Source organism: Rissa tridactyla, chromosome 8 (genome assembly GCF_028500815.1).
Source record: "Rissa tridactyla isolate bRisTri1 chromosome 8, bRisTri1.patW.cur.20221130, whole genome shotgun sequence".
Classification (NCBI taxonomy): Eukaryota; Metazoa; Chordata; class Aves; order Charadriiformes; family Laridae; genus Rissa; species Rissa tridactyla.
The window spans coordinates 30,883,741-31,027,919 of NC_071473.1; the positions used below are offsets into that span (position 1 = coordinate 30,883,741).

At 37.4% G+C, this 144,179-nt stretch overlaps 1 long non-coding RNA gene across 3 annotated transcripts; it reads right to left on the reverse strand.

Annotated features, from left to right (window-relative positions):
• Positions 1-11,739: 11,739 nt before the first annotated feature.
• Positions 11,740-78,224, reverse strand: LOC128913940 (uncharacterized). 3 transcript variants are annotated; one of them, XR_008468128.1, is made up of 7 exons: positions 77,876-78,224; positions 47,081-47,194; positions 41,049-41,186; positions 13,533-16,174; positions 12,781-12,854; positions 12,628-12,699; positions 11,740-12,543 (listed from the first exon to the last, which is right to left on the reverse strand). It is a non-coding gene; the product is annotated as an uncharacterized LOC128913940 (long non-coding RNA). The 3 variants fall into 3 exon arrangements; XR_008468129.1 differs by having other exon boundaries at positions 12,781-16,174; positions 41,049-41,172; XR_008468127.1 differs by having other exon boundaries at positions 12,781-16,174.
• Positions 78,225-144,179: the final 65,955 nt, after the last annotated feature.

Sequence of the window (144,179 nt, forward strand, 5' to 3'; positions counted from 1 at the left end):
CATGAATATTTAGTGAATTTAATTATCCCAAACTAATATTGTCTTAATGGTATTCCTTTCCTCCAAAGAAAAATCCTAAAGAATGGTGAGGTGATGTAATGGTTAAAGAGATAGCATAAGAAGAAGTGATACTAGCACTTGTCCCAATAGGAGTACATTTCACATCTGTTATTTATGATGTGAAGTGCCATTGGGGACAGATCCAGTAACTATGTACATAGTAATACCTTTAATTAGACTAACAGAATAAATATGGCACACAGGCTTTGGGGATCTCATAAAAGCTTTACCCCTGTTGAAGAGGAAATTGGTGCAACTGGAGAATGACAATCCAACAGGAACTGTAAACTGGGAAGATCAATATCTCCTAACTTCTCGTGCATTGATTCTTGCAGCACTTATGGATAAACTTAGAATTCTTCTATGACCTTTCAAAAACCCCCTTCCTGTGAACTTGGAAAGCGTAAGAAGAAAACTTACTTGTCAGTCAAATGAAAAATGTTGGATGACCTTCTACTATCGCTGTGCCTATACTAAGATAATTTTTTTCTAAAATCTAATCTCTTTTGTGAGCACTACGGAGACTAGGTTATTGGAGCAGAAAAATGTCTTTACCTGAGACTATGCTGCCTCTTTTCTGTGCTGTGCTGCCTGAGGTACAGAGCTGGAGCTTGGGGGTATGAAGGCTTTGAAGTTAAAGTATAACAGCTTCTTTGTTTTCTCTGTTTTCCTTGCCATAAAGAGCATGTAACTGGAGTGACAGAGTTCAGTGAATAGGTGCTTTACACGGCTGCCCATTGCAACACCTGCTGGCAGCTGAGTGTGACACCACTGCAAACCCCTACTCATGGCACAGGAAGGGACACAGAAACCCCTTGTTCAGTCTCATGTTTTATAATAGTCAGAAATATACATGTGGTGGGTTGCGTTTTCCTCATTCTTTAAGCCAATTTTTCCATGTGTTTCAGCCAAAGCAATACCTACAAACACTAGGACTAATTTTCCAGCTCAGTACTTCTGAAGTAACTACGACAATGCTACGCTTGTATCATCTTTAGCTTGTGGGGCTGGCTTCCATGTCCTTACAGTGGTCTGCAGGTGCAGTTAGGTGGACAGCATATTTTAATAATCTGTGATGGTTGATTGTAGCTTGTATCTATCTTGAAATAAAAGGCCAACTGGTCAGGCTCCAGAAGAAAAGACAAGATAGTATTTTGCAAATTGAGGACTTCCACTTGAATGCTCATGATGAGCAAGGTAGTAGGGGAATTAAACTAATAAAAACTCTGAGCTGAATCATGGTGGTGGACTGAAGAAAGTATACCCAAAGCAGTGGAATATCAGTAGCTTTTGCTGTGGAAGCACTTGCATGACTTGCCAGCCTCCAGCTTGAAGTTGTGTTCTTCCTGTGTTCTGTTATCGTTTGCGTGCCTTCATCTGTTAACCACTCCTTAAACATGCACAAAATGAAGGCCAACAGTACCTCTCTAAACTGCTTAGTGCTTGGTTTTGGTTTTTTGTTTTTGTTGTTGTGGGGTTGTTTTTTGTTGTTGTTGGTTTGGGGTTTTTTTGTGGTTTTTTTGTTTGTTTGTTTTTGTTTCTAAAAAGGTCTACCTGTCCCTTGAACAGTTATGAGAATTGCTCCTACAAAGAACATATAGCACCCATCAGATCTTTTTCTGACTTTTTAACGTTCATTTCCAAATTGCAAGGCCTGAAAAAATAGCAAACCTGTATACATTTTTTCCACAGTAAATGCCTCTGAGCCATGTTTGATATGAAATATTTTTTTTAAAAATTCCAATTTTAAGTCTTATCTTAAGAGTTAATACCTTAATTTATCAAAAAAACCCTACCCCTCTATATAAAGTGAAAATGTTTCTATTTGCTGTTTAAAGTTTTATCTGAAACAGCACTAGTGGCTATTTGCATGAGATGAAGGCTAAAACCTTATTGAATGTAAAAGCTGAGCACCCGCTGCAGTATTTAATTCCCTATTTAGTTTTATTAATAGTTAAGAGCTTTCTTGGTAGGAGAAATTATTTTGATAATCATAACATAAGAAAAAATTCTATACACGTATAAATAAAACTTGGTGATGAAAAGTAGGTCAGTCCTTCAGTCTGGCTTTTAGCTACATCTTAAAGATTTTTCTCTGCAGTGATTTTCTGATCCACTTATTCTTAATATCATAATCCTTAAATTTATAATCCTCAGTGATAGTTAATGATTGCTAACATGTATAATTTTCCTCATCCAGTGTCAACAGCGCCAGTGATACATTTGGTCATGTGTTTGTAAGTGGCTGTCTGTTTCAGAATCTGGTTATTTAAAGTGTATCTAATTTAATTACCAAACAGCAAATACACTGTCTGCAAAAGTCACTGACCTAGAATGTTGCCTCTAAGCTTTTGAGCATGGCTGATAGTAGAATGATGTAAAATGACATGAAAGCTGAAGACATAATTGCTCATTGTGAATCTCTTTTTCAGCAGCTAACATTATTCAGAAGATGAAAAGTGACAGTTATATATTTTTGGCAACGTTTCCCTGTAGGAAAGGAACATGCAACCTACTTATTTTTGCTACTGTTAGGGCTGACTCAAAATTATATTCTTAAAAGGTTTATTTACTGACATTATAGACTGAATTTTTGAGCGGTCTCTACCCAAGTACTAATTTAGGGCTCTTATAGTCTAGGTATGTAGTCATGCAAAATGAGCTGTTAGAGGTTTATCCACAAAATATTACAAGAGTTAGTTCTAGGAGCAAATACTGTGTCTTGGGAGTATCCAAAAAAAGTGAAGCATCCAAAATTCAGATGCTGCTTCTGAATATCTGGCTGCACAAAGCTTAAAAATGCCATCTGGTGACAGCTTTACCTTCTATACAGATTCCATCAGACTGGGTGTGCGTGTGTGTTCCCATTGCTTGCAAATTTACACTTGTAGCTGATGGAAATGATACATATGTGAAAGCTTGGGAAGCAGCTAGTGAGCAACCTTATTTTAAAAAGAGCTGATAAAATGTAGCAGCCAACAATCTTAAAGCGAACCTAAGCACATACTGGGGTATTGTGTGCTTGGAAGTACGCAGGCTCTGTGTTCACTTTAACACTGACTGTTACAGTCTCTGATGATAATAGAGGTACATAAACTGCAGTCAGCTCGGGAACCTACCTGTCTTGTCTATGTGCAATGCAGAGATAACTTTATTGATCAACAAGTTAGGAGGGCCTGTTAAAATTCTTCGTGTTTTGAAGAGGGTAGTGGCATCGGTGCCGTGTGAGCTCAAGCACAGCAAGCTGCTAATGTAATCTTATTGATTTGGGAATCCAAGTCAGAATTTCTTTGTAGCTGTGACCTACACCAGTTCACTTGTAGCAAAAAGATGGCAAAAGAATAAATAGTCTGTTATATTTAACTACTACAAAGAATCCTTAAACATGGTCTAGTATTTGTAGGCACTTAATTGAATTACCTTTCTGTTTCAGTTCAGTAAAGGCTAGTATATCCTCCTGGCAAATAATTTTATCGTGGGTATCCTGAGCTGATCTGATGGTATCCCCACAGAAAACAAATATGGCAGGAAGGGTTCTCTTTCAGGAAAATATAGCTCAGGTACCTCATCGAAGTAGAGGAACCACTACTGCTAGACATTGTGACTGGTCAAAACCAGCTGGAAAGGTATGCACCTAAGTTCTAGCAAAAAGGTATCTGTGCTGGTATGTGTGTCTCAGACTTGGGTTACTCCTGAGCAATGCTCCTTACTAATTAGCAATAGATACAGTAGTGCCCCCAAAATCTCAGTACAAGATTTAAAGTGGAAGTCACATTCCCATGCGGATAAGAGTCTCTATAAGGAGGAAGGAAAACCTAATGTGTTTTCTTTTTCTCTTTTTTATTTTTTTTAATTTTTACCCCCTTTTGCATATAAAGTGTATTGCATGCCTGCATGTATCCATGAAGACATTGATGGGATGGGTGGTATAGCAATGGAGAGAGGGGAAGAAGGGGAGAGGTTGTTTGATGCATATTTTTTGTTGTTGTGATGGGATTTGTTTTGGTTTTGTGTTTTTTGGTGTGTGTTGGTGGGGGTTTTGTGGTGGCTTTTTTGTGTGTGTGTGTCTTTTTTTTTTTTTTTTTTTTTTTTTTTTTCAGAATTGACTCTTAACAGTCAGTTTGTGGTATTCACATTGAACAGACCTGTGGTTTAGTTATCTTACTTTTGATACATGTCATCCGGTTCCAGAAGGCACTTCCAGTCAGTAGCTACAAGCATTTATATGCGTACCTGCAACATCTAAAATTTTGCAGCATGTAAATCATCTCTTGTAAAGGTTGATAAAAATCTGAAGTCAATACATAGTCTTAGGCCAGAGAGGGGTGCCAATAGGCACCCCAAATAAAGAAGCTCCTGGATATTGTGACAGAAGGTATTTCAAATTATGTGATAATTGTTCCCTTTGATTAATTTTTTTTCTCAAATACAACCAATGAATAGCTTAGTTTTACTAGCTTTGTGTCAAAGTGATGGGAAATGATGTAAAGTGCACAATGTGAAGGGAGAGAGAAGAAACAAGCTGCCATTGCTTCAAGTACGTACACTTGTGCTGTGGGAGCCATCATCAGACAAATATGCTGCAAGCTCTTTCCCACCCACGTACCTCAATCTTCATGAAGTGAAGGAGACTGTCATGTGGTGGCAAAGGCCAGATTATCATAATGTGGGTGTGACATTTCTGCTCCAAAATACTCTTCTGCCTGTTGTGTTCCAAAGCTCCTTATTTGTACCTGCAAAGCAGTAATCTGCACAAATGGAGTAGTTAGGCGTCCAAGTGTTATGTGTCCAGGGCCACCCACAGTTTGTCTGTGGGCAGAAATGCTCTCTTTGTAGGTGGGAACATGTGTTTTTCAAGTACATGCTCTTTTGTTTCTCTTCCCCCCCCTCCCCCAAGAGTGACATCTACCTCTGACTGCATTTTTATTTAGTGTAGGATGTGTGGGACTATACTTCTTTTACATTTCTCTTGTGTGTTGGCTTGCGAAATCCTCAGCTTGCACAAATTGGCATAAGTCCACTGAAATCAATAAAAGTAAGTTGACTAAAACCAGCAGAGAATCTGAATTCATTAGTTAGCAGACCACGATCCATGTGAATTTCTGGAATGGTGTGCCACAGTTGTTTTGGAGATGTACAGACATCTTCCTCAAGAGGCTACAATGGCTTCCTTTAAGATATTCTGTAGGCCACAGCTGGCTGCTGTCTTTAAAGTACTTTTTTCCTGTGGTCTTCTCAGTTACATCCTGAATGTCTGTCTGAAAGCCCTTTTAGTTTTGGCATGCCTCTAGCAGTTTGTGGCCTTCCTAGTCCACAGGATAGCGGATGCAGTAATTTTATCGTGTCTGTCAGTGTAGTAACCAGTGGCATATTGATACTGAGACAGTGAAGTGGATGGTATTTAAATGTAAATCTATCGTCATGAACTCTAGGCTTATCATGGCTCACAGGCATGAGGCAAACACAGTAATTAGCACAGGGTGTACTTTATGATAATTAGGAATGTTTTACACATCAGATGGTGATGTTGACTTTTGAGGGCAACCACCTGCACTCAGCTCTCACTAGCTAAAATTAATATTTTTGTATTTCTTTTTGTTTTGGTGTTTCAAAATGCCTATGATAAAGTATTTTAACTGTTTAATCACTAAATAATAGATTCATGCAGTTAATTAGCTTAATAGCACGATTATTGGGATAACTTGCCATTATCTATAGGTGATACTGCAGTTTAGATAAATGGTTCGTGTATATTGTAGTTTATCTTGAGTGCAATCCACTATCTTAACGGCCAGATGAATGTTACTTTCCAGCTATCTTGCCTCTTTTCTTGACTTGGTATCTGAACCTTCTGAACACCAATATCCTAGAATTGTGATATCTGGTCAACTTTAGACTTGTTTTTCATCATAAATATCTAGTGTGACATTTCCAATAGAGAAAGTAATTACCAAAAAAAGCCCACCCACAACACAACAACTTACATCATCAGGTCTAACAATAATCTATCTGCAAACTTAAGAAAGGTGAAAGTGGCTTTGTTAAAACATAATCAGAATTTTTAGGGCTAGCTTGGAAGCAGCTGTATCTCATGAAACAAAGTCAGGAAAGGTCAGAATATGTATCTTGGGTGTGTATGTTAGCTGCAGAGGGGCTTATTGCTGATGTACTGTGAAATATAGACGAAGTTTCTATTGTAATTCATGGCTTCTGTGGATTAGAGTTTCTGTACTTGAAGCCTTCCCTAAATCTTTCAGTATGAGTTCAGACCCAAACCTAGTAGGAGGAGAGTATTTTTGGTTGTAGTGACAATCTGAAGACAGTCTCATAAGCAGCAGATGTAGAAATTGAACAATTATATCATTTTTTTATTTTATTTTTTTAAATAAAAGCCGTATTTGGAAGCTGTGTGATTTGAATCAGATCGGTACTTCCTAAACTCAAACATAAACCTTATCTTACATGTATGTGTCAGACATATTTGTGTATTCAATTTGTGATTACTGATTGCTATGAAGTGAAGGGTCTAAGGTGGCAATGTAATATACTGAGTTTGTAAATACACTTTGGATGCAGACAGCAGGAGGGAGCAGTTAACCATTAGGCTTACTGTATGAACAAAGAATGAGGATGCAATAATGTAAAGTAGTGTTGTCCTTTTACTTCTAACACATTTCTTATTGGACAGTAGTTAACTTTTGTAATTGCATTCCAGAAATTCTGTTTTCTTAAATTATATGACAGTATCTGCAATATCTTCCAATAGTAACAAATGGCAAATATTTTAATCATTCTCTTATGTCTATGCACCTTGAAGATACACCTCATCTATATGTGAGAGGAAATGTTGGGTGCTTTTAAGCTCATTAAAAACTTGCTGGTTTTGTATTTATTTTTTCTATTACCCCTTTTGCAGTCTATACTTTAAAAAATGTGGGGGGAATTAATACAATGGCAAGTTTAAATATCTTTTTACTAAATCATGATAGGCTTCTGCTTTTATTCAAAGTTCATTCCTACTACTACATGCTGCCATGGTTTCTATGTTTCAAAACCCTAGTGATTTTTTTGGGGGGAAAGAGGTGCTATATTTCGGGAAAAAAAATAAAAAATAAAAAAAATCTCCAAGTTCAAAAAACTGCAAGTGCTGCATTTCACAGGGATGAAATAATCTGTTTCAAACTAGGAAAGAACTTGCAGACACTTATGTATCTATGGAATAATGTTAGACAAATTTAAATGTGTTAACTGTGTGGTGCCATTACCAATGCTATTTTTGGCTGAAAAGGATCAGTGATTGCTTGTAAAATTAGGAGACATCAGACTATTTCAGCTAGCCTTGGCTGGGCTGTTTGGAATGTGGTCTGTGTTGCTGGCACTTGCACTTAAGGAGGATGCACAGGAAGACTGGAGGGGAAAAAAAAAAAAACAAAACCAAACAAACCTAAGACAAAATTATAAAAACCTAAATAAAAGAAAGGGCGAGATAGGAAAAATTAATCTGGAGTTGGTGTCACCACACAAGTGCTTAAAAACATATTGGTTTTCATTGTAATTCTGGCAAGAAACAAAGAGAAGCATCAAAAGAAAAGAAAAAGGGGCTGGTCAGCAAGAGAAACATGGTGTTCACATTAGGGAAAAGTCAGGATTACAAGATCTTCCACATACCGCCCCCCCCAAAGAAGGACACGTGGTTGCAGTGCAAGATCATCTAGATACTGCTTCCAGTTCAAGTATAGACTACTTCTATATTTAACTCTTTAATCTACTGTATGTCATTTCACCATCTGTAAAGCGAGAGATGTTATTGTGGTGGTGTTAGGCTGTGCCAAAAAGCGAGTCTAACATATTCATCCTACCATGATCCTGAATATCACAGACTATTTCTATCATGGGAATTATTTGACTTGTAGTTTTAGAGGTAAATCCAAATGTCCTTCTGTTCTTGATCAACAGAAGTTACAAACTTGATGCAGAAACTGTTGGATTAGATGTTTTGCCCCATTTTATGCCAGAAATCAGGAAAAAAATCTGAACACTTAAAGGTAAGTAAAAAAACCCCAACAACTCCAAACCTTATAACAAGCCCTTAGTACTGCCTCTGCAGTCTTCAAGCACAGTATTGTGTGTACTGAGGAACGGCAATTTGGCCAAACTGGACATCCATAAGTCCATGGGCCCTGATGAGATGCACCCGCAAGTGCTGAGAAAGCTGGCAGATGTTATTGCTTGGCCGCTCTCCATCATCTTTGAAAGGTCATGGAGGATGGGAGAGGTGCCTGTGGACTGGAGGAAGGCCAATATCACTTCAGCCTTCAAAAAGGGCAGGAGGGAGGACCCAGGGAACTACAGACCGGTTAGTCTCACCTCCGTCCCTGGGAAGGTAATGGAGTAACTCGTTCTGGATGTCACACCCAAGCACGTTCAAGAGCAGGAAGTTATTGGAAGTGGTCAACATGGATTTACCAAGGATAAATCATGCTTGGCCAATCTCATAGCCTTCTATGATGTTATAACTGGTTGGCTAGATGAGGGCAGAGCAGCAGATGTCATCTATCTTTACTTCAGCAAGGCTTTTGACACTGTCTCTCATAACATCCTCCTTAGGAAAATGAGGAAGTGTGGACTAGACAAGGGGACAGTGGGGTGGATTGAGAGCTGGCTCTGTGACAGGACTCAGAGGGTTGTGATTAATGGAGCAGGGTCAAGTTGGAGGCCTGTAATCAGTGGTGTCCCCCAGGGATCAACGCTTGGAGCAGTATTGTTTAACGTATTCATCAACAACCTGGATGAGGGGACAGAGTGTATGCTCAGCAAGTTCACTGATTATACCAAACTGGGTGGGGTGGTTGACACCCCAGAGGGCCGTGCTGCCATCCAGCATGACCTAGACAGGCTGAAGAGCTGGGCAGAGAAGAACCTAATGAGGTTCAACAAAGACAAGTGTAGGGTCCCGCACCTGGGGAGGAAGAATGTCAGGCACCAGTGTAGGTTAGGGGTGGACCTGCTGGAAAGCAGCTCTGAAGAAAAGCATCTGGGGGTCTTGGTAGACAGTAAATTATCCATGAGCAAGCAATGTGCCCTTGTGGCCAAGAAGGCCAACAGAATTCTGGGCTGCATAGGGAAGATTGTGGCCAGCAGGTCAAGGGAGGTCATTCTTCCCCTCTACTCTGCACTGGTGAGGCCACAACTGGAATACTGTGTCTAGTTCTGGGCTCCCCAGTTCAAAAGAGACAGGGAACTACTGTAGAGAGTCCAGCGTAGGGCAACAAAGATGATTGAGGGATTGGAGCATCTCCCTTACGAGGAAAGGCTGAGAGAGCTGGGACTCTTTAGCCTGGAGAAGAGCAGGCTGAGGGGAGACCTTATTGATGTTTACAAGTATCTAAAGGGTGGGTTTAAGGAGGATAGAGCCAGACCCTTTTCATTGGTTCCCAGTGACAGGACGAGGGGTAACGGGCACAAGGTGGAACATAGGAAGTTCCGATCAAATATGAGAAGAAACTTCTTTACGGTGAGGGTGACAGAGCACTGGAACAGGCTGCCCAGGGAGGTTGTGGAGTCCCCTTCTCTGGAGGCTTTCAAGACCCACCTGGATGCAGTCCTGAGTAACGTGCTCTAGGCAATCCTGCTTTAGCAGGGGAGTTGGACTAGGTGATCTCTAGAGGTCCCTTCCCACTCTGAAAAATTCTGTGATTCTCTGATTCATGTATGGAAGCTATACTTCTCCTCCTCCTTCGCTGCTATAGAACTAGTGTTCCTATTATGCCAAGGTCTGTCACGTTTACTGCAACTTTGATATGCTTGACCTAAAAATATTGCTGTGAGTGAATTATTTACAATGACACTGAGGAGCAACTTTCTAGAATGTTTCTATGGCCTGTGGGCATTGCACAGAGCACATATGTATCATATTAACAAAAAAAAACCATGAAAATGACCATGAAACTCTTCCACAGTATTTCACAACTACCGTTACTGAAATGGGATTGTTCTGTGGCTTTACAGAGTAAGGAAAGACATGCATGAGCCAACATCTCTTGTGGGGTGTGGAGTAATGGTGGTATTTCGCTAATGAGTATTCTGGAAATTACTAGTCTGTAGAAGTTGACTTTTAGTTAAGTTGTATGAAATATTATATATCTGTACACTAAGAAGATATTTTTCTATCTCTATGAAAACATGATGTCACTAAAATCACTGATAAATTTTATACTAGGCAGCATTAAATGAGACCATTGCTGCAGAGTCTGTTCTTCAGAAACCAGTAAAAACTTGCGGTCCAGGTGGAAATATTTGTTTTATATTTGTAATGTGTGTGAGCTTATTATCTGTGCCTAGGTGAATGCTCGTTGAAGCTTCTGCACCCTGTTCTAGTAGGGTATGAATTCTTGCTATTTAATATTTAGTGAGTGTATAAAACAAAATTATGATAGAAATCAGGCAAAACTATGTATTTTGAGGAAAAGTACTGTCTTAGAAAAGGATATAACTTTTTTTTTTCCTGCATTGAAATCTGTCCCCTCAATGCCAATTGTTCACATACTACCAGTTAGCATAGAAAAATACATATGCAGGAACCACTCATGCTCCAAGATGCTGCTGCTTTCCAGTGTTGCCAAATTCAGGATCTTCTATTTTGATAAGTATTTTCTCTGTTAAAAATACATAACTATACATGGCATTAATAAACGTATTGCAGAAACAAGACCTGATTTTTAGGTTCTAATAAGGAACCTTGATGCATACTGTTGCAGGAACATACTAGCTACAACTTAATTTGAGTGTTTCTCCTAGATAGAATATACAACCTTGACTCCTGCTTTTGATATGATCTTTATCTATCTGCAATATGTAAGTTAGTAGTAATTCAAGTTCCCATTCTTGTAGAAATGAATAAACTTAAGATACTTAAAGGTATCTTTGAACAGTGTTACAGAGAAGTCATACATCTATAGCAACCCTTCCTTTTCGTACTTAGGTCTGCTGTCTGACCACAACAGTATTCAGTGAGCAACAGACCCTATCGCTGGTTCTCTAGTAAATATTGCAAGGAAAAAATATAATTTTCCCAAACATCAATCTTAAATAATGTCCAAACAATTTCAGGATTTAATTTGTTAGTGTTGCTATGTCTGTGAGGAACTAATTTTTTATTTTTATTGTTTTCCTAGAAATATCAGTCTTGCGTAGGATTGAGGACTGATCTTTTTCATGATTGAAATATATTTTTATCATTTAAATAGAACACAAAGTTCAAGAAGCAACTACAGACGTATCCTCCCATGATAGACTCGATGCTTGTATCCTGTTCAGTTGCTACATGGTAAAACATGGATAAAACAAGCACAGTACGCAACTGTTGTGCAATTGTATTGAGGAAACTTTGTAAATAATCAGACTAAAGTATTGCTAATGGACCCACCATTATGAGGAGGAACAACGTGAATGTTGTGTGATTGCCTAACTTTTGGAAGCAGTTCCTACTGCAGAATATCTGAGTTGCACTAAGTCTAAAGGCTGAACTTACCTTGAGTGACTGTAACGTGAGAAGTGTAGACTGGCCCTTCTGCGTGTTCAACCAGGTCAATAAAGGGTTTGTAAGGAAACAAGGACAAAGTTCTGAGCTTTATTTAAACTTTTATTTTCTTATTACTATCAGCAATACTGAGTGTGACATAGGTGCCCAAAACTTACAGTAATTTTACAATTTAACAACTGTTCCATTATTATTACTGAATATACATTTCTCTGTCATCTTTCAGATTCCTAAAAAAAAGGCAAATGTAATAGTATTTGCTGTATAATAATATTTAATTATTTATAATAATATTTATTTAAATATAATAATATTTATAACAGTTTCATGTAAAATTAATTAATCCTTTATTTGATATAATATTTTGTCTATATCTTTGAAATTTGGCTCCCATTTGTAATTGCCGTGACAAGTGTAGAATAAATTTTTGAACTATTCCACAATACCTAGTTAAAACGAGATTTAAATATTCTTTCCTCTCACGCTCATAGTCTTTAGGAGTGGATATACACAAAGTTCCCCATATTGTTATTTATTTCCACGTACACACTGAATAAGAATTTTTATGGTTTGAATGATACTGAATTGTGGGAAGACAATATTCCAGAAAAAGGCAGTGAGGTTGTTTTCTAGTCAGCCAAGTTAAACACACTTAAAAACAGGCAAGCAAAAAGTGAATATCCCCAACTATTTTTTTTTTTTTTAACCAGAAAAATGTAGCCTGTAAGTGTTTGCTTCTCACTACTGCTTTCAGAGCTGATGTTCCTCTCAATGGCAACTGTAAAATGTGGGGCCACAGTTGCATTCATTGTTCAGTGAGCTTGTCCACATAGTTAAACCCACCGACAGCAATGAATGTTGATTGTGACCTTTTTTTGTAAAGCTTGACAGGGTGGGGGAGAAACATCATGTGGTGGTTAGGTTGCTATCTTCGGTGTTAAGGCCTGAAAGCATGAAGTAAGGAGGAGGATGGTTAGCTGGAGGGTACAATCAACGGTCGATGGTTTTCACTTTAATTCCAAACTCACCGACAGCGTTGAATGTTCACTGAAGCAACCACTACAACAGAACTCCATTGACTTGACAGCATCCTCAAATGTCTGAAAGGAGGGGGGGAAATCAAAATTCACACAATGATTTGAATCACACAGATGATGCAATTTCACTCATTTTTCTCTTACCGACACCAACACCCTTCTTTGCCCATCCAATTTCAGCCTTTGTGCAAGGAGCTGGCGGTTTTCCAAACTTCTTTCTATGAAAAGAAAAGATATTTCACTTATTCAGGCTTTAACCATATAGGTTGTGGATCCAGGCGCAAGTGGATTAATGTTGCCATTTCACAAAACCGAATTTCATAGCAAAACAAGACATAAGATCCCATATATGAACAGAGATGGCTAGGAGTTTTATGAATCAGTGTTGCCAATTATAGATTGCCCAATTGAGTAAAATTTCTTCTGCTGACATGGTTCAATTGGATTTAAACTTGCTTAGGTGTGACGAAAACTGCATTTTCTTTTAAGAAGGCTTAATTTCTCAATAACTGTTTTGGAGAGAGAGAAGGCCTTTTTTCCCCTTACAAATTGTCATACATGCGGAACCCGTTATAGTTTTCAGGAGGAAAAAAGGCAAATGTACATCAAGGCTTGATGACCTAAATTTCTTTTCATGTATTTTTTAGGTAGCAGCATGCTGTCCATATCCAGAACTTGATCATCACACAGTAAAGTGCTTATTCTTAAAGGTTTCCACAGTAGCACAACACGTTTTGCTAATCTTCTGAGCTTTCCCACTCAATTGCCCTCATTCTTAAAATAAATAAATAAAATTTTAAAAAATACATATATGTAGGGTTGCAATTCTTGTGTTGTGGAGGAAGGGTTTTAGTGGCTGGATCAGAAGGCAAAACATAGTAACCTAGGAATTTTACCTTGTTTGCATTTGTGAGCACAGTTCTCCTGCAGAAGGTGGTCTTGCAGCTCAGCTGGTCTGAATTCTTTTTGGTGTGTCCACTCTTACCTTGCACTGAAATTATGTGACTGATTGATTGGCTTCCAGGAATTGCTGTTTGTATAAATTTTTCTTTGGTAAAAGATGTCTTGTACTTTCTCATCCATTTCTGATTGCTTTAAAAATCTTTATAAATGTTGTATATTTTTGTTAAATTTGTTTGTACTTGCAAAAAGGGAACGGGCACCAAAAGACTGCAGGTCATAAGTGTGCTGCCTGTATATATTTTGTAAATAAGCAACATTACAAGGACTTTGTCCCAGCTGTTTGTTTCAACTAATTGCTCTGCATGTAGAGGTATTTATTACATCATTTAACTCAACTGTATTTTCTAACAAAGATGTCTAAAGGACAGAGAATCGCTAATATAGTCTATTGGAATCGACTAATTTTCTCCTTTATGGTAGATTAAATGTGTTTTGTTTAGAAAGGTAACTGTGTTTATGAATTATCTGAATTCTAACCAAATGTGGCAGTCAACCTTTTTTTTAATTTTTTTAAAATTTATTTATTTTCCCATTTATTTGTACTGGCTTTCCACAGTTTAATTCTGTGAATGTTAGAAAAGAATTTCCTTACGCCAGCATGCGTGATGAGAGAATAAGGCTCTCCAACTCAGTAGTCTTTGCATCTGCATCTGTTCGACATTGTTCTAGCCAAATGAAGAGACTTTATCATTTAAGGTCACTCATGTTTAACATCCCTCCTACTATAAATTTTTTTTCCTGTATGCTATTTCTTTCAGTACTTGTTCCTATGCTCTTATTCCCTACTTCTATCTGTCACCTCGTATTTCAATCTGGGGTCTTGCCTGGCTGATACCTGGCAGTTAGGATGGGGTATAGAAGGAGGAGAGGAGCTATGTAGAGCTTGCAGCTGGGTGGATTGCATCTTAGAAGGAATTACTTTCACAGGTTATTATTATTCCTTCCCCACCCCCCATAATGGAAAAACCTCAGCATTTCCTTAGTTACCCAGCCTCTGCTGAAACAGGCTGAAACTTGTAAGTACAAAAACACAAAAAAGTATTCCTGAGCTCTAGCCTTGATTCCTGAAGTGTGCGGGTTATGCAGGGTAAAAATGCTTTCATCTTCTCTCATCTGGTTTTCATTTTTTTTAAAATCCCTTACCGGGCTTAGCTGTTACAAATGCCAGCTTTATTTTAAGTTTTATTTCAGATCTGCAGGTTTATGTGAACATTCAGATTGGATGGGGGTTTTTTGGGTGTTCTTTTTTTTTTTTTTTTTTTTTAAGGTTAGTAGGTCATAAATAAACCAAAACACTTTCCTTGCTATGAGCAATAGGGTCATGGTGTACGTGAAATATCGCTTTAAAAAAATTGGAACCTAACGTGAATTGACAGAGGTAGATGAAGAAGTAGTTCGTTGTGTCGTTGTAAAGGCCATAGGGATTTGGACTGCTAGAGCTGCCTGTTTTAGGAATAGATTAGATATCATGTCTGATGACCTGTACTTAATTTAAGTGACTGCCTTTGCCAGTCCTTCCAGAGGGCAACTGTGTGAAGTAGAGCATCTCATCTTCGGACTTCAGTCCTTTTCCTCCTCTTGATGGCCTGACCTAAATTGAAGATATGGGTGTTGTGCTGCACAAACAGACAATTACTTCAATGCTACGTGAACTGCATCTTCAGTTCTAATTAGTTAGCTTTTCCATTTTAACCTTGATGTCTTGAATCAATTCATTGTACTGGTTAATACTGGCAACTGTTAGACAGTACACTGATGTTTAACAGCTGCCTTATGTAAAACAATAATAAAAGCTCCCTCTCCCTACTTAGAAATGGTGGCTGTAGCTGTGAAGTACTACTCTGCCCTGCTTATTGTCCCACCTCTTCCTTTTTTCCTTCTCCCTCCCCCACATGATGAAATATAAATGATAGATGTCAGACAGGTCTGGCTTGCAGGCTACTTCAAACAGCTGGTTTAGTACTTCTAATGACCTTACTGTTTGTACAGCAGTGAGATCGCTTAGGAACAAATACTTAGGGGAATACACAGATCTCAGGTTTTGGGGGGTGGTCTTATAATTTTAGATAATTTCCCTAATTATGCATTAAAACAGCCTATCCAGATTATACACTAATTAAAATAGTATGTTAACATATTTACGTGGTAGACACTCTGCGTGGTTTACAGCATCCTTTTTCTTTTGCTGGCAATGAATTGTTACTGGAAGATGGAGTTAAGACTTTTTGAAGGCAAATATTCATTTATATATAAGGAAGACAACAGAACAATAGTGTTAATACTCGTATTGAAAAGTTATCTCTTGGATACAGTTGTTGGCTACTTCCACCTCCCACTTGCCCTCTCCCACAGTCTGTCAACAGGCTTCCAGTTATACACTTGGGGACAGTAAAAAAAAAAAAAAATGCAATGCGTGGATGTATTCTTAATTGTGTTGCAAAAGTGAATTCCAGTGGCAGTGTCTAAAAATGGCACTAACACACTTGGGATCAGATTCTCGGCTAGTGTAAACTGACACAGCTCCATTGACGTCAGTGGCATCTGCGTTTACACCAGCTGGCACCTGGACGCTCATCTGGAGGAAAAAAAAGTGAAGTAGAATGATCAGCTATCAGTTCTTATCACCTTTTCTATTTTTTGTGTTGTGTGTTCATCTTTTTTATTAAACCTTTCTCAAATGACAAATTTTCATGTTGTATTGACATTTTACCTGCAATAAATTAGCAGTAATACTAAATCTCAGTAAGTATTGACACTGCTGTGCTTCCACCAAAAAGAATTAAATCCAGCTGACGGTAGTTTTTAGAGATTCAATTTATTCTTGGATGACTTTGAGTTATATGCTGAAAGTAAAAACTCTGTGCAGTTATCAAGAGGAAGTCCTTTTTCTGACAAAATGAAAAGTGTTCAATTTTTCCATGGTGGTAAAAACTTTAAGAACAGAATCCAATAACCTTCATTGTAATCTAAGACTCTCACTGTGTTCTACAAACACTAACTGCAGTTGTTTCTGCAGTGCATTGGAGTATGGCATTGGCTCCTAATAACTAATATAGTACTTCTAAGGCCAATATTTTTCAAGAAATCCAACGAGAAAATCACAATGTTTTCATGTTGCCTTCATTCTATGGAAAAATCTTTGTAAATCTCTGCTGAAAAAAAGATGTTTTAGGGAGTGTTTTACCATTTACAGTAGTACAGTAATCTCTGGAGAAAAGTAGCAGCTGCATAACATCTTGAAGCACTAGTGCATGCCAGCCTGAGACACGAGGGAAAATTGCGATTGCCTTGTTTAAATTCTACATTCTACAAGGCTGCTTTTTTGTCTGTTATGGTATGAAGAAATCTAAAGTTATGCGTAATCATCCTGGTTCTTGCACAGGAAATAAGGGGGGTGTGGGAAATCTTGGCACACCAGAAAACACTTTTTGAGGTGAAATAACCACAAGACTGTTTTTTAAACTAAATCAAAACTTGTTTTACACACATAGCTGTCACAGAGAAATCTGCAGTTCATTGAGTCCTATTGGAGTTCTGCTGTCCCAGAAACTAGGACATCTCCAAGTATGCTACTTCGTGAGTCTAGCTTTGACTAAGTTTTTCAGTAATTCTGCTGTCCAAAATTTGACTGCTCTTGAAATTAAACCCGTCAGATAATATTACATGTCCACAACAGAGACTATGAGGTGAGATGCTGATTAGCCAAGCTAATTTAGGAACAGAACAAATATGAGGAGCAGCAATGATATTAGTTCAATCAACTACTTGATTGCACTTCCAGAAATAATTTAATTGCAGAGTTCAAAACTATCCTTTGCCCATTAGAATTTTACATGATTAGTATTTTGTTAAATTTTTTTATTAAAGACACTTACAAAACAAAATTTAATGTAAAAATACCCAAGGCACTGTTGGCTTTTTTTTTACTGCTTTAGACTTATTGTGCCTCAATCAATATAAATTGTTACTCTTATTTAAGAAGTCATAGTTGCATTCATGTGTTCTAAACAGACTTGTGTATCTGAGCTATTGAGCCTGACTCTGCAATTTAGTACTTCATGTTGTTAGTCCTGTTTGAAATTGTAAGAGCTTTTCCAACATAAAGGATTCCCACACTGGACCTATAAGCTTTGCTTTTTATTTAAAGCCAAGAAATTGGTGAATATATTCTAATACTGACTGCAGTTTCCCAGCCTTTTGGACGACCATTCTTCACTCTTTGTTACTGGAACACATTACTATTTATGGAAGATATGCACATATTTCTGTGTCCGTAAATCATATGCAAACATCTGTTCTTTAGATCAGTAGATGAAGTATGGTAACTGCTTTTTACATTAATATCCATGAAGTAATGCTCACCTACTGACATTATGCTTAAAATTTAATATTTTAGCAAATATTTCAGTAATTTAACTTTTCGGGCAATGTAAGTGAAAACAGTAGAAATTGCAAATGTACTCTGGCATAAAGTTCTGTGTGGCCTGTACCCAAAAAATGTCAAATGGAAGTTGTATGATAGAGGGTGTAAATACTAAAAGCAACATGATCAACTCAGCTAAACCAGAAAAGGTTCTGTTAGTAATTCTCTGTAGTCATTACTGCCTCCGAAGGGAACTTCTTACCCTCCTTCACCCTGTGATAGCCTTAAATGGGCATTCTTTTCTTATTTGATGAATCTGGATTGTGTGCAAAGGTCTACGTTTTTGTCTTAGTAGTATGATCTATTTCTCATGTGATCTTGCAGGCAAGATTCTAAGGCCAGTAACTGTGAAGCTGTGCTTAGAAAACATGGTTAAGTGTGGAAACCCAGACTGTGTATGAGTTAATGTAAGATGTGGGAAAGACAATATTGTATGATAGGATGGGTGCTGGATGGAAAGACAGAGGATAAGAGTTTTCTTACTCTCACTGTCTTTCTTCAATCTCAGTATGATTATTTTTACATAAAGTGTTTTCAGTTATACAGAGAAGAATCTTCAGGATGTATCCTCTTTAGCGTTTATGTCAAGCATTTATTTGGCTGTCATGTGTACCAAGACTGTGGATTCATTGGTTGTTTTTCAACATCACCTTTGTCTTCGGATTTATTTTTTGGGAATGGATACTTGATATTTTGAGGCTAGACTTAAAAATGTCAGCATAGCAATTGAATTTTCATAGAATAAAAGTATGTATAAAAATGGAGAGTAAAAATATTCTATATTTCTAAAATTCTAAAATCTAAAAAAAATTCTATATTTCTGTAGTCAAGTGTTACACAATAGATTGCAGTTCTTTACCTGCAGAAAATGGGCTGATTACTTAACTTGCCTATTTGTCTTCTTGGTTTTAAAACAAAACAAACAAACTACTTCAGAATTAATGAGGATCCCCATCTTAGGATTTGTGGAGTATTTCAGTACAGTTTGTGTGTTGTATTTTAGGTTCTTCACAGTGACTATATGAAATACATATATTCAGAAAAACACATATGGGGCTTTTCAGATGGATGGAGCACCTCTCCTACAAGGACAGGCTGTGAGAGTTTGGGTTATTCAGCCTGGAGAAGAGAAGGCTCCAGGGAGACCTTATAGCAGCCTTCTAGTACTTAGAGGGGTCCTACAGGAAAGAATGGCACAGACTTTTTAGCAGGGTCTGTTGCAATAAAACAAGGGGTAATGTTTTTAAACTTAGTGAGGGTAGATTTAGACTAGATATAAGGAAGAATTTTTTTACAGTAAGAGTGGTGAAACACTGGAACAGGTTTCCCAGAGATGGTAGATGCCCCGTCCCTGGAAACTTTCAAGGTCAGGTTGGACGGGGCTCTGAACAATTTGATCCAGTTGAAGACGTCCCTGCTCTTTGCAGGGGGGTTGGGACTAGATGGCTTCTAAAGGTCCTTTCCAAGCCAAACTATTCTATGATTTTAAAACATTTTGTTTAATTTATGCTTTTGATTTTTAATTATTTTTAGAAGTAACCAGGAAATGTGCTGTTTGAAGCCAAGTTAGCTTAGGGATTCTCTATGTGTCTGTACCTCAGTAGTACCAGAGCAGAGTGCAGTAGCAACCGGCTTTAATATCCCATCCCCCTCTTCTTTCTGAGTCACCATAGGAATGGACTGCGAGAATTACCAAATTCAAATAATATGGTCCTGCTGCACAAAGTTTCTTTTGATCAAGAGCGAGTCATTTGAACCCTGATGTTTAGTGGGTAATACTTACAGCCTCATAAAAGTGTAGTGATGGCTGATATCTCATAGCGCTTTGAACATGTGAAGTGCTATATAAACAATATAGGGCTATTGCACACAACTCGAGCTATTAGCATTTGAGGCACACTGCCCCAGGCCCTTAGGGGAGAAATCACATCTTCACTGGAAAAGTGGCACCTTTTTGGCTTCTGTGTCTGCTTCCAGGTTAAGTATCGGGAGCTTTCTAGCATGTCAATATGAAAAAAAAGTATATTTCTTCAAATACTGTGTTTATTACAAAGTACTGGATGCTAACTAAAGGCGGACAGCATTCAGCTAGAACTGTGATTCTGAAAAAGTAAGGAGGATAAATCACTGCCTGTTCGCATTATTTCTTTTACTGTATTTGTATTTTGGCATTCTTGCATATTTTCCTTTGTGAAATTTCTGCATGAAAATCTATTTGTTGCTAACGTAGTCGGTATTTTTCATGTGTAATTTGAAACAGATGAGAGATTATGCTTCATCTTTGTTCCTAAAAATATCACCACACTTTACAGAAGTTAGACCACAAATGCAATTTGAGAGTATGTTGAATGCTCTGTAGGTCTGTGTGTACATGTTGGTAAAATCTTAAGAATAAGATATCAATTTGAGTTAAGAAAAGAGTAGAGGGGCATTTGCCAAACAGCTGACGTAATATCTGTCTACTGGAGCTGAAGGTACTGCTCAGATGGGAACAAAGTTTTCATAGGACTGATGGAATTTTCTGATTTGCTTTGTTTTGACTCTCCATCATGCATTCTGTGTGATAAAGGCTACTGTGTAGGACCCACAAGACATGCCTATCTTGCAATCACTACAATATGCACTCTGGGCTAGCAGAAAGGCTCGTGGCTATCTTCAGGGAGAAGAGGAAATTCCTTAAAATCTTTTTATGCCAGTAATTGCTCCAGTTTAAAAACAAAACAGTTTTTGGTCCAGAGTTGGCAAAACATTCTTTTTGCCTTTTGATGCTGTAACTCCTTATTTTCAACGACAGAGATCGTTCTAAAGAATTGCATTTTTCTGCTTACTTGTTTTTTTAGTGTCTCAAGCGAAGCTTTTAGGCATGTTAAATGATGTAAACAAGTTTTGGATTTTTGTTACTGTTATCTAGGAACAACCATTCAAAACAAATATGCTATTGACTCAACCCTACAAAGCTCTGAACACAGAATAAGCTCAGACTTTGAAGGACTGGGCACACAGTTGAAATACTTAGCATAGCAAAACCCATTGCAGTACAGTTACTTGTACTGAATCCAATGATTTACAGCACAAACACGAAGCATAATGCTGTGTAGCCAGGGAGCAAACGCCTAGTTCTTTTAGTGTTTTCTGATTTTTTTATTTTTTTTTTTAATAAAGACCAACACACACCAACTACTTATTTTATGCCCTGGCAAAGGTAATTTTAAGTAATATATACTGTTCTAAAGAAAAATAGACTTCAATAAATAGATACAAGATTGTAGGAACTGTTATTAAAGCCTTATGTTTGTTGTCGAAAAATGATGCACTCCTAACGTTTTTAATCTGCCTGTGTTTTTGTGGCACTCTCAACATCCTCCTCCTTGCCCCTCTTGAGCTCGACTGCCCTTTGAAAAGTACTTTGTGCTCCAGTGACCACTTTAAACTTTCTATTGAGAAAATTAAACTGGACTCCTAATTTATTTTTCCAACAGAAAGTGCGAGTTGAAAGTGGTCATTGGCCCAAAAAACCTATAGTGAGAGCAAAGATGATTTTATTGGAAAGGGGGAGTGATGTTTGGTCTCCTTTTCTGCCCTTAAATCCCCTTTTCCTGCTAATTTCTTATAGCCCTCTTGTTTCCTCCGCCCTCCCAGAGTCCCAGGAAACTGCTGTTCTTACCCTTCTTCCTAAAGTTTCTTTTTTCCAGCCCCACAGCAGTGAGGCTTCCCTTTTTACAGCCATCTGATGCAGTAAGGAAGGGTAGGCCAGGAAATAAAGCAGTGTTTGGGACCTCGACTGAAAATGGTTTTTGAATCCAAATTCTATCTCATAAAACTTTGTTTTTTCTGCTTACTTGGTTTTTTAGTGTCTCAAACTAAGATATTAGGCACGTTAAATGATGTAAACAAGCTTTGGATTTTTGTAAGTGATATCTAGGAACAACCATTCAAAAGAAATATGCTATTGACTCAACCCTACAAAGCTCTGAACATAGAATAAGGTCAGACTTTGAAGGACTGGGCGCACAGTTGAAATACTTAGCATAGCAAGTGGGAAGACTGACTGGGAGAATGGCAATGAAGTGAGTGATTGGGATAAGGGAAAGCATGTATAGCTGAAGGAAGTGGAGACTATTAACCATTCCCTTTGCTTCACATACGCTTATGTGTGTTTTAAAAATACATGTCAACACACGTGCAGAAATAGTTTAATGTGATGAAAGAAAGGGAAAGGTCTCTTCCTTTTGGAGATTTAAGGGGATCAGATTTGTACATCTGTAATATCCAGAAGACTCAAACATAAGCAAAATGTATTTCTATACAACTGGGTCTTGCTTTTCTGCAGTACCTAATACGTGTAAACCAACCTGTAATGAATTAATAGTTTTTGGAGTAAGTGGATGGCATTTTATGCAGTCAGCACCTTCTTTAAAAATCTCTATAGATCTGCTACTGTATCTCAGTAACTACTCTTATTCAAAAAATCATAAATTGAACAACCATAGGTGACGCTGGCTGTTCTGAGAAGTTTTGTTTCTGCATCAATATCTCACAGAATCACAGAACCTCCTCGGATTTATAAACCTTTTCTTGCTTAGGTACCTACCAATTTTCTTGTTAAGGGTCATCGGGGAGTTTGAGGCTGAAATTCAAATTTCTGTGCTGCTTAAAGATGTTCTGCTTGTATTTGTCTTTAGAAAAATCTGGATGAAATTCCATTCAGTGGAAAGGCTCTATCACTTGGGTCCTATGGTAACTGTATACTCCGAACACCTAATGCAGAGACATTATGCTGGCTTTTAGCAGATAGGGTGAATTTCATTCTTAGTGAATATGACCCAGGTGCTAAAAAGCTATAGCTGAAAGTGCTAAGTTAAAAGCACGTCAGTTAGGTACATAAATATTACATGGCTATATCTTTAATGGGTTCCTGTCGTAGACTTGCTTTGTTTAAAGATTTCCATAACCCTGCTGATTTATTGCGTCTCTTCTAGAAGTATGCTGTTAGCAGGAAACTCAGTTGAAGCACTTTCAATCATGTTGGAGGATCATTATACTTTCACTTGAATAACTAATTAGTTGCAAGAAATTAACCACTGCTGTTTAGCACAAAAAACACTTCCAAGAAGGGCTTTTATTTTTGTTGTGGAAAATGACCTCAGGCACTGGAGGAGGGGGGCAGAAAGGAGAAATAATGATCCTGCTGTCTTTTAATATAACTTTTGTTTTCAATTCAACCTGATAACTAGCAGGCAGCATAGCTGTCTGAATAGGGCAATGCACTTGGACTTGGGATAAATATGCTCTAATCTTGCCAGTCCCATGGATGTGATGGCTGACCTCATGCCATTGATTGAAACTGGTTTAAGGTTCCAAATACTGTCCCTTAAGGCTACGGGAGACAGAATATGAGAGTGAGGAGGAAATAAATTAGTGAATAGGATGGAGGAAAGAATATAATATGACCAAAGAAAGGATATAACCAGTCTGTTCAAGTCTCTGGAACTTATTTTTCTTGTTGTGAAATGTGGATCATGCTTAATTGGCATATGAGGGTCTAGTCTGAGCGTCTTGCATAAGAGCTCAGTATTGTTGTCATATGCTGTTCACAGCACTGCTAATGTAATGTAAGACACAGTGAAGTGAGGAAGGAGAATAAAGAGCTGTTAAAAAACTTAGCAATTTGCCCCACCTCTCCTAGGGCAAAAACTGGAAGGAAATTGAAGACAAATGGTTTCTAAGATCTAGATTCTTCTCTAATATGTAAAATCCATTAAACAAGACAATAACAGAGTGACGAGTGACAAATCCTGGTCACTTTTTCCTCTGGAACTGCAATTTCACCCCCACTAGTTGATAAATAAACATATGTTTATATATTTTACATTTTAAAGTTATAGTTAAAAAACAAACTAACAAAAAAAAAAAACCACAAAAAAACCCACCATCCAAAACAAAAGAAAAACAACTTACGATGCATATACACATCATTTGATTCCTTTCAGTCTTCCCCTCCCTCTATTGCAGAGGTAGTGAATTCCTCAGGTATTTGGAGAGAGAGAGAAGTATCATTCAGTAATGTGAGGGCAAGGAGAGGGGAAACTTACTGGTATTTCTTGCTCTCTCATTCCTTCTCTCTACCCACATTTGCAAGATCAGAAAGTTAAGTCTTCAATATGTGTATCTGAGATGTGGTGATAAAGAAATGTTGGGAATTATTCAGTGCAAAAAGGGAGTGGGCTACTGTAGTCATGACAAACTCCTCCTGAATATCAAAAATAAGGGTAGCATTACCCCATTCCTATAATACCTTTAACATTTTCCCCTCTCCTCTGTTCTTCACCTTCTTTCCAATGCTTGTGCTCGAGCACCTATTTTGGGTACCTGAGGGTCAAGATCAGAATCTCATTCAGCTGTTTAGGATTATATTGGATTACCTGCATAATATAAGTGTCTTCTGAAAATATTCACATAAATCCAGTACTTGCTGGATGTGGATTTTGTTCTTTTATTTTTATTTTTCTTTTTGGCTAAGTTTGTGACTTATTTTATTGGCATATGAGAATACAAGTAGAGATGAAGGTCATGTCTGACTTTTGGGGTGGTGGTTTGCATATGTGCATGCCAGGAAATCTAACTCCATGTTGGAGAAAACAGCAGAGTTGCTGTCTGGAAAGAGGACACGAGCAATGCTGTAACATCTTCAATAAAATCCATGATAACATTTTTCTTGAGGAGCTATGGGGCAGACAGTTTTGGATTGGGCATGCTGCCACTAAAACAAATTGGCACAAATATAGGCAGCCAAGAGCTTACGTGTATGCATGTTTGTTTATGCATGTGCGAGCCACTTTGCTTCAAGACAGCTGTATTTAAGAGTCCATTAGGAAAAAGGAAGGGAGAAGGGCTTAGTGAAAGTTCATTACAACTTTCTAGAAAATTACCTTCCAGCCTTTTTCAAACAACGTGTTACTCTGAAACTACAGGCAGAGAATTTCAAAAGGACCAAGGGATTTCAAAAGGACCTTCCCTTGACACTCAGTGGAATTTCTGCTAAAAATTCCAGTGCTTTCTTTTGTGCAGCACTGAAAAGGGCAATACATAGTAATGTGTTAATTTTAATGTAATGTATATTTCAGATGAACACTATGTAGTAGCCTAAGATTCTTTAGTTCTAGTATCTGTGGCTCATCCAAACTATGTAGACGCTCACACTTTATAGTAATTACAACTGAATAACATATAACTGAATATAAAACCATTAACAGACATCCAAGATATAGGCTGTTGACAGATGTTGCAATTTTCCTTTCCCCTTTGTGAACATTCCTCTGGTTTATTCCCATTACCTAATTTTGTTTTACTTGCTTTTCCATTTTGATCTGTAATTGTTCAATGAGCTTAATGTGTCTTCAAATAACAGGTGCTGACTTTGAAAGTAGTTTCAAGCTTCAGTTTGGGCTTCTGCCTGCAGTTCATTGAGTTTGTCTGAATTCTTACTCAGGTCTAAATCTTGAAATTCCTTCCACTTGGATACTCTTATTCATGCCACATCAAGTATTGACTTGCTAAGGTTTGGATATCAGCTGTCCCTATGCCGTGGAAAATACATGTCCTTCATACTCTTGTATAATCAAAAGAATGGAAAATGTGTAGTCTAAAACCCCCCAAATATCTAGGGAGAAGGGAATGTAAGACTTTTTTCTTTAAAGGAAAAACTTTGAAATACAATTAAAACAAATAGGCAGCCATGTCTCCCTTGCATTTACGCTTCAGTTATTGGTTGAAATCACAAAGCACAAAGGCTGATCATGAATGAATCAAGAGCAGAATAACCCTAGACCTCTTTACTCAGAAAATTCTGTCTATACAGATGGAGTATGTTGAGCCAAGACACTGAGGGAGAGGTAGAGAAATATCACTTTAAGTGGATTATAGGAAAAAGCATGTAACTATGTTCCATTCTTTCTATTTGGAAACTTGTATGTATTAGCTGTGTGTAAACATAGCTAATTTTTCTATTTCAGTAACTGTGCATGCATGTAGATGAAAAGATCAAGTAAATGAGAAAGTGGGTTGGTCACGCATTTAAGAATGCTTGCTTTGGTTGGGCCTAAGATTAGTAAACCAAATGTGAAGGGATTAGCTCCTAAAGCACATTTCATGAGATTTCAGGCAAATGGAAAGAAAGTTTCACTGTGCAAAATGAAAAAGGGTTCCAAATTGGAGAAAGTATGCTTGCTTGACTGGTATAGTCCAGTAAGATTTTTTTATTTCCTCTTTCACCACCCTTTTCTCCTCTATTGCGGACCTAAACCAACCTTATTTGTCTTCCTTTCTTATTTCTCAAGGTGTAAATCTGTAAACATGTCTTTACATTGATGAGTAAATATGTTTCTGCAAAATTTTACAGTGCACAAGCATCTGAAGCTTGTACACTCATCAATTGATTCCATTTTGACAATCAGCAACAAAACATGGCTGCTATTCTCAAATGATCAGCAGTTTTTCATACAAAGCCGGTGGTGATGAATTAGTTTCTATAGTTCAAAAAACCCTTGTAAGTGGAGTGAATGAGTACAAATTCACTATCTTTGTAATTACGAAGTCTTGTTGGAGTTTTGCAATTCTGAGTGGAAATAGGATAGCTTTATTGGTCAAAAAAAATTTGTACTTTGCAGATTATACCTTGTCTCATGAAAATTAAGAACTAAGAGTCTTTCTTGCATTATGGCTTCTTTGTGCCTAAAACATTTAGTATATATTAGATGTTTGTCAGAGATGCATAGTCAGAGGCTGAATGATGAACAATGTCTTTGGCATTCTGCCCAGGATTTTCTTTTTAAAAAAAAAAAAAAAAAGGGAAGAATTAATGCCATTTTGGGGCTTAGAACCTACTCTTTCTCATTCTTTCTTGTGATGTTTTGAGCCTTTGTATAGCACTAGTATCAACTATTCAATCAGCATCTTTTAAAAGCACCTACCAGGCTGCCAGATTCCTGATGCAGAGAAGATAGATGGTGCCAGAAATCAGTCACTCTGTGCTAAATATTGCTGCTGGCTCCGCTCCCTGTCTCTCAGGGTCTGTAGAAGTCTAATCTTCTGTTCTTCGGTGGAAAGATGGCAGGATTTGAAAACGCCATCTGAAGCTGCTGTTACGTAACAAATGTCTTGCCATCCTGCATGGTTAAACTGGTCTCTGGTCTCAAATGGTAGCAAGGTCCCATTTTGTTTCCTTTTGGTTTCTTATATTCCATGGAATGCCTTTATGCTCAGCTACTGTCATATTTGTCATTCAGTTCTTCATTTGCTTAAACTTAAGTTTAGTGAATTTAGAAATTCTTCTATTTTAAACAAAGTGTTTTGCTGCCAATCAGGTCTAAATACCAACATCAAACTGCCTTGCACATGCACAGAACGCCAACCAACAGAGTACCTATAAAGCAGTTTAGCTGCCCCCAGCTTTCACCACCTAGATGATGTCTGTACAGAGTTGGCATACTGAAAATTGATGTAATATTAATCAGAAAAAGTAATGCTGAAGCGAATGTGCAAACAAAACCTTTTCACAATCATAAATGCATCTTCATGGCATTTCCAGTTTTTATAGAATCCAGGAACCTTCCCAAAAATACCGAGAGCCATTTGATTGTATAAGAAAGAATAGAATGGATTTTCCAATCACACTTACAATATGCAAATAATTTTTAGTAAGCATTTAAAACAATCATTACAAAATTGCCCTAGTGTAAACCCTATCAAGCTGCATTATTTTGCTTAAATGTGTTCCACAGCTGGCATAGGTTCTTAACTAGCATATAGTACCTAAATTCAAAATCTGAATTCTCAAAACACCCTATTATGTGCTTGTCTCACTAAGGAGGTGCCCAAAGCCCCTGGCCACCAAAATAGCTGCCAGAGGAATTCCTTGTTGCTTAGGCCAGGCTGGTGCTGACTCCCTCTGCAGACGTGGCCTGCTGGCCTCACTTGGGCATGTCTTGTACAACAGGCTGAAGGACATGCGATTCCCTTTCCCTGTGCTTTCTGCTCCCATGAGCAGTCATTGGACCAAATCTTAAAAACGAGGGAAGCTGGTTTCTCAACTACCAAGCTTGTAGCTAAGCATATTCCCTATTGCCAACTGAATATTTAATTGTTCTTTGTAAATAGGGAAAGCTTATTGAGGAGGCATTTGAGAGCATGTCTCAATCAGAATATCTGGTCATAGGTAGGAGAGAGGGATTTGGCTTCAAAATCCCATTGGTAAAGCTGTAATTTGAATCTATGTCTTTAATGCCCTGGGTGGGTAAGCTGTTCCTTGAGAGGGAAGCAGTAAAAGTCCCTGCCCCTTTGTCAGTTGGGAGAGGAGTGTTTTCAGGGCCAAACTCCAGGAGAAAGTTCCTGGTCATATCGCTGTAGATCCAAAGTTTCAAGGCTGCAGTTCTAGGCCTGTGACTCTCACTATTCCCCCACCTAATTTAGGAGCACTCCTGTCAACCTGCTGATTTCTGAGAGGTCCTCTTATGTGCGTAGTTCTTTAAGCAATATACAATGTACGTAGCTGCCTAGATAAAAATCTCTATGGATGTTTTGGGTATAGATGCTTGGAAAATAACCACAAAATTTATTTCTATAACTTCATTCGTTTGGTTGTTCTAATGTAATGATTGTGGGGTTTGGTTTCCTCTTCTTGTCCTTAACTGAGAGGCTAATATATTCTTTGCTTCATGTTCTGCTTTCTTCTTAGGTCTAACTTGATATTGCTCCTTCTGCTAAAGTAACAGCTCCTGGGTGATGTGTGACATGGCACAGCCAAGAAATCTGTACACAGGATGTGTTTTCTCCAGCTGGATAGTTTTCCAGGAAGAGGTTTAGCAGGTAAACCAGAGCCACAAAGTCTGTTTCCACCATAAAAGGGTTTAGCTTCAACAGCTAATTCTAGAAGTCTAATGTATGAACCCAGTATTTATGCATATGACTTTGATAGCTGAAAATGTTAGCATATGAATTTGAGGGTCTGAGAAGGATTTTTAGTATGCAAATTAGTTTTTAGCTAAGCCACATTGAAAGTAAACTTAAGAAGATAAAAGAAAATTATATTCATATGTACCAAACTGCATAGTTTATTTCTATTTATTACTCTGCCAGCAAGAAGTTGGATGGCCCAGATGAAAACATTATATCTTACAATATATCTCATTATATCTTATCTTTTCTGGAGTTAAAACAATGGGAAACAGCTCTGAGAGTTTTCTTCTTTTAAGACTATTACTATGGAGAATTACTAGTGGGAGCAACTTATAACCTTCAAGGCAGTAATTCTCCTGGGGTTTTTTGGAAAAAAAACAAATGAAAAAACAACTAAAAAAACCATAAAACAAACAAACAAAACAACCCCCAAAACTCACCACCAAAAGAATACAAACCTTTGATGACCTTTATTCTGAAAATGTAATGTTCTGCCTTCAGCGTATGCGAGTCCTAATCCTTGCTTATCTGCAAAGTTGAACCTTAAAAAGTGCTATGCAGTTTTCTTCTACGCTGAGTATGCCACCTAGAGCCTGTCTTAAAAGGGGGGATTTTCCATTTTAGATGGGGATTTTTTAAGAAGGTATTTTCCTTTTCAGTTGACTTTGAAAGGAGTCAGCTGTGTGTTTTGAGCTGCTTTATCCATGTTCACATGCTTGAGTATGTTGTTAGACTGCTTTATTACTGAAACTTTATGCTGATATTTTTTGTTTATTAGTCAGAAGATCAGAGAATTGAAAATAATCTAGTTACTCCTCTCTAGATGCCTTTGGGTATACTTGGAAAAACTCATGGTAAAAAAGTGTTATAGTATGAATATTGCTGAATTTCATTTGATTCTTTTCATTCGTTAATTTGAGATGATGAAGGAGAACAAATGTTGCTTATGTAAAATGAGACTAAATGTGCGGAAACATGGAAAACATGCCTATTCTTGTGAGAGGTGTGGTGTGCAATAGCTTATGATGAGGTGCAGTTGAAAAGCTGTTATGACTCAGATGGATGCTGCCTAATACAGGTCTGGTAGAGCTACTGTTTCTGATTGTGTACTTTACCCCCTCACCCTCCCTGTTTCTTCTCCTACCACTGCAGCCCTGTCCTACATCTTCCCTTCATGGTGGACGAAGAGTTTGTGGGGGAACACTAGTTCACAGCAGAAGCATGCTTCCAACTCATCACTAATGATAAAAACTCAAAAATATGTTGCAAAAATGCATTGCAGAAGGGAAAAAGGGAAATAATAGCCTCAGGAGCTATTCTTCTGGTGTGAACTGTGGCAATGTAGATTGCATCACAAGGGGTTATATGTCTGTGGCTTATGACAAGTTGGTAATTATAAACTGAAGATAACTTAGTGCACTGTTTAAATCATTTCTTGTTAAACTTGTCACAGATACTCACCTGAGATGTGATCAGGCAATAGAGGCATTTTTTTCAGACCCAGAATGCTAGCATAGATGTTTCTACGGGTTTGGGAAATCTTTTGGGGGTTGGGGTTGGTTTTGGTTTCTTTCCCCCTGAAGTTTGGCTCTCCATATTTCTATCAAATCAGACTTAGGTACTTGCCAATGAAAATTGAAATGTTTAATTGTCAGACACAGGATTAAAAGTGCATCTCAAAATTTGCAGCTTAAAAAGAGGTCTCTGGATGAGCTCAGCAAAATAGTTCACAGATTATGTTAATTTACATTCACTCTAGGAAGTATCTATTTTCTGATTATAAAAGTAATTATTAAACTGATATGGAAACTCTCTGCTGTAGTAGCTTAAATTTTATTCTAATTTGTTTAATTTTCTATCATTAAATCTACAACAGTATTTAAAAATCATAAGTATGGTAGCCCTGCTAGAAGTTTCTCTACAGTCCTATGCATTTGAGTGATGACAAGCAGTGAAAAGCCCAGAGCGGACAGGCAGTTTCTATCTCATTGTCCCCTTCAGTCCCATCACATGTCTCTGAATATAGATGCTTGCTACTTGCCTGTGCAAGGAATTATTAAATACGTACGGCTGGATTTTTGAATACACAAATTAGGTATTACAGACAGTTGTGCTACCCTTGCATGCAAGTTGAAAAACAGAAGAAGGCAAGGAATTTATTTAGAGAAAGCAGGGAAATATGTCTGAAATAGTTAAAGCAAATGAACATACAGAGGTTCAGGAAATTCAAAATTTGGTCACTGTGAACATGATTAAACGTAAGCAGATCTGAATAAAGGGGATCTTTGAGACACAAGAATAATAGACCTTTTGGATGGTAAAGAGTGAAAAACGATTTTACAGCGTGAAATATTTTTGTCTATTTCCTGGACCTCCCAGAGCAAAAAATTTCTATGTTGTCAAGAAGCAAACTAAAATATTTTTGCATGGTTTTTTGTAAAGGCTTGTTTCCATCAGCACTCCATAAATAATATCTGCTTGAAAATGTACTGACTTAAACATTTAATTTTGCGTCTTTCTATACAAGTATTGAAGAATGCATGTACTGGAAAAGTAGTATAATAATTTCATTTTGATACATAGTAAATTGAATAATAAATAATATTTTTACTGGATTTAAAAAGGAAGAAGATATGAAAATAAGTATATAACAAGGTATAAAAGAGAATGTATTTAATCATTAACATCCCTGACAATCATGGAAATATATAGCGTAACTTGAGATTTGTGGTTTGTAAGGAGGGATACAGAGGGTAAAGTTGATTTTCACTTAGTTCTGGTTTGTGTTGAAATGAAGTTCTTTCCCTATTCTGACATAATAATCAGTTAATTTCTATTGATGATGTCAACAGGGACATATCAGTAATCTTAAAAACAGGCCTGACTTCCCAGTTCAGAGCAGGGATAGAGGGGAACGTATTTTAGTGTTTCCCAGCAAGTTCTTTCATTTTATACCTGAAACATAAATTACAGCCAGCTAGAGGTCAAGCGTAAATTAAATCTTTGTCATGTAATACCACATCTTTTCAAGCAGGTGTCTGAAGAGAATACCTAGTATTCTTACCCTTATTTAAAGGCCAGTGATCAAAATCTTTATGGAAGCAACTAAAGGAGGCAAACTCTTTACTTAGGAGCTAGAGATCTTCTGCAATCAAACCTAGTATCTTTTAATAGATACTTATGGAGGTTTGTCATATGCACTTATAAATAGTGACTTGTTCTAGGGGTAGCTTTGGGCTAAACAGTATGTCCTCGGACTAGGTTTTCAGAAGGGCCCAATGTCACTTTGCTCTCAATTAAGTTAAACAGGAATTTTTATGCTGATGTTTAGAGTTGAAGCTAGGAAAGGCTAGTTACTTCTGTGCAAGAAGGATTTTCAGATCAAATCATCAGAACAAACCATCAATACTTGGAATGACTCCACTCCAGGCTGACTGCAACAACTTCTGAAGAGCCTTTGAGGCAGTTCAAGTGAATGATGTTAATTTAAAAGAAACTAAATATTAGTAAGGCATTGATGAATGTGGTCAGATGAAAACAATGCAAAAACTAAAAGTATCTTCAAAGGATCATCCATGGCTAGATTCAGTGATCATTACTAAATCATTTAATACACCATTACATAGTGGTCTAGATTAAATTGAGATCATTTACCAAGAGTAACCATGGGGTAGTATCTGACATACCACAGCTGTTTCTTCTTACTAAGGAGACCTCAAGTCATGAAGAACAGTTAAATTCTATAGCTAAAATGTAGATGTTCTTCCATGTTAGTCATTGGCTGAGGATGTAAGCCTATGTGTAGAGTTGTTATTAAATAAATGTTTAAAGTTTTTTGTCTGAGATCATTACTGACACGTCAGCAGAGGCTGGTATCTCCGTTCTTGGTGATATTTAAAAATTGATTGGACAAGGCACCCAGCACAGGGTAATTCCAGGTTTTGCTCTGGTTTGAGCAGGACTTTGTACTGGGTGAGGTACTGAGGTCCCTTCTGACCTCGCTTGTTTCGGGAGTCTCTCTGATTTCAGTCATTTGTTGAGTATATATCTACAAGGCTTGATGGAACTGCTTCGGAGGCACTTCTGTTGATAAAGATATTTCAGACAGCTCAAGACTTTAAAATTAAATCTACTTCTACATGGCTTTTTTTTGTCAGCAGTTTGAGAAGAACTTTTATATCCAAAGGATGCTCTGAGCTTTCTGTTCTAAAGGCCAGGAATAATAAATATATCTTTTTGACTATTGACGTTTTAGGAAAAAAACCCCACAAACATTTGGGATATTCATGTGTGTGCATGACTTTCTCCAGCACCTATAGTGTGGCAGGTTTTTTGTTGTGGTTGTTTGACTGTGAGAAGGAATGAGTGAATAGCTGGGGGGGGGTGGGTTTGTTTTGCTTTCATACTCTGCTATCCAGTGCCAAATCATTGTATCTTTGGATGGTGTTTAAAATGGAGTTCGGGGGGAAGTAAAAGACACTACATTGGAGGGGAAAATTAAAAGATGTAAAGAAGCTAGGTCACTCTTAAAATATAAAATACTCTTTTCACTTAGGAAAAAAGTAAAACAATTTCAACATCTCAAATCAAAATTGTAGGCTGGTTTTTCTCAGCCCCCTAACCCCCACCCAGTGGGAACACTTGTAAAAGTTTAGTTGGACTGTTGAATATATTCAGTTGCACTAGATAATCTTGGCAAGTTTAGAACATCCTCAAAAAAGTTAATGGATTCCTGATATTAAGCTCTTCTGAGTTGAGACTATGCCATTAATAAGAAAAAATCACTGTTATTTTGCATATGGCATTAGAAATAAGAAATAAGCCAATACAGAATAAAATTTGCTGACTAATTTAATAATGTAAAACTTTTTTCTTAGTGTGAATACTTTGAAGCACTAACTTGAGGGTCTGAGTCTTCAGACTGATGAACTGCACGTACTTTGCATTGCAGAAAATAGGAAACCGTGAAATCTTGAAAATTCTTCCTTAGATAAATAAATCCTTTCATCTTAAGTGGAGCGCAAGCAGGAGGCCAGCTTATAGGAGCAGACACCCCCAAAACGCACTTTTGTGACCCTGAAACAGCTTTCTTTGGGCTTTTGAGATGAAAAAAAAGTTTTAAGTGCAAGCCAAAAATCTGGATTCAGTACCTAGCTCTGTCATATGAAGTGACTTCATATGACAAGTTTACCTTCTTTGTTAAAATAATTTAGAAGAAGAAATGTCTCAGATTTTGTCACACAGTTGTTTAGAAATTTGAATTTATTCTCTCCTAAGATGCTCTCAAAATGCAAATTGTTATTTAATCAATACTTGGTATTGTGAATAACTGTACATATGTACAGGTCAATAGATACCTGCTTCTGGAAAACAGTGTTTCAGTACATCTGGAATATTTTACTGAAAGTGGAAACAAAAAAAAAACTTGTATTTAAAAAAGAAAAGAAGCAAAAAATCCCAGCTGATCTAGTTTGGAAGTTAGTTTGTTTAAAGCACATTATTTCTATCTGACTCCCTAACCATATCCTATATTTTCATTTTAAATTCTCCATGAATGTTTTTTAACTGGCTCTGTACTATTTGTAGCTCTAAAAATTTCGTTGGTGTAAACAGGAGTTTTAGCTATGTGATGAATGAAGTATTGCAGCCGTCTGAGTAAGAAATTTCAGTGGAGTCTAAAGATAGACTCGTCTCTTGTATCTATTCTTTGGCAGAGAAAGAGGGTGATTGATGAGAAGTACAGTATATGAAAGAACAGTTAAAACAGACACACTGACATTATAATACAGTGTCTTATTGGGTGATGTGGTGTTTTGACTACATGGCTGCAGTAGGTCTATAATTTAAATGCCATTAATGGGAGAAAAAGCAATAGCATGGAGACAGGAATACTGTAAAAAAAATCTCTGACTCTGTACTTACAATGCAGATAAAATAGCCCTTTGAACTTGTGGTGCCAAGTACTGTCAAAAGTTACCATTTTTAGATGAGGAAAGCAGTTTGTGTTTTTGTGGGGTATTATTTTTTTCCCCTCCTCCTAGCACGGACAGACGTTTTCTGTTTAGATTGCTTGGCTTGTGTCACTACAAAGATCCCAGGCAAAGGGAGACTGCTTGTATTTTGCCTAACTCTTGTCTTGTTCACACATTCAGCACAGAATTCACTATTGTGAATAGTCATGACTATGTTGTCTTTGTGCTTGTTGGCTTTTGAATATGCTTCTTTATACTTTTACTAAAGTAGCACACAGAACTAATTTCACCAGAAGCTATTGGTGTTTAGCTGTAACAGAGTTACACATAGTCCTGTGACTGCATCCTGGTTATAATATCTCATTTGTTTCCGCTCGGCTGTTGTAATTTTCTCTGCCTTTTAGACTTGTTGTCCTTTCCCTTGCTCTCCTCTTTTTTTTTTTTTTTTTTACCCACATTTTAAATTATGACTGACTTTATTTTGCTTTTTGAACTTAACTGTGGGTAAGCACATGTTTCCGTACCTTAACAGAAGCCAAACTTTTAATGCACCTTAGTGTAATGTATGCTATAATTGTTTGCCAAATTGGAGCGAGTCTTTCCAGAAACAGTTCCTGATCTTTGAGAACCTTGGAAAATGTCTACAGTATGTTAATTGTGAAGCTTTTTTTGAGCACGTATTTCAAAAGCGGAGAAGAAACGCTATGTAAGTGAAACTTGTTTAAAGTGCTCCGCCATTTGTAGCAGGAGACTGTCGTAATAGTTGCATTATTTCTTTATGCTGATAAAGAATGCAAACAAAAGAATGAAGCCTTTGTAAATTGCACTTAGGCTTTTTTTTTCTTTAAGCTGGTTCATTGTATGGAAGTCTGGTACTATACCACGTATATACTAGATGTTTCCAGTTTTGACTTTTTTCAAAATATTCACGCAGTGCTAACAGAGTTTAAATCCAATTTCGTTTCTGTGAATAAATCAAAATAAATAGTAATAGTTGCCAAAGGGTTAGGTAGGGGGTTTCAGAAAAGCTGTTTCCCTTTATAGTACAAGCTTCACATTCTAAGTGTGGTAAATGTGTGCATGTATGTATGCCTTTCTTTTCTCACTTAAAAACAAATCATACCTAAAATTCAATATATATTTCTCTGCTAGAATATATATGACGTGGATTTACTTTATACTGAAGGTAAAGGGAAGTAAAGAAAAATAAAGCTACTGCATTAATTTAGAAACTTTGGACCTTAGCAGAAGTTATTTATTGAGAATTATCTTTATCTGGTATCTGTCATGTGTAGCTATTTCTTTGAAGCAGAGTCTTTCAAATGTGTGATGATCAAAATGGCTTTCTACTGATCCTGTGTGTTCATATAACTACTTGGGGTCTTCCAAAATCTAGTACTAGCATGTGTAAAAAGAAATCTTATGACTGCTTTGGTTTTGGAAGGAATCTTGATCAGAACAGTCAATAAAATGCAAAAATGTACATTGGCCAAGTGAAAGCAATTGTCTATGTTTATTCCTTTCTGAGTAGCCGTGAAGAAAGATTTCACTTAAACCATTATGCGTGGCTGATACAATCAGTACGTCTTACTTTTGGCAGGGGACAGAGGAGGTTCTCCAAAGAAGTGTTTAGTGACTCTAAATAAAGTTTCTTTCCAGGTAGTCCAAGAATTTTAACTAGAAATTATGCCTGTAAGTTACAGATTTTGGAAGGTTAAGTTTTCTCAAGTTCTAACAGCAAATGCAACAGATACAACCTTGGAGTATGTGGGAACTGCACCGTTTCTAGCCTCTGTCTTGTAGAGGTCCTTGTTTTCTTTCTTATTATTTGGAAGCGTCACGAGTAAAATGTCAAAATTCTGGGTCTTGAGGTACAAGTATTGAGAAAACCTGGCTTCACTTTATTTCCTCGTCTTGTGTTTGTTGCTAGTTTCTTTTTTCTACTGCCCTGCCAAGGTACTAACACCTCCTTTTGTTATAATTTCTTTCTGCTTGACAGTGGAACAGAAATCATGCAAACAGAAACGAGATTTCTTTTATTTTCAGTTCCTACTGTACCTTTTTTTCCTTGTTAATTCAAAGGAATCAATCCTTTGGCTTAGTGTGACTGCACTTTCTCACTATGGCTAGTCACAGTGATTAAAATAACCCCTTGTGTACCCACTATTGAAAAAACAGTAGTTCAAATAACTAGCGGCCTCTGACTTTTTGTGCTGAATTTTCTGGATTCAGTGTTTTGCAGACTTGTGCCTGTCTGCACGCATAGCTCATGGTTTATCATGTACTACTTACATAGATATGCAGCCTACAAGTGTGAATTTTGGGTGAACTTTTTTGCTTCTTTAATTTTTATTATGTCTTCACATGCAAGATAAAAATGACAGGAAATGCCTCTACTGTAATTGTAGAATCTACATATGTCAGTTGCTGAAAATAGTGTTGAAGGGGACTGTCTACTTTCAAAATTCTTATAATTCTGCTTGTGACTTTTGAAAAATAATGATTTATTTCTTAACGCCCTTGTCACAAAAGCTTGGCCTGGCAGGCTAGGAATTCCTTCCCCTGTTCTTGATAGCCATAGAAAAATAGAATTTACCTAGAGCTTAATAACCTGTGCTGGAATCTCCTCCAAATTAGTCGAAGTGTTTGTAAAAATAGTAAGAGTCAGGAAGAGCTTAGGGGTATTTTAACAGCTGCTTACAAATCAAATTGCTAATAGCTGTGAGGAGTCACAGACTTTGAAAGAAAAGCCTAGGGTTTTAGTATTATAGCTATAACCTTCAATCTAAGTTGCAACATGTTCTAGTAGGAAATTTAGGGGAAATGCTAGAAAAATTTGCAGCATATTTACATCACTTCGCCTCACTTACTTGGTCTAAATCTTCTTCAAAATGCTCTGACGGATTAGGCATAAGTATCAGATGATTTTTAAGAGCAGAAGAAACTTTGAAATTGAAAGCATTGGATAGAGTATTATGGAAATGTTCGTAAGTTTGCCCATGTGAACAGATTTGAAACTATCAGCTTGAATAGCACAGAAGCAGTATTCTGATTTCTTTACCAGCATAACTTGTGCCCTCAAGATCAGAAATTATATACTTCATGAAGATGGACTGGTACTGATCTCTTAACTGTAGTATTATTACTGATACTGCTTCAAAGACTCTGAATGGAAGAAGGATTTATGGTCTTTAAAGTGATGTTGCATCTCCTCCTTTTCTGTACCGTGAAAACTATTGTAACAGCACAACCAGCAGAAAAATTAATCAGTTGCTGAAAGAAGTGGAAAAATAAATACTAAGAAACCAAAAAGCTCAAGGCTTAACTAACAATTTAGTTAAGAGCATTTGGAGGTGCTAGGACAGCGTGCATGTACTTCGCACAGAATAGACAGATAGTATTTGAGTAGTATGTGGCACCTACAGTCCTGTGGGAATCTGTGAAGCCAAATGAGCAGTAATATCATATTTAGTGAGCCACAGTCCTGTGATTTACCTGCACAATGAGAAAAATGTGTAAAGGTGTGCATGTGCATGGGTGTTGGAAAAAAGCTAGAGAGGGCGTGACAGCTGTTATGGTAAGAAATTAATTTCACCTGGCTTTATTTACCTGTTATGGATCAAGGTTGCAAGTGGTCACTTTCCTGTCATATAACAGAGTTGGGCCAAAGAGAAATGAGTAATTTTTCTTGCACTTGTTGCCACAAACCCTCTGTGAGGAATAACATTAAACCAAAACACAATTTGAGAGAAGTAATGGTTAGCATTTTCCCAACCTGTTTTTTAAATAAGATCAGAACAAACATGAGTCAGTAAAAAAACTCTTCTTAGCGGCAGGTTTGGTAAAATCAGTCTTAGGTATAACACTGTTTTTCTACTTAAAAAATAATTTCTGAAGTGAAAGGGAACCATTCTTCATGCTCAACTGGATTTTAAATATAGCATGAATGCGTACAATTTCTCTGTCATACAAGCATATTATGCATTTAGATAACTTTTTCCTAATAAATGCCTTGTACACAAGTAATTATTACAGTAACCAAAATGATTGTTACTTTTCTGTGAAAAGCCCTGAGTATGTTCTGTAACTATTCCTGAATTTCTGTAAAATCTCCCTGTGGAGAGCACAGTTAGCTTCCTGATGTAGTGGTGCAGTCCCAGCTGCCCTCATGAGAGCAGAATTCCAGATGTTCCTGTTTTGCTGTATGGAGTCGTGCTGTAATTTTTGGACAGCAAGGATATGATTTGGCTATCTGATAATATTGTATCTGTTGAAATACTTTCACTGTGACTGTCGTGATGTGTATATATGGTATAAAGGAAACTGTATTATGGATTGCAGTCTTTAAATGCATTCATATTACTCAAATGAGTGCAAGAAGCACTTAGATCTAAGGATATAGTAATGGCATCTCGAATCCCATGTAAGGGGGGATAGTATCTAAAGCAGCATATAAGGTAACATAGCCAATGATCTGAACCTGTCATTCATAGAATCACATAGGTTGGAAAAGACCTTTAAGATTGAGTCCACCCGTAAACCTAACACTGCCAAGTTCATCACTAAACCATGTCCCTAAGCACCACGTCTACACATCTTTTTAAATACCTCCAGGGATGGTGATTCAACCGCTTCCCTGGGCAGCCTGTTCCAATGCTTGATAACCCTTTCGGTGATTTTTTTTTTTTCCTAATATCCAATCTAAACCTCCCCGGCACAACTTGAGGCTGTTTCCTCTTATCCTGTCACTTTTTACTTGGTAAAAGAGACTGACACCCACCCTGTCTCCTTTCAGGTAGCTGTAGAGAGAAATCGGTTCTCCCCTCAGCCTCCTTTTCTCCAGTCTAAATAACCTCAGTTCTCTCAGCTGCTTCTCACAGGATTTTTTCTCTTCATCTTGCTGCTTGCTTGCTCTAGTCATGATTACAATGTGTATATAGAGGTGAAGAAGGAAAACCTATCTAAAGAAGTGTTTCTAGATGTTCAGCTCCAGTGTTTCTCCCACTGTTTCGTGGGTCTGTTCTTATGAGACACTAAAAGCTGAATAAAGCCGGGATTCAGTAAAAACAAAGAATGTGAAAACAACTTTTTAGTTGTGATTTTTTCCACCTTCTTGGTATTATTTCAGAACATGTTCTACCATGGTTGAATATGTCTGTGTTCAAATTTCTTGAACATGTTCATGATTGGGTTGGAGGCTGATCCTGGATTCCTTCCATAACTAATTAATCCATTAAATGCTGTAGATATTCTGGTTGTGGATTATCTTGTTTCAAATCATCGCTACAGATCACTTAAATGATTTTAAATGCCCTACTGAGCAGCTGATCAAGGGCAGAAAGCTTCTCAGGTACTAGTTATAACTGCCACTTGTGGCAGAAGCAAAACGCTGAACATAATTTCTTTTCTGTTCCCAAAGTCTGTGTGGCCACTTCTATTTTTCTAATCTGCTTAGCTGGAAAATGGCTTTGGTTCTTGTTGTTTTTTATTTGGTTGGTTGATTTTATTTTTTTTAACAAGATGTAGAAAACCAGGGCATTGATTTCAGGTGATGATGCTGACGTATTATGGTAACTGTCAACAGCATACAGCTCCGCCTTCAGGATAAGAAAAATGGAGATGACGATTCCTGGATTACTAGAATCCTACCTTCTTAAAGAAAGACTGAAGGGGCTAACATGGGTTTAGAAGTACGGAGAAAAGGATCTTCTCTCCCTCCTGGGCATGTGGAATTGAATATTCGCTTTGCTTTGTGGTCTAGGTTTATTACTAAATCTCAAGCAAGCCTGGAGGCATTTCCTAAATGAGGCTGCAACTGTATAGCTTTTAAACTCAATTAGACCTCTCTTCTGTTTTCTGCATACTGCATCAATTGTAATGGAGTTTACTTGGCTATGCAAGAAAGAGAAGGTGTGGGGGTCCCTGTAACGAGCCCTCTTCTTTCCCCATAGCATGGTGGAATGACTGCATCATATGGGGCCCTTTGGCAGCAGCAGATATCTCTCCAGAATCTTAAAATGTAAATTGCGCTTAAAGGGGAGATGCTGGAAAAAAAAAATATCATTCAATAGCAAAGAAATAAGTGAGTTAGCTTCCACTACCTGACGTGAGAATTCTTCAGCGTAGAAAGAATACCGGAGCTGGGCTGTACTTTGTGTAATATCAACGTGATGGTTTGGCTCAAGTGTTTCTTCCACACAGCAATCTTCTGAGCCTTGTGGTCTTCTGTAAAATGCAAACTTGAGAGAAAGAAATCCTATCACAACTACTACTAATACCAAGAAGTGGTGTCCTAAGAAAATTGATATTCACAGGAATAAGAACATATTAGAATGTATTTAACAGAGCAGTAGAGCTGATACATTACCATTTAAAAAAAAAAAAAAGGTAACAAAAACAAAGACAAAACACCTAATGACTACCTTAAGGAAAAACTCCTTTGTTAGGGTTCAAGTGCAAGAAAATACTTGGTCTATTTTAAACAGCAGTGTTTTTATGACGTTTTTGTTGGATCACAGTCTTGTCTTTTTTCTCTGTTTGATCTAAAAGTCCAACTGTGTTAATTTAACAAATTAATGTAATGCATTAAGCTTGTAATATGATTAAAGGTATTACTAGATCTTTATAAAAAGAATGATTTTATTTTTTTTCATTCTGCTAGTCCCTGCAATTGCAGATGTATACAAAACTGTAACTACATCTGGTTGAAAACTTAATCTTTTTTTTTTTTTTTTTTTTTACCCATGTGGGGAAAATGCAAAAAGTTTTGAAGAAATATATTTTTTGAAGGACAGTTTTCTGGGAAGGTCTTTTGCTTGAGGAGAAGAAAAAAGACCCCTTGCTGCCCAGAATAGTTCATAGCCTGGTGTTTTTGGTGTGCCTCTGGAATATCAGAGCTTTGTTGCTGTTGGAGAAGGGCCTGGAAACCTGGATTTCCTACACTCTGTGTGAAAGTCTTAATGATCATACTACTGTCTATCTGGAAAGTGATCATGTTCCCTAGCTTTTCTCCTCCTCTTTCCTTTACTATGACCTCCTTTCCCCAAAAGAAAATTAAAGTAATTTAAACGTACCTCCCTTTAGTCTAACATAGAATAAAAAATTTCAAACCCTCTTTTTATGTCTTTGAGAAAGGTATTCTTTTCTAATCAATCTTAACAGTAATGCATAGATCCATTGTCTATGTTGCCTAGTAAAGAAAAAACTATAATAATGATATAGAGTTTGCCCTTAGCAATGAAGTGAAACAACTGTACGTATATGGAGAGAAAGGGGCTGTAGCTGAAGAGCTCTGTTTGGAACAATGGAAAATTCTTGCATTTATTCCACCGAGTCTTGCAAAGAAGCACCTTGCTGTCTGCGCACTTGCATAGGTACTTAATATTTCGTTTTATTTACACATAGTGAAAACTAAAACTAATGTTGACAATATGAGGGCTGCTTTAGAAAATATGACACCAAACAGAAAAAAAACCCCAAATGTGAGGGGAAAAAATCCTGTTCGTAAAGCTCTCTGATTATTTTTTTTATTCTTCCATAACCTGATATACCTGAATCCCTCTCTTCCATTTGTACAAAAAATATGCAAAACCTTAGCTGAATTTTATTGTTGACTATTACAGCATCTTTTTGAAGAACAAATTCTAACTGAAATCAGTAAAGTGTCTTTCAAAAAGTTCAGTATGTGTGCTAAGATACTGCAGACTATTATTTTTTTTATGTACTTGAACACAGGTATGTCGGGTTTTCTTTAAAGCTTCTATCAGTGGGGAAAGAAAGGTGATGGCTGGATCATGCTCCCACAGGATGCTCCTCATTTTTAGTACTTAAAGTTTTAGTGTTCATCACTTAAATGTGGTTTTGGGTGTGCTCCTGAATCCTTACTTTGGAAAAAGAAAAAAACATTGCCATCCATCTCCAGGTGGGTTTCCACCTTGTTTAAAGATTGGTGCTTTTCTCCTTTACTCTTTAGAAAAGATCATTTTAATTAGATTCTGCTTTCCAGACAAGCTGCTCTTCATTTTTAACTCAAGGGAACAAGAGGAGGTAGCACTGGGATATATTTGATCTCTTTGAAATATTTCAGTCTCTCTTTAAAAACTCACAGAGCCTGTAACTTTCTCTTGAAAGGCTGCTGTGACATTCAGATGTTTGTTGGCTGGACTTGAAAGTACGCTTTGGATACTGTTTAGAAAAATCTAGTGCCCCATAAGTGCAATACACAATAAAAGGAAGTAATGCTCAAGACCTATTGTGTGTGGATTGCTGCAAACTGCTTTTCTCTTAATGCTTTCGGCTTGCTGACCTGGAGAAAAGGTTGTTTCGACATTTTACTCCAGTTATCTATGTGAGATTCTTCATTTCAGGTTCTCTTTGGCTTTGCTTTGACCTGTTTTTACAGATTTTAGTGCTGCCTGTTTAACACATGTGCAGTGAACAGCTGCACTACCGAGCTCCTGCAGATGTTGAGAGCCAGAATGATTTTTATAACTGCCTCTATGATGTTCAGTCATGGAAGCCTTGATTTAGGAAAAAGAAATCATATTCAGTCATGGATGTCTTCAAATGTCCTGACCTAGACCTAGAAAAAACAGTATGGTATTTTCTGTCACTCTCTGTACTGAGCTGTCTCGGATAGTTTTCTTCTGTGGCTCCGAAACACATCAGATAAAGTTTGGAGCCATCCAGTCATTGCACATTCCAAGTTCCTTTTCATATCTACAACAATCCTGTTAATGCTACTTCTTTTAAAGCTCTTTGTTTGTAAATATCATCAGATAAAAGGCTACAGGCTCTGGATATCTGCTCTGTAAAAGTCCATTAAATAAACACAGTATTACCAGCTGACTGACTTCTAAGCTCAGTTTTACTCAGTGCGGGTTTTAGTGGGCTGTTAACAGCTACAGGTATGGCTCTTTTGACCTCCTGACTTGGGGCGGGGGGGGGGGGGTGATGTGGAATTTTGCTTATCAGATCACCTCTGTTTCCTGATCCCTTCATGTATGAACTTGCCCTAAAGGAGAGTCACTTCTAACTATATTTTATTTATTATGAGTTCAAAATGGCTGTTAATCTGAAAATATTTTTAGAAAGTGTATTCCATTGAAATAGTGGCCATGACACTACTATTTTGTATCTGTACTTTTGTATAAGAATTTCATATCTTTAAAATTCATAACTGAGTTTCTTTTCAAGGTAAATTTAAGGACAAACCTTAAACAGACCTGGGTCAGTGTACTTATCTGGGAATTAAGTTGCACATTAGGGGTCTATCATAGCATGTGTCTGGAGGGGGGAGTTAAACTGTAGTGGCAGTCTTTCACCTGGGTGCACTATGCCATTGTTTGCAGGACTTGATATCTTACTTTGTATAGGTTTCAGGTGGTTTCAATGTTCTCCTTGCTCTGGAAAATTGTTTTCTGTGGTGTCTCCTAGACCTTTTTCTTATTTCTCCCATATCTACACTCAAATCACTGTACCATAGGTATATATGCAGGACTTTTTTTTTTTTTATGGCAGTTGCTATATAATGCTGCCAAGTTTGTCAAGTAAGAAATGTAATCAACACTCTACATAGCAATTTTTTTAGAGACTGAGATTGAAAAGGAAATAAACAAGCAAATCAGCACTACTGGTCAAGAGTTGCAACGAGGTGTTATCCAGAGGAAAGAATAGTAACAGTAAGGCCAGGACTTTTGGTCCCATTCTCTGTGCTGGTGCACAACACTGGCCTTCTGTCCCTTCCTTATGCCCCACAAAAAAACCTTGGCTGCCGGCCACTCCAGTTTTGGGGAAATTAGAAATATAAAGATTTAATCTTCACTATTTAAAAGAAATTTTCTAGCTCTTTTCCTTGCTAAGATAGAATGGAAACCATAAACTAATGTTAAATGTCAACTAACCGCTAGACTTGAAAGAACCAGCAGCTGGCTTCTGCTTACGAAGCAGAGAAACTGTGTGGGAGGAGATGTAAAGAACCTCCTCAAATACCCACTCTAACGGGGGGGGGTGGGAGACTGTACTGAATATAGGTTTTAACCTTTAGAATTCTTTTGCCATTCTCTCATATTCTTAGACATATGAAAATACAAAACAGCAATTGATTTTTTTCAGTTAAAGGCCTCACACAAAGACCCTATGCCACCTAAGATTAATTTCTGATAAGAAATGGGGCACTTTGTTTGTCTGTATTAATTTTGTGTCTGTTAAAAATTTATGGTATGAATCTCATAAACATTTTTGAAATGTATTTAATGAATAATTGTTTGCAAAGAGCTTGAGTGTGCCTCAAATGAGATACAGTGTTTCAAGGCAGCAACGTTATTAACAACATCATTAGAGTAGTACTGAAATGGCAGCACTTAAAAATTGCATCTGCCACAAATCTGAAATGATGGGTTTGTTCTGAGTACAAATAAATGTAGGGGAAACAGATTGGGTGATATTCATTCATGATGTATAAACTGAGATCAAAAATAGTCCACAGGTTTATGCTAATATAAATTGAGCCAAATTCTAGGTTGGCAACACTGTTTGACCTAAAAGCTGTCTAAGCAAGGCAGGTAATGTTTCCTCTACTTCTAATAGGAAGTCTATACCTGCTGTTGAGGAAAGACAAAGGGTTGGTTTTGGGTGTTTTTATTGTTTAAGTAACTTATTTTTGCAATAATTTGCAGATTCTTCATCACTTTCTGATATGGAAAACAATATACAGCCTCATTAGTTCATGGCACAACGACTTTTAACTTATTTTAAAAAGATTCAGGGTAAACAGAATAGAAACTGAAGAAAGAGAAAAATTTCTTTTGAAAATAGTCAGTTACAAGGCACTTAACCAATGTATCAAAAAAATGAGATGGCAATCTGTCTTTTTTTTAATCAGAGAACTTTCTGTATCTAGATGCTGATCTTACTGGGCAGAGGAAACTGCTCTCAAGGAATGGTAAATATTGTTCACTACGTGAAGACTGTTTTTGCATGTTTGACGAACAGCGCTCATATGCAAAAAAAAAATAAATGACTAGAACTGCATCTCTGTTATTTCACCTGCTCTTCTTTTAGAAGTCTCCTTTCTTGTCTGCTGACAACTCCCACCATGGAGCACTTGTCCACAGTCCCAGGAATAACTATTGACTCCCCAAGATGGGGGTGGGAAATTAGAACTGGTGAGCAAAGGCTGGAAGGGTACCAGCTGGAGGATATTTGTGACATATAAGAATAACAGGAAGAGAGAAAAAGGAATGGTCAGCACTTTTGGCTTTTTAAAAATGGGGTGCAGATGACTTGCTGTTATGTTTTTGCAATGCCTTGTTTCCAGACTGCTGGCTTAGTCAGCCACATCTTTAATTTGCCTGGTCTATAACAGCTGCTTCTGCTGCTACCACAGAAAGAGAAATTATAGTTTCCAAGCCTTCATTTCATCCCTCTTACCTATAATCCTCAAGTTCCAGTCTGTCTGACCACTTGACTAGGCTTTTTTAATTAGCAGATCTTTTTGGGGGCCCTTAAATATGTTTTGCATATACAGAAACACTGAACAGCCTTGGAAACCCTTGATGAGATGAAAAACATCCTGCTGGGAATATAAAACGGTACATAGTGCCTAGAATAATGATTTTCATAATTGAGATTTTCATGTGCTGTGTTAGAAGGCATCATTTACCTGAGGTCCTGTTCTTATGAAAATACAAGAAAAGAATGTTTAGCCATTTAAAAAAAAATCATCTGTTTAATTCAGTCCCTACACTGTTTTGTTGATTTCTCTGAAGCAGCTTATGGGTTTAGCACAAAATACACAAAAAGCCTGAGACAAAAAACAACATTCAAATATTTCTATGCACTCTATGGTTCAGATGTACTTACTTGATCTTCACAAATGAGACAGGTGGAGTTTCATAACGATATTTTCCTTGTACCTGAGAACACTGTGCAGCCTGTGACCACTGAGATCATTTGGCTACGGTGGCACATTGTTAATGAAGTACTAATAAACAACACAATTTGGGAAAGGTACACTCTTCTGTGGAAGGTAATAGCTCTCACTGCTGCAAGTATCTTAATGTAATGAAAGAAAACAGCTTGTTTTAATCATTTACTAATTGTATGGCACAACCAACTAATCTCTGGGATGTACCTTGGAGACCCGATAACACGTTTCATCGACTTCTGGGGAATCGACAGGGATGATGTTGGTCAAATTGCCCTCAGTTCACTTCATTTGCTGGTCTGCAGCTCTGTGGTGATTTATCTAGGAGACAAAGAAATAAAAGATTTTGTGTGATAGCTTAGGATATGCTCAATAGATCAGCCAATAATTGGTCTTGACACTACCCAAACTAAAATCGCTAGTGTCACTGTAAAGGTCTGAGTGTTTTTGTACTAATTCTTTTCTTTGGATATTCAGGTAAAATACGTTGTGCTTCAAGTTGGCTCTGAGTGAAATTAGATTATTCAGAATATTAAACTGAGACACAATACTGTGAATAAGCCTTATATTTTCGATAATTTAAACACCATAAGTACATGTCTATGGTATTTTGTTTCATGCTGTTCCGGTCTGCTGTTCTTGTGAGATTATTCAGACATATAAAACAATAAAAAATTCCCAGAAAATGAGCTCGAGGCTTATTTTTCAGTGCTGCAGATAAGTTCTGATAAGATCCTTCAATGGAAATTCAAATATTAAACCTGTGTGCGTGAGTCTTTTCCCACAGTGTAGCTTTGAATTCTTTCTGTGTGTGTGTATTAAAGAATTCCACTTAAATACTCAAATACAGGTCTAGGTAATAGTCTGATCTTTCTTGGTACCGTGCACCAATACTGGTGAAATCTGCAAAAATCATGCAATTTTTCAATAGGCCTGAAAATTGTTCCATCCTTAGCCTGCAATGTTCAAAGGCACCTGAGAAACTACATAAACGATTACCCTCTGTCCCTAAAATGCAGTGGGTTAGGTGATGGGATTCACAAAGCCTTCTAAATTCTTGGCACTCAGGATTGAAAATGCCAGAGCTCAAGTAACAAATATTTGAGTTGCTCGTTAAAGCCACACTATTACATTGGACTCATCTAAGTCTAGTATCGAGTAAATATGGTATATTAAATCTAAAAAAGAAATCTTTTCAAATCCAAATTTTTCAATGGTCTAATTACTTTTTGAAGAGCTTGTGGTCTGCAAAATACTGTAATTATACAGCATATGCTTAAAAAGGCTGGTCTATAGTATTAACCTTCATGCAGTTTCACGGAAGACATTTTAAAAATTTTGCATCCATCTTGTTCAGCTACACCTTCTCCATGACTATTAATGGAGGAACATGTAAGTTTGAATTCTTTGAATAGCTTTGAAAAATCTCACATTTGTTATTTGTCTGTGTTATAGGACATGAAAAAACTGCCGCCAGCCCTCAGGGAATTAAATCACAGTGCTCTAATTACATAATGTCCTTTAATGCTAATAAATTTTGTGCTAAAGACCTATGCTGCACCGCTGCCAACTAAAACATAAGTCTCCTTCCTTTTCAACCCCTGTGCCACGTATTGCCTGGACATGCGGTCATTAAAATGAACTCGGTTGCAACGACAGGCATTAGACAAAGATGCAAGTTTTCATTTTGACTTTCAACAGCTTTTCTAGGTTTAAATAATTCTAGGATTCGATCTTCAAGTAATCTTAAAAGCATTCAAATAGGAATAGCGTTCACTGAGGGAGGGAACAAGCCACTGTATATGTGAAATCAAGTGATAATATTTTTTAACTGCTGCAGTGTTTCTATAATCTGATATGACTTGAGTTTTCTCACAAAAGATGCCTTTGTAATATTAGTCTGAAGAATAAGTTTACCAGCTGTATAAGAGAAAGCATGTTTGTAACTATTCATAAATTTTGTTGCTTATTTCATTCTCTGCTCTGTATCGCTCACCTAGTCAATAACTGCAGCCCTTCTTTTCCTTTTTTTTTTTTTTTTAAATAAAAAATACAGCTCTGCTGTCAGTAGTCCTTCCAGAGTTTGACACTAGATCTAAGTCCCTTCTTTTGCAGTATTTCTGGAAATCAGGCAATCAAATCACTCTTGATCTATGTGTTAAAGTGCAGCAGTTCTACTTTCTGTGAGTGGAGTACCAGGAGGAGGTTGGGATCCACTTTATGAGAATTTGAAGGGGAAAAAAAAAAGTATCAGTAAGAGATCAAAACAGTAGATGCAGACTTTTTTTCACATCTCTGTAGTGAGCCAACATTTAGCAACCCTTTGTGCTAACGAAACGAAAATGTGATGGTGGGTTTCGTCTGGTTGAGAATGGAGACCAAATGGGAATAGCTGTGCATGAGGAGGATGGCATTTTATCAGAGCACATGAGAGGATTTTGTGGCAGCAGGAACTTGAGATGAGGAGGGGCTGAGTGATGGTTGGATGGTAAAATGCATAAAAGGAACAAAAAGCATTTAGATACTGTCTGCCTTTGAAGACTTAGAAAATGCCTGGACTTAGCAAGTGGGAGGATAGTGGGATCAGCCAAAGGGATGTGAAAAATATTGAAAATGAAATGTAAACTTGTAACTAAACGTGTAATGGTCAAGGTTTGTTCTTGTGTTCCCTATCCTTCACCTCAGATGGAATAAGGAGAATAGGATTGTTTCTCAGCATAATATTTGTTTTCTTATGTGTTGTTCTTGACTGCTCTAATCCCTGTATAATGATCAGTGTTGATCTCCTGAAGTGGTTTTATTAGTTAGTCAAAGGATTCCAGCCCTTTCTTTCTTAAACCTATCATCAGAGCAGTCTCCAGCAGCAGAGAGAAGGTAAGAGCAAGGGCGGTGAGGCAGCACATGGGCGCAGAGTGAGAACTGAGCCACATCCTCGTGGCCTGGGAGCGGGTGGGCAGGGGAGATGCCGTGGTGCGTGGCTGGGCTGAAGGGAGGTGAGGAAGGTGAGGGTGAGGAGAGGCAGAGAGCTGGGCTCGCTGCCTGCGCTGCGCTCTGCAGGGCACGGGCCCCCGGGAGTCCTCTTGCCGAGAGCTCTCAGCAGTTGTATTTTATCCTCAATCACAAACCTGTCAATTCAGGGCATTAATCACATTTTTGGTATTTTCACTACGTAATGTTTTCTATGTTCTTTTGTACTGCATTAGTGTTTTGGCTGAAAGACTGGAAGACTTCAGCTGAATTCAGCTGGCTCTGCCACCAGATATGTAGAAGCTGCCTAAAGAAAAGAAAGAAGGGCTATTATAAGCAAAGAGTTTGTAAGAATGCTACATGTTGATGAGCAGTAATTATCAGAGCTGGGAGCATTTTGAAATTCTTACTGATGACTAAGCCTCCATTTTACATCTCTACTTCCCAAATTCCCAGTCTGGTGGGAGCTCATGTTATTTTTAACAGTAGCTACTTTTGCCACTGGGTCCTAATGGATTAGAATCACACTTAAAGTAATTGGTAGTTTTTAATTTTCTATGCTGTTGTTGTAAATATCACTTTTATGTTTAAAATAGCGAGAAACTTGAATCGTCTCAAATCTTCCCACCACCGGTCGCACTTTTTTTCAACTTTCTGACTAGTTTCAAAGAGAAACCATGTTCTTGTTTTATTTTCTTCCGTCCTGCTTGCCTGCACTCACCTCGCTGCTGATCTCCCTGCTCCCAAGCAGATCCGTTCCAGCTCAGTGATGAGTGCCAGTCACGATAGCGTAACAAGCCAAAAGTAGTAAACTCGCTATGAAAAGCTTGCAGACTTGGAAGTGCTTAGGTGCCAGGGTTTTAAACTCATTGCAACTTTATTAATGACACCCTGGGGGAAGAATCTTCTAGTAGTAAACACATTCAAACAGATTTGAGCTAAAAAAGCTGGATTTACTTTGTTTTGGTGGCATGTGTACTACAGCATTACCAGGAGAAGATTTAGAGCAACAGCGGTGAACTCTTAGCTTGGATCGTGTTGAACTGAAAGTTCTCCATGACTGGAAATGTTTTTCCAGCTTTATGGGAGCTTCCCCCCTCCCACCCCCTGTAGCACTTTGCAGTTTAAACAGAGCCGTGTGTTAAACAGCATTTGTTGAGCTTACTGAATGGTCAAATATGATTTCATTTTTCCTTGAAACATTCAGTCCTGCTCTGCTTTTGAAACGACACACGTGCCAGTGTGCTATTCTTCTCCCTGGTAGTTTCTACACGAAATCTATTTTCCCTGAGAAAATGGAATCTTTGTGTCTTTGTCTCCTCACTAGCTTTCAGGCATGTTTTGGCAGGAGCTCCGACTGTCGAGGCACTGGAGAGGAGGGGCCTTGCACTCATTTGTCAGCTTTTGCATCTGTAATTTTTGTCCACTCAGCAGTACTTGGAGGGGCTTAGAAAAGGGGGAGAGCTCAGAGCTGTTGAAAGTCAAACTCTTGAAATAATTGCTGGACTGTAACCATTTGGGAAAGGTGTGCGTGGGGGGAGAAACTACAAATATTTCGGCTAAAAACAGCTTTAGGTTTAAGGTTTTAGTAACTCTCCATTTCATGTAATTGCATGACTTTCCCCCATATATCTGTACAGGCAACAGTACTGTGTTTATAGACTTGTTTATTGTGTGTTGATAAACTAGCTTTTTTTAATAGTGATGAAAATTATTTCACTTGTGTTCAAGACCTGGTTGTTTCCAACCAACAGCTTAATTTAAAACATTTTAAGTTCTCTCTAACTTCTGTCCTAATTCTCTGCAGCAATCTTCCTTCACAGGCTGTGTGCTTTCATCTCCTTGTGTAATGTAACCAAACAGAAATTAGCTATTTTTTTTTTTTTTTATTAGAAGACAGATCCCTTCATACTAAAGAAAGCATTTTTCCTCTTCAGCCTTTTATGGAATATTAACGTTGATCTCCCCTACTCGTTTCAGTAGGCTATTTAAGCTCAGGGCTCATACTGTGAGCTGTTAATTAATCAGTGTGACAGATGAAGAAAGTATCCAACTATGAAAGAAAACCTTACTTCAGTGACTAACAATAAGGATGTGAGCCCGAGTGATTTAAAGGATTTTTTTTTTTTTTTTTTTTTTGTGGATGTGTGATAAGGAGTCTTAAGCTGTTTGAGGTAACGATGGGTTTTTTTGCTCAGTTTGTGCCTCTGCACAAACATTAAAGGTCTCATCAATATTTTGTCTTGAAAAGTCTAGACAGGAGTTAAAAGAGCCTCTCCTACAGTTTGAAGAGATCCTGTTTCCCATAATTAATAACAGGAAGCGAGTAAATAAGGCTTTACTGACAAATGAAGCTGCAACAGTAACGTACTCAGAAACATTAGCTCCTAGCTGAGAAATGTAGCTGAGGTCTGTTGGTTTCAGTGTACAGGAAAAGGTTGCTGTGGAAGCGCATTAGAGCTTTGCTCAAGTCTAATTGAGTTATGTGATAGCAGACTAAAACTCCAAAAGTAACGATAATGCATTTTAATAATTGAGAGTGATTCCTGACCTTTGTTTACATCTGTGTTATAGTCTGAGAACTCTCCCCCTGTCATTATTTGAAACTCTTTGAACTCAAAAGGAGATTTTCATGTTTATTTAAAAGCTAACAGAAGGCATTTCAGACATTTCCTGGAACAAACTGTATATATGTATTTTAGGAAGATAAGAAATGAAAGGAAACTTAAGGAAAAGCTTTTAATTTTCTTCCTTTTTGAAGATTGTGTTTTCCCTTCAAAGATACCTTTTCAGAAAGTAGTTGGAAACCCTTCCCTCCCCCTCCCCAGTTCCTCTCGTTAAAATCAGTTTAACAAAAGGAGAGTTAGATCCTCATCTCTTCTGTACCAGTGTAAAACCAGAGCAGTGCTATTTATCTCACTGAGCTGTTAAGATCATTTCAGTAACTCCACATTGCAATGACAAAAATTCAGTCTTGCCCTTGCCTGCCATACTTCTGACTTTCTATGGTTTTTGGGTTACATTTGGGGGGGGAAGTTGAGGGGGAAGGAAAAGGTGGAGGTTACTGTGTGTGTGGCTGGGGGGGGCGGTTGTTTTCCTAGGGAGCAGCAATGACTGAATGCAATATTCAGAAGCAGTGGAAAGCACATTTAACTTCGTGTTTGTGCTGGACCTGAAGTCGGAGCTTGTTGAATTATGGGTTCATCGTCTGGCATGTCGACTATATGATACAACTGTGTAATGCAGACTGTATGTCATCTTAGTGCTGACCTTGAAAAGAGAAGAAAAGTGAATTTGTTTCACTGATTCTTAGATACACTAGACGGTAAATTCCTACTTTAGCTATTTAATTTACAGTTAACTACTAGAATTAAATAATATTTTTTTCCTGTAGAAAGACCAACAGCTCATCTACTAAAAATGACAAGATAGGCCAAAATAAGCCTGTTTGTAGAGCTAATGTTTTTCCTTTTCTGTACGTTTTAGAAGATTAACAGCCGTTGCTGTACAGGAGCATGGTGATGAATACTAAATAGTCCATCCATAAGGCATTTTGGAAGGAATTCAGTAAATTCAAAGATATCCCAACATTGTATCCCAAACTTTGTTTATTTTTTCCACTAAGTGTAGCTAATACTATGAAAGCAATAGACTACTTCCAAAAAGATGACGCAGTATTTACAATACCTTGTCAGGTTAAAACATTAACTGGCAGATGTTCTTTTATTGTCGACTGATTAAATGAGAGATTTGAGTACATGTACCCAACTTTAAGCATAGGCTTTTTCCATTCAACTCTGTGAGACTATATATTTCCATATTTATTTCCATATATATTTCCTCTGTTATTTTCTAAATGCACTTCCTTCTCCTGTTAAGTACTGAGCTCTGTCACCTTGAATTGTACACGCCAGTATCCAGCTAGACTTACAGCTTTTCAATGAGACACCTTACAGAATATGGTGCTACTTGACACAAGTGCTTGGGTTCTTACTCCAAATAAATATCTCGGATGTCACTTCAAATGACTAGTGTAATAGGAAAAAGTCAAAAAGACAACCATTGAAGGTACACTTTCAGGGTAACTATGAGGTATTATGTCAAGTTTTTTCCCTAGCTCAGAACTGTAATAACTAGTCAATTCCTGAGAGAAGTTTATTGAGGACAAGGTGCGTTTTCTTTACCACAAAAAAGTTACATTACTCAGCAAAGCTTTGAAGAAAACTGTGAATTTTTCATTTATTTGGGATGTTTGAAAATCAGGTGTTTATATGCTGATAGATATGATAGACATAATAGATCTAGGGTTAGAAATTTCTCTAATTAAAAAGAGAAAAATATAAAAGCCTTTTTAATAAACAATTTGAGCATCTTAAATTGCACATCCCAGAAGGACTTTTCATATCAAGCCTAATCTTTGTATTTAACTTTTGATATGTTGTGGGTTTTGTTTTTTTTTCTTGGGTTTTTTTTTTTTTTTTGCATAACTAAGGAGGAAATGTTCGTGTTTGGGGTGCTGCTTTTAGAAAGAAAGGTGATCCAGCAGTGGACAGTTTGAATTCTTTGAATTGTCAGATGATACGTTATGGGTGTTGTGTGCACCAATACGTGTAGATTGATTAAATACATACTTTAGAGAGATTAACAATTATAGTAAATAGTAAAATAGGGTAAATTAAGGTTCTTATATAGATCCAGCTTAACCTAAAAGATGCTGATATGCAAAACTACAGTCCTAACAGGACTGGGTATTGGTAGCAGAATTATGTTATCTTAAACCTTATAGGTATGTAGTTTCCAAGTGAAACTCTCTTGATAACTAGCAGTTTCCAGGATATTATCTAGATTTCATGTTTATTTTATGTGGTGTTGGAAGTACCATCTTGTGCCTTCTTCCAACAGGATATTTTTCTTTGTGTGTGTTTGTGATTGGACCTGATGCAGTCCTTCTCCAGCATTATTAAATATTTTTGATTGCCTAATTTACTCAAGGGTAAAGAGAAGCTTATTTCTCATTCAGTGGTAGACTCCTTATAAGCAACCTAACTACAATAAAAGTGAAGGAAAACGTATTTGCATTCAACTTCAAATATTGACGTTTCTAATTACAGTCCAGACTACTATTTAAGTATTCTAAAGGTTTATTTTTATAGCGCTCCACATTAGGTTAAGAACTGTTTTGCACATCTCTTTAATTCACAGAAATTGGGAAGCTCTGCTTATTTCTATTATACAATAACCTAACTTTGGCACAGAGTTTAAAGAATGTATTCCCATTCATCCTCCTTTTAAGTGAAATAGTGGTTGTAGAGGTGAAAATATTGTAAATTACTGTGAATGTGTGAAAGTAGATGCATGCAGATGGATTATGACTTAAAGAATTTGCCCAAAATGTTACTTTTAACACGACTAATATTGTCCAGCTCTTGGAAAGTTCACCCTACTGTGTGCAGGAGCTCTCCAGGCTGCCAGTAAGCAGGGCAAAATTAAATATGTTCCACGCTACCAGCAGGTAGTAAAAACTATGGATTGCCAATGGGATATGTGAGTTCAGGCATTTAAATTTCAAAGGTATTCACTTTAAAGAGTAAATTTAAAAAAAAAAAAAGCTTTAAACTTTTGGTTTCTTATTTCTAAAATATGCAACAGAAGATGCCTGCTAATGTTAAATGATTTTTAAAAATTATCATTTTCTGTAAAGTGGCAGACTCTTATTGCTGCGTTTATTTCAGCAGAAAGAGCTGGCTGATGCTATAGAGTGGAGATGGCTCCTGGCTCTCTGAAGTCTTTCCGTCTGTCATACAACCTAGAAGGGGTTGAGAAGGAGGGGCAATGCCCTGGGAGTCCTCACTGTGCTCTCTCTACCATGACAATCAGTAGTAGTGTCAAAAAAAGAGAGAGAAATGCCAATACTCCAAATACTCTTTCTGGAAGGGAAGGCTTTTGTTTTACATACAATAACAATTTAAAAACAAAAGTAAAATTTCTAGCAATGCCATTTCAACCATCAGAGGGTCAAACTGACATGCACCACTGTCAATCAGAGGAGGAAGTAATAACACGTAGTAAGAAGTTGCATCTTTTTTTTGCAGCAGAGGAGTAAGGGGGAATACCTGCTGATGTTACTATTTCTTGATGTCCTAGTTTAAGCTCACACTCATCAAATTAATATCAATTAATCTGTATGGTGTTCTTACTCCTTTAAACAGAACTACGTGTACTTTTCTGAAAAGCTAGGAGATAGGACTATGTGATGATGAAGCTGGATTTTTGTTTGTTTGCTTAAATGTTCTCAGAAAGGTTTTTGTAACTACCTTGGGCTGCTGCTTTCCAGAAACATTATTTCTCCCAGGTACCCTAAATATAATGTGACTAGTTAAATAAGTGGATTTATTGTTTTTATAGTAAAGCATCTAGGCAGACAGAATAACGGTCAAGGATACTTTTCTCTCCCAGTGCTTTTTTTTTTTTTTTTTTTCCGGAATAGCGATAACTTTCCATTCTCACACACACAAACAGCAACTTCTGTTTCTTTGGTAAGTAGCCAGCACTTATTTTCTTTTTTTTGAAAGTTCTCATCTTTCATTAACTTATGTACTTGACATAGGTGTAGCAGAAGCCTTCATTTATGATACAGGAAGGGAGGTCTGTTAAATAAGAAAACCATAGACTTTACAATTCTTATTCTTTTTTTTTTTTTTCTTCCAAGCTCTGTACAATACTTTTTCCTTGACTAAAGTTAGCACAGAAAGTAGGACTGATATGGCAAACTTGTTTCAGGAGTACATAAATCACACTACTCAACAAGATATTTTTAGTAAATAATTTTCTTCACAGTATACTGAATAATATTTTGGTGCACACAGTGAGTCTTGCTTTTGAGTTGTATGGTATATAATACCTTCATTTTACTAATTAAATTCGCGTATATAGACATCACCATGTAAATGCTTCATGCCTTCAAGTTAGGACATGAAATACTTTTCAGAGTTTCTTCTCCATCTTGTTTCACTTACAGAATTTAAATCTGTTCTGGAATAAGGTCATAGCTGGGAGGGGAACAAAAACCTATGGGGGCACATATAGTTGTACACCGAGCCTTGGTTGGTTGAAAGAATTTGGTCTTTGGTTCTGTTCCTCCATCGCAAGTCGCTCTGATAATGGTGGCAGAACAGCGCGTGTCCTGGCAAATGTTACTGCCGCTGCAGATACTATTGCCTGCTGTAGTGACACTGGTTCACTGAAGAGGTTTTAACAGTTCATTTTAATTCTTTTAACAAGAAAAAAGTTTTAAATAATTCTATATCCAGCAAAAACACTGTACCTCATGACACTGAGTTCTGACGTTGCAAAGAGGGCTATGACTCTGCATTTTGCATGCTTCTACACAGAATTCTCTCTGCAAACACAAGTATTACTTAGGGAAGTAATACTTACCCAGTCTGTGTTCTTTTTGTCTCTTTGATTGACTGTTAATAACATTTTTCCTCGTAAATACGTGATTATATAGCTTTTTAGTGATTATTTCTTTAAAATTGTTACACTGATCTTTCTGCCGTAAAGTGCATAGGGAACCTTCTATAAAAATCCATGTCATAAAAAAGAAAAAAATCAAAAATGTAAATTACCAGAATGATTTGAAGTATATAAAAAGTAGAGTGTATTCAAGTTTTACCATTGTTTTTTGGGTTTTGGTTGGTTTTTTTCTTTATCTGGAGATGTCTAACCTTGATGAGACTCCCATCAAAACAAATTTGAGCCCAGAAGAAATTTTAGTCAATTTCTACCTTTTATTCCCAAGAACAGTGCCATATGCTTGGTTTGCACTTGATAGAGGAAGATATGGGTTTTTTAAATATTTCCATAGCTCTCTTTTATTATCATAGAGACCTTTCTAACTTTATGGGGTTTTGTCTTGGTAAAGAAAGAACTATATCTTTTGTTGGAGAATAGTCTTTTTTTATGACACTAATAAACTATCCACATTTTTTTATCTTCTAAGGCAACTTTCTAGTGTTAAAAACCAACAAAAGCAAGTCCAGTGCATAATTTGCAGTGAGAAATTTCTTTTAAGGAATCGGTCTTAAATATTAAGATAGCTCAAAATACATTTTGTACTTCCTAGATTTTCTTTCTTCATTCCACACCTCAAACAGATCAATCTTTACAGATCCTCTCAAGCATTCCCCCTTTTTCTTTTTTCCCAAGTGTATCTCTAGCCCTCTTTAAAAGATTTAAAATAGAAAGCGAAGGCTCTGGTAATAGCTAGGCTTTTCTGCCGAATTCCTGTGAAACCTGGAGGTTTTCTCTGTGAGAAGTCCCCTGCAATGCCTGACATCCAAACTAGGATCATTCTATGACTAGGAAAATGGCAGCCTGCCGTAACTTTGATAATTGTTAAAGACGTGTTTCAACAAGAGTACCATCTCTTAAGCCATGTTATCTATAACACTATGATGAAGGTTTCAAAGACACCCAGGAAAAGGTTATCAAGTGCCCTTTGTCAACTATGCATTTGCTTAGCTCTGGTCATAAACAAAGGCCGAGAACACCTTTTTCTTGTCTGGTTTGTTCCAGGTATTGCCTATTTTGTGATGGCAGAATCTTCTGGCAGCAAAAGAATTATTTTAAATACAGAGCTGACTCTCTTATTCCTTTTCCTCTTCCCCCCCAAATCACACTTATCAAAGTCCAAAAGTCATCCTTCTCCTCCCCGAATGAATTTGCATACCTCTTAACAATTGCAGTTCTCTTTTAAAATATCCAAAACGTGGATATTGGCCTGGGATGTGATAGTTCTATTATTAAAATTAACTACTTTATCTGGAGGACCGGTTTGGGCATTTTTATGTTTTATTAAATGGTTTTATTGGATATTTAATTTGAAAAGTTTGCGTAAGTAGCTGCACTTGTCCAAAATGGACTACAAGCCTTTTACTAGAAATTATGCAGCAGGTACAGTTGCACATAGGGTTTCTTCCAAAAGCTCCACACAAATTGTGCATTTAGTTCTATCTTGGGTTGTTAATAATGCCAAGCAACATTGAGGTACTTCTGGCCCATTACATTAGAAACTAAACAACTTAGTGGGAGGCCATGTTGTTGTTGTGCTTGTATCAGAGTGAGGTAAAGTAACGTGACTCAGTATGTTGAATACGTGTGACAACTGAATGCTAGTTTCCTAATTTATATGAGGTCCTTCACATAAAGAAATGAATCACTGTATGCCATTCATTGCTAATTTTTTTAACTGCCAAACTGATAAATATTTCATGACCACAGGTAAGCAGAAAACTCACTTTTTCCAGCCCACGAAACTTTGAGTTCAAAACTAGTTCTGTTCCGTACTAATTTTTAAGTGAAATTTAGGAAGAATGAAGAGATCTGTCTAAAATACTTGATTTGCTGCTGAATGGGAAAGAGCTATTTTGGAGTCAATGTGTCTGGTTTTGACCATAAATTCCCTTTTAATCCTTAGAAATGTTTTCCAAAGGAGTTTTCTTTAAAAATGGTACAGCCCCACATGAAGTTTAACTTTATGAATCACTATCTTCCAACTTGACAGCAAAGCTGATATTCAAAGACTGCACTACTTGTGAATTAGGAGTCAAACATGAAGTGAAATCTTCTTACATTTTGGTGAGAAGTGGCACTTGATCCTCGAGGCAAACAACTTCACTGTAACCTACATGACACATCACATCACATTACTAACAAGTGCACTGGCAAGGCTATAAGATGAAATGCCACTTTCTGTTAAGTTAAAAGTAGGACGCATTTTTTTCCATTTCTGAAAGTTCTATCACTTCATATAGTTCCTTTTGCAAATGAAAAATGGCAACGGTTCTGTACAGAAGTGGTCTATGAATTACAGAAAAGCAGCTTATGCTGAGTAGTGTGGCACAAGAAGATGCCAAGCATTTCATGAGGAGAGAATGCAGCACAGTCATGCGGAAATTACAGAGCCCACAAAATTTAGTTATGCCAAGTCTCTCATTCTTGACTAGAGAGGAGGATGAATAAAATATATTTATGGTTATATTTTTTTATTTTAGCAGGCTCAACAAATATGCTGACCTTCTAGATGGTCAAGATACTTACAGTAGCTGGACAGAAAACACAGATAGAAAGAGAACATACGGGTTTTTTTAGTTTTGTTAGCTTGATATGTTTTCATCAGTATCCTGATCTAGATTACTACTGCCAGGTTTTGAGGGTGATATACAACTGTGTGTATGATGTACTATATAGAATTGCCTAGATTTCTTTGTTACTATATACCAATGTCCAAAATAGCCTCATTTTGCTTTGATTTATAGTAGAACGAATAAAGGGAAATAATCTTAATATACCTTCCCACAGCACGGCAGTCAGGGAGTAAGTGAAGAGGAGTTTCTCATGTTATATCATTCTCAGTCTGGAACCAAGAGCCCAGATGAACCTGGGTCTCCTGCTGGCTTCACTAGTAACAGCTTCTTTTCTTTCCCAAAAAGGGGAAAAGGAAGCTTTATAAAAATGTTTCAATCAATGCTAATGGGTTTTGTTTATTAGATATTTTAATGAAATTCTGGTGTCTATGTTGGAATTGTGTTCTACGTATGGCTAAATGCAACTAAAAGGCTCACCCATAGAGGTAATGGGAAGAATAAAGAGAATTTTGTTGTTTCTTCTATAGTTCGATAATTGCCTTGTTATAACATTTTAAAACTTTTTTGGCTGTTTTAATAGCTTTGACACAGTTTTATTTTCAAGAGTTTGAATTAGTGGAAGAAGAAAAACAAAGTAAGACTTAAAAACAAGAAATAAGATGTAGTGAGGAATGTAACTCTAGCTCACACGAGCTTTTGCTTATAATAATAAAGACTGGAGTTGTAATTAGCTTTTTTGGAGTGGTTTTTCACTCCAGCTGCACTAGACAATACTCTGACTTGTAGTTAATACGTACAGACATATCTACTTATTTTCCTTTGCATTGCAGCACATGTACTTCCCTAATTGGCAGCTTGCCATTCATATGTGGAAAACAAGATTGTATTAGCAAGAGGGAGAGACTGAGATTTCAAATGTCTGCAGTGCACAAATATCTTAGTTACATTAATGAAGGGAGATGAGATTTAAGTTTGAATTTAGTTATTTGGGTCATAACACATTTAGAGCCTCCATAAGGCTAGCCATGAGTTACAAATAAAGTCCAAGTTAGGACTCAGACTGCCCTTGCAAGGTTTCATATTAGGATCACCCATTAGTTTCAGTTAATGGCCATAGCTCTATGTAGATATCCAGCAAGAATAGATACATTCAATAAAGCCACTTATTTTTCTCTTAATGCCGAAACTTAAATCAAACTGCTGAGATACTCCTGCCCCCTCCACGCAGAATAGAATAGTGAGGGCATTCTGTTTTATTTATGAAGTAAAACATCACAGGTAAGAGCAAAATGATTGAATACTATGTTCTAGAAAATAAATACTCCTTACTCCATTCAAGAACTATGAAATTACCATTAATATCCCACACTTCCTCATAATCAGAGAGCCAACTAATTTAGTAAAAAGAGTTCTATCAGGCACTGTATTACTGCCCTTTTAAATGGACGTATTGCTAATCTTGAGGGCCATTTGGCTCTGAGTTTGTGTTGTCTAGCTAGGCCAGCATGGTCTAACTCGCAGTAAAGCATTTGAATGAATTCGGTCTCCTTTGGAAAGTCTTGCTACATCTTAAGTGAAATCGATCATGAGTAGAACCAACTGTAACTCTAGATCTTGTCTGAGAAGTCAAACGTTTCCACTATAAAAAGTCAAACTGTGCAAAATGCTTCTATGGAACAACCAAGATTCAACCAACTGCCTAAATTCTAGAAGACAGGTGATTTTTTTTTTTTCAGTTATTCTTCTTAAGCAAGGATCTTACATGCTTTTCATGTCTTAAGGCCACAAAAATCTAAAATATTTAAAAGTACTTTCAGGCAGACTCAGTTTAGGACTTCAGTTTCCTGAAGTCCCTTTTTTCAGTGTCCCTTTTTCTGCTTAATGCATGACAAGTGCTTGTAGTAATTCAGGTGTTACAGATGATGGAGGGAAGTACCTAACATTTTCTATGTTAATAATTACAGATAGAAAAGCATCGTGTATTTTGGAGAGACTGTGCCTGCCAACATAGGGAATTGAATGAATAGGTTTTGAGCACTCAAAAGTAATGCCTTTCTAGACAGAGTACTTGAATTAGACAAACAGACTCTGAAGACTTTCTGACACAGGCTGTCTGCCATAGCTTGCATAAATCTGAGCTGAATGAGTACTCAACAAGAATGACTTGAAAACAGTTGATAGAAGCACTGCCAAATGAAATGAACAATTCTCTCTTGGTCCGTAAAACCAAGGTGGTCATCAATGAACATAGTAACTAATATATTTAATTATTAGAAATGGTAAGAACAGTGGGATGCTATATTAAAAACAGCAAAGTTTAATTGTCTGTATTCCAATCTTGCATTTTATAGTTCTTATCGTGAATTAGGGAGTTCAGTAGCTTCCTTGCTGCAGTCGGATAGAGGTGACACCATTGAATCCTTATTGAATCCCACTGTTTTAACAATCTATGTGATCTCCATAGGTTTAAATGAAATCTCCAACTGGTACAGCTAACCTTCATCCCAGCTTTGCTGTGAACTTAACCAGTTCCTCCCACAAGGAACTCATTTGGTTCCATAAAGTAAACTGGAGCACATTTCTTCCTCCTTTGCCTTTTCCATTTTCAAATACAGTAGTCCTGATCCTCTAGATAGGTTTTGTCAACTGAAACAACACAGCGGGTAAACAAACTTTCCAGACAACGCAAACTGATCTTTTAAGCATCAGCAGCAGCCTCTTCAAGACTTTTGATTTAGGTGTTGGTGTGAAAATCCTGATGTCATGCGATCCACTTTGCTTTTCTTGCCCACTTTTATCTAATTTACTTCACCCTGTGAGCTGGCTGGTAATTATGGTGACACTAAAGAAAGGATACATTTCAACAGAGATCAGAAAAAGTTGGATGGTGTAATTTAATCTCCTTTATCAGCCTCCACAGAATTCGTTTTGTCTTTTCTCATCAGCCAAATCTGCAATGTCTTGTTACATAGTTCAGACTCTGGCTTCACAGTTTTGAAGGTAAACTAGTCCCTCTTCCTGGTCCAGTTCTAGGGATTTCTGATGAGAAATCAAATCTTAAGTCCAAAAATAAAATGTCAGTTGAGATTCAGCAATCTGATTTAAAAATGACATGATCACAGACGTTGCATAAATTTTAAAGCATGTTTGCCCTGCTTCATTCCACTAAAAAGATGATTCTCTCCTAAAACTCTGTATTTACTTCCCCATCTTCTTGTCCTAGCATGTAAAATCTGTTCACTTTCCAAAGTGCGAAAATTAAGCAATCTAATTTTATTAGGTGGCTTAAAGGACAGCTAGAAAATACTTAAATACCTGCTTTTATTTGAAGTTTCTACAATTTTCTTTCAGTCTGAAATCAGTTCAATTAACTTTTCATAATAAGTCGGTTATTGAATATCTGCTCCTACTAGGAATCCTTTAATAAATACAGAAAATACCTGTTAAGATCAGTGTTACAGGACAAGGGGTCAATCATCCTTATGAAGAATTAAATGGAAAATAAGTGTTTGAATAAGAAATGTTATTAACTGAAATCTGACTTTTTATTCAAGAGGAGAGAGAGAAATGAGATGCTCTTTCAGCATCACTGAGACAGATTAGTGCTGGTCTGTTGAAGAAAACGTTTACTCACCGTTTGTTTTGAAGAGAGACTTTGTAGATTTTGCTAATCTCAGTGAAAGGTAGGGTTACCAGCTCTGGAAGGCAAAGGTGCCCAACTTCCATTTGCCTCGCAGCAAACTTCTGCATTTGTTTTTAAGCAATCTGGAAGTAATTTGAGGATGAAAATAACAAGTATTCTCATCAAAAAGTCTGTCTTAATGTTGCTTTTTGCTGCCATGTTTAGGAAATGTGTTCTTGATTTATCAAGATAGGTATTATGGTAGGTAAGAATGGGAATGGCACTGTATGAGGGAGACATTTTCTGCTTGTCGTTCTTAGAGTAGGATAAAAGGTGAGACTTTTCTGAGGCTATTGGAAATAAGTTTTCAGTACATTAAATGTTTTGACTTTTAACTAAAAGGTTGAGTTCTACAGTGCCACCATCTTTTAAAGATTAAATCCACATGGCACTATATGGAATACAATATCCATTGTTCATACTTCTTGAATGACTTGGAATCATGTGTTAACATGATGAAACCAGATGCGATGTTCAAACACTAAACTCCATTCAGTGCTAGCCAGATGTCTTTCCTGGAGGATGGGGGAGGGATCCTCCAAATAGCAATTTTGGAAAAGATATTAACTGTCAAATTTTGAGCAATTGATTCAAGTGATAAATATGCTCTATTGGTTATTCAGTAAATGCATATCTGCTTTTAGGTGAGCTTGATCTGATCTCATTTTAACTCCTGGCTTCAGCTGTGGATGCATCATCTGATCCAAAATGTAGGTTGGTTGTTTTTTTTTTTTTCCCCAACTTAAACAAGTAAGTAAAAGTAAAATGAACTGGGCAAATACACTGAGAGATACAGGGTTTGCTTTTGTGGCTCAACTAGCATCTTACAAAGGAAAAAAATGGAAAAAGAGGGCAGTAGAGGTCAAAGTAGGTAAGTCAAAAGCAAGCTGCAGAATATAGCAGTAAATTTTCAAAAAAAGTTTGCCAAGTGGCTACCAGTCACTCAGAAAGGTTGTATCTCTAAATTAGATTACAAATATTTCTGTAATGAGCCAGCTATATGCATAACGATGTTTGTAGAAAATGCATGGCTACCTCCTTGTGTCTTAAAAAACAAAACAAAAGAAAAACTCTTCAGTTATGCTACCTTTGACCCTTACACAAATTCCACTACAGTGGGCTTGCAGCAGTGTGGAGAGACTGTAAATATGTTTAGACAGCTGGTACAGTCTGAGACCTTCTTAAGGAAATGGAAAACAATAGAGAAGGTCTTCATTCAGAAATATTCTCATATACTGTAGAATGCCCAATATCTTTCAATGCAGCATGCCTTTTTCAGTGAATCTTATTGCTTGTCACGAAATAAAGTATGAGTGTTCAAACAAAACAATTAAGAAGTAGGTCTCCCCCACATTTCTCTTTCATGCTATGCTAACCTCACTTATTTTATGTTCGTGCAGTAGAAGAAATGCCAGCCAAGCTAAGTTTCTAAATTTAAAAATACTGGATGACAAATCTTTGGCAAGGAGGGATGCACAATTCTAGTCTTCGTTATGCTTGCCACCTCCTGTTGTAGAGAGCTAAGGAAAAAAGGAGCAGGAAGCTAATTAAGATCTTGTAGCCAAAGGCCACAACTCCCTCTCCCATAAAAGTCTCAAATTTTCTTGACTGTGCTCTCCCTTTGCAATGTCCAAAACATGCAGTGAATCCTGAGGGCATCCAGCAGGAAATCATTGCTGTCTGTTCTGTGTAAATCCCAAAGAAGGGAAGAAAAGGATGGGACGCAGGCACTGCAGAGTGCCTTACCCAGCAGAGGGGCATTGGAGGAGAACAGAGTAGAGGGCTAGGTCTTAATGCAACACAAAGTTTGTGAATTCAGCCAAGTCTCTCTGATGATTTCAGTGGCCTTGATGTTCTCATAATCTGTGTGCAAGGCATGAGTCTCCTTCCACCAGGGATCTTCATATGTGTTGGAAACACACGATGGAGTCCTAACCCATCGAAGCTTGCTGGGACGATGCCAAATATGATCCCCTGTGCTAGTTGCTACAGAATGACCTGCATGGGTACAGGTGTGTTTCCATCTCCCTTGCGCAACCAACTCACGGTTACGCAAGAAATATATTTGAGAACTTGATGCACATTCAGTGTTAGTCGCTATTTCCTTTGACCTATTTCTTTCCTAAAGTTCAGGATTTTTTGTATTGTACTAACCTAAACCAGTCTTTCAGCAAAAATCTTGTTAATTCGTCTTTGAAAAGGATAGGAACTTTATCAGGTTTTTAAGTAACTCAGGTTCCCCCATTAATGTGACCAATAGATTTTAATTTTTTTTTTCATGGAAAGATCTTAATTAAGTTACCCAAATTTTGCCCCTGAGTCTGAAATTCAACTAGACTACTGATGGTGATAGAATAGTCAAGATGAATGACTCTCTAGATGAAGTTACATAAACTTTATTACCTGAATATCTGTAAAAAAACTGGCAGAGGATATTGGTTAGAGGAGTCTTTTTTTTTTTTTTTTAGAATTGAAATGTGGATTTAACCATAAAATGAACCAGTAAAATTTAATAATAATAAACAAATAGAACTAAAAATTAAAATACATGAGTCACCAATGAGATGAGGAAAGAGGAAGCTTGGATTTAGCAACAAAATGTCAGATGAATAGCACAGATTGAAGTAATGATGTCCCATATTTTGACTTACTGAAATTTCATGAGACAATGCTTGCTGTACCATACTATTTTGTTTGTCTCTAATTTGCAAGTAGGAAAATTATGAAAGAGAGACTAAGCAGATTGCAAGATAATAATTTATTTGAGGTTTCCACTAATAATTATAATGTAGATTTGAAGTCCTAATCTTTCTTGTGTCAATTTAATAAAAATATTTATGTATGTTTGAAATGAACTGCCTGACAAAAAGGCACTATTTTATGTGCACTTACGCTTTTAAGTAAAATAAAAAAAATTTCATCGTACCTAGAGTAACTTTTCATATTTATGTTAACCAGTTCCGATTTTTACATCTTAGACACTCTTTGGAGAGCAATACAGCGATTCAGCACCGAGTTCTTTAAAGAAGCAGATGGGTAGAAGAGATGGGTAAGAAGCAGCTCGGCAACAAATGGATTTCACAAGGGGAATCTGTCTTTAGTTTTAGAATTTTGGGAACTGATGCTCTGGAGCACACCTGAGCTCTGATTCTGATGGTGCACAGGATCTGGAAGGAAAGATTTCTTCTCTTCCATGTCTGTGATGTATTAGGAAGTCATTTACTGGAGGAAAACTGTTTTTTTAAGTGTTATGTAAGACCTAAGTATTATATAAGAATTACAGAAGGAGACACCTGGGGTTTGGGGTTTTTTTGTTATGGCTTGTTTCAGCTGACATGGAAAAGAGCTTTAAAACCAAGCACAAATCAGAGATGGTTTGCTTTTATTTCCTTTCTTCAGGTAAAATGTGTAGTGAAGGCATTAGGACTGATTGTAAGTTAGAGGATAATGGAAATACGTATTCACAGAAAAAGCAGGTTCAATACACAATTTCCTGTATTTTAGGTGCACTTATTGCATGTAGAAGGGACTGATAATTCATAACGGTAAATGAATGAAGACACAAAAATAATGTTCTACTTCTACCATGCTATTTTTTTGTGCGGACTTTGGTATGGTGTGTAACAATTGTAACAATTCAGTTTAGATTTTACAGAGAACAAGCTTTATATGAGTCTTCTCTGAAAGACGTAATTTTGATGGTGCAAAATAGCAGATGACTTAACGACTTTATCTTTTTGGTTATCTGTTTTTTTCTCTACTTAAATTAGAAAGTTGAATTATTTCAGTTTTATTCAATTTTATACTTGCAAATCATTGTCAAATCACTCATTTACAAACATGACAAAAACTTCATATCAGACTGCAGTCATGGAAAAGATTCATAGTAGCCACCCTAGAGCAAGATATACGAAACCACTTTTTCCAGACAAAGGATTCTGAAGTTCTGTAAGTGGAAGTACCCAAATGGCTGCTTCCACTCATACACAGCAACCTCAAAAGTGATGATCTGGATGAGATAGTAGGAGAAAACAGCGTGGAAAAAATTATTTAATTTTGTTTATTTCAAGTCCAACTCTTCAGTGCTATGTGTTTCCTTCACAGAAACAATGTCTGTTTTCAGTCTACAGAAGCAGTTGAATTCTCAGCTGTGCGAAAAATACAATTATGACAAGTACACTTGACCTTCAGTGAAATTAAGGAGAGTACCACCTGCACTAAATATGTCTTGTAAACAGTGTCAGGAGCAAAGGGATACAGTCTGGCTAGAAATCAATTCCAGTTGCATAGCTTACTACAATAATAACATTTCAGGTTGCTTTAAAGTTTTGACTTCTAATTGTACCCTTCTCTTAAACAAGGAGCGTTGATGAGTTGTTAGCAGCTGCACTGTGAACAGGAGCACTGTTTGTGCTGAGACAAAGCTGCCCAGCTCTAGAAATAGTCTGTCGTGCAATAAACAGCTTTTCATATTTTTTTTCTTGATTCTCCTGTAGTCCAAACATTACAAATGAAATCAAAGAACATAACAAAAGTGTTTCAGGACACTTCCCAGAATTTTTTGATCCCTTGACCTGTGCCTGCTCCTGGAATAAACCAAACACTCTAAAACTATCTAGATAACAAAGATGGCCTAAATTAATTTATATAGTGCTGTCATAGGGAAACCTCAAAATATTCTTTTAGAAAGATGCAGTATAGTGCAGGCTGCTTGTCATATCTGGAAGACAATCCAGTAAAATAAATGCTTTATTCCAGATCGAAACACATCTCTGTCAGGGAAATTCCCTAAACGTAAACCCTCATCAGACCTCTTTTTATGCAAGTCTCACCTTGAAGTAATGCTGTAGGTAGAAGAGGTGTTATCCTGGGTTATTTTGGCTAGGCAGTTCTGACTAGTAAGGTTCTCCATAAAGACTACCTGCTGCTATTCACCTCTTCTAAACCAATCCTTTTTCTCTTTTCTTTTCCTTCAGCATAATGAATGTTTTGCAGCATAGCTCAGAGAGGAAGGAATGTGGGGGAAGTCAGTTAGTTATTTGAAGCTTTTAAATGTCTAAATCATAATTTCTAAAATTTTTTTAGGCATAGTTAGCTGCTATAGATCACAAAGTGCAGGAAACGTGTATTGGACAGTCTTGTATTTCCAGTAAGCTTTATACTGCAGTGGTACAGAGAGCATTTTAGTACATGGTATCATACGGTGGAAAAGTTATGGATCTTAAATGCCGGATCCACATCTGAAGAAGCCGTCAGTCCTGCAGCACAATATAAATGGGGAAAATGGGTTCCTTGCCCACAGGGGCAGGAAATGCCCACGGTAGGCTTTTCAGAAACAGCACGAAATCTGTAATGGTCTCGAAGATGATGGTACCCAGCTTATCCTTTCTTCCCAGCGAAGTCAAATTGCAAGCCCTCAAAAACCTTAGCAACCATCTACTAAATATAAGGCATAGATGAATAAACATTACATGTACGTGTGCCGTCTTTTATATTATCAGCGTCACTGACAACTGTAGTATTTATAGCATCTCATATTCAATATACATTTTACTACACTCCTTATTTTTGTAAATTAAAATTGAAAATATACAGATCCTATGTAGTTTAGCTCTTTTTATTATTACTCTGCAAAACTTGTGTTTTCTTTAAAATTTATATCAATCCCAATATAATTAATAACTGTACAAGAAATGTCTTTATTTCTGAGGAAAATCAGTCGAAGTGCCTTGGCTGTTTTGTAGCAATGGGTTCTGGTTTTGTCTCCCATTTCCATAGCAAAGTGAATTAATTTAAGAGAGATCAATAACGTTGCCGGCATACGTTGCATACTCCAGCTATAATTCACAGTGCTGGGGAGTATGTGACATGAGTTTAAACTTTATCTTGTTGTACAGAATTATGCAAATGGCATACCCTTACAAAAGAAGTTTTTGTTTTTATTAATTTAATTCAGTAATAACTAGTAAGGGAAAACGCATAAAACAAATCATTGTGTGCACTTAGGAAAAAAAAAATAAATGTGCTAAGCCTTGATACTGGGTGCGTGTAATGGATGTTGTTGTGTAAAACGCTCTGTGCACTTTGCAGCGTGTGAAACCTGCACAAACTTTCCAATAACGCTAAAGCACTTGCAAAATGTTGCACCTGGAGTAGGGAGGAGTGAAGAGGGCAAAGGTCAGCATTAGGCATTAAGACACTGACTAAACAGACTTTACACTCGGTGAAAAGTCCAGACAACCCCTGCAGTGTCATCTTACAACTCTGGTTTTCTTCTTTTCAGGACATAGTAATCCATAAATACACTCAAGTCACCAGCAGCTTAGCTCTTCCCCCCCCGCCCCCCCCGGCTTCTCCCCCTTTTTAACTCTCCTTTCATTTTTAATTCTTACATAAAGATCTGAAATTTTAACCCTTTCTATGTCTTTTAATCAACCTTGGGAACTGCTTTTCTTCATGATTGTCATGCACTAGACTTCTCATCTTTTTAAATCCTCTTTTTTTGCAAGTTATTCTCTTAGAAAAGTGGTTTCAAATGAACTAAAAAATAATTCTTGAAAACAGTAGCACAAACTCAGTGGATGGATAAGACATTCTGGGAAATTATCAGATTCCTATTTCTAAAAAAAAGCAGTTATCAAACCCTGTAAGCAAATGCATCCTTTTTTTCTGAAGCGTCTTAAGCAGAGACTTTATGTAAAATATTTCATGGGATGGTAGTATAAAATTTGTTTTTACAACTTCTTCCAAGCTTATTTGTTTGGCTAGATGAAACCAATTTGAACGGGGATGCTGCAAGAAAATAATCATCTTGTTTGCCATTGTTGGTTTTTTTCTTTTGTTTTGTTTTTTTTTTAATCAAACAAACAAACCCTCATCATTTTTTTTTCTCTAAACTGGAAAAATGTAGAGGTAAAACACAAAGAGGTGTTTGTACTTTTATCATACAAATAAGTCTTTCAGTTTTGCATCTATTACGCTTCCTAGCCGAAATCATGAGACCAAACTGATTTTAATCATTTTATCTGATCCCATTATCCACATCCCATGGCTTAAGAGACTGGATAGACTCCTAATATAGTCTGGAGCTTGGACAGTAAAAATAGGCTGGTGAAATACAGCCCATCACTTGCGTGTAACTGTGTACATTTTGCTGACTTCCTCTCCCCGTTCTGAGCACTGCACAAGGCTGTACTTCCACGCAGGACACTTCCCTCTCCCCTGCTTCTCACTCCCCCAACCCTTCTGCAAACCCTCTGAGATGACCAGCAGATCTGCCACATTGCCCTTTTCTTAATTAATTTTTACAACTCTTGAACAGCACTGACAAAAGATCGTTGAAAGTCTGAGTATTTCTTTCATCCTGTGCATGAATATTGATTAATAGAAATATTCAGTGGAGAATGATGTTTTCCTTTTGCCCGGAGATCCCTCATATTTGCTCATGAAGGGAAAATGAAGTTTTCAGTTCCGTGTGTGCAACACCGTCATTTCAGTTAGTCACAAAATGGCGGCCTGGAAAAAATCTTCGGTGAAATTTCATGATCATCTTCAGGCCCGCTGATTTCTGTGCCTGTGCAGTGATTTTTAGAGTTGCTGCCCAAGGGTTTCTCGGTCTGTTCGATGATTGGGGATCAAGGAATTGTCAATAGAAACAGAAAGGTGAAACCAGGAGCACAATTTAATGACTGCCAGCGAAGTGGGCAGAACGCAGCAAAGGCATGTAGTTCCCATGGCAAAGGGTTCTGTAGAAATTAAAGAACTGTTTCAGCACCATGCTTCAAGCTTGTGCCAAACTTTGAGCATGGAAGTGGTTCACTAGATCGTCTTCAGGCTTTCGAAGTAAGAATATGCTCAATGTCACTACAAGATCAGATCCTTGGTGCAGAAATACTGGAGGCGGTAAGTGTCGAGGGCTGAGGTTTGATACTCCTGGTCACTCAGTCAGCATTTTAGCCTGCAGGCAGTCTCACTGGTACCATGGCACAGTCTGTTAAATAAGCCATTACTCTGCAGGACTCAGCATTTTAGAGTTAGGCCTTGCATGACCGCACTATATGTTGAATACAGAGCACCATTACAGATGGAGTAGTATCTTCCCTTTATCCTACATTCTGATGTTTTGTTGCATGTTAGCAAAAAATGTGAATGTTCAAGTACGTGGAAAATCTTAAGGAAATTAAGTTAGAACTGAGTTACATGAACCTCTTGAGAAACGGGCTTTGTATCTTGTCTAGTTATAGAAATACCATACCAAAAATGACCCAATTTAATAACAACAACAACAACAAACACTATTGTTCTGTCTGGAATTTTATATTCTTTTCAAGCATCTGAGGTGTCTCCAGTACCCTTTGCTGTGGTATCTCAATGCCGACCTCACAATAATAATCACGTATTCAAACTTGAATTCTACTAATATGACGTAAATGAGAAGCCAGGCAGTTAAATGATTTGCCCAAGGCTACAAAGCATCTTACTGGAGAGCTGAAACCAGACCTTTTACCACGTCTGCCTGGCCAGTCCCAAAGTCTGTGCTTTGTTTTCTGTTCTCAGGCATGTTTCTTCACGCACATGTTACTTGGACTGCATGCTTGACATATAGCAAAGGCCATGCTGCCCGCTGCATTTTCTCCTGGATCATTTTTCACCTTACATTTTAAAAGTGATTGGGGTTTTAATGAAGACCTGATTCAACTGAAGAAAAGGAGGATATGTTATTGAAACCATTTTCATAATTATTTTTCAGAAATTATTTTCCAGAGCCGTTTGGTTGTTTCTTGATTCAAGCTTATAGTGATAATCCTAAACCATCAACCATTCAAGCGTAAGGTTAAACTAAACCGTGAATAGTAGGGGGAATTTGTACAAAATAGTACAGGAATAATAAATCTGTCGCTAATTTTTTTTTCTTGTGTAAAAAATGAACCAAACAAAAAAACCCCAACACTGAAAGAAACACAAACTTATTCTGTATAGTTTTCAATTGGTCTTTTCCCCCTCCTTTTCTTCTGAAGGATTCATTTTACCCACTTACCTTACCCATTGCTTATGTAAACGTATGGGTAGGACCTCGTGCATTTTTTGCATAATCTACTTGCTAAGTCTCAATAAATACTGTTATATTACTCCACAGATATCTCACTAAATCAAAATAGGTAAGACTGTAATGATGTCATCTGTGTGCATATTTCTGTAGATAATGTTTATGTGTGATATATACAGTATTTACAATCTGTACTTTGCATGTGGATCACACAGACACAAGTGAGACTGTGATCATCAACCCACATAGCGTGGGTGGGTACGTGTGTGTAAAATCTATGCAGGCAAATTAATAGCGATTGAAGATTACAGATGTTTGCAGGGTGAGCACTTTGGACAATGGAAAATTTTATTTTTCTGACATTTTAATTTTTTTTTTAATTTGAGAAGTATCATATTCTTCACATTTTCTGACTTCATTAGAAAAGGAAAGCAGAGCAGTTCATGATTTAATTCACCCACACCTTTCCTTTTTTTTTTTTTTGTTCACTCTCTGCTCAAGGGTTTTTATTTCTTTTTCTTAAATATTTGGCAATGAAATGATGCTGAGTACCTGTTTGTCTGGTGTGTGATAGACATATGCATTCCTTGTTGCATGCATTTGTAAAGGAGGAACTTGCAATGATTTTTGCCTGAACGCGACTAGATTTGCTGCTGTACAAATAATATAAATTAAATATTCTTAATTATTTTAGCTCATGCTAGAAAAGATTCAGGACAAAGGGGAGATTGATGCAGTGTGCCTTACAATGGCCCTACTGATTTCTCTACTGGCCCTTCCTCTGCACATGGTCAATTAGAATTGAAAATCCTGTGCTGATTTCATTCGCTGGAATTTTTAAGCAGGTCAGGAAGAAAGATGTTATTGAAAGGAAAAGTCTCATCTAAATAAGAAAAGAACACGTGGCCATCTGGTCTAACTGTACCATGCCGAAAGTCATTTTGGCTCAGCCGTAGTTTGGTCTTTGCAACAGTTTGCCAAAATATCAAACAGAAATCTGTTTACATTGAAACACTCTGTGCTTTTTATCTATAAAAATGCAATGTGCAGTTCTCTTCCTATCTGTAATGCATGAGCTCATTTGACCCCATTACCTTACTGAGAGTGCCTATGTTTCTGATAGGCTCTCAAATTACTTCTGCTCTGTAAAGGTATATGCAAAACAACCAATTTTTTTAAAGTTTTGGAAGTAATCCTGAGCGCTTTATTCTTATGACTAAAATTTGTGCTTCTGCTTGAACTAGGAAAGAGTCAAACAAACAGATGCATCAGAGGAAGCATGGGGGGAAGAGGGGAGAGGAGAGTTTAAAAAAAGAAATTAGAACTTGATGTTTGTGGTAGTAGTACCGTGGAGTTTGCACAACTAATTGGAGGCCATAGGCTAAGAGATGAGCTGTAATAGACATCAAATTTTTAAGGAGTGGAGTCATAAATATGCATGAGCTTCCATGATTGCTTTGTTTCAACATCAACTATTTAAAGTTCAAAGAAGTCAGCAAAAAACCACAGGTCAGAATTTTTCACATTTAAGTAAATAAAGTCTTTGCAAAGAAAGCTAAAGCACATAGCTCCAAACCTCAGGTGCCTGGACAACAGCAGCTGGCGGGTAATGCCATATTTGCAAAAACGCTGGGCATTTGTATCTCCGACCTGCTTTCGTCAGAACTGCTCAACACTCAGCATTTACAAAAACCACGAGACCTTACTGGGAGAAGGGGAGAGCGTGGAACTAAACATGGAGGCAAGGGCCCTGGATTCATAGGCTCAGGTTTAATGCTTAACTCCTATGAGATTAGTCATTACTTCTGCATTAACAAACAATATAAAAATTGCCAGTTGAAATATCCCTTCTAATACAAGGTAGTGTGCAAATCACTTCTGAAGTTTAGAGGAATTGATTTCCGTAGGATTTCAGTCTTTAGGAAATGGATAAAAATATGATTGCTTATTGTCATTACTTTAAGAAAATAAAAGTCAGTTCTTCAAAATGTAGCTGCAGGCGTTATTTTGAAACACATTTGGGAAATATAAATGACAAATCTTATTTTTCAAGCATAATATTCCAGGAAAAGCAGAAAGGAAATTAGCGCTTAGTACTAGTGAACTTGCATATATACATATACATGTAATTTGCAAGTATATACGTCTCATACACGAACATTGCGTTGAGTTAGCTTGTCTATTTCATATCAGGGATATAAAATGTTCCTTCAGAAAAGTATTAAATCCCTTGTTTAAAAAAAATAATACAGGAATACAGATTTGACTGCAGCTCTCAATTCCTTAATTTCTCTCTTTTCTAGAATTTTACCTTGCCTGTGGATATTATTGCCATTTTGTGCAACCTTTTGTTTGTACGTCTCTGCTGCTATTTGGAAAGGAAGTTTTTTTTAAGACTAAATTTATGGGATACCTATGCTACATTCCCTTTTTAATAGTGTTTATTAGCAATATTAAAGAAAAAAAGCTAAAAAAAATCCTATCTTTCTATTAAGATACCTGTTAGTGTGACTAAAATATAGTTTAAGCCTTTTCAGGGAGCAAATTAAAAGCAGTGTACATGTGGATATTTGCATGTGCATATAAAATCGTATTTTCTTTTAAGTCTTTTTCACACAAAGTCCATATTGACAAGGAAAAATTAATCACCATTTGCATCATAGCATAATTTGTACCAGAAGACAATGCGATTCCAAAAACTTTTAGAAAATAGGCCTGTGCAACATACATTTAAAAAATTAAATAGAATAAACGCTTTGAATCTCCCTTTTTCCCTGGATGCCTCTGCTAACCCCACCCATAGCCACACCAAACGGAGAGCAACTATTTTGGGGAGTACTGCATTCCCAAGACCAACTTTCTGGCACGATGACGCTGGGCCAGTCGGTGTCTCTCTGGGCTGTGGCAACAGGAAGGCCGGGGGTGGCAAGGCCAGCAAACTCAAATAGTCCCCCACCACGCTCCCCTTCTGCCGTTTGAAGACAACCTACTTGCAAAGCATTTCGCTACTGCCTTCTTTAAAACTGCCACAAAACTGTCTAGGAGATCTCGCTAATCTCTCTGAACCCAAATATCTTCAAGTATTACAGTTTGACCGCCTTTCAGATGTAGGTCTCCATGCACTAGTTATTTGCCTTTATGTAGTATAACGTATATGTATACAAAGTCTTTCCGTAGTATTTCAGAGCTACACGGCAATTATGTAAGTGATGCATGAACTTAACATAAAATACTGCATTGACTGTAAAGCTAGAGTATAAACCGCTCTAAAATGGGAAACAGTGGATGCCCCTGGTTTCAGTGTTGGAAAGTGTGCGCACATATGGGCATGTTTTGTACAACAACACGCCTATATGTTTACAAAGTTTCTTATTTTGTATTTTTTTTGCAAATCACGATGAAGTTGAAACCGAGCCTGGCCGACATAAGGAGGAAAGGCTTGTGTTTGGCTTTAATCTTTCTTGCAGCACGGTTCAGACTTCTGTCTGATCTGCACATAGCAGAGCAAGGGGTTCGCCGTGCGTTGCGTGCAGGCTCCTTGATTGTGGAGGGGAAAAAAAAAAAGAAAAAAAAAAAGAAGAAAAAAAAAAAAATCTGGCTGGAATCCAGACAGGCGAGCGCAGCGCTCTGTTGATCATTATGTCTAGCCTTCAGGTGTCTCAGCTCACAGTGGGCGGCGGTTGGGGGAGGGGGAGATAACAGGAGGGCAGACAAAGAATAAAAGGGTGTATTTAAAAAAAAAAAAAAATCATACGTAAAATAGAAATCACATCAAATCCTTTTTTTAAAAAATGCTTCTTTTAACGTTCCTTTCCCCGCAGTGGGAGCAAGCAAACATCTGTCCAGGAAGATTTATTTAAGCCATAATTAGTAGCGTCTGGAGTCTTTCAACAATTTCTCCTTATTGCACTTAATTTTTTTTAAAAAGAAGTCTGCTCATCTTTCACTTAGAAACTGTTTTCACTTCATGCTTTATTAGAGATCCAGCCCAGCCAGGACCGAGTCAGATTTCTATTGTCTTTGCTTCTTCCCTTCTGATCGTAGTTTTCAGTATCTAACTTTTGGTAGGGGAGGGCAGTGGGAAGGCGGGGGCCAGGGGCAGATCTTATTAAACGTCTTATGAACACGTAGGGGGAAAAAAAAGAACAAAAATACAAATCAGTGCTTCTTCTTATAGTTATCCATTTGGGTTCAATTTCTTTTCCGGAGAAGAAGAAAAAAAAAGCTCTGCTTTGTCTGTTGCTTCTGTTTGAGAACTCTCATAAATCTTGCCCAGAAAGCAACTTGGGCTTAAGGAGATCTGGCCAGCAAAGCTCTGGGAAGCAATTGCAATGGCTCTTGCTATGGATATTCTCTTCTTTCTGCCCCCTTGGTCCCCGCTGCCCCCTCCACCCCGACCTTCTGACGTTACACTGCGAAGCGCCCCACACCCTTTCCCACCCCACCAGGAACCGGAGTGAATGCAAGCTGCAATCTAGAGGTAGTTAAAGTTGCTTATCAAAAAGCCTCCCCTCGTGCTGAGTGAGCCCAGATATTATTATACTAGTTGTGTTTTTTCAGTCCAGCCATAACCCGTTTCTAACACTCCCCCCGTTGGCTCGCCTCTCCCCCTCCCCCCGTGGAAGGGGTGGGATGGGAACCTTGCTCGACTTCATTGTTCCAAATGTAAGAGCTATTTGCCCCAAAGTGTCTTCGCTGTCTTTCATAGCTAATTATAATAACTGTCAGATGTCTGGAAAGTCTGGGCTGCCCTTGCTGGCGGAGTTAAAGTTTGCCTTTATTTTTTTTCCCCTTGGGGACAGATCAGGCCTGATTAGACACAGAGTACAAATAAAAGTGAACAACATACATGTGTAGGGCTTTTTGTCTTTGTTTTTCTTTATGAACAAAGCAGCACGCTGGCTATGTCAGGAAGCAGTGTGGCATGCAGTGTGCATGCAGGCGCTGCCCTGGAGGAGAACTCTTCCCCCCCCCCCTTTTTATTTTTTTTTCTTTTATTGAAGCATGCAAGAAATATTTCTGAATTTGAATAGCGCTTTAAATACTTGTTCATCTTATGAGAAAAAGTAACCATCGATTTAGTGCACGTAGCGTTTTTGACAATTTTAAGCGATTTGCTTTTCTGGGTGAAAACATAAATAAATAGACGGTGTACTCACAGTTTTGTTGTGCTGTGCAGGTCGCTGTCTCCTTCTGCAGAGACAAGGCGGGTAGGAGGATGTCAAGGGTGCAGAATCCCAGTTTAATTCAGGAGAAATGTACAAATGTGCTTCCTGAAGTCGCCTGGAAGTCAGCCACTTGTGCTCAGACATCCCATTGCTGCTCTGCACGCTATACTATCTGCAGTTCTGAATTGAACTAAATACTGCCCATGTGAAAGACAGGGGAAACACAGTCATGTGGGACACACAAATCCACTCTATTGGCTCCGAAGGAACAACTTCAGCATTCTTGCATTTCCACCATTGGTTAACAGTTCAAGCTGAAAGAGTCTAGGTCCTCCTAGTGAGTCCGTTTTCCCTTTATGTGTGGAAGAATGACTGTAGGATTTTACAGTGACAGGATTAGTTAAGAAAGGGACTGAAGTCATCCCTTTGACTGAAGCTGGTGGGTGGGGATTGGAAGCTGTGCTTTTCTCAAGTCGACGTTTTTCCTTTTTCTGCCTGCGTTCTGTGTGTCAGGAAACGCTTGCAGTTAACTTGGGCAGCACAGAGAAACTGAAGTGACTTTCTTCAGGTTCAGGGATCAGGATTTGACTTTTAGAGTTAACACAGTGTTACAGACCGTACAATGATTTTTACAGGAATAACTCTGTTCTGGCTGGCTGAAGTGTGATTATTTTCTCTTTTCTAGATTTGTTTTTAAGCCTAGAAAGGGCTATATCAGGATCATCTGATGTGAGCTTTATGCATCACATAAACCAGACAAATGAATCCAGCAGTTCCAAAGCCTAGACTAATAATTTGAGTGACAACGGGAAATAGATTTTACAAAACTATTGGATCTCAGGGGAATATTGTGATGGAGTCATAATAATATTTTGAAAGGAGCAATGAATTCCGTGAAATCTATAATTGCTGATATTTGGTCATTTTGAGAATAATGAAATTATAAAGATTAAATAGGAGGGAAAAAGATTGACTATTCCCTATTTTGGTGTTCTGTCATTTGCCTGATTTAGTTATGCCAGAGTGAGCTGTAATTCGAAGCGGTACTCAGTCATGTGTGACATACTTCTCCAATTAACCCTTATTAAAAAGACCTTTCCCAAATCCCACATGCGTGTTTTCCTAGAACCACAGAACGCAGAGATGGAATAGATTTGCCAGGGTTTGTGTCTGTCCTCCTCTCTGGGCAGGTTTATCTCCTCTTCTGTGTTTCCAGCACTTTGTCTAGTGTAGCTCTAAATATCCTGAACGTCTGGCTCCTGTTGGTGGACTGTTGAACTTGGGGCCTAATTTAGCAGGTGAAGGACTTAACTATACTTGGAAATTTACCAGAATAATTATTCTGGAATAGTAAATTCATTATACGCCTGTGGTGTGTGCAAGGCCAAGCACAGACAGACCGGACTGCTGGCGTTTGTACAACGCACAAGCTCCTATCAGCAGCTTATGCCTGGCTCTGGGTGTCAGGACATCTTTTTGTTTCTACCAGTCAAGCTTGTTCAGACCACCTTAACACAATGCTTCTTCCTCTTTGGAGCTCACCCCCTTAAGCTATTTATAGACTTTTATCATCACCTCACTGACCACCCTTGTCATCGCTTAGCTGAACACCATATTCCAGGTGTAGCTGCGTAAGATACGGGAATGTTCCTCTGCAGAACAGTGACCTGGTACCGCTGCAGCAGATCAATATGCGTTTGCTCAATATGTGAGCAGGAAAAATACATATTTTAAAAATGTATTTACGCACCTGACAAACAGGATTTCAAAGAAGATGGATACACTATATGTTCTACTCTGAGTTGAGAAGAAGGCCTTGTAAGGCTAAGAAGATGCAGAGTGTTTATTTTTCTTTAGCGGGCTCCCTTAAAAGTAATCTTTAGTAATAATATATAAAAGGTGGGGGTTGTTGGTGGTGTTGGTCTTGTTTGGTTTTTTAATCTTCATGAAGAAAGGTGATTGTCTGGTTTGGATAAAATAAGGCCACAGCAGTAGCATCCAAACTTTCTCTCCTCCCTCCAAAAATGTTTTCAGCTCCACTGGGCTTTCCACATCTGGACTCCAGAACACTGAGGAGAAAGAACTGAAAACCCTGGGAGACATTTTCTTTTTTTGCAGCGCTGGTGGTCTTCATAATTTTGGTTACTTTTTTTGTTGTTGTTTAATTCAATTAAAGTGGGAAGAAATACTAATAAAAGAAACCTTACTCCAGAGAGCAGTAAACTCTTTGGTTTTAAGACCAGTACATGGACTTGTCTTAAATACATCTTTTTCATGAATGTCAGTTTCTGATTTTAAAATGCTGAAAAGCTATTTAAAGAGAGGGAATAAACATCTGAATTAATTTAGTGTTGTTTAGCTTTTTCCTCAAACAAATGATGAGTGAATTTCGGGAAAATATAGAGAATCTGGAGCAATGATTATTTACCTGCAGTTCTTGGGCTGCAGGTAATACAAGCAGACATTTTTGTGACTCTTAAAGTATTTTGGAGACCAAATTAATACTTAGCATCACTATTGTTTGAAGAGAGAGACGTAAGTGCATCTTTACATGTATTCGTGTATTTCAATGGACGTCTCATTTTCCGTATCATCTCCATTGAAAAGAAATCAAAATGAAGACTTATGCTACATTGTGTTCACTCTTCTTGAATAACGAACCGTTTCTTTCTCCATTATTGGTTACTAGAGAAGAATTTATAACTGTAAGAGCCAAAGAATAAGAGCATCATAAAATTACCATATTGTAGAAAATAACATTACTTTGCAAATACTGTCATTGTGATGACGCTTAAGACATGAGACAAGATGTTGCTGCATGAACAGGGCTGTCGAGAGTCTGGAGGCCGTACTGTCACTGCTATGTGATCCTCTGTGGCTCCATCCGTTGACAGAATGGATTTCTGTTTCTGGTTTGGGCTGAGGGTTTTTTAGGGTTTGGGCTTTTTTCCCTGATCTAGCGAAGATTGGTAAAGACATTTAACTCCTGCCTAATAGAGGTCCTGTTTCTAAGAATTTTCACCTTCCTCTGACCAGTAACTCCAGGAAAGAAAAGAGACAACTGAAATAAGTTAGAAATGGTAGTCACTGAAATAGCTCTTCTTCATTCTTTGTATTTATTAGAGACCATATGGTGTGAGGGGGAAAAAGCAAGGTGGCCTTGATCCTCTTGTATGGGGTGTATTCCCAAACAACTTTACAAAACAGCTAGTGATTTTTTCTTGTGTAAATCTAAGCTCAATGACTAGCTGGGGGGAGGAGGAGATCTGCCCCTTGGCTTCTTTTTAGCAATGCATGCTACATTTAGGAAGGCAAAAATCAAAAAGCCAGATAAATTTCTTTCAGAAATGCTTAGAATAAAGGTACTTACGCAGTTTGCACGTTGATGCGTTGTTGTATTTAAATGGATACTTCTGCAAACATTTTGTTTCCTTAGAAAATCAAATGCAATTCTGTTGTGTCTATGATGTCGATTTCATGATGCCCAGCACTTTTAGGCCCTTCCATTTTCCTTTCTGTGGAAAATAATTGAAATTTACTGTAGAGACTGTGTATTTGCTTGCACTTTGCCAGAGAGTTCTTGCTGTTCTATACACCTTTGCTTTTTATAATTCAGCAGTAGGTGGTATCTGCTAAAGTTTAAATCTTAGTCATGGCTAGTAAAATCCCTCATGTTGGTAACGTATAAGAAAAGAAGAAATCCGTCAAAATACCCCAGGAGATACTGGAGAAGCTGGAAAAAGGCAGAGAAGAAGACAAGACCACAAGAATCTTTGAGGGCAAGCCAATGGACAAAGGGCACCCAAAAGCCATTTCACGGAGAGGAATTACCAGAGCCTGAAAACATGCACATCACTTGCAGTGTGTGCATATATCCTGGAGACGGGTTTATACCCTAGTTATGAACATCCCTAAGCTAACATGAGGAGTTTTTCAAATGCATCTGGTACAGGAGTGTTGTGAAGGAAGGTTTGTTCTCATCTCCTGCACCAGGAGGGGGTGAAACTTGCCGAAATGCTGTCCGAGCGAGTCATCTGTGCTGTATATGAACCAGCTGGCCAGGTTGTAGTATCTATCATTTATGTAAAGAAAAAATCACCAGCAAAGCTGTTAATATCATAACTGATTTTGGGAGGCTTTTTTGGGTTTATATTTTGTTTTGTTTGTGGGGTTTTTTTTCCAACTGAGTCTTTTCTCATTCCTCTGTCTCCTGTAGCTATTTATATAGATAAAGTGAACGAAACCACATGAGATACTGGGAAAATTTTCAGCAGGCAGAGAGAAAGCTGGTATCCCACTTTCACTAGTCAAGTGAAAGTCAGAAGAACTTATTCCTATTTTCTCTGCAGGCCTTCTTTCTGTTTGGAGTCAAGTTTTAGTGGATTGCTTACATAATTTGGCTGCAATTTAACTGCTACAAAAACTGCCTCAGATTCACTACATTCTGTCCTATATGTACTGAAATTCATGCATACTTTGAGCTATTAGTCGTTTCATATTTATAAACCTGGTTTTGGTTACAGGTCTGTTGGTGAGGAATTCAGATCTCGTCAACATCTCATTCAGATGAACTGATAACATTAGGAAACAATCCAAGATTTTCAGCTAATCGATTCTAAAATTTTTGCAAGGTTTATACAAGTGAAAATTAAAATAATCTGAAAATTAAAAAATATATACAAGTGAAAATTAAAATAACCATATTTGTAGGATAAAATTTCTAGATAAAACAGAATGTTATGTAAACAGTGGGCTGGTAACTGCAACATTGTTCAGATGAAACTGAGTGATTTTAAAGCTGCACTATATTTAGAGTGTCATAGAATTACGATGTCCAGAAAGATTTGATCAACAAAGCTAGAATCAACCATGCTTTTAAACTGATATACCTCAAGTTTAAAATATATAAAATCCTTTGTAACCGTTAAGGTACCATTGAAATGAAAGAAAATTGAACAATTTTTATATTACATCTGCATATACCAGAAAGTATGGTTATTTCTTTTAAATGATGCTTTTTTTACCCCTGGGTGATTTCCTGAATTTTTATTGAATCCCATTCTTACCCCTTTTCTTTGGCCACTTGTTCCCATAACTCCTTTCAGTACAAACAAATTATTTTCCCTAAAATACACAGGCCTGAAACTCAGCTGGCCCAATTTTCACCAAAACCTGAAGGACTTTGTAGGGACAGTCTGACTTGGTGACCATAACAGATCTTTTTCCCTCTGACAGCTCTCACAAGGTTATGTAGCTATTTCTAGTTTCAGGTAAGTTCTTTCCTCCTCAATTAAGTCATAATAATATATAATATCTATCAAACTGCCATTTCCTTACAGAAGTCTGCAACTGGCACTTTATATTCTAATTGCCTTCTGCTTTAAAATTTTCTATTGGTTTCAAAATCTGAAATGTATCAAAATTCTGTGCAATGCGGTATTTAGTGAAGAACGTGTTTAGCAATTCACGTATCAAATGTAGAAGTCTTTTGATGTAAAAGTCATATGAGGTCTAATGTTGAAATTTTTTTATTGGATATATCATTCCCTGGGATCAATCATCTCTCTTTTCACAGAAGAAATAGATGAATTTTTAAGTATTTCACACTATATGTAACAAAATAAACAAATAGAGCATTCCCTCCAGTGTCACACCCCTACAGCTCTGTCTGCGACAGAAGTGCAGAGGTATTGGCGAGATAAAAGCATTGCAAGGAAACAGTCATTAGCAGTTGCAACTTATTTTTCCATAAAAATATATTGAAGTTAAAACCTATTACAGCTTTTTTCAAAGTAATGTATTGTTTGGGGAACAATATAATAAATCTCAGAGATTATTTTTCTTCTTTTTCAATAATTTTGATCTAAAGAGATCTCCCATTTTTTGATTCATTATTCTTGTCTGATATCTCAGTCTTTTAGGGATTAAGATAGTAGGTATTTTCCCCCATTTCTTTTACAATTTTGGGTGGTCCTAAACCAAGATAGTTTCAAAAGGATTTTTTTTTTTTTTTAAAGCATCTGCCCTCCACATTGTACTCTTTAATGAAATAATTAATTTTGTTCTTAAGGGAAGTTAATACTGCATAAAAGCAATACTAATAGCACAGTTTTCCTTGCAAGAAGCCAGACCTGTTACTTTAAGGATGTGCATTTTTCTTCTGGTAGCTTATGAAAATTTAAATTAAAAGGATTTAATAATTTAAGCAGCACAGTTTAGTGACTGAATGTTGAAGAACAGAGGAGTTTGAAATTGCTAGCAAAACACTAGACATTTCAGAGAATATAGTTCAATACTGCCTTCAGGCACTGATCCTTGCTAGGTGCATGCAGGGTAGAGATGCTTTCAGAAATAGATTATTATGTAGTTGAATAAAACTGCTACTCTAGTAAGGACATTTTATCTTTAATTATATATGGAATTATATATTCTATATTGATTAATGAATTTCTTATGCACTAAAGACCAAAGAATTCCTTTACCAAGAGGATTTTGTTCTTGGTTAAAGAAGAAGGTGTAGGCAGAGGGGATGAAAGCAGGGGGAGAGGGGGGAAGTCAATGCAAACTGCACTTGTTCAAATAATTGCAGTCACCAAAGTATGTTCACATATTTGTCTGATCCTTGTAGGGGAGTAAAATTGTACTCGGAGCCCTCCTAAATGTCCTCCTACTTTAGGTAATTTCTATCATGGGTTAGTTTGTTTATTTTTAATAGTGCCATCATGATGGTATCTGAATATCCTATTACTGCGTTCCTCACTCTGTTTCTTTGTTCCCTCCCACTGTTTAATTATGGACCTCATTTGTGCCACATCACAATCTAAACTGGAGGTTTATTGCTTGAGGGACCTTGACTGAGATCCTGACCTTCGTGAAATCAAGGAGGAGAGTGGGTTTCAGTGTCTTAAGTGGCACCAGGATTTCACCCCTGCCTTTATTCAGGACACCTCTGGACAAAGGGAACAAGTAAGAATGAAGTGCTTGAGTATTAAGCCAATTATCTCTTTTAATTAGGACATGTCTAGAGAACTCTTAACTGAAGAAAGGGGGAATTTGCTGAATAAATTATTCACAGTAAATAGTCCACCCAGCTCTAGTTCTGACAGACATAAAGCTGCAGTGGCATCAAAGTGTCTGCTCTTACAGGGTGTTGCTCTGACACAGATGTCAAATGACAAATCAACATGAGGTGAACAGATGAGTCTCATTCCCTGCCTTGCTCAGCTGGAGAGATCGCTAAGGGTGGTCAAATAGGCTCCAGCGATGCTCTTAGAGCATCCTTTAGCTGTAAAAGATAAATAAAACTGGCCAGGAGGTAACTTCTGTAATTCCTTTAAATCTGCTTTGCGGATATTACAAAGGGTTGACTACAAATAACTTGGGAGCTTTTTACCACTGCGTAGGGGAAGGAAGGGAAATCGGTAAGACCTTGTGGCCACCTCCTCTAAGACTGAGGAGAGACCTGAAAATTTAAAACAGTTTCTCTGCTGGTGAAACGGGTGTTGCTAAAAAGGAGTTTAGCTGTGATTCATTTCATCAGTACAAGTTAGCTCCATATTCTTTGCTGGTCTCTGGTGAGATACATTTGAGACTAGGTAACAGTGATGGAAATTACTGAAAATGTTATGAATAAATAGTGATTCAAACCCTGTTCTGGGGACAGTGTTCCGACCGTTCATGTTTTTGCAGAATACCATGAAAACCATAATTTCCTTTGGGCTTCTCTTACCCTGTGCAATTCCTGTGCCACCTGCTGAGTAACTCTATCTTCTTAGCCCATTTTCCATAAAATTGAGTGCTTAATCAGGGAAAACCAAAACTATTGGACAAAAGGCTGTTTAAATGCTTCCTCGAGACAGGCATGTAGGAAAGGGCCTCATTCATAATATTCATCATTCAGGTAGGACTTCGGTAGAACTATTTAAGCATATGCTGTGAAAACAGTCCTGTCTACGTGCAGAACCTGATGTGGCAGCTGGGTGACATGGAGTCGGGCAGCAGTAGCTGCAGCTCCAGAGCCACAGAGAGGAAATTTCAGAATTCAAATCAGATGTCTCTCTAGCCATCAAGCTGTCATTCATGCATTTTGAATGGCATAACACTGATAAAGGCTAATTTTGGCTGAAAACATCTTTACAGCACCAGATTTTACTTTGGGTAATAAGACAGACTGTTATTAAAAAAATCAGATTCTTTCACTTGTTTCTTAAAAAAATACAAAAATGAAAACAGGCACTTTTTCCTGGTTTTTGTCTCTCCTTCTGTGAGACAGCACTACCTTTACAGTCTTCTTCCTCAATGTAACATTTCAAGCCATAATTTAAAATCAGTTTAAATGTATCGGACTTTTGGCATTATTTTAATGCTTTTTTAGAAACTCTGTGCAATCAGTTTGAAATGCAGTTTACAGTCCTTTGACGTAGTGAAAATCCTTCTTTAGCAGTGACACATTTTCATAAAGACGATAATTAATGTATATGATATCTTGGTTAAATTTGTGTAGCTTTTTAATTCCAGTATGATAAAATTTCTATAAACAAGTGTCTTCCACAAAAGTAGAATTATACTGAAGATTATTTTTATCATACTGTTAAAAACTGTACATCACAGACAAACAATTCATGTAGAAATATGTGCTTGTTCCTTTGAGAGAGGTGAATAGATAAACTGTCCAAGGTACAGGGAAATAGAGCATGGATAATGTGGGTTTGAGATATTCTGTTGCTTAAGTGATGCATTAAATCAATATTCTGCAAAGCTTTTTCTTGTTAAGTTATTTACTTGGCCGCTGTCACAATTCACCATTTAGGTCATCGTCTTTTTAAAAAAATATATTTTCTTGTGGCCTAATTTAACTTTATCTAAATACTTCAATTCCTCAAGTAATGAAACTTCTTCAATGCTAAAATTATAGCACTGTTTTAATGCCAATATTTACACTGAAATTGCTTACTTGGTTAATAGGCTAAGGAAAGAATTGACTTTCAAGTGAATTACTAGTTTATCTGCATGAAAATCTATTACTACAAACAAATAGGAGAAAGAATAAAAAGTGATGTTAATACTTTAATAAAAAGGGAAAATTCTTGAATAAAGTTCTGAAAAGAGAATACTGAAAAGGAAGACAAGTGTTTTTTCTTCAGCTATTTTCATTTTAACATATATCTGCACAAATGAGATCTCAGAAGTTGCTTCTTCTCAACAGTCAAAATAACCATTCAAAAACAATTATGGAGATAATCAGTGCCTTGTTGTAACAGGAGCCAAAGATGTGCAGTCAGTAACGATGTCAGGGTACCTCAGGGAAACCTCCATCCTCCCATCTTTCAAACGGCTGAGTAAGAGCCACAGAACTTCAGCAGCCTGGAGGTATTTCGTTTGTCAAAAAAAATAGGCAAATCCTGGATCATGAATCACCTCTGTTGTGCTAAGATTTTACTGAGCTTCAGATAACAAAACTATTCGAAACCAAGCAATTTATACAATTATTTTTTTTCCTTTAATCAAGATTCAAAAGGGTAAGATCACTCACTCCCCTTTGTAAACTGTCTTAATGGTCTATCATCTATACAGCGCTGTCTGTGAGATACCGTTTACAATATGTAATTAGTCAGTGTCTACATGGATGTGTGCTAAGTCTGCACTTCACTTTGAGATGGTTTTGTATTTTTGGAAGATTTTTTGAAGGAGTTATAACTACGAGTGACAACCTCGGGGCTGTGCTGCGTTGGTATTTTCTTCTTTCAAAGCAGTTTCTTTTAATTTTAGGCTAGACTAAGAAACAGTGTTTCCAAAGAGAATTTTCTCATCCTTGTTAGGGTATTTTAGAAATATGGGTGTTCAAATAGTGATGAAATCAGTCAAATAAATGCAGGGGAGTTGGGTGAAGGAAACTGCAAAGATTAGGATTAATTATTTAAGAAAGCAGAAGAATTAAAATGGGTCACGAGGAAAAAAAATTGCAAAGTACTGAAGCTTGTAGAGGAGAGAGATTGGGAATGCCTGCGTTCCCTGCCTCTCTCACAAGGGATAAGAGAGGTCTTCAACCTAATCTGAAGATAGAAAAATCAAATTCATTTGTTAGCAAGGAAGTGCTTTTTCACACAATGTGTAATAAAATTGTGGAAGTCACTGGCAAGATTACTAAGGCTACACCTGTATGTTAATTACTATATGCATATGGACTGTTGTGATGCCCTTCCATTTTTTTCTTCATTCGCGTTATGTCACAACCCTATCAAGTTTTATTAATCTGTTTCTGTGATGCCTTTTCTCATGCACGCTTTCCAGTTTGTGGGATCTGAATGCAAAACAAAACATCTACTGTCTTGCTGTCTACTTTTCTTGAAATTGCAGAACCTTTTTAAGAAAACAGAGACATAGGGCAGCACAGTTATATTTCATAGAAAGGTTGCTATGTGGTCATTTAGAAAATAAGCACAATTCACTGACATGCTATGAAAAAATAAGGTGAATCTTGTTAATGTTGCTTAGATAAGAACGTTTTTGTTGTGTGTCATTTCCCTGAAGAAACTCACCATTTTTTTTATTCTTGAAATCAGGTGAAAAGAGAAACAAATCTGTTTTTGAAATCAGATTAATAGAATTTCAACTATGTATGCCATTGCACTCAATGAAGGTAATGGTGAAAGAAATTAAAATTGTCTGGAGTTAATTTTGCTGGTCTTTAGATTAATAAGGTAATGAAGAAATATTTATATAAATAAATATTACTTACTGAATAAAAACAAATATGGCAAGACCTTCTTCAAATTATTTTTTTCTACCAATGCGAATTTTTTTTCACCTTTTATAATCTGTTAACGATTTTGTGGAAGTATTGTATTATATTTTTATTGAGGAATGCTGTATGCAGTGAAACATGTAGTATGACTGTTGAAAGCAGTGGAAACTCCATTTCCTGACTAGACAAAACACCTAAACTGCGTGAAGCAATGGGCTTTGTAATCAAAGGGGTTGTAGAGTAGCTAGTATGGCTCCTCAAAAAACACAAGCAAACTGAATCCCATGTCAAACCAAAAGCTTTTAGTATGTACTTAGTGGCTGGGAGCACAAGAGGATGCTATCGCTGACACAGAACAAAATACACCAAGAAAAAAATGATGGAATAGCTGAACGGATGAGAACAAGAAATTCCAATGAACCAAAAATTCACTAAATCCAAAAATGTAAAGTGCTGACCCCCGTTGACCTCAACAAGTTGTTAATTAGCAGAGGATTAACACCCTTTTCATGTGGTGGCAATCACTAGAAAATAATGTGCATGCATCAAAGAACCTTAGGGTCTAACAAAAGATTAAACACAAAGATTCTGTGGATTATAAAACTGGAATCTGAAAGCAGCACCACACTGTCCAGTTTGCAATTTTGAACAAATGATCAATACCTTAGAAAATACAATATTTTAGGAAGAACAACAACTGAAATGGAAACATTTTTTAAAAAAAAAACTTATTTCCATTGCATTTATTTCTGAATTCAGTGTCTTTAGCATTAACACTTTACAGCAAGAGTTATTAGATAGAAATCTGGACACATTTTAAAATATTGCCAATTTATTATAAGGCAGCCAATAAGGAATTTTTTTTTTCTTAAATTAAAATTAATTTTCCAAAAGGGCTTTAGAAAGTTTTGTTCCTGTTTTAAATTACTATGGACACCAGGTTATTCAGAAGTCTACATAAAATCATGACCTGAGGTGAATATTGTAAAAAAAGCAAAAAAAACAAGAACCAGAATCCCCTTATTCTTTCCATTATGAATCTGTTTTGGGCTCGCAAAGGCTAATGAGGGTTGAATTGTGTTTTGTATCAGAGGACCTGTGAGGAGCAGGAGCAACCTACAGCATTTTGGGTGTTGGCGCGCCTTGGGGATGTTGTGCTGCAGTGAACTGCTGGTGCCAGGAGAGGGACAGCAGAACGGGGGAGAGCCCCGGGCCATCAGTCGGGCATGCACAGCCTCTGTGAGCCCCACCACTCTGCAGCTCGCAGGGGTCAGACTAGCAGGGCTCAGGAGCCCCTCGGCACAGCTGACATGAGTGAGAGCAAACTGAGGAGCCCGAGCCAGCGTTAGCTGGGACATTGACTGGATCCTGGCAGTTGAAAGCTTAAATCAGAATGCATTTCTGTTTTGGCTGACAAGGATTGAAACCACACCAACAAACACAAGCAGAAATAAGGCATTTCTGAGACTTTTGCAATAACCACAACTTTGTAAATGTGTTTCTAATAGTTTTGAATGCACTGCAATTTCAGTCAAAGATGTATTGCTTCCTCTAAAAGGGTTGGTTGCTTCTTAATTCTGAAAATGTGGTTCATATTCTGAATGTACCTGCTGCAAAACAGAATTGATTTCCTTTCAAGATGCACACAATACTTACAATTCACTTCTGTAGTATGCTCATAACTGTTATTCAGATTTGGACCCCCAAGGTCACGTGGTTGTTGGAGAGCTGCTGGTGCATCGTGCTGGTTTGCAGATGACCAAGAGGGTGTGGACTGAGGGCTGTGTCCCTCCTGGGTTGCTCTGTATCGCAACCTGTGCTGGCAGTGAAGCTGCACACCTCAGCCGAGTGGAGAATGTGAAGAAACTGAAATCCTGTCAACGTAGCCAAGGACCATGTGGCTTTCACTGCTCTTATAATTGCCAACATCAGACACTTCTGCAAGTCAGCTGTCCACTGAGGAAATTTAGGCACAGCCCTGGCCTCATGCAGGCTTGTCATTTATGGCATCAAGCAGTAGCTTGATGACCACTTTTCTCTTGTTGTAAAGACCCCCTTTCATTTCACTATGCAGACAAATATCTGAGCCATTAAACAAATGAAAGTCTTGGTTTGTCTAATCGCTTGCAGGTAGTGAGTTCTGCGGGTTAGTTATGTTGTAAAAATGTACCTCTCTCTTCATAACCAAAAGAGGTAATCTTTGTAACTTCAGTTTCATAGGAAGTACAGTAGTTCTGCTTTTATAGGATGACAAATGCCTATTAGAGCATTTCTTGCTGTTTATTTTTATTTCACTCGTGTCTAGTTTCATCTTACTCAAGTCCTTTTTCTTTTGTTCTTTCTGTGGTATGAATTTGGCATATTTAAGTCTTTGCGATGGACAGATTATGGAGTAATTTGTATCACAAAATGGAAGTAAAGATGATTCCAGCTGTGATTTTCAGTGTTGCATTCATACTTGCACTTATCAGAAAGAGCCCATGCTTTGACTGTCATATTTAAGGTCACTCTTGCAGGGCTGACAACTGAGAAAAATAGTTTTCAGATCAACTGAGTGAATCGGATCTGAAAGACAATAAACAGGAAGCTATGCAACTTTTAGACTCATTTCTCAACAGAGCCACAATTGAAGCCCAAAGACATCCTCTCTGTTGTGAATATGATCTCCTAATACTTGTGGTAGATTCTGTATTTCCAATGGGATTTTACGTTAGTAATTATACTCTGATGCTGACTAGGACATGTTCTATTGGTATGTTTGGTTTGTCTCTCTCTCACCTTTTCAACTGTTCAATAAGTATTTGAAGCCTCCTGTCCATGCATAGGTCTGCAAAAATATACTATTTAATGTTGCCTAGTTAATTTCTGGATTTTTAAAACAGCCTGATTCAGCTTCAGACTTTGTATGTTAATAGTTAAAAAGAAAATTAAAAGATCCAATCTTCTTCAGAGGAAATTAACATAATGGGCTCTAATCATATGTAACCATATATGAAAAAAAAAACCAAACTATTGGTAGCCTAAGTAACCATTACATAAATAGGCACTAATTTAACTCATCTTTTTTAAGGTAGTAGGAAGTTAATTCAGAAAGGGCTCATATATGTAAACAAAAAGTGTGACTGTGTTTGATTCTCTGCTATGGTTGCTTCAGGATTCTGATGAAATACTGCCTGTCAGTTATCCCTTTTCCTAATTAGATAAATGTTTCAACCAAAGTTCTTGGAGGGACAGATTTAAACTGTGCTTCCAGAAAAGCTCATATAAGCAACTTCGACATTTGCTTTCTGCAAGTGTTCATGCCAGCAGAGTTGATTATTTGAATACTGTTGGAAAGCAAGTAAATTCAAATGAGTATTCATGAAAGGTGTTGCTCTTTCAGATGTAGGAACTGAACCTAGATAGATATATTGTGCTAGATCTTCAGCTGCACAGCTGTAACTGTTTCCAGCAAAATCTGTATTAGTGTACACCAGATTAAGTCTTCCTCTCTTTTTAAGATAATGGTTCCCTAAATACCCTAAACTACTCAAATTATGCCTCACTGAGGCATAATTTTTGCCCTTTCCGGTAGAAAAAAGTAGCTGGGGATGGGAGAGGTGGGACTTCTTGCTAGCATGGTTTTAGATTGGTGTAAATCAACACGAACTCCGCCCTAAAGTACAATAGAGAGAAAAGACAAGAACAACACCCGATAGATTATTTTTCATAAGGTATGCACTACTTGGAATTACTTAGAGTAAAGATGGTGGCCACAAACATAACCATAGGTTCTGCTGGCTTTCCTTTTTCCTTGAGCATTAAATCAGATATGGCAGTTGTCTGAAACAACGTGTGGTGAGAGAATGTGAAATGCTTTCCACATCCAATAAGAATACAGAGTAAAAGCATTAATACGTGTATGGTAAATGATTCTATGAAATCCTGAGCCTCTTCTAAAGCTGTCCTGCCGAATTCAATATTGATGTTACTGTGAAACGTAGATTCAATTCAATTACAAGGCTAAATGAATCAATTCAAAGTTTTTTCTTGAAGGTATTGGTTTTCATAATTTTGCATTCTCTTTCCCTGTAAAGGAGTATGGACGAGTGAAGGACCTGATTTCCTTGTGTTTTAGAAGTTGAGTTTGTCATGGAATGCTTAGTGGATCAACAGAAATAAGTGTGGGAAGACGTTGGTGTAAAATACTCCTACTCTTCTAGTGCTCATGCTAATTCCAAACCTAGCCCCTGCTTCTCACATGGTGGGAGCTATTCTCGTCATTATTTTCTTTAATGCTGTTCTTGTTCAAGTTAGGTTAGCACTACACCTCCCATTTATCACAAACTCAGTATGGAAAAGCCATATGGTGATCAAGGCTGGGAATTATGCCCCAAGTTTCACACTAAATGCACTTATATGGTCTTATGGCTACTTACACTTGGTGCCCATCTGTTAGGATGGCAGGGGGCCCACTGCTAAGCTGGCCAGACAATTGCCCTTGAGGATAGTTGCCAGACAATGTTTGAGCTTCAATGGGTAACATAGCAATGGAAAACCCATAGTTTTTGCTAAAACTGCCTCCTTATACCAACAATGGCTTCTTACATATGTTTATAATTTCTACTGCACATAGAAAATATATGAAATAAAAATGTGACAATGATGATTTCTGTCCCTTGCAGGGGTAGACGTTATATTGCAGTGAACAGATGCAAAAAGCATCAAGGAGAAATGATTCAAGTCAGACTGCAGCAGGTTAAAATTATAAATGTTCAGTATACAGGACATTTCACATCAAATAGGAAACTAGAAAACAGACTGATATAACACATCTGTGGCAAAACTAAAGAGGCAAGTTCTAAATGTCCTTCAGGAATTTAATGCTCGGCTTCAGAGAGAAAAGATTGTGTGATTCAAGTTCATATTGGCCATTCAGAAGGTGGGACGATATTTGCAAATTTCAAACAACCAAAGATATTTTGCTTCATTATAAAGCTAAGGAATTAAAGTATTATTTTGGATAAAATTAAATCCTTAAAGCTTTGCAATCTAAACCAAATTCGGACAGTGAAGACAGTGTGGGAAAATAAAGGTAGGAAGGGAAAGATAACAAGGAATAAAGGTATACATGATACAGCAAATGAACTTTGCAGGATATAAAAGTAGAGATTAAGCTAAGAAAAGAGTAAGAATTAAAAGCAGGTGGTAGCAATTGAAATTCAGCTCTTCCATTGAGTTGTGTGGATTATACTTTAGTAGGTCTGAAGCTTTGATTGCTTAACAGTGCAGCTAAGAAGAATACAGTTCTGCTGCTCTCAAAGTCCTTTCTGGGTCTGGACAGCCCTCTTGCATCTAAAAGGTCTACTCTGTCAGAATAACATCTTTTCCTATACAGATGATGATTTATTTATTGCTTTAATAATGCTGCTTTCTGCATCTGTAACTTTCCAAGGGTCTTTAAACTTCATACTCTCATTTGAAAAATCAAGTTAAGCAGAAATACTGAAAAATACCAATAACCTGTAATACCAATAATTTGACATTAAAACTTCTCATGCTAGTATAACAAGTACAACAAGTTTTGATGGAGATTGTATTGGAAAAGATCTATGTGTCTAGCCAAACCAAACTAATTAAGAAGAGTTTGGTGGTCAGAACAATTGCTTATGATGGAGAAAGTTGCATGCCAGGTCTTGTTGTACCTGATTAATTCCAGGAAATGTTGGTTTCCTACATGTCAGGCAAGTGCCCTGGCTCTCTGGATTTTCTGGAGGAGATGGTCATCTTCTCCCTTGTCTGGTTGTCGTCTTGAAAGGGATCACTGGAATGGAATATTTTTAAAAACATAACAATTTCCAGGGTGCCCTGGTTTGGGGTAGAGCAGAGCCAACTTTCTGTTCAGTGACAGGCTCTTGCCCTTACTTGTTGCCATGGCAACCAGGGTCAGCTGACTTGGTTCTTTACCCGGTGGAGGGGTTGCATCTGTAGGGAGGCGTGGACTGGTCAGGTGACCCAAACTGACCAATAGGGTGTTCCATTCTATCTCTGCCATGCTCAGTATGAAAGCTGAGGGACCAAAGGGGTTGGGTTGGCTCTTTTTCAATGGACTGTTTCTTCAGTGTCTCTCTTTCTTTAATGAATGATGTCTAAGGAGGACCTCATCAGCTCATCTGCCTTTTGATCCCAGTGTGTTCCAGTTCCCATATGTCACTGAGTCCGGTCTGGAAGTTCCCCAGTGCCTGCCAGTGACACCTCTCCGGGAGCTTGGTATAGTTTTGTGTGTATTTATATGTATTGTATCTATGTCATTGCTTCTTTTTTATTTTATTATTAATTTTTTGTTAAAGTTGTTTAGTTTTTCCTGAACCCATGAAGCTCTTTATCTCTCTTCTTCCTGTCTTTGGAGTGAGAGGTGGGGGAGAGCATCTGTTGTCTTATTGGCCAACCTGGCCTAAACCATGGTCACAGGGTCACAGGATGAAGGGGACATTTAGTGTGAAGCTTTAGTGAGAAACATGAAATTACTGACTCAAGGATGTGGTGTCCCACCCCAGAAGGGTCTAGTAGGTGAAACTGGTTGTAGATCCATTTTCAAAACTCCCATTGGGTAACAAGGAGGAAGATCTAATTTCTGCTTTGAAGATGTTAGTAACCAGCTTGGCCCTCTCTAGTCTGAAAGGGGACACCATTCCCTGTTGAACTAGCTGGCTAAAGAATGCTTGTTACTGAATCTTGTCACTTTTCTGCCCTATTTCTAACATTCATTTAATAAATAGATGTATTCTAAAATAATCGTGCAAGATGCTCACTTACTATTATGTGCTCCAGGAGATTAGGTCAAACATGTTAAATGATAATGGAACCACTGATGCAAAATAGGAATTGTTGTTTGAATCATCTTTTTGTAAGGACTCTTCAATCTGTAAATAAGTTTGGTTGTTTTGTGTTGGCTTTATGGCATTCGGTAGCATTCATAAGCTTGGGAGGTTAAAAGTGAGGTTCTATATTCTTTAGCACGTCTTCTAGCTATGTAACATTCATGAAGAGAAATTATCTAGATTCACCGTGACTTTGTAGGAGGCTTTTCAGATGCGAACAGAAACGTGATTTTAATTTTGAGATTGACCCAACATCTAAGATTAAACACACGAGAGCCATGAGAACACGAGACAGTTCATTCTGGACCTGAACGCTAGCAAAAACTTGTACCTTTCCCTGAAATAATTGAAACACAGTACCTATTAGTAATCAGTCGTAATTTAATCAAAACACTTTCAGTTTTAACAGATGGGCCTTTCAAAACTAACTGTATGAAACTTGTTTATTTTGAGTGTTTTGTTCCTGGAGGGACAGCATTTTATTTAATCATCATAGCTCTTATTTGCATATTGTGTTTCATTTGTTTCATGACCACATTAATTAGAAGAAAAGACTATCTTGCTGTACATGACATTTCAGTTCCTGAATGAACAAGGACATGAGCTTCAGGCAAGTTGCATTAATTTGGTCTGTATAGAAATTAATAACAAGTGTACTTCAAACTTTCCCCTCAAAAATAATAATTTGAATATTTATGCATTAGAAAAGGCCATTCCTGACCCATGGCCAAGAGATTATTTTGTTGGCTTATCCACAGGAAAATATTTTATGTTGACATTACATGAATGATTTTTGAAATAGAAACCAAGCGTACTTTTCTTACAAAGGCTTGATAAGAAATTTGTTTCCTAATGCTTGATTATGACCTGAGAGGCTACTCTTGATCATGGAATGATCAAGGAAATGTCAAATGTCCATTTCTAGACAAGTTCTAGCTATAAAAAATGTACTTCCTAATAAAAATCCCAAATGTGTGATTGTGGATCATGTAACGACCAAAAGAAAAGAAGTTAAGGAGGAATGTTGATGTAATTAGTGAATTTTGAGGCCAGAAGAGACTATATCAAATTTAATCCAGTATGTTGCTACTGAAAATGCTTCCAAAACTCTCCTTTGGAAAGATGTCCAATCTTGAAGTGAGGATTTCATGGAGTCACTCTTAACAGTTACTACACTAGAAAAATACGACATTACAGGGAGAAGTGCTAACACTATGTCATCCTTGAAGAGGATGTTTAGATGGGTAGTGGAAAAGTTGAAAAAAAAATCTGCTTGGAACTAGGGGTGAAATTTCATCACGTATACCTCATTTCTGGGAAATGGACTTTTAAATCTTAGAAGTTTTATTAAGCACTCTTGATAAGCAAAGCATGCTCAGAGAGCATAGCTTCAACAAGCCTCAAGTAGTCTATAAAGACATGTTGACACAAATATTTTGCTTTGAAGATATTGCAGTCTTGTTCTTTCCATTGGAGAAGAAAATCCTTTTCCACTCCGCCTTCCCTGGAGTGCTTTATATTTGCAGAGTGCATACCTTTTAAGATCAAGGAGAAGTTTAGTTGTCCTTTTACCTGTGGCTTTATTATTGTTTGGCTGGAACTAGGACTAACTGTCCTGCCCTAAACTTTATTCTTAGGAACTTTACATTAAAAAAAATCTCATCTTTAAAGTTGTTGTGATTAGCACATAAAAATAAATAAATGAATAAATTTGGTTTAGAAGCTATCTTTTATCATAGTTTTGATTTTGGCATGGGGAAATTTTGTAGCATCTGTCTTTCTGTGCTTTTATTTTATTTATGATATCTTCTTTCTGCCATTCACTTTTACAGGTATTTAAGAAATTCAACTATATTCCTACAGAGACAATGTCGGAACACTTGGAACCACCTCAGAAAACAGTTATTTCCTTTTGACTCTGACTTTTCATTTACATTTCCTTTTTTTCCTATGTTTTGCTTCAACCTTATTTTCTTACCAGTTTAGTAATTATAGTTCTGTATGTTTTGACTTGCAAGGGGCCTCATAGATTCTGAGAGAATGAACTGAAGTACAGCGAAAAGGACAACAACTTTTTACACTCATCAGTGTACCTTATCCTAATCTGAAGACAAAATGTCCAAAATTTTGTTAAAATAATAATAATAATAATTTAAAAAGCCATACCCCTTTCATGTTCATTACAACTATAATTTCTCAAAATAAACAAGACAAGTAATCATCCAAAGTAGTAGAAATTAGGTTTATTTGGCAATAGTGGTCAATCTTATGCACTTGTTTTTACCTATAAAATCAGAAAGAAGGGCATCAGATTATGGCAGCTCAAATGAGGACAAAGCGTGATCTGTGGCTTGAAATATTTCCTGGGCAGCCCAGAGAGAAGCACTGGACATTTGCAGCCATCTGCTTCAGCACTCGAGTCAATGATACTGTATCTGCTTCTGCAACAGTTGCATGAATTCCATTCATTTTACCTATATGCATTTAATTCTTTTTTTTATTCCCAGTGTCACAATACTTTTCTGGCAGATAATTAACCAGTTTACAAATCCAGTCGAATAAAACAATTGTATCGGGTTTTGCACCTAGTCTGTCTAGGTCCCTATTTAATCTTAGAAAATGAAATATGTTGCAGTAACCATTATGTTGTTAATGCAAGCAAATGATGTTTAAGGGAGCTGGGGTACCCCAGCAAATCTCCTTTTATTCTGCAGCTCTTTTCTTACTTGCGTTTTGTTAATTTTTGAGTGCTGCTCATGAAGCCAGGAAAGCAGTAAAGTCTTTGAAAAGCATGAAATAAATTCTGTTCAGTGAGTGGGTAATTGTTCAAGGTCATCTGTTCGTTGTCTTTGTCTTGATTGTTTGAATTAGTAGCTAATAATGGGGCTGAACCGTGAATGAATTATTATCCATAGGGCATATTTTGGGGAGTGTCAGGAAATATTACAGGGTAATTAAGGTTATCCAATAGCAAGGCTGTGTTACCAGCAGATGTCTAGTAATTACTATGTTTTAAAAGTGTGGGGATTAAACTAAGATTATAGCTTTTATATTGTCTGCCTTTACAAGTCATATTTGGAATTTATTCAGTTTATTCTGCTGCCCTTTTCCTTTTGTTCTGATTCTGTCACTTAAATTCCAACTTAAACACAGGCCTTTCCTGGTGAATTAAAATAAACATCAGCAGATGGTATGCAGTGCATGTGTATACAAAATAGCAGTGTGGTTATTGAGGACTACGAAGATAACTGCATTGATAAATACTTACTGCTGCTATTTATGTGTTAAAAGGTTCTGATTCTGTTCTAGTGCTTGAACATTAGGCCTTTTAGGTTCTAAAATAGTGCAGAGATGAGTTTTTGGAAGTATTTTTCAACAGTGTAGCAATATTTAATATGACAGGAGAACTCAGTTGTTCATTTAATTTGAATTTGTTGAGTTGGTCATCTTCAGGCAAAACCAAAAGTCCTGAGTTCAAAGTTCTGCTGTTATTACTGACCCTAAGCTGGCTTAGTGCTACCAGAGGCCAGGGAAGGGGAAGCATTTGTTTAGTCCCCGATACAGCAAATTTGATTTTAGCAGATGGGCTGAAGGGAGATAATGTAAAGGACAAGTATCTGTGGCATCTGGAATGTCTGGATTTAGCACAGTTGACTGGCACTGGGGTGGAGGGGATGGCACAGAAATTGTCTGTGCAAAAAGTCAGCCGTCGAGGTAACGAGAAACCTCTCAGTAGAGAAGGGTGATGACTAGGAAGAAAATGTCAGGACATTGAGGGTTTGCAGTAATAAAAGAGGAAAAGTGGGAGGCCTGAAAAATGGAGAAGTACAAAATGCACGTGAGAGGAAAGGGGAATCTGGACAACAGTGAGTGAAGGCTTTTTGTGCTTTCTGGGATCGCTTCAAAGAGGAGCGCACTGGCAGCTTGGCTTTTTTCCTTAGCAATAATTTAAAACCATGATTGAAATACAAAGTTCACTTTGTGAATTGTAGGTATCTTCCTGAAGTCTAAAGCTTTTTGATTCTGCCCTTCCACTCCTTTGCATCCTTTCTCACCTGACTAAGCATTAAGCATGGTAAGCTTTTTATTTATTTATTTTGCACACTGCTGGCAGTGCAAGGGGGGATTACGCAGAAGCACTGTGGATTTGAAAGTCCAGCTACTGTGTTAGTGATTTTTATTGGTGTGTGGCTAGCAGCAGGTGAATTAGTCTGTCAAATGCTGCTATTTGTTGTAGTCCAAGCCTTTGCTCACTCTAGCTGGCTTCTGTAGCCATCTTATGCCAATCACAATAATACCCATTAATGCACATTCCATAATTTCAGGAACTATTTTAGCCACACTAGAAGGCATTCATTAACATTCCATTGATAGCTCCTTTGGCTTTAAAATAAGTGTGGTAAATGTTACATGTTTATGACTAAAGATTGTGCTAATTTTAAAGTACTGATTAGGTACCTGCATGCATGAGTGAAGAAAAATAACCAACAGTAACCTGACATACCAACATGGATAAGTGGCTTACTATGGACATGCACTACTAGGATGAAACTTTGTGACAAACAGCCTAGGATGTGTAATGCATAGTAATTGTCTTAATTGCATGTGGGATTTTATTAAAGGCATTTTTCATGATCTAAAATTAAGGACCGTGTCAAAATTTTTACTTGGGTAAAACATGCTTACAAAGTTCTCACTTGAATAAATGCAAAATCAAAGCTAAAATATGCTGAGAGTCAAAGCTAGATCTAATATTTAAAAATTGACTGTAATCCAAATTGATTTTATTTGGCATTAATTTAAAAAAAAAAAAAGTTATGACTTTTCACTTATTAACCCATACTGGAATTAATGCTGTACTTCTGGTGTAGAAGAAAAGCTGAGAACATGGAAGGGGAGGGACAGGGAAGGGCAGAAACAACTGGCAGAACATTTGGGTTTTGTGCAGTTGAAGATAAAGGTGAAATACAAGGCGTCTATAAATGTCTCTATTTGTAATTATTCTGAGTTTAAGTCCATATTCAGCCATATATATTACAACAGATTTTTATCTGTTTAGTTTCCTGAGTTTAAAAAATATAGGCCCCTCATCAAATCAATTACGAACTTCAATAGCTCTTGGTCCCTTCAGTGAAATATGTAATATATTGTAATGCCTCTTGTTTGTATTCCAAGTCATTGATATCCATATGTTAACATGATAAATGGCAAAAGCTGATGTAAAATGCTCCTAGCTTTATAAAAGACATCCATCTTTCTTGGTTGTCCAGTTATTACCATACAAATGCCATGCCAGAGCCTGTTTAAACTTAATGAGAGTATTTTTACTGAACTCATTGTACTTTGGATCCAAGTAGAAAACTACTCAACCTTTCTTTAGCAAATTATGAGTTTTGCTTAAAGAAAGTAAGGTTGACATTTTGTTTGATGGAATTAGTTAAAATACAGCGATGGGGGAAGAGAAAGTTCAAACACCTTATCTTACCTTTTGATCTGATTGTAAATTAACAGCCGCTGAATTAGCAAAAGTCACTGTAGGTTTTATAGCATCATTTTTGTATAGTTGGAAAAGGAGCTTGTTGGAAAAGCTATATTTTACCCTGTAGCTTTTCTTTCACTTTGTAATGAAAAGAAACAGCAATGATCATGTTTTCCTATGCTGAGTTTACTGTTGCAGGAATAATGCTTCTACTGGTATCTCAACACTGCCAAACATAAACAAATGCCAAAACTACACATGGCACTGCATCACTCCCTTGAGTGTGCTAGTAATGACCTTGGTTACTCAGAGGAAAAATTGGTCTCTGCAGGTTCATGAGCTTCTCATACAAAAAAGGGGATAAAACTGGAGTGTTCATTAATGAAGGAATAGCCAACATAATGAAGATCTGTCATGTGTGAGACTTAGACAGATCCGGTAAAGGTGGAAAACACAGCCGTAGTCATGGTCTGATTTTAGGACATTCACAGATTTCCTTAATCTTAATCAACGTGTGGCAAATCTATGCTTTTGCTTACTTTTGGAAAATCGTCTGTGTGCTTCTCTAAAACAGGGTATCTCCCACACTCAAAGTGATGTTCAATAACCTTCAACAAATTTAAGAAAAAAAAACAACTCCACTCTTGTCATGGCAGCTTGAGGTCTTGTTATGACCGCAGAAACTAAACGAAACACCAAAGCAGGCTTAACAGTGAAAGTTAGATGAACTCTTGAGGTACATTAGGGACTGTGCAGAACACTCTTGTTTTACAATGTATGCATATATTTGTATTGGCATGAGATATTTTATTTTTCATGTTTATGCTGTTATACTGAAGTAGATTGTAGAGGAGCTTTGAACTTTTGTTGTCCTTTTTTCCACCAAAAAGGGAATAGAGTACAGAAGAAGATATGCAGAGTCAATACTTTGCCTTATGATTTAGAGAAGGAAGAATGACCATTTGTTTAGCCCCACCAGCACATTTGAGTCTCAAGTGTAGTGAAAGGTCAATATAAAACAGATGTAAAAAAATAAAGTTCAGAAATTAGGGATGCTAGTAGACAAAAAAAGACTTTTGAATATTACTACTTTTTTGCAGCATTGGTTAGAGTTAAGAAATGGGAGAACTTTGAACACAGTGTTTTCCTTTTAGTCCTCAGAACATAAATATTTTAAAGCTGTAATTTTGGGTGGATGATTACTAATGACTTTCTTTGATTTAAACCTTAAATATTTCTAAAATTAGCTTGACAGACACAAAATTAACTGTGATTGGAAATGGGTGAAACAGAATCTGCGTGTGCTTAACTTTGGAAATAAATAGGATTGCTCACATGTAAGAGGCTAAATATGTGTTGGCGTATTTGTACGACCAGAGCTGTAGAGACAGGGAAGTTGCACTGAAGTTCTCAATTTGCCAAGCCAAGGTTTTTAGGATTGTATAAGATGTCTTTTCTGGGTGAGCATGTGTCCTAAATCAACGTCTGCACACCAATCCACGTGGCACAGGCCAGCCTGTATCCTGGCAAGTTCAGACGTCTCCCCATCAGTTGGGTCTGCCCATCAAGTAGCACACTGCCCAGCTGTCTTCCAGCAAGCCGGCTATGTTAGTGACCCGTGAATGGGTAATAAGGTGGATCAAGAGGTATCCCAACTTCCCTGTCAAGCAAAATGTGAAATAGCTGATTTGCTTTAAGAAAACAGTGACCTTTCTGGAAAAGTAAATATTTTCAGACTTTTGGCTTAAAAAAGGCATTTTTAGTTTGAAACTGTCCATAATCAAAATGAAGTTTTAATAAAGCTTGGTTAATTTGCAAATCAAATAAAATATTTTATTACAATTTGGCCTAAATCTATTATTGCTTCAGGTTTTGGTTTGGCCGCTCAACTGAGACCCATTTTTCACAGAGTTCTATTCTCAGCTTCATTCCATGGAAATTGAGGCTGTAACTTTTCCTCCGAGATGAGAATTGTGAAAACTGTACAGCATATGTGGCAATTCCTCGTCTGAGTCTAAAACTTTGTGAACTCCAAGGCAAAACATCATGGTGTGAAAGCCTGTAACTTTAACTGCTTTTACTTTCAACACCTTTTGTATTACTGAAGCTTAAATCTGAAGTATATTAAGCATTCTGGTGGACATTTGTTTTTTATCAATCAAGAATGCATGCTCCCACATAAAATCTTAAAAGTAGGGGAAATAGTTCACTGCAATTTCTTCAAATCCCTTTTCTACTTTTCTATACATCTTTAAAAATATCCAGCCTAAAGATTGCTTTCTTTTGTAACTTCAAATGTAAGTTGTTATAGCTGGAGAAGAAATAATTTGATGTTTATTTTTGATCTATAATACTCTCATCTGGCTCTGGATTTAACAAGAAGGATGGCTGGTGTTTATTTTTAACATGTTAAATCAAAACGGAAATACAAATGGTCATTTCTTGAAACATGATTTGCTGAACTCTGAAAAAGAAAAGGGTAATTTAGGAGGGTATCCTGTGACAGGAAATGACAAGCTACCTTCACCAGGGTATAGGCTGGGCTGCGGTGCTTGGATCAGTATAGAGCTGTTGACTTAGGAGACACTCACTTGCGCAGAAAAAGCAATACTTTGTTCAAGTTACCGGACAGTCTGAGGATTTGGGGAGGAGGCAGGGAGGGACTGAGGGTTTACACTAAAAAGGCCAGAGTCTTCAGACTTTAAAATAGCCTGTGTGGCCTTGTTCAGTGAAAATAGAGAGCAATGTGGCTATAAAAAGCAAAGTAAACTACCAGTTGACTGCCTCTTTTATGCCATACACATCTTTGAAGGTTAAATTTATTCTTTTAGAAAAACATATGGTAGGTTTGAAAAGAAAACCTAGGTTGTTTGGCTTCAGTTTTTTTATTATGCGAACGAAAAAGTTGTCTTGCACAGAAGAAAAAAAAAAAGTCCTCATTTTTAACGTGGTTATATTAATGAACACAAGTGTGCTACCTTTTAAAACTCTGTTAATAACATCATTTAGTATTTAAAGTGCAGTTTGTAAACATAAATGAGGCTGTCATATTAACTTGTAACTGTAAAAAGGAACTTCACTGGTCCACAAAAGTGTGAATAAATTTTAAAGACCTTAACAGGAAAATGAAAGCAGTCATCCTCAATATATGCATAATGAAACACAAGGCTCATATAAGCTAGAGACACCTCTGAATTTCCTGGAACAGTAATGCTTAAGATGTGATTATCTCTTTTTTTTTTTTTTTTTTTTAATATTTTTTAAACTTTTTTAAAATTTTTTTTGCTCTTAACCCTTTATCCAAATCCTGTCTAACATGAGGAGGATCCTTTTGTTTTCTCTCTGTCTTAGTATCAGTGGAGCTCACATGTGTAAAGCCAGAATTATTAAAATATTCACTGAGTATATACTAGAAATCAGATTTAGAAATGGGCAAAATCCAGGAAACCTTTTAAAGCATTTTTAAAATATATGATTTTATTCAATGTTGAAAGCACATTGGTTGCTCTATTTTGGCTCAACTCAAATCTATTGATTCAGTTAGAAGTTATCAGGACTTCAGCTCTTTCAAACATTCTTCTCACACTGACTCACCTGGAAACTGGTTGTCTTTGTAAGCACCTTTCTTTGGGTTCTTTGGACATTTCAGCCATTGCTTTGAATGTCTAATGAGCTTTCACAATTAGGAGTAGTAAACAATGTTCTTTAAGCTATGCAATGTATTTACCCTTGGTTCCTTTTAGAACAGGGACCAACGATTAGAGACATAATTATTTTGTACATGTGAATTTTTTTTTACAGTTAAAATCATTAATGATTCTTGGAGGTCCAGGAAATTTGATACTGACATGGGGTTTTCCCCTTTTTATGCCTCTGTACCTCTTCTCAAATATAGTGAAAATGACAATTCCAGGGCTTTATGTTCTTTAGCCCTCTCTCCCTTCTTCGAAGGGTTAACCTCCCTCCTGGAAGTGTTTTGTAATGCTCAGAAATTTGCTTACCAAAATATATTGATTATTTGTGAAGCATTAGATTTGTTTGGGAAGAATATCTTGTCTGTCTGAATTAACCATCAAGTGATATGTGCTGCTGGAATTTGGATGGTCAGCTAATCTGTGATGATGCTTCTGTTCTTCATGTGGATAAGTACTCCTCTTGCAAATATTTTTGCATGAACCTGAAACTTTCCTTGAATACTTACACCTGTGCCTTTGAACTTGCCTTCAATAACCATTTGTGCTTATAGGGCTTGTAGACTCTTTCATGGAACTGATTGCCAAGGGGACATGGACGTGATCTAGGAAGGTACGTTTTTAAAAAACAACACCCAAGTATTCAGTTATGGAGAACATTCAACTGAATTCATTCCTCTTGAGTAGTCATGTCTAAAGTGAATATTTGGAAAGGGTGGTTAAAATTAATCTATAGAGTTGAGATAACACTGTTGGGTGTACTATTTGTTGTTCTTTTCACATGTATAATTTGCTGGCTACTCTTAACATCTCCTTTCCTCTTCTCTTAAAGAAACTCGCTTTTCTATCTCAGACAGTTTTTTATTCCTTTGTTTAAAAAATAGAAAGATACAAATTAATTTTAATAAGAACTGACAGCTTTTCATAATTTAATGAAGGCACACTGTTAAAATACAACTGAGTCATACTCGTGATACAAAAACTTTGGGTGATCTTACACTTTTAACTTCTTTGTGGGGTTGGTAGCTAATCAATTCTTTCACAAATTAGAAATTTTATTAATTTACAGAAATTTTTTTCTGCTAAAAATATCTTTAATCATAGTATGGTCGCAGTTAATTCTGATTATGTTATCCTGCAGTTTTCTATTTCAAAGAAAACATGACTTTTTAAGAAAATCTTATTGAAGCGAATGTAAAATAACTCACAAAAGCACGTTCACCTGAAAAATGTAGCTGGAAAAGGCGCTCAATGATACAAAAATGCATGAGTGAGAAATATTGCTTCTTTTTGGCACTGGGAAATTCCTCACTGCTAAGATTACTTCATAAGACAGTGTTTGGGTGTTGGTTCAATGCAACCTGAACTGTTCGTCTCTGAAGGAAGTGTATACATCTTTTATTTAGTTTAAAATATCTGCCTTATTGCATCAAATCAAGCAAGCTGAACCATCTCATCTGGGAAGGTGGTAGATAAACATACAGGTGTTCCTCCCAGTGTGCAGGTTTATAAGGAAATATTTTTATTATTGAAAGTCCATTTCTAGTGTCTTTGACTGTGCCATAAGATAGAGTGGGTTATATTTCAGGGCTTGCAGGTCTGAGGGGTTTTCTCACCAGTGTTAAAAAGTGGAGACTGTTTTGCTGTCAGCGTTCCCAGAGCGGGAGGTATGGCAGATCGACGTGTGCACGAGGTGCTGAGCCTCAGGTGAAAATAAGGACGGGTGGTGGGAGTGAAGAGTCACCGATCCTTGAGCTGGGGAGACAGAGGAGGAGGAGGAGGAGGGAGCAACTAGCCCAAGGAATAGAATAATGTCAACTGCTTCATATGGGGTTAAGTATAATGAGGTAGAATGACTATGCCTTGCTGAATAAATCAGGCCAATATGAAGGCATAATCTAGAACTTAACAGATGATGAAGATGATCTCCATCTGTGTCTGTGTGGTTTCACAGAAATGTAATAAAATATCTTTCACGTCAGTGATCTGTGATAGCCTTTTTCTGCCTTTTCCCTCTATTATTAAAAAAGGAGGGAAGAGATGTTTTTAGAGATCTGTGAGCTAATAAACCTCTGGTTATTGTAAGCTAGAAGAGTATAATAGAAAAAATATTGTTGTACGACTGCCTGGTACTTAGACATTTCACTGGCATCTGTTGATAGGCAATCCTGGAGGCAGGCCTGATACCGCAACACTTTGTCTTCCTCCAGTAGGGTCATTTTACCTGCTTATAAACAGACCTGGCCCAGACTAAAATGAGACGGACAGAATGTTAGGGAAGTTGTTTTCTCCATCTTAGTACTGGAAGGGATCTTCCAGATCATCACATTTAGCCAGATGCTGTTCCTGACCTAGAGGACTGGGAAAGGTGATATTTTGCAGTAGTTGAAAAAGAGGACGAGAAGCCTGTACCCTTCTGGCATTTCCCACAGCAGAGCAGAAAACTGAAGAGAGGAAAAGATGACAACTTCACTGAGTTGTCAGTGGAGATGATTCCCACTGTGGGGCTGGGCACACAAGCTAACAAAACAAGACGAAGAAAAAGCCAAAACCACCAAAACCAAGAATACCTTCCATATTTCAGTAAAGGATGTGGAAAGATTTCTACCCTTCCAGAGGTCTTTCCCCAGCACTGAGGATGCTGAAACAAGTGACTATGTATTGCACCTTTTTTTTCCTGGGCCAGTGTCCCTTTTGTTTTGGAAACCTTTAAGAGGTCTGTCAGTCCCTCTGCTTTTACAATTTCATGTACTTAAAGAGGTGTCACTAAACCAAACAGCCCATGGTGTTAGGGCACTAGAAGTTTTGTTTTGTGCCTGCCAAGTCCCACATTGTGGGAAGGGTGACAGACTTTTCTCTGAGAGCATGCCAGAAAGGGGAAGAAAGAGGCAGCTGCCTGGCTATAGCAAAGGAAGGTCAGGAGGACGTGGAGTGACAGTCAGGAGGATGTGGAGTGACAGAAAGGCACCCAAGCATGGCTGGTTGTTTAGTGTCCTGTGAGGACTTCCCTGCTAAGGCTGGACAACACGAGAAAACAACTTGGTATTTGTTAGAAAAGGTGGGATCTGTGGTTCACCAAATGTTACACAAAAAATGGTGAATCATAGATGATGTGTGTATTTTGACATTTTCTCACCTATTCTTACCTCGTGAGACACAAACTTGGTTTGATTCTAACACTAGAGGGTCCTTTCTGGCTTTATGGTCTGTCTTACAGACTCGATAAGCTCTCCCTCAAGACTCTGTACGCTGATATTAACCAACAGTGCTAACATCAAAGGTGCTTTATTGAGTATGATCAAGGAACCTCTAATGTCAATACAAGGGGCGTTCGTTTTGCAGCTGGTTGGCAGGCAGCCAGCTGCTGCACAGCTATGGAGCTCCTTACTGTTGAAGTGGCTTTAAAAGTGTGTTGAAAAAGACTGATGGAAGGCCTATAGCTCTAGACTGTGCAGGAAAAGGGTTTGCTTGTGTAATACAAAGGTAATATTTTTTGGTTTACGTTTAGAAAGGGGTTAAGGAAAGAAAAAAAAAAGGGGGGGGAGGAGGGAACTATGTATTTTGTCAGCTGTATATGCCAACCTGGTGATTAGTGAGAATTAGTGAAATGTTACCAGCACCCTCTTGTCTCACCAAAGATGAATAAATTAAGTGAGGTAGAAAATTTTATGTAAAATATATAGTAGAATAGCAGAAACTCTTATGACCCTCCTTACTTAGGAATTTGGTGCCTCTGGATTTGAGTCCTTCTTGTGGTGGCAGGCAGTAACATGAGACATTTCATTCCTGGCTTGATTCATACAGTGAGGGCTGAAAGTAGCAGCTGCCAGTGTGAATGACCAAAGGTTGAATTCTTCAACTGTAAATTATGCATTCAAAGGGAGCTTAATGGCAAGTTATTCTGTAATTTTTCACGTTTATATCCTAGTGGAGACTAGGTTTATGAGATGTATTAGTAGCCGTACCTTGGGCAGCTGCACACCTTGTTTGTGGATGTTCCTTCTGGTACTATTTGGACAAATCCCCTTACGACTGCAGTTGTATTGTCAGGCACCTTTTAGTGGTGTTGAAGGTATGGAGCTGTCTGCAGGCTGTTTTGGTGAGACAGCTGAAACACAAACAGTAAAGTTTTCTCTCTGCCATGAGATTTTGGAGAAGTGCAACAGGAGCCAGTGTATCAGCCATCTATAGAAGACCAGATACAGATGGAGGCATAGAATATCTACAGTATAGACCGATTATTTTTCCTCAGTTTTATGTGTGAATGGGTGCTATTGAAGTTGTTGTCTTGTCTCATTGGAATATATATGTTCATTTTTTTACTTTCAAAAAACGCGTGCATCTTAGTCTCTGTTAATGGCCCATCACCTATACAAAAGAAAGCATGTGAATAGTAAAATCCAGCCTTCCCTCCACCCCACTTTCTCTGTCCAAACCAAAAAAACACCAGTTAAGACTTTAAGCTACCCCTAAGTGAATGAAACAAGACTCCATTGGCTTGGCATATTATCAGCTGATGCTATTGTTACCCATGAAAGCAAGGATAAATTGTGAATAACACAGTGCATGGGAGCAGTGAATGAGGCCTGAAAGGAGTGTCAGAGAAAGCTCCTCATCTTAGTGCAGTTGCTGGCACAGAAATGAGAAAGGCTGATTTACATTCTTAAAATCTTAATGGTTTTGTAGGAATATTGTTTACAAAATCTAGACTCTAACTTAATAATGCAAACTGAGTTTACACAAAGTGTGGAAGTGCGGAATGAAAGCTAGATTCTCTGCTCTGACAAAGTGTGTTGTGGCGTATCAGTGAGCTGGAGAGAGGAAAGGGTACATTTGTTTCTGCGCACATTTTCTCGAGGAGGGAGAGAAAGAAACTGCGATAGCTAACAAGCTGGTGTTTAGTGTTCGCACTGACAAATATATGCGTATCTATCTATGAGAAATTTCCAAACAAGCTCTTAGCGATGTATAAAAATAAACAATCAAATACTTATGGTCTGATAAGGGCATATATTTACTTATAATGTTGAATGTGCATGTTGAAGCCTCGTTCTTGTTTTGTTACAACCATATCGTTTCTACAACGAAATGACAAACTATTTCTAATTTTCGTGGTTTACAGGTTCATTGTTTTAAAAATGAAACTAAAATGTATAACATGGCTGTTTCTTTACAAGTCTAATTGCATGCACAGTTTAAATAAAATGTGGTAATTTTAAGATTTTTGCAAGAAAAACAGTCTTTATGGTCTTTTAAAACTGGCAAATTTTCTCATTAACTGAAAAAGATTATAAAATAAAATTTCTAGTTAAAACAAAAGATTTAAATAATTTCTTAATACCTAAATTAAAACCTCTAATTTAGCCATATCTGTAGCTCTGGTTAATGTAAAAGTATAAAACTGGCAAATATTAAATAAGTAACTGGTTTTTTGAGTCATAAATGCAGAAAATCAGACAGATTTTTGCAATAGAAAAATTCTATATCAGTTCTACTAAACAACTCATTTGAATTTCTTGCATAAAACCAATAAATGAGATGTTTTATGAATTAGAAAAGTGAAAAGAAAACATAAACCATAGGATGAACTTGTCTGATGTTTTTAACACAAGCATTTCAGTAGTGGAACAATCTTGACATCCTACTAAAAAAATTATGATTATGCATTGGAAGTAGAAGTAATTTTTGCATGATAAAAATTCTAGTGAAAACTACAAACCTGGGATTTCAGAATTTTTACCCTCCTAAACAAGTAGAGGGAATAAAAATAGGCAGTCACCTACTTATGTTATTGCCTTTGTTGCATCTTTGTTGTAAGACATTCTGGGTACTGTTCTTTTTTTCCTCCTGAAGTAAGTTCTTTAGTCCTTTCTCTCTTGCTAACTCTCCCAAATCGGTATCTAACACACCTTTCTGAACTGCTGTAGCAGCCAAGCACACCCAAGTGGTTCTCATTCTTAGATCATAAAAATCTTTCTAAGAATTAAATTAATTGTGAATTTCCACTTAGATTTGAACTGTTCACCTAACCTGTGGTCTTGACCTCTTTCTTTATAAGTTCCATTCTTTATTTTTCCCGTATTTCTGTAATGTGGAACCTCTTACAAAAATTAAATTACTAAATTCTAGCTAGACAAACTGATTTTACGTCATCTCATTATAATGTTAAGATATATTGCTTTAAAAGTTTTGTGGCATTTTACTTTTTTTTAAAAAAAAGCAGATAACACATTTAGTAATATTAGTAACACAATAACAGTGTTATCAATCTTATTATTAATGCTTTTATAATGCTTTTGTTGGAAGGAGAGGAGATGCTCATTGTTTTGTTTAAGCTGTGCCATAAACATTTCATAATCAAATGATGCTAATAAATCTGAACTGCCTTACTTATTAGAGTGTCCTTTTTCCCCTTTGAGTCTTTAAGAGCCACAGAGACCTACCTGGATAGTGCTCCCGGCTGCCACACAAACTGTAGCCGAGGTTCTGGCTGGCATGCTTTTTCGTGCCAGAGCATTGGGCTATTTGGATGTAGGTTCACGGTTCAGATGATTCTCTATAAACCCTGATCATTCATTTTGCTGTCTTGTTCATGAATGCCTCAGAACTGACCTTTCTGGATAATAACAATTTCTTTGTAATCTAAATTTAATCCCCACCTCTGTATGATTAATTTTACTGAGTGAAACCCTCTGGAACACCCTTCTGTTTTCATCTGGAAAAAAAATTCAAATTAGGTATTTTAATGTTTCTTGTCCCTTTGATTGCAGACAATACCTCTGCTACTCAGTAAATACTTCTTTAGCACTTTTCAACTTTAATCCTTACAGACTACTACTTAACATTCTCTTAGTGATGTCAACAATCTGTGTTTTATGGCATCAGAGGATATGAGCAATGACTTTATATTATATTATTTTCAGGAATTGGCTATTGATTGACTGATTTTTATAAAGACATAAAGACATTTCTGTGATATTTTGTTATCACTCTCAGTCTGCATGCTGCACGTTTTGATTTAAATAAAAGCACTTTTCTTTTTGTGGAGGGAGGAAGCGATCTTTAGTATTTTGTATGGAAACTGGTTTGTATTTTTGTTCAAGGCGGGTCTAAAACCAGGTGAAAGTTTAGAACTTTTGAGTCATATAATCATATTTTACCCTGTATGAAGTTTGGGCATGCTCCATGAAATGGCGATCTATATGAACAGTTACCAGCCTGCGTCATGTACAGGCTCTTCTGCTGCAGCTGCCCTTGTTCTTTTCTTTATAACAAGTAAGTAAACTAGATGTGTGGGAGAGAGCGTACAATATTTGTAATAATTTAGAGTATATGTCAGTATTAAAACACAATTATTGGCTGGGCTGTTACGATAGTCTCAGTTACTACCTAAGGAAACACCATTTAGTTCAATGGTTCACTGCAATTTTGAATAATCCTGTAGGTGAAAGTTTTACCCTAATAAGGTTAAAATATACTTTTGTTAATGCAGCAGGAGTTTAAGAAGTTAATTGGGTGGATCTCCAGAGTCCTCTTGAAAATTAAGCAAACATTCAGTTTCCCAGAAAAGTCAGCATACATCTGTCAGTAGACAGCGGCTCTTGGAAAAAACAGAGCTTTCATGTGTTTTGCTGTTTTTAAGGAAGACTTACTTCTTAAAGTTTCTTGTAATTTGAAAGAATATGGGATAATTCAGAACAGTGGATTTTGCTGTATTAACTATTAATCTCATAACAGTTACATTGCATAGAAAAAGGTCACTTATTTTTTCTTGCTGTGAGGCTTTCAGTAAAGACCACTGAAGTCTTAGCACGGGAAAGAGTATATACTGATGCTTTTGGTCACATCTGCCTGCACACATTCAGGACTCTTTTGGTTTATTTTATTTAGACATGAATCGTACACCTAATTTTAAGTTCTTTGAGATAATATCTCCTTCAACAGCCTGGTGTGCAGATATTTGTAAATCTTCTTCCAAACGAGTCTCTCTTTTTCAGAAAGGTGGAAGTGGTAAGAAACCGTTAAACCAGTGGTTAAGAAGGTAGGTGTCTGTGGGTATTGATGGGAAATAGTCGTTAGAGGAAAGCTGCATCACCACACAGGAAGAAGCATAAAACTCTTGAAAGCATTTTCTCCAGCTGTTGCGGAAGAACAATTTAGACAGTAGAACTTGAAAGCCACAGATCTTATACCTTATTTCTCACTGAGAGAGTCCTTCCAGAAAAAGGACTGATTAGCTGCACTCATTTAACAGCTCTCAGAAAGGCTCAGGGTTTTTGCAGAAAAGATGCGATTAACAGTAGGGAAACAATAAATTACGAATACGTAATCAAATTCACGCAGTATGGCCTCCGAGCTTTGCTAAGAAAATCACCAAATGTGAAAGAAAAATAGTGATCTTTAATTTTTTGAAAGAGAATATAGCTCCGTCATTTATTACCAACTTGTTTGCCAATAAATAACAACCAGCGAAATTTCTGCAAAAATGACATTTAAAACCATTTATGACTGTAAGTAACTCTCCTTCACCCAGACACATGATTTATTTACTCTTTTGGCTATTACATTTTGCGTTAAGGGCTGGGAAAGATTTCCCCGTGACTTCAGATCATTCAGTTATCTGCAAGTGCTATGAGCTGACAGCTTGGAGTTCCTCTTTCTTCTTCCACTCCCCCTAGTCTGTCTCAAAAACTAGAGAGACTATTATTCCCATATAACTGTCCAGTACTCTGCCATTAAGTAACTTCAACACTTATTTCACATGACGTATTGTTGGTAGCTATTCCGTTTCTAAAAGATTGCCCACTAGCACCCTTGGAATAAATATTTGCAACTTTTCTTTGAAGTATGTATTTTGAGACAAAGCAGACCAGCATGCGCTTTAAGCCAATATTTTTCTTTCAAGTAAGATTTAAGGGAAGCAATATGATAGTTTATAAGAGTAGTACATGATTCACTTAACTGATGGCACATTTTATAGTCCTACTTCTGTTACTGACCTGTTACATCATAATAGGGAAGATATTTCATCTCTGCTTTTGTCCTTTCCAAGGAAAGGGTGGTCACTATTTTTTGTGGTCTGTATATTTTGAAGCAGCATTTAGTAAATTGTGTTTGTGTAGTGAATGTGTGTTTGTGTATGAATGATGGCAAGACTTGCGGTCTGATCTTTGATCATCATTTTTCACAATTCAAAAAGATTTTTTCCAATGACAGCTTAAAGTGACATTCTTCTATAAAGAACAGCCTGTATTCCCACCACTTCCAAGTAGAAGCCATATCCCGTTGTTCTTGGGGAGACCCAAATCAAGGTGTCTCTCAAGAACACAGGAGCGCTTCTCCTCTCCAGTGACAGCAAAACCGAGCTGCGCTTGGAATGGCATATTTGTAGAGACATTCTGAAGCAAAAACACACTGCAAAAATATTCTCCAAAAACTGGTTAACTATTCCTCTAAGGTTTGTAGCAGTCTCAAATATTAAACAGAACTGGAGGGTTTTTTCATGCTCCTTCTATAGTGTAAACTTCAGGTTTCTCTATGCATTGTGTATTTCCATAATGTAATTTATGGTTGGTTTTGATATACTTGTGACATCCTATATAGATGTACGTCTCTAACAGGAAGGGATTTTATCTAGGAGTAATCTGCCTGCTAGGAGTAATCTGTATCATTTCATGTGCTAAAGGATTACAGAAAAGGTAGATACACATATGATAGTTCACACATATTGAGAGATGCAAAGTTGCAAACTGTCCTACAGTCAGGAGTTCGGGTGCCTAACTGAGAAAGGGAAACCTAACAATGCCAGACATGATTATATTGGCCATCTTTGGAATTCAGGATCTCTAGACAATAATAGACAGGAGCCTCACAGGGAATTCTGTTTGCAAGTAATTTATAGTTTTACTGGAGATTGCTTTGGTCATTCCCAAACTCTGGTCATAGCAAGTGATGTGCATGTGGGTTTTGGACAATATTGCTTTCACAGGGATGTTGTACTTTGCTGGGGGGAGACCCTGGTGCAATCGTTCAGAAAAAAACTCATGAAGGGTGGTAGTGATCCAAAAAAATTAGTCACGGCTAGGTGAAATTGAGCACCTGTATGTCAACTGAAGAGAGGGACCCCAGGTTGAGAGAGAGAATGACACAGTGTAGTCTACAGTTCTCCATGATATCTAGCCTCTGCAAGAATAATCTTAGGAAAAGTAACTTTTCTACTGTGCAGGCAATCTCAGAACTCTAAAAATACATAGATGATGCATTTGGTATGCATTAGCTTGAGTTTAATGTCCTTTCCCAGAAATACTCTCATACTGACAGTCTGCATTCTATGTGAAGTAAAAAGTGATGGAGGTAGTATACACCTACCATAGTACAGATGTTGCTATTTGATACCGAGAACTGAATAGACTGTGCTGTCTTTACTGGAAATCCTAGTTAATGTTTTGCTTGTGTTAATATTTCCATGTGCTGATCCTCCTGGGCATCACCTCAAAGTACTTGTATTTCATTGCTAAAAAATTTTAGTCTTGTTAAAAATCATTGGGATTTGAATTTTTGAGGTTTGTTGTTTTAGTTTTTTTCAAGTTCCACTAATTACTACGTCAGAGCAATACATAAAACAAGGGTTTTAACTTCTTTGGGCAGATATCCAAAAGGTATGTGTTCAGAAACACAGGAAACAAGGCTGGACTCTCTTCTGTGCCACAGATACCTGTGTCATTTTGAAGAAGCCATTTGATATTTCTGTTCCTCACATCTCCACTAATGAAAGGAAAATTGTGGTATTTCACTACTTGGAAATATCACCTTACAGAGGCCACTGTATTTGTGGTTGTATGTAAAATATCTTTGGTTGCCTTGTTTGCCAGATACCCTATTCCCACATATTGTACCAGTATTATAACTTCAGAAAAGAGAGCCCTGTCAAGGACTGCGCCTTATTGGGTGCATCAGGTGCTACTTCTGTTCTCAGAGGGTCATCTGAGAAATATTTGGGAGGCAATGAATTGCTGTGCTGTTCATGTTTCAAGTCCTCTAATTCAACCACTAAAAGAAAACAAGTACCAAGATTTTTGCCACTTACTTTCACAGTGGGGATGGGAATAAAGATGTTGCCCTTCTGTGTCTATATACTTCATACACGAGTACGATGATACACTAGAGATGTATATTCTTATAAGAGCAGATGGTATCTGTCCATAGTTCAGGCAGCCTGTGAAAGCCAAAAAACTTCTGAAACTCTTCCAAGAATAATGACTTGTTCCCCAAGACAAACTTATTCAGGATGCAGTTACCAGACAGAATTCAACATTCTCTATTAAGAGAAGCTGTTTGAGTAAACGCAGTTATTACATGCTACGACATTTTGAAAATGAAATTGATGGATTCTTCTCACGTCTGGAGCAGACACTAATGGAAACTCTTGTGAATGTGCTGAGACCATTTGAACAAGCCACTAGAGAGCTAACTGCTGAAACAGCATAGTTAAGCCAAGTCATACCACCAGTTCCTATTCTGTGATTATTGATGCATGATTCCTCCTCTCCACCACCCCTGAAGTCATCCAACAAGGAATCTTATTTGTTGCCAAAACATTTAGGGGAGAGAAAAAGGATGGTGCGGAGTATTTAAACCTTTTTTCAGGTTTAGAAAAAAGTCTTTATTTTTATGAAAGTTTGTTCTAAATCCCTTTCTTTGAAAAAGTTAGTGGAAAGTTTATGTCGAAGAGGTAACAAGACTGTTAAGTGACCAAAGATATCTGAAGGGGTGTGGAACATTCATATTCCTTTGGCTACCACTATTTTTATAAATTCTTTTTGAGGCATTGCTCAGGGGGATGAGCAGACAATTTTCTTTTTTTTTTTTTTTTTTTTTTGTTAAAGCAAAAGAAAGAGTTGCATACTTTTTCTGTCCTTTGCCTTTGCTAACTCGTTGAGCCCAACTTAAAGCAAAAATCAGATACTCATCTGCTGGGATTTCAAATAAACCATCTGGCTAACTAATGTGATAATTAAGTGTCTTGAATTCCGTCCCACTAAATTGTCATTTAAAACAACAATGACAACACTTTAGTAGTTGAAGCTTTTTTAATATTTTTTTAAAAATCCTATGCAGGTCATTTAAATCTTGAAGTCTGAGTAGCTAGGCTGTCAGGCAGACTATTCAGTTTGAACTGCTGATAGTCATTTGTTAAAGTCATTTCAGATAAAATTAAGGAACTGGTTAATAAGTCTTTAAACAAAAAAGTAACATAAAAGGGCATGCTTTGGAAAGTAGTTTTATTTCTGCACATATATTTATTATTCATTAATTTCAGTGAATGTATAGGATAAAGAGTTTTCTTGTTCGATGGTTTGCAAACTATTCATAAACTTCCTGTGCGGTGCAATTTGTTTTGTGCTTCTTCCCTGTTCTCAGTTGGATGTATTGGAAAATACATACGCCTCACTAAAATTCTGAATGTTTCTAGTACAAGGAAGGATTGAATGTATTTTAACAAATAAAGGTAGCTATATAAATATTGTGGAATAATAATAATGTAAAACACTGACCGAAATTTCAGCCAGCTCTATGCCAGAAGATAAGTCTGCAACTTTGGTCTGTGACCAATTTCACCAGTGTGTCCTCTTACACACTCCCCTTTGAACACAGAACAAACCGTTCCTTACAGTACCCTGATGGAGCAGTTGGAGAGATGCTGAGCGACTGAAAAATGCTGGCGTCCACCAGTAATTCTAATAAACTCAGTGGGGAAACTTGTGATAGAGTGTTACCTGAAAAACAGTCTCTTCATATCTTCTATTGATTTTTCATTGCTATAAATAGTTTGATTTTTCTGGAAATCACATAACCTATACATGGTCTTAGTAAAGTGTTAGCTAGTGTGTGTTTCTCTGTGTGTAACACCTATGGATGGTCTCCTTTCAGCTGACACATTTTAGGAAATAAAAGTAAACAGTATCTATTACATAGGTGCTGGTTTGAAATTATTGACGGGTCCTGCATTTTGGTCACAACAACCCCAAGCAATGCTACAGGCTTGGGGAAGAGTGTCTGGAAAGCTGCCCAGCAGAAAAGGACCTGGGGGTGCTGGTGGATGGCCAGCTTAACATGAGCCAGCAGTGTGCCCAGGTGGCCAAGAAGGCCAACAGCGTTCTGACTTGTATCAGGAATAGCGTGGCCAGCAGGAGCAGGGAAGTGATTGTGCCTCTGTACTCGGCACTGGTGAGGCCTCACCTCGAGTACTGTGTTCAGTTCTGGGCCCCTCTTGTACAAAAGGGACATAGAAGTGCTGGAGCGTGTCCAGAGGAGAGCTACCAGGCTGGTGAGGGGTCTGGAGACCAAGTCATATGAGGAGAGGCTGAGGGAGCTGGGCATGTTTAGCTTGGAGAAGAGGCGGCTGAGGGGAGACCTCATTGCCCTCTACAACTACCCGAAAGGAGGTTGGAGAGAGGTGGGTGTTGGCCTCTTCTCCCAGGTGAATAATGACAGGACCAGAGGAAATGGTCTGAAGTTGTGGCAGGGGAGGTTTAGATAGATGTTAGGAAGAATACTTTACTGAAAGAGTGGTCAGGCACTGGAACAGCCTGCCCAGGGAGGTGGTTGAGTCACCATCCCTAGAGGTGTTTAAGAAATGTCTAGATGTGGCGCTTCAGGGCATGCTCTAGTGGCAGAGATTGTAGGGGTTTTTTTGGTGTGTGTATGGTTGGACTCGATGATCTCAAAGGTCCTTTCCAACCATGAAGACTCTATGATTCTATCTACTGTTAGTCACCAGAGTATTTCTAATCACTGCAGTTGCAAGGAGGTGTACACAATTATCAGGCATACGTAAGGAAGGGAAAAGTCTGCAAAAAGGTTACCAGTGTCTGTATTTGAACCAATGATAGAGCAAGCTGCTGTAACTTAGCCTTGCTTTGAGCAGGGAGTTTGACCAGATGATCTTCAGAGCTCCTTTCCAAACTAAACCATTCTATGTCAGAAGTATTTTAACATTCCCCTGAAAACAGAACTTGTCGGGGGAAGCTCTTGACTTTGGTGAAAATTATGCTGGAAATAAGAAGGAGAGGGGGAACAGAGGAGCCCAGAAGACCCAGGTATTTGGGTTAATTCCCTGACATGTGGTGACACAAGTTAAGGTCCAAGCTTTGATCCAGAAAATGAGTGAACTGCTTCTCTTAATCTTCCTGTATTTTTAATTGATTGTGAAAGGTCTGTTTTATTTTGATGTGTAATAAAAACAAATTATGGAACATCAAAAAATGCTGTAAACCTGGTAATTCCTGGTTGCTTGCCAGCCATACTCAACTGGACCTAGTTAGGGCAAAAGATTAAACCTTATGTAGCCCTATTGTTTCCTTTTCTTTCTTAACTATAATAGAGAATTGCTTAATGATATTTCTTGCAAATTATGTCATTCTAATTAGGAATGTCTATTAATTACTTTAACATGGTTTCTTAAGAAATACATATGTATATATTGTTTCACAATTATTTTAGGAAGATCAGTTCTTACAATTCACTCAAAGCTGGGCTGAGGGGGAGCTCGTGCAAAGAGCATATAAGAAATATTGTACTGATCTAGCCAGTTTGCAATCTGAACCAAAACCATAAAAAGCTATCAGAAGAACTTCAATAATAAGGGTAAATATTTTTCTTTTCTGTGGGTGGAGATCCATATGGTAAGAAAAGGTATGAAAATCTCATATGTTTCATTCTTCAGCTATAGTAAAGTAGAAGAAGGATAGGCAAAGTAAATTTAAAACAATTTTTCAAAGGAAAAGTCAAATATTTAAACCTTCCACATCAGAATCGAACATCCAAACCAAAGGTGTCTACAGAATCAACTTCTTCTGTAGCCCAATAAATATTTAAGGTGAAGAGACATAAGTAACTCACTGCTTGACTCTCAACAAATGAGAACAATGATCTCACTCGGCATTGGATAAAACGAGGGAGCAGGAGGCTGCCAGAAAAATAGCTGCACTTCTTACTGGTACCGTGAATGGAACTCTGAATAAGTGTCGATGAAACAGCATCTCTCAGAAGTAAGATGGAACCAAATTAGGATGCATTATCTAGGAAAAACACCATGTTACAATTTACAGTCTAGTCCTAAAGTGAATAATTATCATATGGTGCTAATATGCATTTTGTTCTTCTGTGGAGCAGGTCTGGGATTTAACATCTTGAGATCGGCTTAATCTAAAACACATGTGTTTTCTTTTATTTCACATGTGTGTTCTGCATTTCCCTTTTTCCAAGAGCTAGGACCAGCATGATAATATGCTGTGATGAGAGAAATACAGAGTTCATTGTTGTGATATAGCTACAGAAACAATACGGGACCTACAATAAAATATGTATGTTCTTTTATGGGTTTTATTTTGTGGCGCAAGCTAGTGTTTCTGTTAAGATTAGAAAGTGAAAGTTTCCCCTATTGGGCTTGTTAAATGCCTGCCCCACCCCCCCAAGCTTTAGTAACTTAACTGAATATTTGCTAAAATTTTCAGCAAAGGTTGAAGCAGTCTGAAATGATAAACCCTCAACATGTGTCTGTCTTTTACCATGGGAATGCTGTGGAGGAGGATTCTGTCACAAAGCTTGGGATCACTCAGATTTTTGTGGGTCTTTGTGTCTGGATCTATTTAAATCTAGCATTTTAAGACAAAGGACTGAAAGACTTTTTCAAATAAAAGGATAATTTATAGCATTAATTTATCAAAGTAGAATCAAAATATATATTTAACTTGAAAAGCATTTCATGTAAAGATGTCATTTCCCTTCAGTACTCGAATACAAGTATATCCCATAATATTTTCTTTTGTTATGTAGAGCTACACTACAGCATAGTACAAAATAAATTAAAGTCCCTGTCATAACAATGTGGTATATGCAATTCTAGCAGAATTGTTTGTCCAACACAATTTTCTTTCTAGTCAGAAAACCCCTAACTGCCATGATGAAACTGTCTTTCCTGGCAAAAGAAGTTCCCTTGATTAGTGCTACATCCCCACAAGGGATTTTCTTTTGTCTTGTTTGGTCATAAGGTTGTCTTACTGTGTAAAACTAGTTCAGTATGGTAAATGAAGTCTCAGCTGAAAAATGATTATGTAGCACGGTGCCTCTTCCTAATGCGTTGTTCATTTTGCTAGAGCCTCTGTTTTTAAATAAGTGAATACGGAAAGTACATTTGAATTTATAAGTAGCCTGCAAAGGAAAATCCAGGAAAGAGACTTGCCGTCTTTTCTAACAGGCATCAAACATCTTGTATGTGTTTTAACCGTTGCATTTCCATTGAGACTCCACTTTACCCTAGTGAGAATTCAAGGGAATTTATTGGAGATATTTGAGCATGCTCACTGATGCTGGGAAGTAATGACAGAAGTTATCTAAAACAAACCTTCTGTTTGACCTAATCTACAGTTTTCTTCAGTCTTCACAGGACTGCAAACATAAAATTCTCTTTCATGATAACAGTCACGTAACAAGTATGGGAAGGGCATTAAATTATACTGTGTAATTAATACCAGACATACAGTCTCTGTGCTGCTATTCTAAATGGAACAGTAAAGAGCTGAGAAAAAATAATGAAATAGACCCTGGGTATCATCCTGCATAAACTGAATGAAGGAAAAGTTTCAATTTCTGGTTAGAGCAGAAGAATGAAGGGTATGGGAAGACAGTAGGTGGTCACCTGCTGTACTGCTTGAGAAGGATGCACCTTGTACTTTGCTCAGTGTTGACCAAACACTCAGTGAGGCAGAGGGGTAGCCGTGCAGCCTCACCTCACCAGAATCTGAAATATTTAATGGGAGAAATGTGCAACACTGCCAGCTCTTCTATCATCCTTTTTTTCCCAGGTTTTATAGGGTATCGAGGCAGGGGTTTGATTCTAGCTTGTATAGATCAAGCTAAACAGGTAGATCAAGCTTGTATTCCCTATATGCAAAGTGAGGAAGAGGCTGTTTGGCTATAGTAGTCATGAAGAAGTCTGAGTACAACAGTTTTTCTCTGCCCTTTGCACAGACTCTTCCAAAAATCATCTCCTTAGTTAGGCACCGAGGTACAGATCAGGTAGAAGCTGACTCTTACACATTGCTTGGGACTTCTTACCCACTAGACAATAAGGTGTTAAAAAGCTGTGCAGCTTCAAAGTTTTTAAGGAATGGAACAATCTTTTTTTTTTTTTCCCCTTGCCCTGAAAACTCTGGGATTTTTTTTCTCTAATTGAAATGAATATTGGCCTCAAGGACATTATTTTCTGAAATTTTCAGCATCTAAAATGGAAATCCTTACGCAGCCTGCACTGCTGTGCAGCAGACATGACCTCTGCTGAAAGAATAGTACATAAAGTGTACATTGTTTATCAGTAATATATGTATCAGGATTAATTTGGTCTACCTAAGGTTACACCCCTAAGCGATATTTGCCCAATAAAAGTGATTTGTGCTTTGTTCTTGGACTGTTAGTTCTTAACCAGAGGAATGGATTCTTTACAGCACAGTTTCAAAATCTACACTCAGAAATTTTTCAGAAACATTCTTAATATACAAAATTTCACAGACCACTAGCAAAGCTATGATTTAATCTTTTGTAATGATGACACCCAAATTGAACTTCTTTGGCCGCTGTCTTGCAGGATGTGTGAACATAGAGTTTTATTATTCACTGGGCAGATATTTGAATTTTATTAAGCAAATGGTCTTTGCAATGCAGAAATGCATGTTTTAAAGGTGGAGCAAAAGTTATGGATATATATACAAGTGCAGGTAGCAAGGAAACGTCAGATCAGTATCATTTCTTCTGACTGACTGTTAAAATGTACAAGCTTTATTTTTTTTGCCATTATATTGTCATGGGACTTGAAAACACTCAATGATAGAAGATGACTAACATTGTGTTATTATATATATAAATAAATTTGTCAACCTCTTTGTTCTCTGAAATGAAACAAACAGGAAACTGCATGTCTGGTCTACCGATGATGTGTGTCTTTTTATCACAAATAGGAAAGTGTGCAATCTAGTTTGTATTTTTTCCATCTCCTGTATTTCAGGTTCGATGTCCAAACTACTCCTCTCCTTTTAGAAGGCAGCGTAAATCTATCCCATACAAATATTTCATTTATATTGTTGTGAGAAAAGCAGCAAAAATTGATCTTAGCTATTCTGAGTAAAGACTATATTTTAGCAAAAGAAAACACTCCAAGACAGAAACATAAACAGGGAGACTAGAATAGTGCTTTAATATCCGTATGGTTTATCTTGCTGAGAAGCTAGTGAAAGCTTGATTTCTGTCATCCATTTACAAGTATTTAAAACCTTCCTAACTTCTAAACTTTTCTAACTTTAAAACCCTTTCAAGTTTTCAACTATTTAAAACTTACATTACAGGGAACTGCCTTGGCAGAGAATGAATAATTTATGTCATGGGATTCCATCTTCAGTTTCTGTGCTTCTGCAAGATATATGGATAATGTTATGAAATGTAGCTCTTCATTTTAAAAAGGTTGTTTTACATTAGTTAATAAGGCATTTTAAGCCATTGTTTTTAAGCCATCTGTTTAAATAGAATGCGTTGTTAGAGGGGTGGGTTTTTTTAAGCTTGATTTTGTTTGTGACTTGTCTCTGAAGAGAGCTGCTGTGCAGGAGGAAAAAAAAATGAAAGTGGGTCTATAGAAGATACTGCCAAGACAAAACAAAAAAACCAGCAACAAAAAAAATCAACAAAAAATTGAGAACTTTTCCTTCTTGTGACTAGGGCAGGTTCCTGATTTACAGGTTAGAAACCTGAGCATGAGAAGGACCAACTGGGCTGTCAGACTGACAATTGTGTAACAAGCAGTTAATCCAGGCAGGCTCGGGGGACATCTGCTGCTCCTCCTCCCAGAGCCCGCACAGCACTTCTAATACCCTGTAACAAGCTTAAACCCATGATAAAAGATCTATGGTCACAATTACAATGTGCCACAGGAAGAAGGCAGGAGACCTCAGAAGCTTTATTGGTATCACAGGACAGCACAGTAGCAGGGAACTCATTAAGTGAAATTTCCAGGTGAGCCTCAGATGCAAGGCAGGGTCTGCGCTAGCAGGGGACACACACAGCCCAGGCGCTTCTGCCAGGCAGCACGGTGAGGAAATGCCTTCCTGGCTGCTGTCTGGCAAATCTGTAAGTGCTTGAGCCGAGCATCACACAAGTTTAAAGATTTTTATATCAGCCAAAGTGTTCTGCCTCTATTTCTAGCTACAGCTGCATTTCCTCAGAAAAATACCCCAGAAGTTAGCTAATACGTCACCTTGGGGACTGTGGTGGGGGAGAGTAGGTGATGGGAGGAAAATCTGCTCAATCCTGCAGCAACCAGTGAGATTGCTGCAGCAAAGGGGAATACATGCTTAATACAAATGTCCTGTTGAACCATCTTGTCACCACCCTCACAGGGTATACTAAAAAACTGTGTGGTTTTAGAGAAATGCCCTGTGTCTGCAGAGAGCTGCCTCTCCTATGCTCCGTACCCCTTCCCACCAACCACTTAGGTCAGACACACGAGGGTCTCTGGATTTTGGTCACTGTGACCATGAGGTGTGGGACTAGAAAGAAATGTAGAAAGGGTACTTCTGTGTTTTAGTGAAGATCAAAGCCAGTCCACATCTAACATCAGCAGCTGGCTTCTGTTACGGTTGAATGAAACAAAAAACAGAATTCAAGAACACTTGTATTGTTAGGACAGGCTGCTCGTTAAACATTTCCCAAAATACTCTCTTAATAAAAAGCTAAAAATAAATGTTAATTGCAAATTTGAGATATTTAAGTATTTTGCTTTGTGAATATTTTTGAGAGCAGGCTGTTTCTGAATAAATAATGCTTGACCAAATCAATTATCGAGGTGGTTAATTAATAACATACATATGCTAATAATATTGCCTTGTTTTAATTGATACTTTACTTCATTGAAACTTGTATCTATTAGCCTGGCTCTGGCCTTTCTAATCTACTCTGAACTTTAGGAAACATATGGTAAGGTCATAATTAGGCCTTTATTAACAACACCTTTGTAGCATTAACACTGAAGTTGAGTGCCTTTTTATACCTGATACTTTTCATTCCTATTTCTCTGTTACACCTTAGCACGTGGTAACGAGAATGCGATGGGGCTGCGCAGCCCAGGTCTCCTCACAGAGCCTGTTCTCTTCTCACTGTTACCTGCACAGGCCTGAGCAAAACAAAAGCATATTATGTTTTACTCCTTTCTCTTCAGAACACAGGTAATCTGAATTTAGCCTCAGAATCTTTGATTGTTAAATCAAAACCTATTTATTAACTGGTGTGTGTTTGATAACGTTTGTCTCTAAATGGCCTAGTTCTCGTTACTTCAGATATTTAACTTGAATGATCAGTGAATTCCCATGAATGACTTAAAGAATTTGATATTAGCTAAAATAAGTTAAATGCCTAATTTTAAGCATAGATAATTGAGTGACCCACTTCCTTTCTGCTTAAGATGTTCAAAGAGGCTTAATTTCAGTTTCTGATGGATGTGGTGGTGTTTTATCCAACCCTCTTAATCCCAGCCTTATGTAAACCGTAGCATTGGTGTATTTTTAAGCAGAAGACTGAGACAGGAGTTTCTGTTTGTATGCTTGGAGAGTCAACGTGATTTGGCAGCCTGAAAACTTTGAATCAGAGTAATTTACTAGTAATGTTCCTTGGGCCTGAAGGGGATACAGCATCCTGCAGAAGTGTGAAGGGGAAACATTCCCAGTGCACTGACAGAGCGTGGTGGAGTTGCTAGATAAAGAAGTTGCTCTTTTACCCGAATTGGTTCAGGTCTGTATTTCAGTGTGGCAGTTCCCAGGCTTTAATCCTCTCGGCTCCCACATGAATTGCTATAAAACTCGATGGTTTTACATTCAAGCAGGAATTTTTTTTATCACTGTCTTAAACAATTAGCCTTTCAGTGGTGGTAGGGAAAGAACAGTAGTACCATTCTGTGATCCTTGTCTTAAATAATATTATGTCCTCTCCACACCAGCTCACAAACTACGTAAGCCCAAGGCCCTAGAAGGTCAGCTCTGAATGCAGACTTTCCCAGTGTGAGAGGCTCTCTCCATCTTGGATTTCAGCTCACCCACTCTGGAAACAAAGGCCAAACGCTAAGATTTGAAATGGATTGGACTCAAACATGACCCAGTCGTAGCAGTACTGCTTTTTAGTTCTAGACATAATAATTCTTGAGCTTTGGAACAGTTACAGCTAGCATAGATCTAGTGTAGTTCAGTGCATTTTATAGGATTTCTGCGTGTTGCCTTATTTGAAGCTGTGCCATCCAGAATGTGGCTTACTCGAGCAAGTTCTAGGAACAGCGGAGTCCGGTTTTATGGACCCTGTAAATCCAATAGATTTACATCCCACATCACTAAACTCTTTCTGCTCTTATCTACTGTTTCCCTTCACTTTCCCCGCTTCTCATATCGTTATCCCTGATCCCTTTGCTATGCTGCCGGGTATCCCCGTGTCTCTTAAACTTGCTGGGCTGAAAATAGTTCTGCAGTATTCTTAATACATTTGGTAAGTATGGGCGTAGTGTAAATGATAAGTATAGGTCTACATCTTAAAAAATTTAAAAGCACATAAATACCAAACAAACTGGAGATATACTTAAAATTTTGTAGGGTTTTTAATTGCTTTTTCCCCACAATCTCTGAGGGGTTTGCAGTGCATCCAGATCTTAAATTATAGTGTATATTTACTGTAGAGTAAATGAATCAGAGTTGTGAAAGCTGATAATATTGGAAAACTAAGTAGCACATAGTTCTGTCCAGCACCTAACAGCAATGGCTGATTTAAAGAAAATGTCTCTCTGCTTGCTGGGGGTGGTATTAAAGCACATAACTTCTTTCCCTTTGTTAGAAGGAATAAGGAAGCTTTGATATGAAAACATTGATATTTTTTCAGTCTCAGTAAACTTTTACAAAGCTTTTGTGCACTTCAATATAGCCGTAAAACAATGGAAGTTTATACTTTATTTAAGTTTGCGTACTGTATCTCAGGTTTGAGTGAAGTTCTGGAAACCTTCAAGCTTTCTTCAGCGAGCTGACTTGGGTTTCTTGTTCATGAACACTTTTCCAATCTGCCTTACAGTAGTCTTTTTGATCCCTGAGGTTTTTGTCCACTATGACTAAAATCAGGTAGTTTTTTTTTTTTTTTTTTTTTTTCCTTCCCTGTCTAAGCCTATTCATTTCATGTGCTAACCAAGACACCATTTTTTTTCAAAGGCAGTAAATGCTAGCAATTCCAGTTAAGACTATCAGAACAGCAAGAGCAAGATCAGTTGAATAATATCAGGAACAAATTTGGCTATAGACTTTATGAAAAAAAAAAAAAGGGGGGGGGCAATACATTATCTTTATATGGAAAGGATCTTCACTACCACTACATTAAGAAAAAGAAAATTTTTTTATTCTTGTGTTCTCTCTTTTCCCCTTAGGGATTTGTGATTGTAATTTTATTCTCCAATACCTAAATTTAGTTTTGAATCAAGTACAGTAGTTCAATAGAACAGCACACATTGAATTTCACATGACAGCCTTTACGTTTGCTGAAGGCTTGGGGGCTATAGTTTTAGCAGTCATCTCACTCACATTTAGGTTGAACGCAGTTTGATGCACGTCTAGGAAATTTGTGTTTTGTTCACACAGGGGGTGATTCAAGTGTACAGCTGTCACAAACAGTATGCAGGACCTAATTCGTGAATAAGCTGTCAGTTACTATGTTCCCACAATAAAATCAAATTAGAATCACAAAAGTAAATTGGCATGAAACATAAGATGAGAGTTTAAAAAATTTTTTTTAATCACATTAGTATTAAATTTAGATTGATAATCACCTTAAAAGTTAGGATACATATTCCTGTATTATTGCAACTGGATCTCTGTAAAACACACCTCACCTATGAATGTAGAATTCTACACGTGAAGAGTATTATTTATCCTTAAAAATACAATAATTCATCTACAATGCTGTGAAAATAGCTGTAATGAGAAAAACATGTATTCGCCTAATCAGGCTGTTGTCCTAGCATTTATGTCATCAATCTACCATGTAAGAAAAGTAGGGAAATTACCCTTTCATAGCTAAAATGAGAATTCCTCAAGAACTTAAGAAGAAACCCGACAAACCTTTCTGAAAGCATCTGACGTTATCTTCTAAGGCTGGGGTAAAAACATCAAAGATAGAATGTACTTTATAGCTGATTTGATTATTTCACCCTCCTGTGTGCAGGACCCTTTGCCTATTCAGCCATAATACAGTATTATGCTTTTATTTACAGAAGTTTACTGATATAACATTTCAGATAGTCAAGTGACATTTCTAGTCTTTTTCCAAGCATGAAAATAAGCATGAAGTTCTTATTGGTATGGAAGCGCTGATGCACTGAAGTATTTTGAAAGCTATTATTTGATCTAATTGTATGTCTTAGTACCTAGACAGTAGAAATTATTATATGTATTATTCAGATACATATGAACCAGAGTTAGATATCTACACATAATATAAAACTAATTAGGCTAGTACTTGCTGAAAAGTAAGGACTGGTTATGATTTTATATCAGAAAATATTGTATGGTATTAGACACCCATTATTTTTACTGAAGTGAGTACACTGGAGAATACCAGAAGGAGCGTATTTATTTAGTATTAGTACTTCTGATTGTGCATTTTGGAGCCCTCTTATTGGAAAGTTGGCCCCCAAAAGACCACTTCTGTTCATCTGATCTTGTATGTTCATTTTCACTTACGCTTATGTAGGATGGTACTTTTGGCTGATTGTGTGCCATGTCATTATGCTTTATTTCTAAATCTTAATTTCTAATCTGGATTCACGGCATCAACATGAATACACTTCCCGCATTTCCCTTCTTTCTGTGTCACTTGAATACAAATCTCCACACTTAGCTTACTTTTTGAGAAAACTCGCTCTCCCTGAAAGCCTCTTCCAGCCAGAGCTCCCGAGGTACAAAGGTGCCTCCTCATTATATGAACATACCTTTCTTTTTTATGTTCCAAGTTTGTTTGACATCCCAGTGAGACTACAAGTATGCATGCAGTAACACATGTGCTTAGCTTGTTGCTGGCTCAAATCTCAAGGGATGTATGTGCCCCAGTTTATACCAACTGTTGGGTAAGAACAGTTAAATACTAATCTGATAATTATTAGTGCAACATAAGAATTACAGTGCAAGATCGCCCGGCTGGTAGAAACAGGTGCAGTTCATAATGATCTATTTTTTGTACGGGAAAGCTCCATCTGTAGCCGTTCCTGAATATCATGTGTTGTACAGGGATTATTGTGTGGCATAGTTATTTAAAAATCATAAATTGCTGCATTTAAAATTAAGCTACATTCAAAAAAGCTTGTATATTTCAGAAGTTATTATTTCCATACCGTATGTGAAGTACCTGTCATCACATGTTGCCAGCATACTATTTGTTAAAAACCACTAGCGTGCAAGCTGTATGCCCCGAAACATCCATCAAATGAGACCTTTAGTAAACGGAATATCATTGCTGTAAACAAGATCAAGGAATTGTTTCAGACCATTAAAGCTGCACCACACAATAGATCATTCGTGTATGTAACTTCACTTCCAGTTCAATTGTGTCTGTGTACAGATCACTCAAGTGCTCTTATCTAGTTTTCTCCAACCTTGTTCCGACAAGTTTGAATAGTGGTGGTTTGTTCTGAAGCAGTTAGTCCTTCTAACAATGCGAAGAATTAGGCTTTTGTCAGTGCATACCAAGCGCAACAAAGGCGCCGTTCTACACAGCCTGATTTGGTGGCTGTTTTTCAGCAGAACTGATGACTACATTTCCAAATTGTGAAAACTTAACACTGCTGGTGTGGCTGGACCTTCATTTTTTTCTCACGTGCTCAGTGCCAAAAACGCTCACAGTTTAAGTTGTTGCTATTTTAGAAGAGCTCATTTTATTATTATAGTTGTTGGCTTTTAAAGACTACATGCCTTACTTGCTGGGTATATGTAGTCATACTTGTTTTTACTTGGCACGTAGGGGAAATGTCATACCATTTTCTGAAACTTTTTGAAATATTTAACAAACATTTCTGTTTATAGTTTATTCTTAATTCTCAAAACATCTCTAATTTATATTTTAGTATTCAAAGAGAGAATTGCGGAGAAGTGACAGTAATAGTAATAGTTACCAAGATTTATTTTGGTTTATTCTATCTTAATCAGCTTTAGCATAATACTTATTTACTTTTTTTTAATTACATAGATACATATTGAAATTTTATTTTTTATTCTTTAGATTGCTATTAACATACTGATATGTATTCCTATACCAGAAATTGACCCTACCTCATTTTTATTATGTAAACATTGAGTGATTTTACTTACAGATGTATGAAATTTTCTCTGTCCCTGGAAGTCTTCAACCCTTGTAAAAGATCTTGCTATAGCTCATGAAAGACTATTAAGTATAACACACATGTTATGTGTGGAAACAGCTTATGGAATTATGTGTGGTTTTTTTTAAAAAAAAAAAGTGAATAGTGGTAATGGTCCACTATATTCTTTACACCAATAATGCCTTTAGCGATTGGAAGATGTGGAATGTAAAAATATTATCCAGGAAAGCAGAAAGACAATACAGTTGTATAGGAAAGAGAATAAATCAGTTTTGATGGAACTGTTTTCAGTTAGAAAATGCATTTTAACAGTGAGTCAGTATTTTTATTTCACATTTATGTCATCATTTCATTTTTACTTGTATTACATTCATATTTCAAATATAACTTCTCCTGTTGCTAAAAATTTCATTTCAATAATGTGTTAAAATACATTGTATCAAAATTTCCTTCCCGAGCAAAATCCTAAAATCCTGGCTTATCAAACTTTGTCTTCAGTATGAATAAAAATGAAGGGTCAGACTTCACGTAAGAGAGAAAACTCTTCTCCCTCTTTCTAAAAATGGAAATAGGGAAAAAAAATCTTTCTTTCAAATGATTTTTCTCTAATTGGAGATGTAAGTATCCTTTAGACCTACGTAAGTTAATATATTTTTAGATGCAGATGAAATAATTTTAAAATGTTCAGTGGCCCTTAATCTTTTCAGATTTCTTTTCTTAACAAGATGAGTATATTGGGAAATATTCATATGTTCTGATTCTGTATACTCTGTGTTTGTATCTAAGGCTATAGAGAAGTATAACTTGAAGAGATACGAAATATAATTTGAAATTTTAAACGCATCTAATCTATCAGGCATAGGCTGACAAAGACCAGGCTTTTTTAATAAAGCTTGGGGGGGGAAACCACAGCTTTTGGGGATGGAAACCACAAAGGAACCTGAACAGGTAGATAGATTCCTAAACTTGTGACTGTAGGTGTAGAACAGATTCCAGGTAGAGAACGATATGGCTTGCAGTAAGGTCCTTGCTGTTTGTTTGGTTTGGGGTTTTTTTATGAAGTTGTTTTTTGGGTCAGAAGCTATATCTGTGTTCACATTCCCCAGAATTATGTCTCAACATTGTAGTTGGTTTCAGTGATTCAGCAGTGATGACAATGAGCGGTATGAAAGATGGACAAGGAGTATTTGGTTTCCCTTCACTCTTATTACTAGAAAACACCATTTGTGACCTCAAATACCTGCATCCTCTGTGTGGCTCTGAAGAGAGAATGTGCTGTAGTTACCTTTGCACCTATAAAAAATCATTTCAGACATCATCTTTGCTTTGTTACTGTGGCTTGTTCCCAGAATGGTCTATTTGAGCTCAGTCCTCAAGTGCTGAACATTATATTGTTTGTATTTTATTCTGGAATTGGATTGAAAAATAGTAATTATGTTGGAACTTCTCCACATTCTTTTCAGTACATCAGAAAATTATAACAACAAAAATGCATGCAGATCCTGCGAACAGTAACATTTCTAAGTTTCTTTTCTTTTAGCATCAATATTTCAGTTGATCAAACAGATTCGAAGTTAATTGTTCCTTCCGGTCAATAGACACAATTAATCCCTCTCAGAGCTATCGCTTCCACTATCTGCTTCTTAGAACACTACCTTTGAAACTGAATGTAACCTTCACAAATAAGAGTATTAGAAACTTCTTGTCTTTAACTGAAGTTAAACTTTTTCTGTGAACCAGTTGAGTTTTACTTTTAGTTTGATGAGGCATTTAAGTTACATCTAGATGTGGAGTTGATTCTTCTATGCCAGGAGGAGTACTTAGAATTTTAAGATCTCAGAGGTTATAATAGCCCCGTTGTTCCACCACTTCAGTGGAGGCTCTAAAATCAGTGGTAATTTAGTCAGAGAAATATTCCCCTGTGAAAAGCAGTCATTTTTTTCCTAGCACTGAACAAAGAACTTCATTAGAACATGGAAAATGGCATCGCATCAAGTCTGCTCCTTTCTTGTTAAACTTCTTCCTAAGAGAGATTTCTCCCAAAGCTTTCATCCTTCTCTCCCATGGAGTTGCCTGCACAGTCAAGAAGGACCTTGTGAGGTTAGTGACCTTAGTGTGAGTCCAGATGCAGTACAAAGCTGATCAGTCAGCTTATCTAAGGTATCAGTCTCACAGTTGCATCTCATTGCTTTAATATAAAGACCTTGCCGTAATCTAGAGCTGAAGTGGCTGGGCAAATGCTTGGGAGGACAAACCATGGTGATTGGTGTGATGGCTTCTAGAGGCTGCAGACTTTGAGTAATTAGCGACGAACAAGGGGAGCATGGGCTTCCTGTACATTTCCTGAAGGTTGAGTTTATATGTATACAAGTTTTCCTCTTAATGACAAGGGGTTGAGGAGAAGGTGTTCAGCAGTGCTGTAGTATCTTTTGCCCAGGCGTATAGTGAGTACCTTCCAAATGGATGTAAATGATCTGTTCTTTCCTTTGATGTGACTTCACTGAACACAAAGCTCAGATAAAAGGCTCTCTATAGTTTATTATAAAATTACTAACCAAAATTAGAAACCCTCAGGACAAAATCAGATCCGTCAAAATTTGCCAAGTGTGTTTAACTGTTCCTGTCTCCCTGTACAATAGTGTAAGCTGCAAACAAATCTAGGGCCTTCCTTCTCTTACTTGACAAAAGTGATGCTCTCAGAATCATACGACTGCAGGACAACAGGATTACGTCTTCTGGTTGGTTGCCTCTATGTAGACACAAAGCATTCTCCTTTTTGCTACATTCCAATTTCATTCCTTGTGCCTTCTCTCTGACCTTCACATCTACTTCAGTGAACTATTTCAGGTCAGTACAGAGTTTGCCAGCTGGTGTTATCAATGGAAAGGTTGTTAAAAATAGTTTCAGAGGGGATTTTTTTGTGGTAAAGGTTCATTCGTACTTACAGAAGGTGGTATTTGGTGAAACAGGGCAGAGAAATCCTTAGCATGTCTAGACAACCAAAAAATTTCCTAAAGGAAAGAGGAAGAAAATAGACCACTGATTTTTCAATACTAAATTTAGTATCAAACAAGAAGTCTTTTCCTCCCCAAGTTAAAATATGATCATTGACTTGCACTTATTTAATTTAACTTGTCTTCACATGGTGAATGTAATCGAGCTTTCTGAAAAATGCTTTATCGTTAACCAACAACATTTAGTAAATAGGCAGTATTGTGTGGAATATCAAATGCAGAAACGTGTTTTCCCACTTGGAAGCTCGTGCACATATCCCACCATTATGAATGGTAGTTACATGCTCAAGGCATGTGGGAAGGAGCAGATGAGATGCCTATTAATCTTCATGATCATCGTGCAGGTTCAAGTCATACTACTGGGTATATATTGGCAGCGTGTTTGTCTTGAGGTAGCTGTGCACCAAGACAAGGGCCCGTATTTCTGATATATGAATGATGAAAACATACTGTAATTAGTAGAAAGTGTTATGAAATAAAACAAAAAATGCAGTCCTTTTGTTCTTCAGAAGTAGTAATTACTGGAATGCAATCCTGGGACTTGTTTTTTATTTTTTCTGATTGTCATTCTATTTAGAATAAGGAACAAAAATGTTTGACCTACTTAGCTCCCCTAGCTTATCGGGTTGCACCACCATTAATAGGGAAGTTAAATTTGAGAGAGAATAATGGAATTACTCAGCCACTCACAAGGCTGTTTGTCATAGTGGTTGCAAGGTTTTATGATGTATTTTATTAGAATTAGAGTTTATATGCAATCTGACAAAGTATAAAAAGTGAGAACACAAACATTTGTCTAAATATGTTTCATGATACTCCTGTGCAATGTAAACACGTCATATGGCCATGCTTTTAATTGAAGTGATTGAGCTAATTCCCCAATCCTATGTATCCTTGCTCACTTAAAAATGCATCTGTCATTTTCATCTCACTATGAAATCCATGATTCCCAAGAATGTTTCTGTCCTGCAAGCATAGTCCATATGTGTTGAGAGGTTAAGGAACAACATGTGGTAGGATGCATGATGTTTCAATTAAGTAATGTGAGCATATTAATTATCAACGAGAAAAGTCTAAACTCTGGAGTGTGTGTCTGCTAGCATTTCATCTTGTTTTCTTTTTTTTCCCCATCATTTTTCTTAGCATTTAATTGATTCTTGCATTTTCTTTTAATAAGAGACTTCCTGAAATTTGATTGCGGCAAATCAATTGTTTTTAATATGGAAAATATTTTTTTAATGGAATAGAAATTTTATGGTGAAAATCCAGACTCTTACTTTGTGGTTGTGGCTAAGACATTTGATTTTAATAAGGCAACTTCACAGTCATTTTTCAAATGCAGGGTTATTCCTGGTCATATTTTTAATTGCAGTGTTTCTAGTAGAAAATTTATGTAGGCTGCTTTGTTTTGTTCCTTCTTTTGGAATAGTAATATAAGAGCACATACTTGAAGGAAGTCTCTAGCCAAGAATAAGATAAAGCTATTGTTATTTAGCTCTTTTATTATGTGATAATGGTTTTATCCATTCCAGAAAGACTCCTAAAGAAGCAGTGACCTATCCGAATGGGTCTGTTTCTGGTGATATTTGGGGCCTCTCTGAGATACAAGAAAATATAAAAAAACTTCTTTTTAGACCTCTGTTCATTCCATGAGCTGTTGTAGAGGGCTGCCCGGTTCTGCAATGTCAGTGGCTGCTTTATAGGCTCAGTCCCAAAGGGAGAAGGCAGGGAGCTGTTTCAGTCCCAGAAGGATAGCTGTTGGATGAGGATCAGGCTAACAACCTAAACTAGTTTTACTGAACCAAGAAAGTGGGGAAGCAGACTCTAAGAGATAGAGATGACGACTATATGGAGTGATAGATAACAAGATAGAAAAAATACTAACTCAAAAAGACCGGTGTTTCTTATGACCTGAGAGCTTAACTGACCATGTACAGAGAAATGTAATGCCAGGGCTTCCTGCCTGTGCAATTGGATCATGCCAATGGCCACATGTGCTGCAGCACTGGGAGGAGTTTTACTATACAGGTGTGGGACATCTTGACTCCTGTGAAGCTGCACGGCAAAAATATTACTCATTTGTCATATACATATCTCTGGAAAATTTTCAGTTTACACTATATTTGGTATGGGAATTGCCCAAGAAATAACACTGAGGCATGTCTGTGTATGCACAGGCACAGGATCTAGCTCCAGGGTCTTAATAGGGCTCTACATCCAACAACCGTCCTAAAAGCACATGGGAATCTTCGTTCCTTCAGTGGCTGCAGAAATAACCTACTCTCACCATCCTGCCTCCCAGAATTGAAGCCTCTGTATGTTCACACTACAGTTCACATCCTCCTGCTTCTTTGCCTGCCTGTTTTTGACTTCTACATGGCCAAGTTATCAATGTGACATCTGACGTTTCCAGTCAAGCAACAGCTCTGGGGATAAGAGCCCTCCCTAAAGCAGCACCTCTGACAACCAGCCCCAGCAGCTCTGGCACGGCGACAAGAGGTCTGGCAAGCCTGAGCCCACACACCTTCCCTCTCCCTTACGGTGGAGGTAAAACCTCTCTGTGTACCAGATCATGCTTTTTCTGGTTTCATTCTTACACCTGCTGATATTTTTATTAGCTTGATGGATTCTTTATATGAGTTTATCTGAAGCTTCAGTCTTTATATAATTTTGCAGTAAAAAACAGGTCATTGACTCTGATTGCACAGGGATAAAAAAGATTGTTACTGAGGCTACGCGTTATCTTTTTATTCAGTTTGTGACTTAAAAAGATATTGGCTCTTAAAAAAAACAGCTTTAATTTTGACTGAAAAAAAGAAGGATTGGTGTGGCAAAGCTCACCTTTGTCTTCTAAATTTGAGGTGGGAAAGTCCCTTCATTGCTTTGACTGTTTTTGGAGAATCTTGATACTTTTATTTAAGTCCATGGCTGACTACACAAGGACACAGAACAGAAGAAGGGATAGCTTTCACTAGTTTATCTGCTGGTGGTTTGGGTGTATGGTTGCTTATACTGCAGTAAAACATGTCTTGCCTCAAGACAGTTCAAGTTCAGGCTTGGAAGCGACACAGGTTTTAACAGATAATCACATTTCTAAACCTCCTGCAGAAAACTGTTGGAAACTTTACATGGGTAGATTCCGTGACTATTATTTATTTATATTTGTTTGGTTCAAAAATTCTCCATCGTGGGCAAGTGAGAATGTTGGTGTTTATCAGGACAATGTTGACAATTACACAGAAAAATGGTATCTAGTGACTTTGTCTGTGCTTTGGGAATACAAATTCCTTGGATAGGCTTCTGCTCTGTTATATCCATTTTTCTTATTACATGCTGTCATCACAAAATACTGTACTGCTGCATCTTGTTCAGACATCAGAGTCCCAGGATCTTTGCGGTTTGGCCTCTGGTTTCAGAATGTTTTTACTCAAATTTGTAGCTTTGGGACTCTGTTAAAAACATATCAGCAGAATTTTACAAGAAACTCTTAACTGTCTATTATGTGATTTATTTTTTTTACCCGTAGTGAATACAGCAAATTAAATCCAAAGGTGCTGAGAATGAATGCAACAAATTAAATCCAAAGGCCCTGAAGACCTGCTAGCTAGTGCTGATGGTACAAAGCTCACCCCATTGGTATTCAAAATAAAGGAATTGTCCTGGGGTGTAATAAGGAACTACACACCGCATTTGGGGGTGGCACATATTCAGTCGTTTGAAAGGAAAGGTGATTACTTACAGAGGAGGAAGAATTAAAAAAAGCCAGTCTTCTAATACATTCTTGGTTTATAGAATCATAGAATGTTTTGGGTTGGGAGGAAACTTTAGAAGTCATCTAGTCCAACCCCCCTGCAATGAGCAGGGACATCTTCAGCTAGATCAGGTTGCTCAGAGCCCCGTCCAAACTGACCTTGAATGTTTCCAGGGAGGGAGCAACTGGGAAACCTGTTCCAGTGTTTCACCACCCTCATTGTAAAAAACTTCTTCCTTATATATAGGCTAAATCTACCCTCTTTTAATTTAAAGCCATTAACCCTTTCCTATCACAACAGGCCCTGCTAAGAAGTTTGTTCTCGTCTTTCTTGTAGGCCCCCTTTAAGTACTGGAAGGCTGCAATAAGGCCCCCCTGCAGTCTTCTCCAGGCTGATCAACCCCAACTCTCTCAGCCTGTCCTCACAGGAGAGGTGTTCCATCCCCCTGATCATTTTTGTGGCCCTTCTCTGGACCTGGTCCAACAGTTCCATGTCTTTCCTGTGCTGAGGGCTCCAGAGCTGGACGCAGTACTCCAGGTGGGGTCTCACCAGCGCAGAGTAGAGGGGCAGAATCACCTCCCTTGTCCTGCTGGCCACACTTCTTCTCATGCAGCCCAGGATATGGTTGGCTTTCTGGGCTGCCAGCTCAGGTCCAGCATTGCATCCACTAGTACCTGCAAGTTCTTCTTGGCAGGGCTACTCTCAATCCATTCATCTCCCAGCCTGTTAACACAGTTCATGAGGTTCACATAGGCCCACTTCTCAAGCTAGTCCAAGACTGTGTGGATGGCATCCCATCTCTCAGGCATGTCAACCGCACCACTCAGCATGGTGTCATCTGCAAACTTGCTGAGAGCGCACCTGTAGAAGCCCTTCTTGTTATTCTTTGTGTCCCTTGCCAAGTTCAGCTGCCCCTCAGCCTTCCTGACCCCATCCCTGGACAACCAAGCACCATCCTTATACTGTTCCCAGGATACCTGTTCCTGCTTCCACTGCCTGTACACTTCCTTCTTGCCCTTTTTGACCAGCAGGTCTTGACTCAGCTGTGCTGGTCTCTTGCCTTAATTTCCTGATTTCTTACACCTGGGGATTGAGAGCTCTTGTGCTCTATGGAGAGTCCTTAAAGATCTGCCAGCTCTGTTCTTCTCCCTTGTCCCTGAGGACAGTTTCCCAAGGGGTCCAACTGAGTAACTCCTTGAAGAGCTGGAAGTTTGCTTTCTTGTATTCTATATATTTCCTGTTTCTATGTGTTTTATACATAATTAGTCTTAGTTACACATTGGATCTCTCTGGATGATTTGCACGATGGCTAAAAATAAGGAGCAAAAAACCCAAATAATCTGCAATTGCAGTATTTTGAAAGGATTTGAAATACTGATAGCACTGGAAAGAGGTGGCATTTCCAGAAGAAGCAGTGGTTTAATATTTCTCTTTAAAAAGCCTCTTATTGAGGATCAGCTGCAATCTAGTTTCTCCAATGGAAATATTTTAGTATAAATCATAATTATTTTCTTTGTCAGATGAATTTATTTGGGTTGCACTGAAATATATTTGTTTGGAATATCATGGTTTAGTTCTATTTGGACAATAGGAAATATTTGGGCAGCACCTTTGAATGAAAAAGGTGTTAATTTGAATGTTTTTATTATTAGATACCTCATGTATTAGATACAATAATGGCAGAGTTCATTTTTCAGACAAATAGGTAAAAAATGGGGAAAAAAAATCGTTCCCTTTCATGCTAAATCTACTTAATAATAGGTTTTTTTCTTATTATTCTTACAGCCCCTCCAGCAAGTCAGGCTAGAATTCTGTCTGATGTGCATTTGTTTGTATTTAAGACATTAACCTGTCTAAGAAGTGAATATGATAGAGGATCATATTTCAAAACTATGAATGTATTCCAGCTTTGTGAATCAAAAACCTTCTGACAGAGCTTTTACTTGTCAAAATAAAATATGTATTTTAACATTTCTATCTGCATACCCTGATGTATATCCTCTTCCAACCCGTATTTAAAATGTCAATTGCCTAACACAAATTGAGAACATCCATATTAAAAAAAAGACTTTGTCTGCGTGTTTGGAATTGTTATGTGGTTTTTACTTTAAAAATGCATACATTAAAAAGAGGACTTAACGGTTTTACTGCAGTGTTGGTATTAAAAATCACAAGTATTTCTTAAACATTGAAAACTTTGCTAATTCTTTTATTTTAACCGTAGCAAACTTTACTGCTCTGTTGACAAATTCATGTTTTATCAGCATTGCACTTCTCTCCTGCTTAGGCTTCTGTATGAGCACATTGTACATAAGATAAATTTAACAAGGTGACCACAGCTCATGGATAGCCACGCAACTATGTCATGATGCAGTATATTCCAAAGGCTTTATGAAACAGTATTATGCCTGCAAATTTTCTCAATTCCAGAAGACTGTTTTAACCAAATGATTGTTATTACGTTGAGTTAGTGTATTTTGGGTTCTCATGAGTCTCTTGTCTTCAACTACAGACCTTTGAGGAGATTTATCCCTTCTAGAGAAATATTCTGATGTCTCTTCTTTCAGAAACCCACAGACACGTACACAACAAACCAAGCAGAGAGGCAGAGGAGAAAGCTCGGAGCATTTTGAATTAAATACCAATGGCGTATTAGTATTCATTTCAGCCAACCTGCAAATCTCACTAATTTGGTGGAAAGAACAGTGTATACAAATTTAGCAGCAGCAGCACTGGGGAGGACCCTTTTAGATAAAGGAAAAGGTCCTTAAAACCCTAAAGCAGCTTGCCAGCACTTGAATAGAGAGGAGTCAGATCATTACTTCTCTGCATAAAACTTATCTTTTTACCAATCTGGGAGTGTATTTTCTTGTTTGTCAAAATGACAGCAGTCAGGTCAGCTCTCTGTAACATGGCAAAGCACAAAGGCATATACGGTCTTTGCTCAGAAAGCTGGCAATAGGCAGCATCAGACAGGAATTAGAGTATTCCCCTGCACAAGGGGACTGGAGTTCAGGGGGGTACCGTTAGCCAGATCAGTATCTTCTCGCCCATCTAATGCTGACAGCAAGGCTGCCGCAGAACGCCTCTTAGGGCGCCGCTTGGGGAATTCACAGTTCCAATACTCCAAAGAATATTTTTTGTCAGGATAACATGTTTTGTTTATTTGCCAAAGAATATATTGGATCAAAGATCTCAGGGCTTGCCTGTCTCAATATTTTTGTCATTGATTATACGATGTCTGTATTTTCTAGGTCACTTACATATTATGCTTATATATGAGCATGTCAAATAAATGTATTCACTAATGTATGTTTAATGTGAGTGCATCTGAACTATTATTCAAACAATGAATAGTTCTTACTCCTTAATATGTTCCACTCGACTCCGTTTGAAAATTAACATCTCTTGTTTTGATATTATCCATAATCCCAAATACTGTCAGCAGATATAATGGGTTTAAAAAAACATAACATTTACAGTTGAGCCTTATACTCTGATGCATGTTTTTCACTAATTAACCCATTTTAGTTGGTTTGTATCCCAAGATGCTCTGTATTCATCATTTATATGCTCTATTTAACTCTTTTCAGGCAGAAGACAATATGAATATATACAAGCAAGCTCCTGCATATGTTAGCCTAGTGAGTTGCTCATTGTTTGATGAATGTGCTAGCTGGAAAGTGATTATTATAACCAAATAGAAAATTCTTGTTCTCTAGTTAAAAAAAAAAAAAAAAAAGGTACATTTTTCCAGGACATAGCATTCCTACAAGTGACAGACAGATTCTATATGACATAGAAAATTCATGCTGAATTTTTCATTTTTTTTAAAAAAAGGGGGTTTTCAAAATTGTTACAGGGCTAATATTTATGATACACTGTAAAATATTGTAACACTCCTAAACAACAGACCCTGCAAAAACATTGATGTTGCCTCTATATTGTCTCCACAGAATCTCTGAGTGTGTTTATATGTTTGGAAGCCTGTTTTACCAAAAATATTTGAACCTGAAACATGTGATTCATATCCCAACAAACTGATTTGGTAAGTAGATGTTATTTCTTTTGCATAATTCAGTAACATTAAATTGAAGAATTTTTATTGGAATTATGTGAAGGTTTCAAACAAAATAGGAATTTTTCCTTTCACACCTGAAGAACAGAATATTATTGACATTCAGAACTGTAATGATTTTAGCTATGCTAACTACCTGCGGCAACCAGCGTTTGCCCTGATTCTTCATAAAGTGAATAACATTTTTAGTGCTCAAGAGGTTTGAATGCCTTGCTCTCAAGAAACCAGTCTACATGTCCTTAACGTAGATTTGAAAATCTCAGCCTACCTATGCAATAGCGCATAGTTTCACCTTGGATGAAACACATTAATAAGTATAATAAATCCCCAAACCTTTGGCTTTTATTTTTATTGTGATGTTTATCCGTGACTGTTTTTCCTGGTATGGGTTTCTTGTGACTACATGGACAAACTACGAATTCTCTCAGTACTTAAACTTAATGCCTAGCAGTCAGATGAGTTAGAAAAGGGGCAAGGGAAGAGTCCATGGCACTTACGGAAACCATGGACTTGTATGCTATAATTTTTTGAAAAATACATTTTAAAAATCCAAAGTCATGCAAAAGTAAACTCCATTCAGTAATGCGACATAAATATCTGTACCATCCGCTTTGAATATAAAACACACGCTGGCTTTTTTTGGTGTTCAGTGCCATGAGATGTTACATAGTGCTTATGGTGGGTACCACATTGATTTTTAGCCTGACGGACATTTCCTGAAGTTGCTGTTATTAAATTTGGTGATGATACATATGCACGATGATTGATTTGAGTATTGAGAAGTTTTAAATGGAGGAGAATTAATTCAAGTGGAATATTGAAGTTTGGTTTGTGATTTTCTTTTTGAACTACGGGCTGGTTTAGGCGGTGTGCAAAACTATGCTCATTCCTTTTTCCTTACACTGTATGAAGTGAAAATATTATTGTTATGTAGATTATAGCACTGAAAATGAGAATTATAATTAGATTTGTTTCCATCAAAGCCTATCCTACAGCTCCTCTTAGAAACAGCTAGACAGATTTACTTTACTAAAAGGGCAGCACAAGAAATAAATCAAGTAAAATATGATTCAATGCCTATAAGCAGATGAGGGAGAATCATAAAACACCTTTATTCAAAAATATTTATTGAAAATGGATATTTAGAAGGAAGAACCCTGTGGCTGGAACAGAAATGAAAATAATTCCCAAAGCAAGCATAGACATGAAACTTCAAAAGAGAGAAACTTTGGCTAGAAAAGGGAGCAAGAAAAGTTTCTGTTTGGAGCAAGTAATTATCTTTTAGGATTTTATCCCACATTGTATGAATGCACTGGTACCCAGTTTAGCTTAGAGCACAAGTCCTTCATTCATTACTAAACTTTCTGTTTCCGTACATGAATTACATGTTCTGAGACAGCATCATGCAGTGAGAGTGTTTTTAATATATTGTTTTACAATTTCACATTAATTTCCTGAATTTAGTAATCATTAATGAATTAATATCTATGTCTTTTTATTTTAAAGGGAGTTTATCTCTCTCATATTGTCAATATCAGATTAATTTGCAGCCTGAACTTCGTGGTACAAATTCTGGAAGGATGGTAGTTCTTTGGGGGAATTCAGCTTCAAAGTAGAAATAGGTCATTTATTAAAGAAGTCACAGAAGTAGGAGAAATTCTTTCCTCCTCTGGCATTTCTCCCTTTTCCCCTTCATGCATTCTGTATTACCAATGTACATTTTTTTCCCAACACCCAGTTTTTGCCCATGTGTTACAATGCATTCATCTTGCAGAGATTTGTTACATACTCAAGTTTTATTGTAATTGATAGTTCAGGGTAAGGCTGTCCCTTGAGTTTTGCATTTTATTTTCAGTTGAAATGTTTACTACCTTGTTCTGGTAATCTCTGCCAGTAAGAACAGTACGAAAAAAAGGAGGGGTGGTGTCCTCATTTCAGAAACACTGCAAGGATACCAAAGATGAGAAGGACAGACATTGGAGTAAGAATTACTCATAGCTGATTTGTGAGCAAATGCAAAAGCTGCCTTCCTTCCTGGGTAATATTAGCCATTAAATGTGGGAAAGTCAAGTCTTCCATTTGCCTGGGAGAACTCAAAGGGATTTATAAAGAGAAGCATGATTCCTAAATGAGATTCATCATACGGATCAATAGCTTGGGTGAATTTCGACTGTTTAAAGCTCAGCACAGCATTTCAGGATGTATGACCCCAAATTAGGATTTAACAGCTTAGCATTTAGTAGCATTCAAGTTTCAAACTTTGGGCTTTGTACAGAGCTAATTATACATTGCACTGTTCTACAACTTGCATCATTTTTGATATGTTTTAACTGATCTAAAAGGGGAAATACATTGTACTCGGACAGATCAAATCATTTTGCCTGGGCAGGCATCCTCTCGGCCTTACTTTTGAGAGTTGCAATTAGCAAGGTACGGTGAGTACAAGGGTAATGGCAGACAGCTGAAAGGGACTGGCTGTTCCCAGGTGCTCCGGGAGGTTGGCCTCACTGTGCGTGAGAGACTTGAGCCTTATGTAAAACTTATGGAAGGACTTTGACTCGTCTGTGTTCACTGAAAGTCACGGGAGAAGGCTGCAGGTATTCCTCTGCTTTTTTGATTTTTTTATTCAAAATATTTAGAGCCTAACAACTGAGTTCCAGAGAAGCAGCAACTGCTGAGAACATCCTTATTTCACAGGGAGCATTCAACATCTTTAAGAACTGACGCTTTCCTGGATGGATTTGGCATTGTCAGCTTGCTTTCACTGTTATTTTCTGACTGTTTCATCTGCATTTTTTCTCTAGTTGTCATTGGTGTCAAAAGAGAAATAAGACAACTGATTCAAAGGTCAGAGACATTTCAGATTTGATGAGTCAGTGACAATAGAGCTTGGAGAAGTAGCCTTTGGCAAGTTTAAAAGTAGTGACAGTTTTGATGGTGAAATGGTTACAGGCAGCTGTGAAGGAGGCTTCTTTCTGCATAGAAAGATAAATAATGAACTAAAACTTCTATTGATCATCTATGCAAGAGATCTAATCAGACACAAGATTGGTCGTTAGTTTTCATACCCTGAAAAGTGATGAAGGGTTGAATATTACAGTTGCACCTATGAATGAGTCATGCTCGCCAGCAGGTGCTAGGAAGCAGGTCCCCTGGGATTGAATCTCACACCTTATATGATACAAAAGGATAGAACCTTTCCTGAATGTATCCCTTGTCTTGCCCAAATACATCCCTAGTGCCG